Below are 132,503 nucleotides of genomic sequence, written 5' to 3'. Positions count from 1 at the left end.
TCTTGTCATTTTGTGCAGAGGAGAATAGATGAATGAGAGAACAAAATGCTAGCAGGGTAACAACGTCCCCAGAAAATATACTCTAAACAAATCAGAAAAGACCTGAAGCAGGGGGAAAGAAAGGGAAAGAGAGAAAAAAGAAAAAGAAAAAAAAAGAAACGAAAAAAGAGAAAAAGATAAAGATAAAAACAAACAAAAACAGAACAAAACAAAAAAAAACCAGAATGTGATCAAATATGATCAGGCTGGTGCATAGATCAGTGCCACACACTAGATTTTGGGTGTATTTTGGTCTGTTAGAAGAAAGTGCCTCCCAAAATTTTAAAGAAAGAAAAACTTATATATGTATAAAAATAAGGGTTAATACAATGAAGGGATGGAATATGATTGTAAAGATGGAAATTATAAAAAATTTTATAAAAGGAATTGATAAGAAGTTGTTTGAAAAAAGAAAGAAGAGGATTTAAAATAAAGAAAAAAAAAGGGAGAGAATGTGATCAGACAGGAGAGTAGAAAAAAAACATACGCTAGAGATTTAGGGTATATTTTGATCTGTTAGAAGAAACTATCTCAAAATTTTAAAGAGAGAACAACTTATATATATATGCCAAAAATACAGGTAACTACTATGAAGGGATAGAATATGACTCTAAAAATGAAAAATAAAAATGTTTTTTTAAAAAAGGGATTGATAAGATGTTGGTTGAAAAAGGGAAAAAGAAAAATTAAAAAAAAAAAAGTTAAAAAAAATTAACTTTGAAAGACTAAAGAATCAGGGGGAAAAAAGCCATGGATTCTATGTGCATTATTCCCCTAGCGCTGGAGTTCTGCCGTTCTCATTGTTCGGTAAACTTGGTCTTGGCTGGCTGTTCTTGCTGATCTTCTGGGGGAGGGGCCTGTTGCCATGGTTCCCAAAAGTCTTTGTCAGAGGCGGAATTGCCCCGCACTTGCCAGGTCCGGGCTAAGTAATCTGCTGGGGTTTGCTCTCGGGAGCTTTTGTTCCCTGCAGGCTTTCCGTGCAGCTTTGGAGGCAGAGAGTGAAAATGGCGGCCTCCCAATCTCTGCCCCGGAGGAGCCGAGAACTCGGGGCCCCGCTCCTCAGTGCACCCCCAGAGAAAAGCCGTCAGTCACTCCTGTCTCCCCGGTCTCTGGCCGCACTCCGTGTTCACTCGGCCTGTGACCGAGCATTTCTATCTCTGGCACCCGACTCGGTGTGGAGTCTCCAAACCCCACAGATCCCTGCAGTGCGCTCCCACACCTCTCCTCCCCGGGGGAAGAAGGTGAGTCTCCCCGGATCTGCCGCTTGTTGGGTCCCTGCTGGAGGAGCAGTGGCCCGACTGTGCCGCGGATCACGGTTTATGGCAACCCCGAGCTGAGAGCCCGCGCCTGGGCTCCGCCTCTGCAGCCGGCTTCCCTGCTCCGATACCTGGGAGCTCTGCCGCACTCAGGCACCCCCGGTCTTTCTGTGACCCCGAGGGTTCCACCCCCTGCTTAGCCACTGGAGTGACGTCCCTCAGCGGAGCCGACTTCTAAAAGTTCCGATTTTGTGCTCCGAGGCTCTATCACTTGCCAGAAGCGGCCCACAGAGGCCCCTCCCCCGCCGTCTATCCTCCCGAATATCGCCTCGGATTCACTTCTCCGCACGTCCTACCTTCCAGAAAGTGGTCGCTTTTCTGCTCAGAGAGTTGTTGCTATTCTTTTCTTCGATCTCCTGTTGAGTTTGTAGGTGTTCAGAATGGTTTGATCCCTATCCAGCTGAATTCCTGAGAGGAGACGAAATCCAGGTCTCCTACTCCTCCGCCATCTTGCTCCACCCCCTCCTCTTACAGTTATTCTTAATTTATCTTCTTTTTAAATTACTGGAGGACTTTTTTCTTTCATTATAAATTCTAAGTGGATGTAGTTTGCATATATGAAGGCTATTGAATAGAAAATAATATACATAGATTAACTTTATGTTTTACTGAATATTTGTTCACCCTTCTTTCTTAAAACCACAACTTCCTTCTCAGTTCATTTTTCTCATGCTGGGTACCTTATTCAGTGAGTCTTTCAGATATAGGCCATGACTCATAAAAAAAATCCCAAGGTGTTGCAAGCCTGAAGATGTATTTATTTTGCTGTCAATCTTGAATGATAGTTTGGGGAGAGAAGTCTAGGTTCAAAGTTGTTTTTCCACAGCAGTTTGAACCTACTGCCCATATTCTTGCATCCAGTCTTGCTAATAAAATAGTTACTGTCAAATCCATTCTTCTTTTTGTAAATTAGCTAAACTTTTTTCTCTTTAGGATTAAAAAAATCTTTAATGTTCTGAATCTTGATGGTAGTATGGTACATGTTGGACTTATCTATTCTGCCCATTATTCTGGAAGCTATCTTAGTCTAAGGAGGTATGGTGGTGGTGCTTTTGCCCCCCGGGGACACTTGGCAATGTCTAGAGGCATTTTTGTTTGTTGTAACTGGGAGTAGGGGGTTACTGCTAAACATCTTATAATACCCAAGAAAGCCCCCCACCCCCAACAAAGAATTATCCAGCTCAATCTGCCAATAGTGCCAACAGTAAGAAAGCCTGAGGTATGGGTATTTTAGTTTGAGGCCTAGGTGTGGCCACATGGGGGTCAAATGGAACTGGCCTCAGTCTCACATTAAGTTTCTGGCTGTCAATCCTGACTTTGCAGTAGAGTTGTTGTCCTGGGCTTGTGGTGGGGCCCACCTCTGTTTATTACTATAGTTTACCCACTCTTCCCTCCTTCTGCAAATGCCTCATAGTTTTTGGTCCACAGAGAGGTGCTTTTCTTATTTTAGAGCATGACTATATAATAATGCTTTAAGGTATCTTTTCCGTTATTTCTATGAATTCTGTTCTGAGAGAGATTTCAACATGTGACCTTTGAGGTCTTTATACAAAGGTACAAAGTCAATAAAATTAATTATAGCAATATTGAAAGAAAAAAAGAAGCAACGAATCACCCATAATCCCAGCAATCAGAAACATTCAAGGTTAACAATATACCAGAAAGCAGGTTTTTTTAATATATCACATGATGTATAAGAACAGCTAGACAAAAGTAATTATATTAAGTGGAAAGATATTATACATACTATTTTAAAATTATTTTCACATTTATTTTATTTGAACTGAATGGAAGAAAAGGCAACTAATAAAATTGAAGAGCTGAACTACAGAATATATTTCTTTAACCTAAGAACTTTTAGCTACTAAAAGATCCAATATTAAAATAATTAAATTGAAAAAAGCAATTAAAATGCTTGGAATCATTTTTAAAGTTACATTAAAATCTGTATTAGTATTGATCAATTCCTTGCCATGAAAGATGATGTTAGCACTTAGAATTCTTCACTCTCCTTCCTGACTCCCTAACTTTTGTTGATTACCATAATGGGCATCTGTTGTTTCAACCTACAGAACATCCTCTCACCCTATACTAGTAACCAATATTCTTTCCATGTTACATCAAGACTTTTGGAGATTTTCAACCAAGGGGTCTTTGCTATGGTAGCTAAGAGTTGAGTGCAGTATCCACACTAGGCAAATACAAGTCTTTCACTGTAATTTGATCTTCATAAGCCAAAGTAAAGAAAATGACTGGAGCAAATTCCTACCAGCCATCTAGATCCTTGGAGCTTCCCAGGTACTAATCTTCTCTAAGGCCTATTTGGTCAGCTTGTCTTTGATTCTGTGAGTGGTCCTCCCTCAATAAATTCTTTTTGTTTGTTTATTTGTTTAAATTGTCCAGAGCCTGTTTTTGTTCATTGAAACAAAAAAAAATCTATCTGATATAAAAATGTTTTTACTTTGTCAAGGTTTATAACAGTATTTTCTGTAATCATAATTCCTATTTATCTTAGTTATATACAGGTGAATGGACTTAAAGTCCAATTACCATTATCCTTTATTTTCACATATTGCCTGATTTAGCTAGATTTCCTCACTGAGTAATTTTTCTTCAAGAATACTTAATGACAAACAATGAATCATGGGACACTACATCAAAAACTAATGATGTACTGTATGGTGACTAACATAACATTAAAAAAAGAATGATTAATGAGCTATGTATTTATAGAATTCTTTCCTGTACAAAAATATCCATGAACTTCCTTTGAATTAGAATGGTATTTTGGCTAGATTTAATATTTTTAGGTCAAAAAAATTCCCCCCAAGAACTTTATACATATTGCTTCATTGTCTTAGCTGAGTAACAGGGATCATATTTACCCTCACTTTGGAAACAACTGCAAAATCAGATAAAACATGAAATGACAGGGTTCAGTGAAGGACTGATCCCTGAGATATGGGAAATTAATGAGGTGATCTCTATCACTGCCCCTGTTTACTGCCTGTAGAAAGTTTCTAGGCTGCAGTTCAGAAAGGGGGAAATTTAGGTACAGTTTGGCAATCTCTGTGAAGTGAATAGACAGAGTTGGGACTTTAGGGAGGCCAAGGAAACTAGAGTCTGTAGGGCAGAATACCAGCGAAGACAGAGCTTCACAGAGAGAAAATTCTAAAACCTGCAAAGCATCCCCTTTGAGTATTCAGCTGAGTACTTATCAGCTTGTGTCTGTGAGGAAATGTTTGAGGATGAAGAAAGACCCACCCAAAAGTATTGGAACAATCCTTGGAGCTCACATAGGTCAGAAACAGTGCCTATTCCCACCAACCAGAGTGAAAAACATCAAAATTCACAAGGCATTAGGTAAAAGAGTACTCAGAAGAGTTTTGCCTCAGTAGGGGTAAAAAGTTAACCCTAGATTAAATGTTGCTCTGGTCCTGTAAAACAAAACTTAAAAACAGGATCCAAAAAGATCAAACTAATTCCAAGTAACTTAACCATATCTCAGAACAAAGCTCAAGAGTACTTGTAAGAATACAAAAACATTCAGCATCCAACAAGGTAAAACTCACAATGTCTAGCATTGAATAAAAAATTACCATGTATGCAAAGAAGCTAGAAAATACCAACCATAGAGAGGAAAAAAATCCATTTGGAACTGACTCAGAATTAACACAGCCAATATAATTAATAGATTATAAGGTTGAAATAGACATTATAACTGTATTCCATATGTTCAAGAAATGGAAGAAAGATTGAACATATTAAGTAGAAACAAGAAAAATATTTAAAAAGGATCCAAATTAAGCTTCTAGAAAAGGATTAGAAGATGAAACAATGTCTAAGATGAAAAATACACTGAATGGTATTCGTGGCATATTAAACATTGTATACAGAAGAAAAAAATAGTGAACTTGAAGACAGCAACAGAAACCAGCTGATATAAAACACAGAGAAAAAATTTAAAGCACAGAGCATCAGTGAGTTGTGGAACACAGTCAAGTGGCCTGATATACATATAATTGAAGTATCTGAGGAGAAGAAGGGGTATAGAAAATATATTGCAAGAAATAATCGATGATGGATCTTTTTAAATAAAATAAGCTTACCCCAATAAAAGATAAATCATGTAAAAAAGAGAGAGAGAAAAAATTGAGAGAATAACTGAAAAATTTTCAAAGTTAGTGAAAACTGTCAACCCACAGACCCAAGGAGTTCTCAACAAGCCTCAAGCACAAGAAATTTTTTTAATTACCAAAGGTCATTATAATTAAATTACCTAAACCAATAATAAAATCTTAAAAGCAGTCAGAAAATGATACATTGTGTACAGAGCAATAAAGATGAGGATGACAGCAGATTTATTTTTGGAAATTATGCAAGATAAAAGACAATGAAGGAATATATTTAAATTAACTGAAAAACAAAACTATCAACCTAGGCCTCTACCCAACAAAGCTATCTTTCAAAAACAGAGGTGAAATGCTTTTTTCTGTACATACAAAATCTGAACGAATTCATCAGCAGATCTACACTATAAAAAATGAAGAAATTTCTTTGAGTAGGAAAATGATGCAAGATAGAAATCTAGATTCACACAAAGGAATGATAACCATCAGAAATGGTAAGTATAAAGAATTTTTTTCCTATTATTTAAAACCCTTTAAAATACAAGTGGCTGTTTAAAGCAAAAATAATATCAACATGTTGTGGTATTTATGACATATATAGAAGTACAGTGTATGGCAATAAAGCACAAAGCCTGGGAAGGAGAAATGGAAGTATAGTGTTATAAAGTTCATGAAATGATATAATATCACTTGAAGGAAGACTGTGATGAGTTAAAGATATATACTGTAAACCCTAAACGTGCCACTAAAATAACAAAACAAAGAGTTATAATTAATAAGCCAATAAAGGAGACAAGATGTAATTGTTTAAAAATACACAATTAAGCAGGAAAGAATATCCAGTGGGAAAAAGAGTCTCTTTGACACATGGTGTTGAGAAAACTGTCAGCTACATGGAAAGGAATGAAACTGGACCACTTTTTTCCACCATACACAAAAATAAACTCAAAATGGGATTAAAGACCTAAATGTCAGACCTGAAACCATAAAAATCCTAGAAAAGAGCAAAGGTAGTAATGTCTCTGATATCAGCTATACCAATATTTTTCTAAATAGGTCTCCTGAGGCAAGAGAAATAAAAGCAAAAATACACTATTGGCACTACATCAAAATAAAAAGCTTCTGCATGGCAAAGGAAACAATCAACAAGACTAAAAGCCTTCCTACTAAACAGGACAAGATATTTGCAAATGACATATCTAATAAAGGGTTAGTATCCAAAATATATAAAGAACTTATACAATTCAACACCTAAAAAACAAATAATCCAATTTAATTTTTTAAAATATTTTACGTATTTATTTGACAGAGAGAGAGAGAGAGTGAGCACACAAGCAGGGGGAGCAGCAGACGGAGAGGGAGAAACAAACTCTCCGCTGAGGGATGGGGGCTTGATCCCAGAACCCTAGGATCATGACCTGAGCCGAAGGCAGACATTTAACCAACTAAGCCACCCAGGCACCCCTAAATTAAATCCAATTTTAAAATGGGCAGAAGACATGAACACACATTCCTCTAAATAAGACATCCAATTGGCCAATAGACACATGAAAAGATGCCCAACATTAATCATGATCAGGGAAATGCAAATCAAAACCACAATGAGGTATCACCTCACACCTGTCAGAATGGCTAAAATCTAAAAGACGATAACAAGTGCTGAAAAGGATGTGGAGAAAAAGGAACACTCATGCACTGTTGGGAATGTAAACTGGTACAACCACTGTGGAAAACAGTATGGGGTACCTCAAAAAGCTATAAATAGAACCACTCTACAATCCAGTAATCATACTAATGGGTATTTACCTAAAGAATACAAAAACACTAAGTCAAAAGAATATATGTCCTTATGTTTATAGCAGCATTATTTACAATAGCTAAATGATGGAAGCAGCCCAAGTGTCCATCAACAGATGAATGGGTAAAGAAGATGTGGGGTGTGTGTGTATATATACATATATATAATGGAATACCATTCAGCCATAAAGAAGAAGAAGGAGGAGGAGGAAGAAGGGGAGAGGGAGGGGGAGGAGGAGGAGAGGGAGAATGAAATCTTGCCATTTGCAAAAACATGGACGGAGCTAGATAGCATAATACTAAGCAAAATAAGTCAGTCAGAGAAAAACAAATGATTTCACTCATATATGTGGAATTTAAGAAATAAAACAAATGAGCAAAGGAAAAAAGAGAAAGAAAGAGCCAAAGCAAGAAACAGACTTAACTATAGAGAACTGATGGTTATCAGAGAGGCGGTGGGTAGGGGGATGGGTGAAATAGGTGATGGGGATTAAGGAGTGCACCTGTTGTGATGAGCACCAGGTGATGTATGGAAGTGTTGAATCACTATATTGTACACCTGCAACTAATGAAACACTGTGTGTTAACTACACTGGAATTAAAATTAAATTTAAAAAAATAAAAATGCAAAATTAAGTCAAAAGGATGCAGAAAAATAGAGAAAAGGGAACAAAGAATAGATGATAAAATGGAAAAAAAATAGCAGTAGGGTAGATTAAAACCCAAACATAACAATAATCACATTTAAAATAGTATAGAAAGTAGGTGAAGGATACAGGGGGTTCTTCTGTACTACTCTGTACTTCCTTTGCAACTTTTTATAAATCTCTAAGTATTTGAAAATAAAACGTTTTTAAAAGTTTTTAAAAGTTTAAAAAGTTAATTTAAACACTCAATTAAAAGGTAGAGGTGGTCAGATTTGATTAAAGAGCAACTGAATGAAAACAAAAATACAGTATATTCTTTATCTTGTTGCTCCAGAGAAATCAGAAGCCAGAATGATCATTCACACAATTGGATTTTTCTGCTTCGATTGTTAAGAATTCTTTCAAACTGAGGACTTATTTCAGGAAAAATTTTCCATATTATATCTTAGAACATTTTTACTGTTTCATTTATTGATTCTCTACTCCATATCCATTCTTAGTGGATCATTATACTCCAGATATGTCTTCTTTATAACTACGTTAATATTTGTCTTATCTCTCTCCATTTACGTGACTATCTCAAGCTTTCCTTTATGTCAGGAACTGGGTCTTCAATTTCTTGTTGCTAATTTATTTTTCTTCTGTAATGTTTCACAATCTGTTTCTTTTCTTTTTTAAGATTTTATTTATTTGAGGGGTGCCTGGGTGGCTCAGTCGTTAAGCATCTGCCTTCAGCTCAGGTCATGATCCCAGAGTCCTGGGATCGAGCCCCACATTGGGCTCCCTGCTCAGCGGGAAGCCTGCTTCTCCCTCTCCCACTCCCCCTGCTTGTGTTCCCTCTCTCGCTGTCTCTCTGTCAAATAAATAAATAAAATCTTTTTTTTAAGATTTTATTTATTTGAAAGAGAGTGTGAGTGAGAGACAGAAGGAGCAGGGGGAGGGGCAGAGGGAGAAGCAGACTCCCCACTGAGCAGGGAGCCCAATGCGGGATTTGATCATGACCTGAGCTGAAGGCCGATGCCTAACTGACTGAGCCACCCAGGCGCTCCCACAATGTTTCCTTAGCAAGATCCCTCTTCATCTCTTTTGGCTGCTTTATCATTTTGTCTTTCAACTCTTGTTTTTTTAAATTTATGAACTTCCCAAATTCTTCTATAGCAATAGCCTTTGAGAAACTAGCTAAAATCCTAAAGGCTTGGCAGAACAAAGATGTTGGATTTACTTTATTTCATTGGTTATTAAATTAAATGAAAAGCAAAATGTAACTTTTGAGTCCAGTACATTCATCTTCTTAGGGACCCTTTAAAAAAAAATTAATAAATAAAACACAATGTGTCTCCCTGGGGAATTGTGGGAATCTTACCTTCATGCAGTGACCTAAGATTCTCCATAGGACTAATACTAAAGCAGACCTAAGAGCTGAGATTCTAAATAACCAAAAGACATGCATAACATATTTTAAAAGACAGTGATCAAAATTACTAACACCATTAAAAGAATAAAATGGAAAAGAATCATGTAATATGGTTTATAAGAAATTAACAGTTTGTACCTTCTGATCTTACATTTTGAAATATTGTACAACCATTTCTGGCCCATAAAAGGGCAGACACATGACCCCTCTCTGCCCTTCATACCCTCCCAGCGCATCTTACTCAAGCATTTCTGTGCATTGCTGTATTAAAAATAGTGAAAATGTAAAAAAAAATAATGAAAATATCTGAGTCCACCTGGCACACATGGCTCAAAGATCTTCTCATGATGTCTTCCCTCACTAAGCACTTCCCCAACCATGCTGAATAACCAGTTTCCCCCTCTATCTACTTACCTACGTATGTGTAAACACACACACACACACACACACTCTGCATCTCAGGCACCTCCAATTACTACTCTGATGTAACTATCTGAAATTCTTGTACTTGTATTTGTGTACTTGTCTATGATTTACCTCTGCCCCAAAGAAGGAATCTTGTCTATCTTATTTGCTACCCTATCACTAACTCATCCCCCACCCCCAGCACCGAGAAGAATATATGCCTCAGAGTGAGTGCTCATTAAATATTTGATGATTAAATGTTTAGGTCACATGGTTTCATGGTTAACTAGAGATGAGAGCTTCCTAATTGTTTCTTAGACTGGGATCTTCCTGTCAAATGGAAACCTTCAGAATATAGAGATGTTTCTTCGCCCTGGAAGCCAGACAGAGCAGAAGATTGTGGAAAACAGCTGGCTCAGCCACTGTTGGGTTGAACCCAAACACGATGTTTCTTTCCAGGCCTGAAAATCGTCGGACACTGTCCAACACAATGTGATTGGCCATGATATCTGATGCATCCTTGATCTGTACTAACAGGTCAGATTCCTCATTGAGCTGAGATATTTTTCTTTTCCTCATTGCTCTTAGGAGCTTATCTTTATATTTTTCCACTTCACTTGCTTTGCTGAAAAGCACAGCAATGTCCTTGGGAGAATAACCATTCCTAAAGAGAAACTGACATTTCTCTGCTATTTGGACAACCATCTCTTCCAAGTCCAAGTACTCCATAATCTCAAAGTTGCCTGGAATACCCTGAGCCCATTTAGCTTTATGAACCATCTCCAGGGACCCCAAGGGGATGTTAGGTGGAGGATTTTCTTTGATCTCCTGCATTACTTCTTGTAGGTAGTTGGCTATTGGATCTGCATTGCGGACCACTCTGGTGAGCTCTTCTCTTGGATACTGGGCTTCGAGAGCAGGGAGGCCATTGTGGCTCAAGTGGCTGGTCTGAAAGTAGTCCAGGAAGATCCAGAGAATTCCTGGGCAATCGTTTTCTCTCTGAGTGATATTTTTTGCCTTCTCATACCAGTCTCCATCTTCAGTGCGGAAATTCTGAGCTTCATCAATGATGATGTGCTGAATCTTTTGAAAGTCATTTTTCATGAAGGTTTTCCGGGTCACTGCTTGGCAGATGTTTTTCTTGCTGAAAATGTAAGAAACATAGTCAGGTTTCCCCACTCAAACAAAGGAAGCCAATTCTACCCCCCCCTTTTTTTAAAGAGGGGTAACGGGCAGAGAGAGAGTGATAATCTTAAGCAGGCTCCACATCCAGTGCAGAAGCTGATGTAGGGCTCGATCTCACAACCCTGAGATCATGACCTGAGCCTAAATCAAGAGTCGGAGGCTTAACCAACTGAGCCACCCAGGCACCCATCAATTCTACTCCTAAACTCTTCTGGACATAGTAAATACAATATGAATTTTAGCATGTGAACTTAAAGCCAAACCAGTCAAAGTTACTCCAAAAAATGAAAATGGATATAGTTAGGCTGCATACCTCACAAACTTCCTCAGGGGCTGATTTTCACAGATGTAAAGAATGTCACTTGGTTGACAGTGAAACACATTCCTGATCTTCTCCATTATCCTAAGAGCCAGGATGGTCTTCCCTGATCCAGGTAAGCCATGAATAAACAGTTCTCTTGTCATGCGAATGTTCTTTGACAGCAACTCATACTGTTTATCTGTGAGTATGTTCAAAACCTCAGAGCCCAGCTCTTCACTTAAGAAAGATCGGAACCCAAGCAAGACTATCACAAGGGACTGTAACAGAGCTTCTATGTGCTGGGTGGTTGTAAGGTTATAGGACTCGGGGTAAATTTGCAAATCTGAACAATGAAGAGTCTCTGCTGTTCTATCAGGATTCAGCAGGAAGACCAAGGGAGTGATGCACAATTTCCCAGTGTAGCCACCTGTGTTCACCAGCTTCTGCTTTAAGGTACGGGCGACTGTCATAGAATAGCTCTTCCAGCTTGCATCACACTCACTGAGGATGGTGTAGAGGAGTGGGATGTTGTTCTGGGAAAGCAGAAGAGCATCACAGATTACTCCCTGCTTCTCTGACAGACCCAAGTCCACAGCCCAGCTTCGAGAAAAAATCAGTATTCCTTGAAAGAAAGGGCGTATTTCCTTATTTATTAAGTCTCTGAGTCCTTTATGTTTTGAGAACAGTTCCTTGTAGAGGTTTTCTGGAGTATACACCACTCTGTCTGATAATACTAAACAGCAAAAGAATTGGAATAAATTAGAGAATCCCAAGACAAGCTAGTAATCATCATTATATGTAATAGAGTCACTCCATATTTGGGCCCAACCATGTATCAGTACTAGCATGCAGTAGTAATGAAAAGATCAAGCAATTCTCAGTCTGCTGGAGCTGATAACTGACTGGCATAACAGAGAGAAACAATAATTATACAAAGTGGTAAATGCAATGGGAAAGAAGTGCACAGAGCATTATGCAATCATCAACGAGAGGTACACCTTGAGAAAAAAGAAAATATGAAAGCCTTTATGAAAAAGGAGACACCTGAGCTGCTTCTTAAGGGATGGCTGTCAGTTAGCCTTCTGAAAGTTGGGAGAATAGAGAGACAGGTAAAAGGGGACTCATGAGTAAAGCAGAGAGACAAGAAACAGCAAGGTCCATGCAAGCACTTCCAAGAAGTTTGTGTTGTGAAAAGCACAAAGGAGGAAATGAGGATGGGGAACAAGGCCTTATAGTGCTATCTTAACACCTGGCAACACTGACTAGTGTTAACAATACTGTGGTATAGGCGGGAGGAATGAGATGGCAGAGGAGCTGGTCCCAGGAATTCAGCTGGATAGGGATTAAACCATTCTGAACATCTACAAACTCAATAGATCGAAGAAAAGAATACCAGCAACTCTATGAACAGAAAAGCGACCACTTTCTGGAAGGTAGGACGTGCGGAGAAGTGAATCCGAGGCGATATTCGGAAGGATAGACGGCGGGGGAGGGGCCTCCGTCGGCCGCTTCTGGCAAGTGATAGAGCCGCGGAGCACAAAATCGGAACTTTTAGAAGTTGGCTCCGCTGAGGGACGTCACTCCGGTGGCTAAGCAGGGGGTGGAACCCTCGCAGGACAGTGTGGTCTCAGGACCCTCGGGGTCACAGAAAGACCAGGGGTGCCTGAGGGCGGCAGAGCTCCCAGGTATCGGAGCAGGGAAGCCGGCTGCAGAGGCGGAGCCCAGGCGCGGGCTCTCAGCTCGGGGTTGCCATAAACCGTGATCCGCGGCACAGTCGGGCCACTGCTCCTCCAGCAGGGACCCAACAAGCGGCAGATCCGGGGAGACTCACCTTCCTCCCCTGGGAGGAGCGGCATGGGAATGCACCGCAGGGATCTGCTGGGTTTGGAGACTCCACACCGAGTCGGGTGTCAGAGATAGAAATGCTCGGTCACAGGCCAGGTGAGCATGGAGTGTGGCCAGAGACCGGGGAGATGGGAGTGACTGACTGCTTTTCTCTGGGGGCACACTGAGGAGCAGGGCCCTGAGTTCTTGGCTCCTTCGGGGTGGAGATTGGGAGGCCGCCATTTTCACTCTCGGCCTCCAAAGCTGTACGGAAAGCTTGCAGGGAACAAAAGCTCCGGAGAGCAAACCCAAGCAGACTACTTAGTCTGAACCGGGCAAGGGCGGGGCAATTCCGCCTCCGGCAAAGACATTTGGGAACCATGGCAACAGGCCTCTCCCCCAGAAGATCAGCAAGAACAGCCAGCCAAGACCAAGTTTACCAATCAATGAGAACGGCAGAACTCCAGCGCTAGGGGAATAATGCACATAGAATCCATGGCTTTTTCCCCATGATTCTTTAGTCTTTCTTTTTTTTTTTTTTTAAAGATTTATTTATTTATTTGACAGAGAGAGACACAGCAAGAGAGGGAACACAAGCAGGGGGAGTGGGAGAGGGAGAAGCAGGTTTCCCACTGAGCAGGGAGCCCAATGTGGTGCTCGATCCCAGGACCCTGGGATCATAACCTGAGCCAAAGGCAGCCTCCCAACCAACTGAGCCACCCAGGCGCCCCTCTTTAGTCTTTCAAAGTTCACTTTTTTATATCTCTTTATTTTTTTCTTTTTCTATTTTTTTAGTTGAATTTTTCTTCTTTCCTTTCTCAACCAACATCTTATCAATTCCTTTTTAAAAATCTTTTTTAATTCTCATTTTTAGTCATATTCTATTCCTTCAAAGTATTTAACCTTATTTTTGTAAATATATAAGTTTTTCTTTCTTTAAAATTTTGGGAGGTAATTTCTTCCAACAGACCAAAATACATCCAAAATCTAGTCTGTGGCTTTGTTCTATTCACCAGCTTGATCATATTCTTTTTTTTTTTTTTCCCTTTTTTCCCCCCCCCCCCCCCCCCCCGCATTCCTTTTTATTTTTTTTTTTTTTTTTTTTTTTTTCTTCTTTTTTTTATTTTTTTTTTTTTTTTTTTTCTTTTTTTCCCCCCCCCCCCCCCAGTTTCAGGTCTCTTCTGATTTGTTTCATGTATATTTTTCTGGGGTCGTTGTTAACCTTTTAACATTTTGATCTCTCATTCATCTATTCTCCTCTGGACAAAATGACAAGACGGAAAAAATCACGTCAACAAAAAGAACAAGAGGTGGTACGGACTGCCAGGGTCCTAATCAATACAGACATTAGTAAGATGTTGGAACTAGAGTTCAGAATGACGATTATAAAGATACTAGCTGGGTTTAAAAAGAGCATAGGAGATACTAGAGAATCCCTTTCTGTAGAAATACAAGAACTAAAATCTAACCAAGTAGAAATAAAAAAGGCTATTAATGAGGTGCAATAAAAAATGGAGGCTCTAACTGCTAGGATAAATGAGGCAGAAGAGAGAATCAGTGATATAGAAGACCAAATGATGGAGAATAAAGAAGCTGAGAAAAAGAGAGATAAACAACTGCTAGATCACGAGGGGAGAATTCGAGAGATAAGTGATATCATACAGCAAAACAACATTAGAATATTGGGATCCCAGAAGAAGAAGAAAGAGAAAGAGGGGCAGAAGGTATATTGGAACAAATTATAGCAGAGAACTTCCCTAATTTGGGGAAGGAAACAGGCATCAAAATCCAGGAGGCACAGAGAACTCCCCGCTCAAAATCAGTAAAAATAGGTCAATACCGCGACATCTAATAGTAGAATTCACGAGTCACAGAGCCAAAGAGAAAATCCTGAAAACGGCTCGGGAGAAGAGATATGTAACCTACAATGGTAGAAACATTAGACTGGCAGCAGACCTATCCACAGAGACCTGGCAGGCCAGAAAGGACTGGCATGATATATGCAGAGCACTAAACGAGAAAAATATGCAGCCAAGAATACTATATCCAGCTAGACTGTCACTGAAAATAGAAGGAGAGATAAAAAGCTTCCAGGACAAACAAAAACTTAAAGAATTTGCGAACACCAAACCAGCCTTACAAGAAATATTGAAAGGGGTCCTCTAAGCAAAGAGAAAGCCTAAAAGTAACATAGACCAGAAAGGAACACAGACAATATACAGTAACGGTCACCTTACAGGCAATACAATGGCACTAAATTCCTATCTTTCAATAGTTATCCTGAGTGTAAATGGGCTCAATGCCCCAATCAAAAGACACAGGGTATCAGATTGGATAAAAAAACAAGACCCATTGATATGCTGTCTGCAAGAGACTCATTTTAGACCCAAAGACACCCCCAGATTGAAAGTGAGGGGGTGGAAAACCATTTCCCATGCTAATGGACACCAAAAGAAAGCTGGAGTGGCAATCCTTATATCAGACAAGTTAGACTTTAAACCAAAGACTGTAATAAGAGATGAGGAAGGACACTATATACTACTTAAAGTGTCTATCCAACAAGAAGATCTAACAATTTTAAATATCTATTCCCCTAACATGGGAGCAGCCAGTTATATAAGCCAATTAATAACAAAATCAAAGAAACACATCAACAATAATACAATAATAATAGGGGACTTTAACACCCCCTCACTGAAATGGACAGATCATCTAAGCAAAAGATCAACAAAGAAATAAGAGATTTGAATGACACACTGGACCAGATGGACTTCACAGATATATTCAGAACATTCCATCCCAAAGCAACGGAATACATTCTTTTCTAGTTCCCATGGAACATTCTCCAGAATAGATCACATCCTAGGTCACAAATCAGGTCTCAACCGGTACCAAAAGATTGGGATCATTCCCTGCCTATTTTCAGACCACAATGCTTTGAAACTAGAACTCAATCACAAGAGGAAATTTGGAAAGAACTCAAATACATGGAGGCTAAAAAGCATCCTACTAAAGAATGAATGGGTCAACCAGGAAATTAAAGAAGAATTTTAAAAATTCATGGAAACAAATTAAAATGAAAATACAACTGTTCAAAATCTTTGGGATGCAATAAAGGCAGTCCTAAGAGGAAAGTATATAGCAATACAAGCCTTTCTCAAGAAAAAGAAAGTTCTCAAATACACAACCTAACTCTACACCTAAAGGAGCTGGAGAAAGAACAGCAAATAAAGCCTAAACCCAGCAGAAGAAAGGTAATAAAGATCAGAGAAGAAATCAATGAAATAGAAACTAAAAGAACAGTAAAACAGATCAACGAAACTAGGTGCTGGTTCTTTGAAAGAATTAATAAGATTGATAAATCCCTGGCCAGACTTATTGAAAAGAAAAGAGAAAGGACCCAAATAAATAAAATCATGAATGAAAGAGGAGAGCTCAAAACCAACACCAAAGAAATGCAAACAACTATAAGAACATATTATGAGCAACTCTATGCCAGCAAATTAGAAAATCTGGAAGAAATGGATGCATTCCTAGAGATGTATAAACTACCAAAACTGAACCAGGAAGAAATAGAAAACCTGAACAGACCCATAAGCAGTTAGGAAATTGAAGCAATAATAAAAAAATCTCCCAAAAAACAAGAGCCCAGGGTCAGACAGCTTCCCAGGGGAATTCTACCAAATATTTAAAGAAGAATTAATACCTATTCTTCTGAAACTGTTCCAAAAAATAGAAATGGAAGGAAAACTTCCAAACTCATTTTATGAGGGCAGCATTACCTTGATCCCAAAATCAGGCAAAGACCCCATCAAAAAGGAGAATTACAGACCAATATCCCTGATGAACATGGATGCAAAAATTCTCACCAAAATACTAGCCAATAGGATCCAACAGTACATTAAAAGGATTATTCACCACGACCAAGTGGGATTTATTCCTGGGTTGCAAGGTTGGTTCAACATCTGCAAATCAATCAATGTGATACAATACATTAATAAAAGAAAGAACAAGAACCATACGATCCTCTCAATAGATGCAGGAAAAGCACTTGACAAAGTACAGCATCCTTTCTTGGTTAAAACTTTTCACAGTGTAGGGATAGAGCGTACATACCTCAATATCATAAAAGCCATCTATGAAAAACCCACAGCGAGTATCATACTCAATGGGGGAAAACAGAGATTTTTTTCCCCTAAGATCAGGAACATGGCATGGATGTCCACTATCACCACTGCTATTCAACATAGTACTAGAAGTCCTAGCCTCATCAATCAGACAACAAAAAGAAATAAAAGGCATCCAAATCGGCAAAGAAGTCAAACTCTGGCTCTTTGCAGATGATATGATACTTTATGTGGAAAACCCAAAAGACTCCACCCTCAAACTGCTAGAACTCATACAGGAATTCAGTAAAGTGGTATGATATAAAATCAATGCACAGAAATCAGTTGCATTTCTATACACCAAAAAGAAGACAGAAGAAAGAGAAATTATGGAGTCGATCCCATTTACAACTGCACCCAAAACCATAAGATACCTAGGAATAAATCTAACCAAAGAGGCAAAGGATCTGTACTCAGATGAAAGAAATTGAGGAAGACACAAAGAAATGGAAAAACGTTCCATGCTCATGGATCGGAAGAACAAATATTGTGAAAATGTGTATGCTACCCAGAACAATCTACACATTCAATGCAATCCCCATCAAAATACTATCAACTTTTTTCAAACAAATGGAACAAATAATCCTAAAATTTGTATGGAACCAGAAAAGACCCCAAATAGCCAGAGGAATGTTGAAAAAGAAAAGCAAAGCTGGTGGCACCAGAATTCCGGACTTCAAGCTCTATTATAAAGCTGTCATCATCAAGACAGTATGGTCCTGGCACAAAAACAGACACATAGATCAATGGAACAGAATAGAGAGCCCAGAAATGGACCCTCAACTCTATGGTCAACTCATCTTTGACAAAGCAGGAAAGAATGTCCAATGGAAAAAAGACAGTCTCTTCAACAAATGGTGTTGGGAAAATTGGACAGCCACATGCAGAAGAATGAAACTGGACCATTTCCTTACACCACACAAAATAGACTCCAAATGGTTGAAAGACCTCAATGTGAGACAGGAGTCCATCAAAATCCTAAAGGAGAACACAGGCAGCAACCTCTTTGACATCAGCCGCAGCAACTTCTTCCTAGAAACATCACCAAAGGCAAGGGAAGCAAGGGCAAAAATGAACTATTGGGACTTCATCAAGATAAAAAGCTTTTGCACAGCAAAGGAAACAGTCAACAAAACCAAAAGACAACCAACAAAATGGGAGAAGATATTTGCAAATGACATATCAGATAAAGGGCTAGTATCCAAAATCTATAAAGAACTTATGAAAGTCAACCGCCAAAGAGCAAATAATCCAATCAAGAAATGGGCAGAAGACACAAACAGACATTTCTACAAAGAAGACATCCAAATGGCCAACAGACACATGAAAAAATGTTCCACATCACTCAGCATCAGGGAAATCCAAATCAAAACCTCAATGAGATACCACCTCACACCAGTCAGAATGGCTAAAACTAACAAGTCGGGAAACGACAGATGTTGGCGAGGATGCAGAGAAAGATGAACCCTCCTACACTGTTGGTGGGAATGCAAGCTGGTGCAGCCACTCTGGAAAACAGTTTGGAGGTTCCTTAAAAAGTTGAAAATAGAGCTACCCTATGACCCAGCAATTACACTACCGGGTATTTATCACAAAGATACAAAAGTAGGGATCTGAAGGAGTACGTGCACCCCAATGTTTATAGCAGCAATGTCCACAATAGCCAAACTATGGAAAGAGCCAAGATGTCCATCAACAGATGAATGGATAAAGAAGATGTGGTATATATATACAATGGAATATTATGCAGCCATCAAAAAAGTGAAAGCTTGCCATTTGCAACGACGTGGATGGAACTAGAGGGTATTATGCTAAGTGAAATAAGTCAATCAGAGAAAGATAAGTATCATATGATCTCACTGATATGAAGAATTTGAGAAATAAGACAGAGGATCATAGGGGAAGGGAGGGAAAAATGATACAAGACGAAACCAGAGAGGGAGACAGACCATAAGAGACTCTTAATCTCAGGAAACAAACTGAGGGTTGTTGGAGTGGAGGGGGGTGGGAGGGATGGGGTGACTGGGTGATGGACATTGGGGAGCGCTGTGATTTGTGTAAGACTGATGAATCACAGACCTGTACCCTGAAACAAATAATACAGTATAGGTTAATAAAAAAATTTTTTAAAAATACTGTGTTATATATCTGTATGTTGCTAAGAGAGAACGTAAATGTTCTCACCACACACACACACACATACTCGGTAATTATGTGAAGCGATGGATATGTTAATTAACCTAATTGTGGTCGTCATTTTGCAATATATACATGTATGAAAAAAATCATGCTGGGGGTGCCTGGCTGGCTCAATTGGTGGAGCACGAAACTCTTGATTTTGGGGTTATGAGTTTGAAACCCACACTGGTTGTAGAGATTACTTAAAAAAATAAAATCTTTTAAAAAAATAATAAAAAATCATGCTGTACACCTTATACATGATGTTAAATGTCAATTATATCTCCATAAATCTGGGGGAAAAGCCTAGCAAAGGTTATAAACTATATGATGTGTCCTACATGACATTCTGTGAAAGGCAAAATGATAAGGATGGAAAATAGATCAATGGCTGCTAAGGGCTAGGGATTGGAGAGTTTGACCACAGAGGGGCAGTGTGAAGGGGTCTTTTTTGGGTGATGGAATTATTCCGTATCTTAACTCTGGTGGTGGTTACATGAATCTATATATTTCAATCTATATATTTCTACCCTTAGAACTGTATAAGAAAAAAGTCCCTTTTATACATGTAAATTTTAAAATTAATTTTTAAAAGTGTTCTTTAAAAAAAGTTTTGGCTTTTTTATATGTATAAAAAAGTTTCTTACACCTTCTGGCACCACAATCCCAAATTTGGAATCTAAGCAGATCTATGAACCTTCGCCCCAGAAAAAAAAAGTCAAATAAACACAAAATTTGAGTTTTGAATCCAGTGTAGGGGGAAGAGACAAGGATGAACACAGATTTCTGTGCTTGGCTGGATGCAGGATGGACTCTCCAATTCATAAAGATAATGTGGAAGAAATGGCAGAAAAAGAATACTTAATACAGAATAATATGCAGAATATACAGAAGAAATAGAAGATTGTCAGAGTGGAAGATTGATTTTGGAAATGCTCAGTTTGGGATACCTGTGGTACATTGAGTATTCAGCAAGTAATTGGGCATACCAGTACAGTTTGTCTGGGATCAGACAAATACTAAAGTTATTTTTTATTAAAGTGGAATAAACTGGGAGTGTCTGGGTGGCTCAGTTGGTTAAGCATCTGACTCTTGATCTCAGCTCAGGTCTTGATCTCAGGGTCATGAGTTCAAGTCCCACATTGGGCTCCATGCTGGGTGTGGAGCCTACTTTAAAAAAAAAAAAGTGAACTAAACTAAGGGCTTCTCCTCTTACTATTTTGATTTAATGTCATTTTGGAATTGTTGGCCAGTGAATTAAACCAAGTAAAGAAATAACGTATAAATATAGGAAAAGTTAGTTCAAAATTATCTTTGTTTTTGCATTAACAAGATTATTAAGTAAAATGTCTGGAAATGGTATAATGTATATTTTTAAACTAAGAGCTTTCCCACATGCCAGCAATTCACAATCAGAAATTATTATCATACAAAGATCTCAGTCTAGTAATCAAATAAAAAATTTTTAATCCTAGTGTAGTTAACACACAGTGTTATATTTGTTTCAGGTGTACAATATAGTGATTCAACAATTTTCTATTAGGTGCTCATTATGATAAATGTACTTTTTTTTTTAAGATTATATTTATTTATTTGACAGACAGAGACACAGCGAGAGAGGGAACACAAGCAGGGGGAGTGGGAGAGGGAGAAGCAGCCTTCCCGCTGAGCAGGGAGCCCGATGCGGGGCTCGATCCCAGGACCCCGGGACCACAACCCGAGCTGAAGGCAGCCGCCCAACCGACTGAGCCACCCAGGTGCCCCATGATAAATGTACTCTTAATCCCCATCACCTATTTCACCCATTTCCCCCCCACCTCCCCTCTGGTAACCACCAGTTTGTTCTCTATAGTTGAGAGTCTGTTTTTTGGTTTGTCTCTTTTTTTCTTCGTTTTGTTTCTTAAGTTCCACATAGGAGTGACATAGGTATTTGTCTTTTTCTGACTGACTTATCTTTCTAGGAATAAAATTTAACGTATATAGTAACAATACAGATAAAACTTTGAAACAATTGAGAGATGTATCATATTTTGCTGATTATAAATGTACTTTAACATCTCTGAAATCAAGATACATCTTCTAATTTAATTGGTAATATTTTCTCTTTTAGTGGTAAATAAAATAATAGTGCAATATTGTTTTCTTAAGTTTGATGAAATATAGTAAAAGAAGACTTTAATAAATAGCCAAACATCCCATGTTCAACTATAAGAAAATTCACTGTTGTAAAGTGACAGTTCTTCCCCCAAATCATTTATCAATTTCATGTAGTTATCATCAAAATAATTTCAACTTCTCCTTCTCTTTTTGGTGGAACAAAATGATTCTAAGCTTCTTCTAGAAGAGAAATGCCATGGTAATACCATTTGGGGAAAGTATATTCTTGTATATGTTTTGAATTACAATTTGGCAATGCTCACCTAATTTACAAGCGATTGTTACTGCTTGGGATTTATCTTTAAGGAATACCTCAAGGCATTTTTAGAAAAATGTATATTGTAGCATTGTTTAAAATAGAAAAAATTAGATATATAAAATTCCATAAAAGAAAGGACTGGTTAAAGAAGTTGTAGCAGGGGTGTTTGCAAAGTTCTTTTTTTTTTTTTTTTTTACCTAGGTGGTGGTTACACAGGATTCACTGCATAATAACTATTTTTTAAAAGTGTTATTTATTTAAGTAATCTCTACATCCACTGTGAGGCTCAAACTCACAACCCTGAGATCAAGAGTCACACGCTCCCCCAACTGAGCCAACCAGGTGCTCCTTATTGCCTAGTTATTTATTAAGTTATATCTTTGTTCTATGTACTTTCTGTATGTATATTTCACAATAAAAGTAGCTAAAATTAATAACATCCATGTTTAGGAATACTATGAAACACTATACAATCAATAAAAGAATGTAAATCTATGAGTAAGGTACTTACATATCACTCAGATTCAGCCTTGTGCTTGCACATATTTGTAGTACATTCATTTTCACCACTGAATAATATTCCACTATGCGAATAAACTACAATATATTTATCCATTGTTGTGACAATAGATAATTTGGTTGTTTCCTGTTTGGGGCTATTACAAATAGTAATCTATGACAAGTCACAGGGATCTCTCCAGTTACATACATCTGATGCACATGTACACATTTTGCACTAGAAACTAGAAAGAATTACTACCTGGTAGAGTATGCAAATGACCAACTATACAAGGTAATGCCAAATTTGTTTTCCAAAGGGATTTAGCCCATTGAATTCATAGCAGCAATATACACCAGATTCTGATACTACAACCTCTCCAACATCTGGTATTTCAATTAAATGGTGTAAGATGGTATCTACTTGTGGTTTTGATGTGCATTTTGCTCATTGCTGATGGGTTGAACATCTCTTCATAAGTTCATTGGACATATGCATTTCCTTTTCTGAGAAATATATCTTTATCACTATTGTTCATTTGTCTACTGGGTGGTTTGTCCTTTTAAAAAATTGTGTAAGTTCATTATATATTCTTGATACCAATCTTTTGTCAGCTACGTGGATTTGCAATCTTCTTCTAGTTGAATCTTTTCACTCTCTTTAAGGTATCTTTTGAGGAACAGAAGTTCTTAACTTTAATGTAGTGAAACTTATCAATCTTTTCATTTAAGGTTAATACTTTTACGTCTAATTTAGGAAATCCTTTCCTATCTCAATGACACAAAATTATTCATGGACATCTCTTTCTCTCTTTCTAAAAGTTCAAAAGGCTTGTTCCTGACATTTAAGTCTTTAAACCTTCTGGAAATGATTTATATAAATAGCATATATATGTAATATAAATAGAAGTCTAGTTTTATTCTTTTTTGCATATGAATGAACAACCAACACATTCCAAAGCAACCAGAGATTAATTACCTGGAAAGTAACGTTTTTGCTGTTCTTTCAGACATTCCAAATTCTTATGAGTGCACACAGTCCTGCTACGTGGTGTGGTGGATGACAAACTCAGTGCAAGGACCATCTCAGAAAATCTGGAAAGATCTTAGGAAACAAGAAGCAAGAGTTCAATATGCAAAAAGGCAGACGCCAACTTATAGCTGAGCTGTGTTGCAAAGCCTTTCACTTCATCTTGGAATTCAAAGCTTTGGCCCACAGATCCTTGTGTCTACATCCTAAGTCAGCTTAGGAAAGCCTACTTATATCTTGGGGGAGTAGGAGGACATACCAGTATGGAGCAATAGTTTTCATTTTTAATTTTAATTGTATTCTATTGAAACAAACTTTATATTTTTAGAATGTTTATGTTTTTAAATGTAGGATTAGAAGTATAAAGGTCAATAGATACAGATTTCTGAGAAGACTCTGAAATGGACTTTGTTTTTCTGGACTTCTGAAGAAGTTATCACTAATTTATTTTGTCTAATTTCATCTTGAGCTTTCCTTTTCCAAGGGGGATGCACATCATCAACACTTGCTCTGGTTTATCAGTCACGGTTAGTGTTGGCTCTGAAAAGGAAAAGTCAGAAAGGAGGGGGCCAGCCACGGATAGGTTGTATTTGAGTTCAGAATGGAAGTGGGGCAATGAGAAAGAGAGAATGTTTAATCCAGGCAACAAGAATGGAAAGGCAGGGGAAAGTGGCAGTAAGTTAAAGAGGACACATATGTACATGTGGAAAGGAATTTCCTAAATAATTAAATGAATTCATATTCAGAAAGGAAAAGAAGAGACCTGAGTAAGAACACAAGAAAGGGTATGAAAATAAAAATTACTAGGTCAGACAGCCCCCTGCACCAACCTCTAGTAGGTCTCCTAGCCCAAGGCAACATCTTTTTGTTGAATGCTGGGTATTCAACATGGGCAGAGGGAATGAAGGGCAGTGACCTACCAACTGTAGCAATTGGAAATAATAAATCAAGCATCTGCAATTCAGAGAGTACCTCTCTTTCCCTAGATTCTAAAATAATATCCCCTTCCTCCCTCCCCACCTCTCCCCCTTGCCCCCAGCAAACATTGCAATCGTTGTGGATTCTTCTCCCTGACCTGGATCAGCCTCCATCATCCAAGTTATCCATTCCTTTGTAACCAGCTGTTTCACACGATTGTCCTTCACCTGCCAGGAACTTGGCACTTTGGCAAACACTGCACAGCAAAATCGTTCCACCTTGACTGCACAGACATATCCATGGAGGGCCCCCTTATTGTGCACTTCAAGGAATTTGACAGCATATTTTATCTCATGCCTCTGTGTACAGAAATGATGGACAGGTAGTTTCCTAATACAGTAATCAATAGAGCGACACAAGGTGACAAGATCTATTTTCTCCTTTTCACATCCAACGACTTGATTGGTCTCATCATGCACACCAAAAAATATATACCCTCCTTCGGTGTTTGCAAATGCAGACACACAACTGGGGAGACTCTCATTAAAGCACTGGGACACCTCTGCTGAGAACATTTTAAATTCAACGTGGAGGGACTTAGTAAAGTTGAGCTTTTCTAGGAACTGAAGGTGAGTTCTAGCAAATAAAGCAGCAGCTGAGGCCCTTATGTTACCATCATTTTGTACACCAACCCGAACTTTCTGGGGACTTAACGAATTGGAATCATTAGTATTCACAGGAGTCTGAGATCTCCCTTTGAGGAACGTCAGTGCTTCCTGAGAATTCATGACATCAGTCGATGCTCTGTATCTGTGGTACAAATTGGAGGACAAGGTTGCCAGCCGTACACCAGAGGCCTCGGCGTTCCATGACTTCACAAAAATAAAAAAGCGGTCTCCCTGCTGCATCTCATCTAAATAGCCTTTAAAAATTGAAGGCATTTTCAGTCCTACTCCATGTATTTCATAATTGTAGTCTTTGTTCTCAATCTCAGCCTTGACCACTCCGCCACCAGAATTCAGTAGAGCACATATTGCATTCATGATGATTTTATTCTGTTTCTTCTGCAATTGAGGCTTCATTTCGTTCCTTTGCTTATTCCCAAGGATGACTTTTCCTACATTTAAGACACATTCGGCAAAGTGTGTTTCCAAATCCACCTTGACACTCATCTTCTCAGCACTTGTCCTATTCCTACTGTGAAAGGTTCTCCTAAAAAAACAGGAAGATAGAACCATTAGAATAGGACAAGAATAGGGGAAATGAGAAAACCGATAGTTTGAGGCCACTTTTCTGAAGTTGGTCACTTCCTTTCTGCCCACAGAGTTTGAAGCCAGGCTCACGCATGAAATAAGTGTGGAGGACAGGTGGAGGAGCTAAGTCTGCTGGAAGCCCACTACCACCAGAGAAATGATCAAGAGGCTATTTTTATGCTGTGATTTTAGTAACTGTTTGTACCAAGATCTCTGAGGGCAGTGTCTCCCGGTTCACCTGCAGAAAACAAGAAATTGTAGATACATGAAGACTAAAGCTGGAATGTAAATGGAAGGCTTTCACTGTCAGAGGTGTCTCTGGAGTGTACTGATGTTTATTGCTTTTCTTGGTGCTCTTTCTCCTCCCATTGAGATCTGGGCAATTGTTAGTTTATTTTGTAGCCCAATTTGAAGAAGGAGCAAATCTGATTGAGTTGATAATTTGTCATTGTTGCTATGGAACAGACTCTTTAGCTTTCCCTGGTCCAAGCAGTTCTCATCTCATGAAAGAATATATGTAAATTAAATATAAGTATATATATAATTTGTTTGAAACTAACAGACAAATTATTGACTGTTTGGATCAACCAAGCTGGCGGGTAAAGGTGGGCTTTTGACATTTCCTAAACTGAGTGACAGGGTGCAGACACACCATCTTTGCAACCACACCTCAGGACAGAAGGGCAAGTGTGAGTGACGCACATCCCCACAGCTGTCAATCTTCGATTCATCTGTGGCAACCGAGGAAAGAGAAGGAGCCACTAGACCAACGCACACATCATTACACAGTCCTCTATCAAGGGTACTTTGCTGTGAACCAAGCTGTCATGCTATCTGACACTCCCCTCAACTTCCTTCCTCAAAAGCTCGATGCAGGGAACAAAAGATGCAACCCAAGACAGAAGCAAACACAATCCCCTGGACAAGTGTGAAGGGAGACCCCAGAGTGACAGCTGTGGGGCAGGCCTAGAGGATTACCAGCCAGAATGGGAGCAAGATGGCAGCAGGCTTCAGTGGGTGGCACGTGAGACTATACAACTGATGGACTGCTTAATGAGTTAGTTAGCTGAAGAGGTAGAGAGTTTGGGGGTGGATGAGTAATAGGGACTTAGGAAAATATGTAAACACAAAGATAAGATAATAACTCTAAGTTTAAAATGAAAAATAGTATAAAAGAGAAAACATAGCCATGATATGGCATAGCTGTAAACAAAATGAGTCATAATGTTATCAACTCTGAATATTGTTCTGATCAGAAATGATGATATCATCATACTGGCAGGATGTGGGGAGAGAAAGGGTAGTGAAGTGTGAAAGGGTAGTGAAGTGTGAAAGGGTAGTGAAGTGTGAGAGAGCGAGATCATCAGCTCTGGAAAAAGACAGTATCTAAAAGGGGGCAGGGGAGATGTGTGAGCATGAGCATGTTGTTTAGAAATATATTTAAAATTGCTGAAAGAAAAAGCCAAAGAGGCAAGAGGTTGCCTAGAGATCAGAAGAAGGAGGCAGAGTAAAGGGCCACTGATTTTCTCACTATGTCTTATGAAACTTTCAAAACTACATATATGAGACTTCCTCCCAGACAGAACAGAATACCAGGGACCAGATTACTTTCCTGTCTAAAACAACAAAAATATTTTTAAAGAAATAATGGCTGGAAAATTTCCAAATTTGATGTAACTTGTAAAAAATTAAGATCAAGATCCAAGATACTCAACAAGCTCCAAGTACTAGAAACATGAAAACTACACCAAAGTGCATCAAAATTTAGTTGATTAAAGCCAAAGATAAAGAGAAAATCTTCAAAGCAACCAGAGGAAAAAGATACATCACACAAAGAAGAACAGAGGATGACGTTACAATTTGTTGTCAGAAACAAAGCAAAAAGATAATGGATCAACATCTTTAAACCAATGAAAGAAAAAAAGAGAATTATGAACCTAGAGTTCTATACCCAGGGAGAATACCTTTCAAAAATTCAGTTAATAACAAAAAGACCATCAATTGTTTAAATGGACAAAGGACTTGAACAGATGTTTTTCCAAAGAAGAGGAACAAAGACCATTAAGCATATGAAAAGGTGCTCAATATTATTAGTCATTAGGGAAATGCAAACCACAACCACAATGAGATACCACCTCACACCTATTAGAATGGTGATGGTGATGATGATGATGATGGTGGTGATAAAAGGAAAATAAGTGTCAGTGAGGATTTAGAGAAATTGGGATCAGCATACACTGCTGGTGAGAATGCAAAATGACGCAACCATTGTGGAAAGTAGTTTGGAGATTCTTCAAAAGTTAAACATGGAATTACCATATGACCCAGCAATTCTACTCTAAAATACATACCAAACAGAATTGAAAACAGGTACTCAAATCTGCCAGATTCAAATAGGTCATGAATGTTCATAGGAGAACTATTCACAATAGCCAACAGGTGGAAAGAACTCAAATGTCTATCAGCAGATGAACAGATAAACAAAATATTCTACAATCCATTCAATAGAATATTTTTCTGCCCTAAAAAGGAATGAGGCTGAGTGAAATAAGTCAATCAGAGAAAGACATGTATCATATGATCTCAGTGATATGAGGAATTCTTAATCTCAGGAAACAAACTGAGGGTTGCTGGAGTGGTGGGGGTTGGGAGGGATGGGGTGGCTGGGTGATGGACATTGGGGAGGGTATGTGCTATGGTGAGCGCTGTGAATTGTGCAAGACTGCTGAATCACAGACAGACCTGTACCTCTGAAACAAATAATACATGTTAAAAAAAAAGAAGAAGAAGAAGAAGATAGCAGGAGGGGAAGAATGAAGGGGGGAAATCGGAGGGGGAGACGAACCATGAGAGACTATGGACTCTGAATAACAAACTGAGGGTTCTAGAGGGGAGGGCGGTGGGGAGATGGGTTAGCCTGGTGATGTGTATTAAAGAGGGCACGTTCTGCATGGAGCACTGGGTGTTATACGGAAACAATGAATCATGGAACACTACATTAAAAACTAATGATGTAATGTATGGTGATTAACATAACATAAAAAAAAAGGAATGAGGTACTGATACATGCTTCAACACGGATGAACCTTGAAAACATTATGCTAAGTGAAAAAAGCCAGACACAAAAGATCACTGTTATTTACCGCATATTTATGTCCCCCTAGAATTCATATGTTGAAACCCTAACCCCGGGGCGCCTGGGTGGCTCAGTCATTAAGCGTCTGCCTTCGGCTCAGGTCATGATCCCAGGGTCCTGGGATCAAGCCCCATATCGGGCTCCCTGCTCTGGGGGAAGCCTGCTTCTCCCTCCCCCACTCCCCCTGCTTCTGTTCCCTCTCTCGCTATGTCTCTCTCTGTCAAATAAATAAATAAAATCTTTAAAAAAAAGAAGGAAAAAACCCTAACCCCTATTGGGATGGATTAGCAGGTGGGTAACTAGAGGTAATTAGAGTGGCGCCCTCATGATGAGATTAGTGTCATTGTAAGAAGAGAGAGAAGAGAGCTTGCTTCCTCTCTCTCTGCTCTTTCCACCATGGCAGCTGTCTGCAAACCAGGAAGTTTCCTCACCAGATACCACATCTGCCAGCACCTTGATCTTGGACTTCCAGAACTGTGATAAATAAACGTTTGTTGTGTAAACCTCCCAGTCTATGGTATTTTTGTCATAGCAGCCTGAACTAAGACAGCTACATATCATAAAATTTCATTTATGAGAAATATCCAGAATGGATAAAATCACTGAAACAAAGAAGATGGTTGATTGCCAAAGGTTAGGAGAACAGGGGAATGGTAAGTAGCTGCTCAGTTGGGTTTTATCCGGGTGTGATGAAAATGTTTTGAAGCTTGATGGAGGTGGTGGTTGTACAATATTGTGAATGTACTAAATGCTGCTGATTTGTTCACTTTAAAATGATTAATTTTTGTTATGTGAGTTTCATCTCAATTTAAAAAATTAATCAAAAAAGGTAAAATAAAAACTTTCTCAGACATATAAAAGCTGAAAGAATTTATTAAGAATGCAATGTAAGGGGTGCCTGGGTGACTCAGTCATTAAGCGTCTGCCTTCGGCTTGGGTCATGATCCCAGGGTCCTGGGCTCCCTGCATCACGGGAAGCCTGCGTCTCCCTCTCCCACTCCCCCTGCTTGTATTCCCTCTCTCGCTGTCTCTCTCTCTGTCAAAAAAATAAATAAAATCTTAAAAAAAAAAAGAATGCAATGTAAGAAATGGTGAAGAAAGTCTTCAGTCAAGAGGAAAATGATACTAGTTGGAAAATGAATATACACAAAGCAAGGAAGACCACTGGAAATGGTAACTACAAGGGTAAATATATAAGATATTTTAAAGATTTAACCCTCTCAAAGAAGAATAAAACCGGAATACTAACATCAACTGATTTCAATTAATTAACTTATTATACAGTTACAGTAACCAAGATAGTATAGAACCAGTATAAAGACAAATAAATAGATTCATGGAATAGTCTGGAAATAGACCCACATACATACGGATAGGAAGTGTTTTTTTGTTTTGTTTTTTTTTAAAAGATTTTATTTATTTATTTGAGAGAGAGACTGAGAGAGAGAGAGCATGAGAGGGGGGAGGGTCGGGAGGGTCAGAGGGAGAAGCAGACTCCCTGCCGAGCAGGGAGACCGATGCGGGACTCGATCCAGGGACTCCAGGATCATAACCTGAGCCGAAGGCAGTCGCTTAACCAACTGAGCCACCCAGGCGCCCAGGAAGTGTTAATTTTTTTCAACAAATAGGATTGACACAATTGGATATCCACATATGAAAGAAATGAATTCATATTTGACACCATTTACAAAAATGTATTTAAAATGTGTCATACTGCCTTCGGCTCAGGTCATGATCCTGGAGTCCCGGGATCGAGTCCCGCATCGGGCTCCCTGCTCGGCAGGGAGTCTGCTTCTCCCTCTGACCCTCCCCTCTCTCCTGCTCTCTCTCTCTCTCATTCTCTGTCTCAAATAAATAAATAAAATCTTAAAAATAAATAAATAAATAAAATAAAATAAAATAAAATAAAATGTGTCATAGACCTAAATGTAAAACCTAAGACTATGTGGAACTAAGTGAATACTGCCCAAATGACAATAATGAGAGGCTATTTATGGAGAGCTCACTGTAACAAGGGAGTCAGCCACCATCACTTGTGATGGCAGAGACTCAAAAGCAGGCAGAGGAATGGGAAAGCTTTATAGTGAGAGAGAGAGACAGAGAGAGACAGAGAGAGAGGAGGCTCAGGGATGCTCTGATTTGAGATTGGTCTTCTAGGGAAACTGGAAGTGAGCTTACTACAAGTGGTACATCTTCTGTGACGGTTTGGGAGCCTGTTTAGCTTTCTCTGTTTCGTTCTGAGTTGGAAGCGGAGACAAATATCAGAAAAGCTGAAAGTTATTAACTAAGTCCTAGGGCGCCTGGGTGGTGCAGTCAGTTAAGCTACCCACTCTTGGTTTCAGCTCAGGTCATGATAGGGTCCTGAGATGGAGCCCCTCGTCAGCTCTGTGTTCAGTGTGGGGTCTGCTTGAGTTTCTCTCTCCCGCGGCCCCACCTCCAACCTTGTGCGTGCTCTCTCTCTCTCAAATAAATAAATAAATCTTAAAATTAAAAAGAAAAAAATCAAGTCCTGACCACTTTTGCTGCAAGGGTTGTGGTTTGGCTTCCAGGGGTGGTTGCTGCCACATTGTGGGTCAAGAGTTCTGTGTTTAGGGGCTCCTGGGTGGTTCAGTTAAGTGACCAACTCTTGATTTCAGCTCAGGTCACTATCTCAGGGTTGTGAGATCCAGTCCCTTGTGGGGCTCTGTGCTGGGGGCGGAGCCTGCTTAAGATTCTCTCTCTCCTTCTCCCTCCCCACCCCTTCACATGCCCTCTCTCTCCTTAAAAAAAAAAAAAAGAGTTCTGTGCTTACATATGGTCTGGCCAGTGTCCAGCCTCTCAACCTCAAAACTTCTAGAGGCAAACATAGGAGAAAATATTTTTACCTTGGGTTTGGCAAACATTTTTTTAGAGATGTTACTAAATGTACACTACATAAAAGAAAAAAAATAATATACATTGGATTTTAAGAACATCTTTTTGAAAGACACCCGTTAAAAGAATTCATTCTTTTGTATTTTCAAATACAAGTCCTTGACCAGAAGAAAATATTTGCAAATGATATATCTGATAAATAATTTGTATCTAGATTAGATATAGGACTCTTGGAAGGGGAGAATAAGAAAACAGAAAACCCAATTTAAAAATGGATAAAAGAAAAAATAAATAAATAAAAATGGATAAAAGATTTGAACAGATATTTCACCAAAGAAGATATATGGAGAGCAAGTAAGTACATGAAATATTATTCAACATCCTAAGTCATTAGGGAAATGCCAGTTAAAACGACAATGAGATAGCACTACACACTTATTTTAATGGCTAATGTGGCTAACTATACCAGCTACTGGTGAGGATACGGAGAAAAGGGAACTCTCATAGGTTCCTGGCAGAAACAGAAATACAACCATTTTAGAAAAGAGTTTGGTAGTTTCAAACACTTACCATATGACTCAGCCATTTCACACCTAAGTATTTCCCCATGAAAAATGAAAACCTAAGTCCCTACAAAGACCTGTACCTGAATGTGATTAGAAAGAACCCAAATGCCCACTAACAGAAACAAATTTGGGTTGTCCATATGATGGGAGCCTACTCAGCAAGGAAAAGGAGAGAACTATGAGTACCCACAACATGAATGAATCTCAAAATAATTATTCTGAGTGGAAAAAGCCAGACAAAAAGACAGTACATATCATAGCTACTTGTATAAGGGGAGCGCATCCATTTGTATAAATTTCTAGAAAATGCCAATTAATCTATAGTGACAGAAAACCAATCAACCGTGGCTCAGGGTGGTGGGAAGGACAGGAGAGTGGGAGGTAGCGGTTATAAAAGGGCACTTGGGGGCTGATAAGCTACGTTTACTACCTCGACTGCAGCGCGGGCTTCAGCTTGTACACTTTAAATATGTGCAGTTTAGGGTCGCCTGGCTGGCTCAGTTGGTAGAGCATGTGACTCTTGTCCTTGGGGTCTGAGCTCAAGCCCGATGTTGGGCATAGAGCTTACTTAAAGAAATACATGTGCAGTTTATTTTGTGTCATTAATAACCCAATAGAGCTATTAAAAATTACATGAATGATGGTGAAAAGATAAGTACAACGTATTTTTATAATATATATAATTAGCTCAAAACCAGTGGGAGATCGATGTGCCTTCTATTACTGAAATTTTTCCATAGATACTACATCTTTGATAGAATTATCTATCGGCGTCCCAAACTGTGCTATACTCCAGATGGACACCTTGGTATGTTCCATGCTCAGTTGCTAGTAACAACCATCCCACCCTGTCTTTTCCCTTGCAAATTGTGGATTTGTACTTACCAGGCCTGCCAAGTCCCCTCTCAGTGGCAATCAGCAGGGCCTCCTAAGTGCCAGTGAAAATGACCTCAGCAAAACGAGAGAAAATGCTCTCCCTTCCAATACAGGTGCATAAAAGCAGGAAGTATTGCATTTCATAAAGATGCCCTTGTAGATTTTTTTTTTCCTAGCAGGGGAATCCTCTAACGTACCTGGTCGTCAGAGACTGTTGCTCTGGCCCATGGTCATGTCCATTAGCCTGAAGAGATACTATAACTATGAATGGTTGTATACTTAATGTCTTGTCGCTATGATAATAATACTGAAATTGATTTCTGTTTTCTGATAGGCATAAACACCTGTGCATTCTCATCATCAGGCCAGGAACCGACCATCATATTTCACTCTTCTTTGATTTGCAAGTAGGTACTAAAACTTGTGATTGTTAATTTTCTTATTTAAACAAAAGAGTTGAAAAGTTTTGTGACATTTTAAGGAACACTTCGGACGCGGGACGCTCAGGCTTAGCTGCTCATGTGGCCACAGGAACTTTCGCTTAGCTGTGTTTCGCTTGGACGCTCAGGCTTAGCTGCTCATGTGGCCACAGGAACTTTCTGCCCTGCGCAGACTGAAGAGGAATCAGTTTCTCTTTCCTTGTAAGGCAGGCATAGCCTCGCCAACATTAATCAGAGCCCCCACTTCCTTGTAGAAGCTTCGCTCTGATATCCGCCATCAGTGAAGCGCCACCGTGTCCGGCATCCCCTCCCTCCAGCACTCGTCCTCAAGGATTCCCTTCTGGGTCCTACCACAGTCGTGTGCAAAAGGGGAAATGGAGTCACTCACAGCAGCCTAGCCTCTGTGGACAGAACCCACGGGGTTCTATTGGCCACTTAATGGGGGATACAGGACTTCCCGGACCGTTCCGCGTCTTCCCACCCTGCCCGATGCTGTTGTTTGAAGACTGACGTTGCAAGCCAGGGGCTTACAGGCATCCTCGGAACAAAGTCGCTCGTAATAAAATGGACACTGACCCTATTCATCCGCAGACCACAACCTCACTGGCTTCACCTTCAGGAGCCTCGGAAACTGATTTGGTTCTTTCCTCGAAAGTTCTTCGCCCTCTTGAACAGTGGGGAAATATTACCGAGCTCTGTTTGGAAAGATCTAGGCTGAGGCCGCGCGCCCCACCCTCCTCCCCTGCGCACCCGGCCTTAGCAGCCTCCCAGCTTGCGGATCCCCCACTGCTCGCCTGTCGTTGGAAGTTCTACCGAGAGCAGACCAAACGTCCCGAGCGGGGAGGAGCTCCGGGAGCTCAGGGGAGCTCAGGGAACCCGCGCAGACCTAAGGAGGGAAAGAAGCCGAGCTTTTGGAGGATCTGTGCAAACGAGCGCGGGGGGACTCCTTACCCGCCGAGGTTTCTACTGTGCAGAGCTCCTCACTCCGGAAGTGGGCGACGCAGCCTCCCAAGCCCACAACCGAGACCTTGACTGCGCGGTGCCCCGGGTCTTATATCCGCTGAACTGAGCGATACCTCACAGGGCGGGGCACCGCGCGCCGCGCGGGAAACAGTGGGACAACCCACCAGTATGGTTTCTGTAGACCTGGAAACCCAGTTCTGCAAGGACAACAGCCTTGGTTACTTTTGGTGGATACAGGTGGGGGTTTTTTGGAGGGAGGGGGGGATCTTTTTTTTTTTTTTTAAGATTTTATTTATTTATTTGAGAGAGAGAGACAGAGATAGCGAGAGAGAGAGCATGAACTGGAAGGAGAGGGAGAAGCAGGCTCCTCCCCCCCGAGCAGGGAGCCCAACGCGGGGCTCGATCCTAGGACCCTGGGATTATAACCGGCCGAAGGCAGCCGCTTAACCGACTCAGCCACCCCAGCGCCCCAAAGGGCGCTTCTCTGTTTTCTGATTAATTTTTTGAAGCTTACAGTTCTCACCCCCCCACACATACACACACTCAGGGAGGGAGATCCGGGCGCAACCCCACGTCCTTCAGTCCTCCCCAGCCGCACTCCAGCCCTTCCCCGGCGGCCCAGGCTCCCGAGGCGCGCTCCGCAGGCGTCTCCTCCCGACGCCTCCAGCCCCTGAACTCCCGCTCGACTTACGGCATTCGCCGCCGGGGATCTGCTTCCGGGAAGTGAGGAGGTGGGGGCGTTGGATCGAGCGGGAGGCAGAAAATTAAGCCTCCGCTTTCTCGCGTCCTCCTCCCCCACCCCAATTCGAGAAGTTTGATTCTGCCTCCTTTTGCGGGTGCTTTAATTTGTAAAGGGGTGATGACCGGACCCCGAGAACGGCCGCGGGTGTTCGCGCTTGGGGGAGCCCCAGCAGCCTCCGATGATGGTATTCTGGTGAAAGAAATAAGAAAGTGTCCTTTCGATTCGTCTGTCCCTGCGGACAAGACCCAGGTCTTGTGCAACACCGTCAGTTTTCAGCTCATTCGTCCTAATTTTATTCCCGAACATGTTCTGGGACCTCTCGAAAGGTCTGGCTTCGCGCGGGACTCTCTGGAACCCAGAGCGCGCATTGCGGTGCGGGGCACCCAAAGAAGCGCGCAGGCGGCCCAGGGGGCCGAGGAGTCGGATGCGGGGGACTGATCTGAGCCTGCGCCCCCAGGGGCCGAAGTAGCACTTGGGGGCCCCTGGAGCATTCAGTCCCGTCCTGACTGCAGCTGCCCCTCTCCAGGAGGGACCTCCTTCTGTCTTCCTCCGCCCTCTTAAAATTCTGGCAAATAGATGTTTGTTTCTCCATCTCTTCACTTCCAACTCCGGAATCCAGCCTGAAGGACCGCATGAGCTCTCCCAGCAAACACTCTCCCACCTTCTCGCCAGGAGCTAGAGGTCTCTTGGGCTGCCTATGGTGCCTGGGTCAGGCGGGGACCTGGGCTACCACAGTCTGGCCCCCGGGGCGCTTGCTGTTTCGCTCACTTCTCAAGACCCGGTTAGGGATCAGGCCCAACCAGACCCTTTGGGCATAGGGAGAGTCCGAGGCTTTGAGATAAGGGGCTGGAGGAAAGTCATTGTAGGACTACAGGTCTCTGGTGAGTCTACCTTGCTGCCCAAGAGCATTCAAATCTATGCCCAGAAGGGATTCGGGTCACTCCCAGCAGGGTACTCTGTAGAGCCAGGACAAGCCAGGGAGACAAGGAGGCTGGCCAGTTACCAGAAAATCAAAGAGGAGGGACCGGTCTGGAGGACACAATCTGTGGTCATCTCTGGGGTCCTGCTTTTTTTTTTTTTTTTAAGATTTTATTTATTTGCGAGATAGAGAGAGATTGAGAGCAGGGGGAAGGGCAGAGGAAGAAGGAGAAGCAGACTCCCCGCTGAGCAGATCTGTGACTTGATCCCAGGAACCCCGGGATAGTGAACTGAGCGGAAGGTAGACACTTAACTGACTGAGCCACCCAGGCGCCCCTAATTTCTAAATGTATTGTCAAATATCTGAGGTGTATGGAAAGTACAAAAATAATGATACATTGAACTCCCATGTATTCACCACCCAGCTAAATGATAAAACATTAACAATACTTTTGTGTACCTCCCACTGGTCTCATTCCCTCATCCCATCTGTCCCCTACTCACCTGATAACCAATACAATTTTCTAAATTCTAAGTTACAATCCTCATAGAATTCTGTATACTTTTATGACATATGTAGATGTCGCTCATACATGAGTTTCACACATTTCCATACACTTGAGCCATATGTAAACAGTATCCTATTGTATGTAGTTGGCAGAACTTGCTTCCAACTCCTTAATGTTTTGTTTTAAAGATTTACCTAGATTTTTTCTAAATTTTACCCATGTATCTAGACCTTTCATTTCACTGCTGTATGAACTGGGTCTTTCCTTCTCACCTTTCTATCCATCCCCTTTGGTCCTCAAATTATCCAGGTCTCCTCAACTTTTTCTAGAAAAGACCTCAGCTTCCACCCACTTTGGGGTCATAATTACCATAGCATTACATCTTCATTTCTGGTCCCAGCCCTACTCTCCCATTCCCCCTTCCTGATCTTGAGATTCTGGAAGGCCTGGAAAAGGGGAGTAGTGCTTTGGTGAAATGTTGTCCCTCTACTAAGTTTTCATCTTTATCTCTTTGTCTAGGGTAGGAGGTAAGTAAGGGCAGAAAGTGATTTATTCTTCGTATTTACTCAAGATTAAAAGTAAAACTCTTGGGTTTGCTCTGTCCAAAAGTAGGAAATGCCAAGAGCCACTATTGGTCACACACACATACACACACACACACACAAGGTTAATGCAATAAAGATTGCATTATCTTTTTTCCTTCAACAAGCTAAGCAGGGAGCAAGCTAAAGAGAAGGGACATATCACCTTAGAAGAGATTAAAGAGACATATCACAAGGCACCTGGGTGGCTCAGTCGGTTAAGTGTCTGCCTTCGGCTCAGGTCATGATCCCAGGGTCCTGGGATCGAGCCCCGCATCGGGCTCCCTGCTCAGCGGGAAGCCTGCTTTTCCCTCTCCTGCTGCTGCTCCCCCTTCTTGTGCTCTCTCGTGCACTCTCCCTCTCTCTCTCAAATAAATAAAATCTTTTAAAAAGTAAATAAATAAATAAATAAATAAATAAAGGGACGTAACACCTTGGAAGGTTCAGGCAGTGTCTCATGGAAAGAGAAACGCTGTATTAAAGAGAATCACTGCCGTGTGTGGGTGACAACTGCCAGCACGTGAGGCTGAAGTCACAGTCAGGTTGGAGGCTGCATGCCATGGTCTGTAGGTCTCAGTCCATAGAAAACCCAATTCATCTCCCCATGAGAGACCCGGGGAGACTGACGCTGGGCTCCATGCTCAGTGACATTGTGGCTGGTCAGACTTTTCCTAGGCGACTGAGACCCATAGTTTTAGCATAGAGCCTTATCAGTGCTGCCACAGTCTTTCTTTCAAACCTGAGTAACTTGTTTATAATATTCACTTTTCAGGCAAAAACCCATTTCCATCTTCTTTTTTTACTTTTTGCAGTAACAACAGATTTTTTAAAAAACTTTTAAGATTTATTTATTTATTTTAGGGGGAGGGGCAGAAGGAGAGAATCTTTTTTTTTAAGATTTTATTTATTTATTTGAGAGAGAGAGAGAGAGAGAGAGAGAGAGAGCATGAGTGGGGGGAGGGGCAGAGGGAGAAGCAGACTCCCAGCTGAGCAGGGAGCCCAATGCGGGGCTCCATCCCAGGACCCTGGGATCATGACCTGAGCTGAAGGCAGATGCTTAACTGACAGGCACCCAGGCGCAGAGAGAGAGAGAGAGAGAGAGTCAGTCTTAAACAGACTCTGAGCTGAGTGCCAAACCCAATGCGGGGCTCTATCTCACAACCCTGAAATCATGACCTGAGGCAAAAATCAAGAGTCAGCTGTCAGCTGCTCAACTGACTGCACCACCCAGGCGCCCCTCAATAAAAACAGATTTAAAAAATAAATCTTGGGGCGCCTGGGTGGCTCAGTCATTAAGCATCTGCCTTCGGCTCAGGTCATGATCCCAGGGTCCTGGGATCGAGCCCCACATCAGGCTCCGTGCTCAGCGGGAAGCCTGCTTCTCCCTCTCCCACTCCCCCTGCTTGTGTTCCGTCTCTCGCTGTGTCTCTCTCTGTCCTATAAATAAATAAATAAAATCTTAAAAAATAAATAAATAAATCTTACATAAACATTCTTATGATTTTTAAAGAACAATGCTTGCCATTTGACAAAGAGGGGTGAAACCTCACCACAACAAATTTATTCAGAGGAGGGATGAGGCGTCCTTTACAAGTGTTTATACAAATCACACACATGAGAGAAGATGGTGGGGAGAATCTCAGTTCTCTGGCCCTCAGCACCAACACTGAGATCCAAGAGCATCCTGAGGTTGTCACCCAGTGGGTGATTATGCTCTTCCTGAAGGAGCCCAGTTGGTTTGTGTCCAATGCTCTACTTGCTTTTTCAGGTATAGGAAAGTGGCTCAGAATATTCTCTCTGTACCCTCCCTCAGATCTTTAGATCACTGAGAATGAGTGTGGGAGGCAGAATAATGGCCTCCCAAAGATGCCCACACCCTAATCCCTAGAACCTGTGAGAGATGTTGTTACAAGGCATGGGGAATTAAGATTACAGAGATAATTAAGGTTGCTAATCAACTGACCTTAAAATAAAGAGATTATCCTGGATCATCTGAGTGGGCTCACTGTAATCACAAGGGGCCTTCGGTATGGAAGAAGGAAACAGAAGAGTCAGTGTCAGAGCGGTGTGCAAGATGAGAGAGACTTGACCAGCCACTGCTGGTTTTGAAGATGGAAGGGGGTCATGAGTCAGGGAATGTTGGCAGCCTCTGGGAGCTGGAAAAGCCAGAAAACAGATTCTGCCCTAGACCTCCAGAAAGGAAGGCAGTCCTGTTTACACCTTGATTTTGGCCCAGTGAGACCCAGCCTGCTCACCAATCTGAATGTTATAATCAGACATTATGTACAGTAGCAAATATGCAACACCACCTATGAGGTATTCTGGCAAATCACCTCTTCCTGCCAACACACACACACACACACACACACACACACACACACACGTCATTGAACCGAAATTGCCATTTTAGACAAAACACGGCATGGGGGAGAAATCAAATGGCACCACAAAGAGGCAATCAACTGAACCATGAATGTGAGAAGTTCACTGGGATAAATGAACTGGATTTTTTAACAAATAACTGGGGAGGAAAGAGACGGCTCATGCTATAGATTAAGACAGACTTAAGTTATCTATCAACTAAATGCAAGGTGTGGGGGCGCCTGGGTGGCTCAGTCGGTTAAGTGTCTGCCTTCGGCTCAGGTCATGATCCCAGGGTCCTGGGATCGAGCCCCACATCGGGCTTCCTGCTCAGCGGGGAGTCTGCTTCTCCCTCTCCCTCTGTCGCTCCCCCTGCTTGTGCTCTCTGTCTCTATCTCTCTCTGACAAATAAAATAAATAAATAAATAAAAATAAATAAATGCAAGGTGTGGACCTTGTTTGGACCCTGATTTCAACAACAACAAAATGTAAAAACCAAACATAAAAATGTAAAAAACCAAACAACCAATGAAACAAAAACTTCTGACAATCAGGGAACTTGGACTGTGACTGACTGGGTATTAGATTATAATAAGAAATGATTCGCAATTTTGTTAAATGTGATAATGGCATGGTGCTTATACATTTTTAAAGGTCTTTACCTGATAGAGATATATGCTGAAACATTTATAAGTAAAATGAAATGCTGACTAGGATTTGCTTTAAAATAATTTAGAAGGGGTGCCTAGGTTGCTCAACTGGTTAAGCGTCCCACTCTTGATTTTGGCTCAAGTCATGATCTCAGGGTCATGGGATCCAGCCCCATATGGGGCTCCGAGCTCAGCATGGAGTCTGCTTGAGAGTCTCTCTCTCTCTGCCTCTGCCCCTCCCACTGCTTGCTCTCTCTCTCTCAAAATAAATAAATAAGTAAATAAATAAAAACATTATTTTCTAGTCATTGTATGTTTCCATAAAGGTAGAGAGATGCTTCAAGTCAGGACTACATCAATTTTATTCCTTTTTTTAGTGGGGGAAAATATTGGTTACTGTTGTCTCAGAGAGTTGTGAAGTATATATTCCCTTGATTTTAAAGTATAAACTTGATGAATTTTGGTATTGTGTGAGTTCATCCTCATGCTGAAATTTTAAAAACAGTTGAGCTGGAATTAGACTCAGCTACAATGGAAACTTTGTAAATAAGTTTTAATGGTCTGTTGCAGTAGAGGTTTTAGTAGAAAATTGGTTCAGAATATTATTAATCAACATAAACAATGTATATTAGTTTCCTGCTTGAGGCCTTGAGTTGTGTATTATTTGTATTCTCTTAAATCTACTTGTAACTAACCATCAGAGTTGTTCTGCCCTAGAATGGCTAGATAGCATTTGGGGCTGATAGGTTGTCTACCACAACGTTCTCTCTGCAAAGGAAAGAAAGACATTATGGCAGTTAGTGTCTTCAGCCAATACGGTTTGCAGGTCTCTCTAGGAGCTCTTTAAAATGGGATCTGTAAGCACTAAAGAGCTTGGGGCAGTGGAAAGACCAGGATCCTTGGAGTCAGACTGTTTCAGGTACTGAAGCCCTGGGGAAGTTATTTGACTTCTTTGAGTTTCACTCTCTTCAGTGTAAACAGCACAGACTCGCCTCTCAGAGCACGTAATGAGCATTTGTAGAAAATACGTTAGGGGCGCCTGGGTGGCTCAGTTGGTTAAGCGACTGCCTTCAGCTCAGGTCATGATCTCAGGGTCCTGGGATCGAGCCCCGCATCGGGCTCCCTGCTCGGTGGGAAGCCTGCTTCTCTCTTTCCTACTCCCCCTGCTTGTGTTCCCTCTCTCGCTGTGTCTCTCTCTGTCAAATAAATAAATAAAATCTTAAAAAAAAAAAGAAAAAGAAAAAGAAAAAGAAAATACGTTATAAGGAGATTCCACTCAGCAGGGAAGTCTTCATTTTTTAAATGATTTTTATTTTTTTTATTTTTTTATTTTAATTTTAATTTTTTTTAAAGATTTTATTTATTTATTTGACAGAGAAAGACACAGCGAGAGAGGGAACACAAGCAGGGGGAGTGGGAGAGGGAGAAGCAGGCTTCCCGCCAAGCAGGGACCCCGACGCCGGGCTCGATCCCAGCACCCCGGGATCACGACCTGAGCCAAAGGCAGATGCTTAACGACTGAGCCACCCAGGCACCCCTAAAATGATTTTTAAAAAGCCAACGCAAATGAACTAGATTAGATCTAAGATCGGATTAAAGGTGTCTGGGGCTTTTAATTATGAATTGTTTCAAGGAGAAGAAACTAAGTCCAAGGTAGTATCAAATTTGAAACACCAGTGGGAGGAAGTCAATGAGCAAAGAGGACCAGGCTTATGGGGGACACAAGAAGTTGAGTCTGAAGTGGGTTCTCCCTTCCCTGGCCCTTTCTCTGCTCTGAGCTCACATACTTCCTTTTATTCTGAGGTTTGTTGGTTTTTAAATATATATAAATTATTTTGCATTTAGTGTTTATTATTGTTATTTTTAGTAAGCTCTTTTTTTTTAAATAGGCTTAGACTCATGACCCCGAGATCAAGAGTCACACACTCCCCACACTGAGCCAGCCAGGCACCCCTATTCTGAGGTTTTGAAACAAAACAAAACAAGGACAGTCCCTGCAACAGCTGGAGAAGCTTTTGAATTCTCTCTGAAATAGAAACAGACTTGCCCGAAAGAATGACTTCCTGCATGTGCTGTACCTGTTAAAGATAGAGAAATGACCCCAGAAGATTCCTAGGGCAGTGAAACTACTCTGTATGATACCACAATGGTGGACACAGGTCATTTTACATTTGTCCAGACCCATGCATGCTAGGACACCGAGAGAGAACCCTGATGTAAACTGTGGACTTTGTGTGGTAATGATGTGTATGTGTAGGTTCATTCAGTTGTGATAAAGGTGCGCTGTGGCGTGAGATGTCCACAGTGGGAGAGGCTGTGTGTGTGTGGTGATGGGAGGTATATGGGAACTCTGTATTTTCTGCTCAATCTTGCCATTAACTTAAAAGTAGTCTAAAAATAAGGTATACCCATTTGAAAATAAATTTTTAAAAGGGAGGCACATACAAAAAATAATAGTAATAAGGTAACTGACTTTACTTAGCCAATACACTTCCTGGTTGCGCTGTACCCATTAAAGACTAAATTACCTTGGTGGTCTAGTGCTCAACTGCAGAATTTCCTCTTGGTGGGAGTGCAAAATGTGTTACAGTCCCCCTGACAGGATGTCTTCATTTATTCTGGTATCTGTAAAGTCTGTATGAATCACCTAGGGATCTTGTTTATAATGTAGACTCTGATTAAGTAGTTTCGGAGATAGGCCTGAGATTCTGCATTTCTGAGAAGCCCCTTCATGCCTGGAGAATTTAGAGAACGTTTGGCAAAACATGTATCCCCTTCCTTGCCTAGACTACTGCCTTTGCTGTCTGCCAGAAATTCCCTATTAAAGAATGGTTCCACGGGCGCCTGGGTGGCTCAGTTGGTTGAGCGACTGCCTTCAGCTCAGGTCGTGATCCTGGAGTCCCGGGATCGAGTCCCGCATCAGGCTCCCTGCTCGGCGGGGAGTCTGCTTCTCCCTCTGACCCTCCTCCCTCTCCTGCTCTCTGTCTCTCATTCTCTCTCTCTCAAATAAATAAATAAAATCTTAAAAAAAAAAAAAAAGAATGGTTCCTTTGAATAGTAAACACATTTCTCTGGTCAGTAGGATTCTCTTTTCTCTCAGTCCCGTTAGTGCTTTGCTTGAGGTTCTCGTGGAACAGAGCACATTTTTTGGCTATACTAGTATCTGTGTATCTATCTTATTCCCTCACCCTGCCCCTCTCTACCTCCACTATCCCTAACCCTATGTTCTCATAGAGTCCTGTGCTTTTCATTCATAGTCCTTATAACAACTCTGATTGAATCAATATTTACATCATTGCTTTTATGGGTGTCTTCCCTACTCAATCAAAAGCTCCATGAGGCCAAGTATCATGTCTATATTGTACAACACCGTATTCCCATCAATGCCACAGCACCTGGCACGTAGTAGGTGCTCACTGAATATTTGTTGAACAGACTGTGAGGTTCTTGGGAACAGAAACTTTGTATCCCAGCACAGGGCTCTGCACATAACAATTCAGTACATAATTGCTGACCTAATGACAACAATCTCAGGAAAGTTCAACAAACATGTTCTCATTCACTCAAGTCCTTCAACAGGAATCTATTGACTAGCTACTATAAGCCAAGCCTGATTCTGTCATCAGAGATCTAACAGTATTCAGAGAACATAAATGTAAAAATAATTCATTTCTTCAAGATGGAGTTCTCTATCCTGGATTTAAGTTCACCTGTTTTTCAGACCAACAGGTCCTGAAGGTCATGGTTTATGCCTTTATAAAGGTTTTTAGGTAAGGAAGGTTTTTATGGAGGTTTTAAGGTTTTTAAGTGTTATATTATTAACTCAGGGTTGGGGAAAGATGTGGGGAAGGAAGACTGAAGGCACAGGAAGCATTTGAGAGTGTTGCAACCATGCAATTGTGAGATGGTGGTCTGGGCTAGAGGACATGCTGTGGAGAGGAAGAGACTTGCATGGATGTGGGAGATATTTAGGGAATAAAATGAACAGGACAGAAACAGAAGCAAAGATGGACACATGGGACTGCAACAAACTTGAAAACATCAGAGGACACAATCACCAGAGTGAAAAAGCAGGTTGCAGAATGGGAGGAAATGTTTGCAAATCATAGATCTGATAAGGGGTTAATATCTAGAACGTACAGGAAATGTCTACAACTCAGCCACCAGAAAATCAAATAACCCGGTTCAAAAATGGGCAAAGCATTTTATTTGCATGACATACAAATTACCAACAAGCATATGAAAAGATGTTCAGTATCACTAATTATCAGAGAAATGCAAATCACAACCACAATGAGGTCTCACTTCACATCCATTAGGGTAACTACTATAAGAAAAACAACAGGGGCATCTGGGTGGCTTAGTTGTTAGCGTCTGTCTGCCTTCGGCTCATGTCATGATCCCAGAGTCCTGGAATTGAGCCCCGCATCGGGCTCCCTGCTCCACGGGAAGCCTGCTTCTCCCTCTCCCACTCCCCCTGCTTGTGTTCCCTCTCTCGCTGTGTCTCTCTCTGTCAAATAAATGAATAAAATCTTTAAAAAAAAAAAAAGAAAAACAACAACAAAAAACAAAATAAAACAAGCATTGGTGAGGATCGGGAGAAATCAGAACCCTTCTGCAGTGTATGGGATTGTGAAATAGTACAACTATGTGGAAAACAGTGCGAAGGTTCTGCAAAAAGTTGAAAATAGAACTATCATATGACCCAGCAATCCCACTTTTGGATATATATCCATAAGAATTGAAAGCAGAATCCTGAAGAGATACTGGCACACGCATGAGCATAGCAGCACTATTCACAATAGCCAGGAGATGGAAGCAACCCACATATCCCTCAACAGATGAACAGATAAACAAAATGTGGTATATACATACATATACCATGGAACACTATTCAGGAAGAAGGAAGAAAATTGTGTCACAAGCTATATATAACATGATGAACCTTAAAGACATTACCCTAAGTGAAATAAGCTAGTCACAAAAAGACAAATATGGTACAATTCCACTTACACAAGAAAACCTAGAGTAGTCAAATTCATAGAGCCAGAGAGCAGACTGATGGTTGCCAGGGGCTGGGGGAGGGAGGAACGAGGAGTAGCTGTTTAAGGGCACAGGGTTTCAGTTTAGCAAGATGAAAAAGCTGTGATCTATTTCACAATAATGTGAATATACTTACCACTACTAAACTGTACATTTAAAAACAGTAAGCGTTACGTTGTGTGTGTTTTTACCACAATACAAAAAATGAACAGGAACTGTGATTGAGTGGTTGTGATAGAAGGGGGAACAGGAAGACTTACACACGATGGGTCTAAAGTTCGAGAGGAAGGCCTAGGATGGAGATACAGATACACAATCAGCCTGGAGAAATGGAGATAGAAGAGATCACCCAGAAAGACCGTGTGGAAAAATGAGAATATCCTCTTTAGAACAAGGGCTGAAGAATATTCCCATCACGGGGAAAGGAAATGAAGTGAGAATTTCAAGATAGCCTGCAAAGAAGATTGAGAACGAATGGAACATGGGACGGCGTGGGGGGAGAGACAGCGAGAGACAGAGAGAGAGAGAGAGTCCTATCAAGGAAACCCAGGCAAGTAGGTATGTTTCAGGGTGGGATGAGTCAACAGTATCAAAGGAGTACAACAAAGTAATGACTAAAGAATGTTCATTGGTAAATTGTATACGGTACACAGTGCATCATCAGTGACCTTGGCCAGGCTGGAGGAAGAGAACAGTGGGTGTCCGGATATCATGGTGGGTGAATTCTCAGAGTCTACATGAAAATACCCTTGTCTGATAGAGACCCCCTTCATGAAGTTACATTTGTGACCACCTTGTATACTAAGGGATGTTTGAAGATTCTTTAGAGAAAGTCTCAGTTAAGACATCTAGCCTTCAAAGCTTTAAATTTTTTGTGGTGTATTGGAACCTCTAATTTAAGCACATTTCATGTTAGTTCATTGTCAAAGAAACTATATGCAAACTGGAAACTCTCTTCCATGTGTAAAAGGTCTTGAGTGATTTGTCAGAAGAACCTCAGCAGACTCTATCACCATCTCTTACCCTTTTAGGCCTAAAGGAAAATTACTAATTTAGTGATAAGTAAATTTTTTTTCTAAAAATAAAGAGTTAGAGATTTTGTTCTATCCAAGTATAAACCAAGAAGTTTGAGAAACTAAATGGAGTGGAGAGATTTTCAAAGCATGAACAAAACCAAAATTAATGTAATAAAAAATCAAGTACTCAGATGAACTTTTCATCTGGTTAGAAGAGAACTTTTCAAACTCTTCAAAATATCATATAATTTCTAAAGTTCTTTCCGAGATGGTAATTTGGCACCGGCTTCTGGCTCCTATCATCAAGATCAACCCTGGAGGAATTATAGAGAGAAACATCATGGATGCTAGAACACACCAGGAAAAGTCTGAGAGCAACCACTGGGAGAAGGCTATTTTGAACCTGTGTGTGTGTGTGTGTGTGTGTGTGTGTGTGTGTGTGTGTGTGTGTAGGTAGGTAGCTGCAGCCTGAGGCAGAGGGGCCTGGAATAACTGTAGAAGGTAATTAGGAGGAAAAAAGATTAGATAGATAGATGATAGATAGATAGATAGAATGGATGGATGGATAGATAGAATGGATGGATAGATAGATTATAGATTAGATAGATGGGGGCGCCTGGGTGGCTCAGTCGTTAGGCGTCTGCCTTCGGCTCAGGTCATGATCCCAGGGTCCTGGGATTGAGCTCCGCATCAGGTTCCCTGCTCAGCGGGAAGCCTGCTTCTCCCTCTCCCGCTCCCCCTGCTTGTGTTACCTCTCTTGCTGTGTTTCTCTCTGTTAAATAAATAAATAAAAATCTTAAAAAAAAAAAAAGATTAGATAGATGATAGATAAATAGATATAGATAGAATGGATAGATAGATGATAGATTGGATAGATAGATAGATAGATAGAAGAGAGGGGCAGAGAGAGAGAGAGAGAGGAGATTTGGGTTCTACTCTGCCTCCTCTACCCCACCCCATACACATGATTGCCAGGAGCAATGGTGCAGGAGTCCATAGACATAAAATCAGGGCAGTAAGGATGATGAGTTAGGGAGTGTGTAGCCTCAGCCCTCCATCACCCCATCCTCCCTTCTCCAAACCCTCAGAGAGAATGATTTACTAAATAGGAAGTGCCCCCCTCCACAATCTTTCTGGGGCACTGAAGATAAAAGCCCTGCCCTGAAGAGTGGCTTTGCTTGGGAGAGTTATACTAAACCGAAGTGTTTAACCATGATTTCCTGGTGTCTGATTCTGTTCACCCTAATGCTGCTTTCCTTCACTCTCTCTGAGTTCATCCAGCTGATGTGAACTAGGATCTGGCTCTTGGCACTGCCCCAGCACAGAGTGTCTGGTATCTCCAGGGGAACCTGAGACCCCTCACCAAAATCACAGCACCCCCTTGTACCAGACTATTTACCGAGAAAGTCAACAAAATGGGTTGGGTATCATTGGAGGCAGAGTTATTAGAATAGTCGGACCAAGAATTTGAAATAAATGTGACAAATAGAGTACAAGAGATAAGACATTAGAAATATGAAATGAGAATGGAAATAATAAGAACCAAGTGGAACCATCAGGTAGGGAAAATATAATAGACAAAGAACATAAGAGATGAGATCTATCACAGAATGGAGAGAGATAAAACACTGATTCCTGAGTTAGGTCATCAGATCAAGGACCTCTTACAGAAAGAAGCTGGAAAGGATAAAGAAATAGAAAATATAAAGCAAGGTTCAAAGATATAGAGAGTAGATAAAGAAGGATCATCTGGGAGCACCTGGGTGGCGCAGTCCGTTGAGCGCCGCACTCTTGGTTTCAGCTCAGGTCATGATCTCAGGATTGTGAGAAAGCCCCATGTCAGGCTCCTCACTCAGTTGGAGTGTGCTTGGGACTCTCCCTCGCCCTCTGCCCCTCCCCTGCTGCGCGCTCTCTCTCTTTCTGAAATAAATCTTAAAAAAAGGGGGGGAGGTGCCTGGGTGGCTCTGTTGGTTAAGCGTCTGCCTTCGGCTCAGGTCATGATTGCAGTGTCCTGGGATCGAGCCCCTCATTCGGCTCCCTGCTCACCGGGGAGCCTGCTTCTCCCTCTACCTGCTGCTCCCCCTGCTTGTGCTCTCTTGCTCACGCTCTCTCTGTCAAATAAATAAAATCTTAAAAAAACAAAAAAGGATCATCCAGATAATATGAGTCCCCGGTGGAGAACAAACCACTCCCCTCCACAGTCCCACTTTTTCCTTTTTTTTTTTTTTTTTAAGTAGGCTCCAAACCCGCATGGAGGCCAACACCAGGCTTGAACTCAGGACCCCTGAGCTCAAGACCTGAGCTAAGATGAAGAGTCAGATGCTTAACCAACGAAGCCACCCAGGCACCATCTTCCCCCCACCCTTTTTCCTTTCCTTCACACACACACACACACACACATATCCACCAGGATATTAGTGGAAAAATTGGTGAAATTTCAATAATGTCTATAATTTAATTAATAATAGTGTACCGATGTTCATGTCCTATTCTTACTCATTCTACTATGATTTTATGATGTTCATATTAGGGGAAACAGAGTGAGAGACCTAAGGAGCTTGGTACTATTTTTACAACTCTTTTCGGTCTAAATTAGTTCAAAATCAAAAGGTTTTTAACATTCGGTGTCCTACATTTTCCAGTTTACTTTCTCCCACTGCTAAACCTACACTGTCAATGTTCTTTTTTTTTTTTTTTTTTAATTCTGGAAAAACAAGAGGAGGAAACAGATTTTATCACCTACAAACTGTTAGCATAGTGATGTATGCTATCTGGTCTTTTTTTTTTTTTTTTTGGCAGCGGATTTTTTAACATTTCTTTTTGCTGCTCATTGAAGAGGCAACTCTAAGATCCCGCCACAAAGAACGTCTCTGCTCTCTTCTTGAAAATTGTCCAAAAGTGAGAATGAGAAAAGAAATGCCGGTAGGTACACCAGCAGACCTCAGCGTTGGTGAGGAAGGCCTAAGGGCTGCCGAGTGCGGGAGACGTGAGGACCCCAGGAGAGAGAACGTGCAACTGTGGGTTTTGGCACAACCACCAAATGGGAAGTTCTCTGCGTTGAGCGAGCGGCTTACAGACCTTGAGGAGGAAACTCCATCACCAGCTGTTTGAACAACCAGACGGGTGGCAGAGGTGAGTTTCAGGAGTTTCCCTATCTCTAGGTTGACAGCAAGCATTGCCAAAAGAGACACCTCATCTTTACAATCACTCTTCAGGGCTGAATAACATCTGTGGAAGACAAACCGCCCTGTTGCCACCAATATTTAGCTTCAAAAAAAGGAAAGCTGGGACACCTGGGTGGCTCAGTCAGTTAAGCGTCTGCCTCCGGCTCAGGTCATGATCCCAGAGTCCTGGGATCGAGTCCCGCATCAGGCTCCTTGCTCAGCGGGGAACCTGCTTCTCCCTCTACCTGCTGCTCCCCCTACTTGTGCTCTCTCCCTCTCTCTCTCTCTCTCTGGCAAATAAATAAATAAAATCTTTATTTAAAAAAAAGAAAGAAAAGAGGAAAGCTACACCAATCCTCATAACAGTTATAAAACCCTGTGCCGTGTTTCCTGTGAATCAGGGAAACTTTGGTGCCCCCCAAGCATTGCCCTGGACCTGTTCCCACAATATACAGCTGCAAGCAGTTCAGTCCAGAATACAAGGATCGAACCCTGGGGAAAAGCAAAAAGAAAACAAACAGATAAAAAAAGCCCCTGGATACGTGTGAAGGGAGAGCCCGGGGAGTGACAGCCAAGGAGTGGCCCTAAATGGTCCCCAGTCAGGATGCAAGGGCAGAGGGCTCAAGGGGAATATGTTCTGAAGACAGGAAATTTGAATTGATGTTAATGGATGGTATACTTTAATGTATTGACACTTAATGTGATTAACAACAAAAACAAAACGTTTTCTCGTTTGAGGCAGAGGATTTGGAGATAAGTTTGTGTCACATACATAGAAAACTAGACAAAAAGTAAGATGATTGTAAATTCTGAGCAAAGCAGAAAATTGTACAGGAAGTAAAATGCAGTCGTAGTATATCACCTAGCCCAGCTGTGACTAGAGAGTCGGAACAAGGCAAATGCTGAATATTTTTCAAACCCCAAATGGTGATTTTGGCAGGATGTGGGGACAGGAAGCTAGGGAGGGAAGGTAAATGAACGAAATCTTGCATAGACAAATAGATGATATGTATACAAAACTGAAAACTGCACTGTTTGGAAACGGAGGTATATACCGAAAGAAATACCAAAGTGTTCACCTTTGGGGAGCAGGAAAGCGGGCAGGCAGGAAACTGCTGATTTTATACTAAAGCCTTGCAGAACTGTTTGACCAACTAGCCATGTGCATATGCAACTCTGATTTTTTTAATTTATAAATATTCTTATTATAATATAATTATCTGGAAAGTAGTAGGCAACATGTCTGCTATTATGGAGTGCTTTTTTCCATATAAACTGGGTCTCTCTATAATCTGTGTTTTATAGTCCCATATTCTTGAATGTAAAAGGCCACACACTTGACAGTCCAAATAATAATAATAACAGTGCCATTCTGACCCTCTTGCATATTCTAAGTTTTGAGTTTTGGGGATCTGGCATTTGTGTTCTCCAAAGCAACTAGTGAAATTGCAGTGCTTGGACCTGAAAAGTACCATGAGTGTAGTTTTCTGAGTGTAAAATAAACAGATAACATCCCTTTATAGCTGCAGACAAGCAGGTATGACTCAGCTTGGCAGAGCTGTCTTTCCAAATGCTATTTCTAGCAAAGGGGAATTGTATGAACACCCGGACTTCAGAGACTGTTGCTGCATCCCAAGAAAGCAAATCCCGAACTGCTAAAAAGTCCGCTCTCCGGATATGTTGTTTAACGAAATGATGTGCAACTCTGACAACATTTAAATCGACGCCTGTTTTCCTGGATGCGCTATCCACTTGCAAAGTTGCTTTTTCAAGCCAGGAGAAGGAAGGAGAGCTCTTCCCTATCTCCCATATGCATGAAGATAATAAAACCTCTGCTTCTGCTTAGTTTCTGAAGAGTTTGGGAGTTTTGTGTTTCATTTAAATTAACATTTCTAATCCTGGAACTGCTGTCTAGCTAGGGGGCTGACCTTCCCTACTATTTGGGCTTTGGGAACCCTCAGCCCACCCCCATGCCACCAGGCGGAATTAGTTCCCCTGGGGCCAACCAGCATATGCTCTGCCCTCCCAGCCACAGGTGACACCAGCTCAGCGGCAGTGGCTTCTCCCCCATCCCTTCCCGTGACCTCTATTACCTTTTTTCTTTTTAATGTTAAGAGTTTATTTACAACACTCCTTTGTTGTACAGAAATATGTAAGCTCAGTGTAACCGGTAGCCATGGATAGTTACGACTTATTCATCAACCGTTGCTAAAGCCTGAGCACACTTTCAATTTGTTGGTACCAAATCCCCAAACTTGGTGGAAGGCAGAATGTCACAGGAAATACACTTCTCGGCTGTGTGCATCGGTATCCTGGGATCTGTACCACAGGCATGTTTTGGGTTTTGGTCTTTTTTTTTTTAATAGCTACCAACTTCATAAGAGCAGCCCAATCAATCCTAAAGAAGGTCCTAGCACTTTCCCTTCCCAGACCCCAGGGGATATCCTCAGCCCACTTTTCAGTACCCCCAGCCTCAGGCTCTGCCCTAGACGATTCCTTTCTAGCTCCCCCACCCACCACAAATAGATGGGAGAGGAAATCTTTCTTCAGGCAGGCCTCAGTCTGTGGGACTGTACCCACAGGAGTCTGGTTGATCTTTGGGCTGGGATACACAGGCTTTATGGGCTAGCCCAGCATCTACCCACCACACCCGATGCTGGTCTTCCAAGGCGGTGAGTCAAAGGCAATCATCTGGAATACAACACTTTGTAATATAATCTCAGGAACCTGTTCGCACCCGAAACCCAAACCTACTTCACTCGGTTCCCAGAACCTTGGCTTATAGTGTGGCTGTTTCCTCTGAAATCTTTCACATTTTATGAAAGATTCTATGAACCATGAGGAAATCTCTTACCTTGGTATTTCGATGGATTAAGTTTTGGACTTCAATATTGAGAGGGAAAGAGCCCGCTGACCTAGGAACCCCAAATGTCAGTGCCAGAGTGCCTACTGGCAGAACCACATAGACAAGGGAGGTGACAGAGGTGTCTTCCTCCTTGGGGCTTGGTATTTTACTGTATTGGAGCGTTTCCCTTATCTCTATCGCCTTTAGAGGTTATGCAATCCTCCCGGAGATTACTGTGTAAGCTCTCTGTCTGTGAGTAGCACCGCAGATGCACCTGCAACTCCCCTTTGGGGCGTCTCCCTGCTCTCAGAACTGGGGGAGGAGGGATGTCCAGGAACTCTGGAGACTCGCGCCAGACCGAGCGTCCTTGGACCTGTCCGTGCAAAGGGCCCTTCACTGTCACCCCTGGCTGCCACTGCCTCTCTTCTATCATCCCGAAGCCCCCCTCCTTTCTGTGTGCTCTGGGCTTCCCCGTGCTCGCAGGTGGTGGCATCTGGCTTCGCGCCCTCTCCACCCACCCCATGGCCCCAGTCACCACGGCCTTAAGGCGTCCACGCTGGTCTTTCTGGGGAAGTCTCTGCAGAGTCTGGAGCCAGGAAGCGACCCTGCCTGGCCAGGAGAGGAGCGCGCGGGGCAGCGCCTGCCTCAACGGCCCCGTCCGTTAACAGTGATCAGGAGGGAGCCACTAGACCCCTCAGGGGTGGGGGGAAGTGAGGTTTTGAAGCCCTGAGCTAAGTTGCTGGAAGAACCTCCCTACCCACTTGCCGCCCACCCCGCAGGCCCCTCCGTGGAGGCACCAGAGCGCTCCAGCCTCCTTGTACCCTGGGGGAGGCTGCCCAGCTAGAGGGGCACAGAGGTGGGGGGCACCGAGCAACAGCAGTATCTACCCAATCTGGGCATCCATGCCTGTTAGGACAACAGTGGTGGCTAAGGTGGGTGGCCCCAGGTGGGGCACTTCCAGCAGATGGGTTCCTGTTTTAACTTGCCCAGATGTGCCCTGCCCCCCACCCAGGGAAGGAAGTGAGTGTGGGCACAGTGGGGAGGAGGTAGGAAATCAAGCCTCTGACTCTTCCCCTTTTGTCTTATTGATTAAATTCTCTTTTTTAAAACGTTTTACTTATTTGTCAGAGAGAGAGAGAGCACAAGCAGGGGGAGCTGCAGGCAGGGGGAGAAGCAGGCTCCCCACCAAGCCAGGAGCCTGATACGGGACTCGATCCCAGGACCCTAAGATCATGACCTGAGCCGAAGTTCCCTGCTTAACGGACTGGGCCCCCAGGCGCCCCTTATTGCTGAAATTCTTAAAGCAGATGTGTCAAAGGCAGAGTTTCCTAGCCCCTCCAGGAAGCTGGGATTCGGCAATAGATGGTGAAAGGCACTGGTGTTGGGGTTCAGGGAAAACAAAAATGAGCAAGTATTTCCTTGGGCACAGGCCCAAGAAGGCGAAGGCGGGAAGGGCTCGGGAGCAGGCTGCCCGCAGAGCTGATTGACCCGGTGCCTCCTGCGGACTACGCACATAGTGCGGGCTCCGGGACCACACACATGGTGGGGGCTCCGGGGAGGTTTAGTCCAACCCCGACTCCAAATGCTGCTCTCACGGGTGCCCTCCTGCCAATCTGCCTTGCAACCTTGGCATACAGAAGTTTCTTCTTTTCACCACTGCCTGCTTTCCTGCCCAGAAGCCTTAAGCCCTAAACACACTGAAGCCAGATGGCCGCCATGTCTTAGGGGAAATTGCAATTTCATTAATGCCAATGTATCCATTTTCTATGGACATTGGGGTTACTTCCATTTAGAGAACGATCACAAAAAGTGTTCTCTATGAAAACCAGCACAGCTCAACATCCAGACACAATAGCACTAACTTTTTTATTCACACACCTATTAGGTCTTACCTTACCACACAATCCATTTTCCAAAAACAAAGAATTCAGCCTATTATCCTGGCCTTTGGAATGGGTACCGAAAGAATTATCCAACTTGTATTCCGAATCACAGATGAAAATTATTCTAGGAATTTCTGGAACATGATAGATGTAAGGAGACAGCAAGAGAGCCAATGAAACATCCAAACTGTCCTAGGGCCAAGGGGAAGGTCGACAACTCAGGGAACACTCAAGTCTTTCTTTTATATGGAGACTTCATTGTCACTGCTAAGATCCCCCGCTGAAATGACACGCTTGAGTTCCCAGCTTAGGACTCTTCATACTACAGGACCAGCCCCAGCAGCCCTGTGGGTCCCTATCTAAGACACTGGTTTAATGAAGCCATAATCCATGCACTTGATGAGACATTCCCGGGCTGTCTGCACCACTGCCCCCTTCTTCTCATCTGGCTCTTGTTTGCCCACAACAGTCAGGATCTCCAGCAGCTCACTCTCCACCAGCTTCTTGGCCAGCTCAGCGTCGGCTGCCAGCAGGTTATAGGCAATGACTAGGCCCCGGTGTTGGACTGACAGCCGGTCATGCAGGCAAAGCCGCTGGAGGATCTCCAACCACTGAGTTGTCTGGAGGGCAGAGGTGGATAAAGAAGGATTAGAGAAATCAGTGGAGGGACAGCGATGGGACATTTGGGACAAGATAAATAGAAGGCAAGAACGTATCTGGTTATGTGCATGGGACTCAGCATATGCCTACCTGAGCCCATTGGGACTAGCTCACAGACACCCACCTCCTTACCAGAGCCAGGGTAGGAACCCCAAAACTAGAAGGAACTTGACATAATCCAATCCCTTTCATATTATAAGTGGAGGAACTGAGGTCTAGGAAGGGGAAGTAACTCAGCTATGATCATACACGCAAAAACAGTAGAGAATAAACACCCACCTGTCCATTTATTTTTTAAGCATCTGGAGAAGCAAAGGGACAGGCCCACTGCATGCCTGATTGGAATAGGGATGGAGGGTGTTCAGAAAGGAGGATTCTAACCCTGGGCACATGGGCAATGCCTGCTTCTGCCAACCCAAGTGCCCTTAGAGACATGAGCTCCAGGCACGCCTGGGGCTTGCGCTCCACCAGTCCTGACTGCAACTGGAATTAACACTGGAGTCTGGAGTACAGCCTCTCCTCCATCCCTCCTCCATCCCTCTTCTCCATTCCCAGCTGTGAAGCAGCCCAACTACTGTGAATGTGGAAGGCAGGACTCTAGACCATCTGATCACCCCAAGAGACAGAGTTGGAGCTAACAATAGAACCAGGAGGCTTGACTTTACAGCATTCAACAGACACACATGAGCGGCAGAGAAGAATAGTTATTGGTATGGGTTTTGGAGTCAGAGAGACCATTTCAGGTCCTAGGTTATAGTCACTTACCAAATATGACCTTAGATCAGTTTTTTAACCTCTCCAAGTCTCAGGAGCCCTTCCGTCATCTGGTATACCTACTTCTTCACATTGTGATGATTTAGTGATACGGTGCATGGACAGAGCTTAGCACGGGGGCTGGAGCATAGTAAGAGCTCAACAAAGAGAAGTGGACAGAGATGATGATTTTAGCCACTAATCCAAGGATTCCCCCTTTGCACGGGACCTGTTACCTCACCCTTCATTTGTCAACAGGGACAGCTTCCTACATGGACCCCTCTCAAATGGGGAGACAGGCACAGAGGGGAAGAAAAGACAAATTATTGGCTTTTTGGCTTCTAATCAGATTTTCTCAAGTCTGCACCAAGCCTCCTACCACAAGAAAAGGAAATGAAAATCTATCTAGCTGTGGTAGGGTTCAGGGAAAGGTTTAATGTTGATGGGTAATATAACAGGTCCCGTGCCATTGCTCCCAGGCACAGACATGTAGCCAAGATTTCAGAGCCCCTCAGGAAGAAAAGAAAGAAGTGGCCAGGAGACGGTCAGCAATCCTGAAGGATTCCAATCCCTTCTCAACTACCTGGCGGTGTGGCCTTGAGCTAGTTACTTTTCTGCACTCAGTTTTCCTCTCCAGTCAATAGGGATAATAATAACCATACCCACCACCCAGGGTTGTTGGGAGGATGGAATAACTTAATAAATGTAAACGTTTAGAGCATCACCTAAAGCCCAGGAAGTGGGTGAGTCACAAAGCGCCCGGTGGGAGTCTTGATTGAAGTTGTGTGACCAGTTACTTCAGCAGAGGCCATTGTAGGGCGGGGGTTTCAAAGTGTGGTCTCCAGGCCAGAAGCACCCCACCTAATCTACTGATTCAGAATAGCTAGGGGAAGTATTTTAACCAGCCCTGCAGGTGACTCACACACCTTACAGTTTTGAGAAACTTGTCTTAGGGGGCAATGCTAGAACCCAAGGACCAACCAGGAAGAGTTACATCTGGCAGAGAGACCCTTCTCTGGTGCCAAACAGCATAAGCACCTGTGCAACTCAGAGAAGGCGTGTGTGCAAACACACACACACACACACACACACACACACCTTAAACTGACTACCTAAAAGAGCCTGCCAGGGGAACCTGCGTGGCTCAGTGGGTTAAGCGTCCAACTCTTGATTTCATCTCAGGTCATGGTCTCAGGGTCATGAGACAGAGCCCTGCCTTGGGCTCCCTGCTCAGTGGGGATTCTGCTTGAGGTTCTCTCTCTCTCCCTCCCTCCCCCCCCCCGTGTGCGCTCACTCTCTCTAAAATAAATAAATCTTTTAAAAAAATAAATAAGAGCCTACCTTTAAGGCAGACTTGAGTACATTTGAATTGAGATGCTTACATTTTTTGTCTTCAGTGGACTTGATGCCCACAAACTAAGTTCAGTTCGGTGAAATGAAGACATTTTCATTTTGCACTGCCGTGTTCGTGATTGCGCATATACCACTTTGCTGAGATGGCCACAGTCCCACCAAAGGATCTGAGCATCATGTTCACATAAGAGGACCTGCCATCTCTTTGCCAAGCCACAAGCTCCCTATGGTACCCCCACCAAGTCCATGGTCTTCTTGGGGAGCTCGGGGGTGCCATAGCAGTAGCTAGTGTTAGTGTGGTCCTCCTTGTTATCATTCTGAAGTACTGAGCTATAAGCACCACCAAAATCACTGGGTGAAACTACAGTGGGAGGGACCCAAGTTAGCTCATGTGGGAAGTTCCCACAATGGATGTAAGAGGCCACACGGTGTAGACCCTCCTTCTAAGGTGGGAGGAACAGATACCCAGGGACCTGGGAAGTGTTAGCACGGAGGCTGGTCTCCCCGCAGAGGATCACACAAGGCAGTCCCTTTCCTGCCCCCAGGACCCGCTCTCACCACTTGGGTCATCTTGAGGCACAGTTTCTTATGTGCTGCTGTCAGCATGGCCAGCGCCCCTGCGGCTGCATTCTGCACCTTGTCATCATCCTCCCCGCAGAGCAGCACCACCAGCTTCAGCCGGTCATTCCCATCAGCCAGGAACCTCTCCTGTACCTATGGGAGCGAGGCGGGTACGTGGCTCAGAGAAAAATTCCCCCACCTGCCAGCCTGGAGAGGGAAAGAGGCACCTGAAGCCATGTTCTCTGACCCAAGATTCTTTGGAGCTTTCCTTTGAGCAGCTCGCCCATGCCACCTCCTCCAGGAAGTCTCTGATTAGCTGGATAAAGGGGCTATAAACTCCTCCAGGTACAAAGTTAAAGAGGGTTTAGGGGTTCTCCATACGGCCTGTGCCACCACTCCTGTTTGCATTCAGCTACCCACACCAGGGGAAAGGGCAGGCACACACCCACGAATGGTAGATGTTGCCCAAAGAGCCATGTTTCACTTCTCTTTGGGGAAGCCTGGTATGCTTCTCCCACAACAGATGGGCCTTCAGGGTCTGCCATAAAATGACTTTGCAGTCCCTGAAGGTGCAGGGGTTGGACAAGAGCAGGGGACAGAGGGAGAGCTGCTGTACCATTCAACAGGAGAGGGACGAGCTTCCCAAGGACCCTAAAGCCAGGAGTAGAGCCTCCTAGGGCCCAGGGCCCTGATATGTCTCAGAGTTCACTGATCCCCACCACCACCACCACCACCTGCTCCACAGTAAAATCTGGTTGGTCACATTTAAGGGCATTTTGTTGGGTCAGGTTTCCTAGAAGTGGCGCTCTAAAAGGGTCAAAGGTCAGTCACGGCTGCCCAGGTTATGACCCTCCCCCTGCATCTCCCTGAAGCTGGAGTAGTGGTCCTCAGAGGCAAGAGGATGACAGAGATGGTCAGTGCATGGGGCACAGTGGTGACTGGGAAGCAGATACCCCCAAAGGACTACATCCCCCTCCTCTCACATGTAGATGTGGCCATAAACTAGTTCTCATCATGGAATGTGAGAGGAAGTGATAGGTGTCGCTTCCAGGCCACCATGGCGGAGAACTATAGGGGCCTTTCCTGTGGTCTCTCTCCTCATTCAAGTGGAGACCACTCCCAGAGTGGCAGAGAGGGAGACAGTTCTTTTTTAGGGTGGGGGGTTGCGGATAGTTCTTGATGGTCGAAGAAGCCTGGATACAAGTCATTGCTTAGAAGAAAGCCACTGGATCCAAATGTGAGCAAGAAGTGATGTGAGTGAGAAATGAATTTCTATCCTGTTGGGACCGCTTTATTTTGATTTGGGTTGTTGTAGCAGCTGATGTTCCCAGAGGAAGCCTGTCTCCCCTTCCCATCGTCCCTCCCCTCCTCTTTCTTTGGGATATACTCTCTTCTCTCACGAGGCTGCCAGCCCCCCAGGCCAGCCTCAGGCCAGCTCCCCGGTGGATCCTGTTTAGATTGATTGATTGATTGATTGATTGATTGATTGATTTGATTTGATTTGATTTATTTTACTTCAACAGGCTTTCATGGGTTGGGTTTTCATTCTATACCAGTGGGAAGATCCAAGACCTTGAGGTAAGAATTGAGAGCAAAGAGAACGGGTCTCCCACTAAGCCCTATATGAGGGCCCAAAAGGGCCACTTAGCCTGGGCCTCATGTTCATGAAGGGCCTCAGATTTGGCCCTATTGTTACCCCTGATGAGGTTATACCTACAGGCATAGCATTACTCTGGCAGGATGGAAAGAAGAAGACATTCATTCACCATATGGTTATAATTTCTCCCCATTACTGGACCGTGAAGCTATTGGCATGTTTTGAATTCATTTTATTTATATAAATCCTATAATTACTCTGTGAAGAACACAGTTACAGTGCATTGCAGTTTCCATGGGAACAGCAATAGTTCATTAAATGTTAACATTTAAAATATCCTAAAATTGTTTGTATCTGTGTTTGCTTTTCTTCATTTTGTTATGTATGGGGAGCTTCGATAAAATGTAAGTGGTCTAGCCTCTTTTGGCCTCTAAGAGGCCCTGGTCTTATATCCTTCTCTGCTACAAGATTATTCAGACATAAGTAACTTACGGAAATGGTACCTTCCATCTCACCCAGCTCAAGCTAGGGGTTAAACCCTTAGCTAGGAACAATACTATTTTGTGTGTTTTCCTTGTCTCCTTGGTACATATATTCTTCTCAGGGTCCCTACAGGGAAGGGGGCTGCACTCCAGGAGAAATACAGGGGTTCCTGGGTTCTCTGGCAAAATGCTACCTTAATACCACTGTAACCCTCAATCTCATGCCAGGCCCTGCTGTGTGGCTTGACTCTTCATGCCAAGATCACTCCCCGCCCCCATCCTGAGCCCGCCCCCATCCCGAGCCCACCTCACCTCCTTGTTCACCACCATATTGCACATGCATTCAGTGGCCGCCTGCCGCAGCTGGTCATGATTCTCGAACATGTAGTTCTCAATGTCAGGCAAGGCCCTCTCCTTAAAGATCTTCTGCCTAGGGTGTGAGAGGTAGGGAAAGGAGGCCACTGAGTCCTCCGTAGTGAGCATTTGGAGTTTCTGGCCACCCAAGGGCCATTCCGCCCTGCTGGTGGTTCCCTCCCACATCCTCGGCCAACATGGTTTGGATGACATTGATCCTGCCCCCCAGTTCCAGGAAGGGCACCAATGGGCATAAACTAAATGATAGCATAGCATCCTGGCCATAGCCATGGGCTGTGGGATGAACATGTCACCAGGCTAGATTCTTCTGTTTTTTTGCTGCAGAAGAGAAACTCTTTCTCTCCTGCTGGACATGAAGCCAAGAAGATGTGAGGTCCGGAGTGACCCTTGTGATCGTGACAGAGGGGAAGAGCCCATTTGAGAATTAAGACAACACAGGCAGGAGAAGTGGGCAGAAGTAGGAAAGTGGGGAGTAGTAGGGAAAGTAGAGAAGAAAAGAAAGTAGGGAAGTGGAGAAGTTTTGTAACGCCTGCATCAAGCCACACCCGCATCTGGTCACCCCAGACTTTTATTTACATGAGTCATTAAATTCCTTTTATGCTTAAACCATTTGCAGTTGAGTTTTCTGCTCCTTGCAACTGAAAGAATCATAACCTAATTCTCTCCCCCATCCCCTTGCTCCCAGGAAGGAATCCCCACCCATCCATTGGGTATCTTTTTTACTACTTTAGTCAGAAAGAAGTGTCTTTATGATCTCCTTTGCCTTCATACGTTCACTATGGGCTAACTCAAATCCCTTCCACTGCAAATGTCTACCCCCTGCCTTCGATCCTGTCCTCAGAGGAAAGCACACACACTACATATGAAGTTTCTGGGGTGCCTCTCTCCACCCCCGCTCCCTCCCTCCCCACCTCACTCACCGGAGTTTGTCACTCCGCCCAGACAGATTCGTGAGGCCCAGGAGAGCCTCGTAGTTCTGGAGCCCATCCCTCTGTGTGTCCAGGAGACTCACGAGAGGCCGCACCACCTCATACACCTGTGTGGAAGGGTCAAGAAGTGGGTCGGGCAGAGACCATGTGCCCCCAGACCCTACCATTTATAGGTGCCCTGCTTTAGAATTTCCAAAATGCTTGTCCACCCACTGTCTGATGCAGCTTTCACAATGACCCTGAGAGACAGGACTGTTTCCCTTACTTTGCAGATGCGATAACCCCAGTTTCTAAGAGGACAGTCCTGTTAAGTCAGAAGCAGAGCCAAGCCTGGAGTCCAGGCACCTCCAGTTCACTGCCCTCTCTGTGATGGCACCATGCCCCCTCCCAGGCTGGGGGTAGGGCGACAAGGGGAAAGGTCCCTGGGAGCAGAGGAGACTCCTCCCATTGCCCCATCCCACCCACCCCGGCACCTGGCACCCACCCGTTCCCCCGGGAAGGCGATGTCTGGATTAGAGACGGCGGCGATCTTTGCCAGAGCGTGGGCGGCCTTCACCTTGCCCACGTCCGTGCCCTCCAAGGCCAGGGGAATCAGCACCTGCAAGAGAAGGCACGGTCACTCCTCCGTCATGGACGAAGGCCTCTCTTCCCACCCTCCCTCTCCAGCTGTCCGCCTCTGCAGTACAAGCAAGGCTTGAGCATCACAGAGAACGATTAAATACAGAATCAGGGATTCACTCCCTTGCTTCCCGGCACACTTCGATGTCTTCACCTACACTCTCCGCCACCCATCCACACTGCTGGTTTTTGGAGAAACAAATGGATCTGTGTTGATGCCCTGACTTAAGTCAAATCTAATCATCACAGCAGCCACTTCCTGAGTGGCTGCTATGAACCAAAACTTGAAGTGTATTTTCTGGAATTCTTGTGACGTTCTGCAGAGTGATTGTGCAATTTCCCCCCCATTTTACAGATGAAACTGGCTCGGGGAGCTTGAGTAATTTGCCCAAAGTTCTGCAACTAAAAAGGGGACAAGCAAGAATGCAAAGACCAATCTTCTACAGCAAAGTCCACGACGGTCTGTGCATCTGTACCGGGCTTCTTTCCAATAGCAAGGAGGATAACTGGGATTCCACACCATAACATCAGGCAGAAGACAGTTTGGGGCTATGAACACAGACAGGACAGTATTCCAGGAGGTTGGGTTGGGGCACAGGGTACATTATTCTTGGGCCAGGCAAAGAGCATGCGCGTACTTGCACGCCCACACACACACACACACACACACACTCCTCCCCATGGATCACCTTCTAGGATGGCAAACCTTATCCCACCAATTACCTTGCCACCACCTTGAGCCACAATGGTTCCTCGGTCTTTAGGGTTATCGCAGAGTGCCAGGAATACCCTGTAGGGCAAGGATGAAGGACACATAATGTGCACCCTTCCCGGCATCCGCAGGCCAGCCAGTCAGACCTGGGGAAGCCCTAGAAAGTGCTACCCCCGGCATTAGCCACCTTGGCCAGATACTGCCATGGATATAAGGAGCTGGGGAGAAAGTGAAGCCAAGTGAGGCTGCAAAGAGCCACTCTCTCCCTATTTGGGGAGACAACAAATGGCTCCTTGCTGCCCATCAACCAGGAGAAAATCTTCAACCTGGATGCATCCCAGGACCTCCATGATCTGGCCCTTGTCCCCCTCTCCAGTCTTACTAGCACCCTCCTGTGCACCCCATACCTCAGAAATACTGTAGGAGAACCCCATCTCATTCACTCCTTCTCCCTCTGTCCTCAGTGTCTGTAGATGCTGTCCCTTCTGCCCAGAACCATTCCTCCCTGGCATTTCGGTGACTCCATGTCTCCCCTCATGGTTCCACTGAGTTGTCACATCCTCCAGGAAGACTTCCTGGTTTGCCCTCCCACCTACTTCCAGTCTGGCTTGTGCTCCAACCAACCCTCTGTTTCCCCCACTGTACCGTAACTGGGAGCCTGTCTGCCTCCTCATCACACTGCACAGAAACTGTGCCTTTTGTCTGGAAGAGCAGGTGCCACACAGGGCCTGGCAAACAGGTAACCAGGATGGACAGTGACCTCTTTCCACCCAATGCAAACGTCCACCTGTGATCCCTGCCCCACCACGTCACTTTTCGATGGTGATCCCCTTCCGTCTCCTCTCCAGGCCCCCCAATGACTCATTCGCTCATTTACACCCCTGCCACCTCTATCCCTGCCCAGTCTCCCCCCCAGACCCCTCAGACCCCAGCCCTGGCCCGCTGCAGCCCCACCTGGCCAGCAGCTCTTTGGTCTGGTCGGTGAGGATGGCACTGTCCGCTTTCACCATGCAGGTCAGCGCGGAGGTGACCCCAGCCTTCAGAAGGCGCTTCACACGCATGTCTATAAAGTCCTTCTTGTCCTGGGGAGACGAAAGGGTGGCAGTGGGGAAGGAGCCAGGGCACCAGGCCAAACTATATGGGAACTAAAGGTGGTGCATTTCTGACTGCTCGTGGCAGGCTGAACAATGGCCCCCAAAGATGTCCACGTCCCAATCCCCAGAACCCGTGGCCGGTACTTTACACAGCAAAAAAGGACTTTGTAGATAGGATTAAATCAAGGATCTTGAGACAGGGAGATAATCCTGGGTTATCTGGGTAGGCCCAATATAATCACGAGGGTCTCAACAAGAGGGACGCAGGAGGGTCAGAGTTAATAGAAGGTGTGGCAACAGAAGCAAGAAGCTGGAGTGATTTAAGGTCACTAGCCAAGGAAGGTGGCTTCTAGAAGCTGAAAGAGACAAGGGAACAGATTATCTTCTCAGAGCCTCCAGAAGGAACCAGCCCTACTGACACCTTGACTTTGGCCCAATGGGACTGATTTTAGATTTCTGACCTGGAAATAGGTCAGCACTGGAAGGTTTAGAACTGGAAGATAATAAGTTTGTGTCGTTTTAGGCCATTACGTTTGTGGCAATTTGTTACTGCAGCAATTAGAAACTGATATACTCTTCCAGATTCCCTTTGCCCAAACAACAGCCAAGGGGTGTCTGGCATGTTCTCCTCTTCCTTGCCCCCTCCCCCACTCCCAGTACAGAGCCTGAGCAGCTGGTGTGGCAAGAAAATCATCCCAAAGATCTTCATTCACAGAGAAGTGAAATCAAAGAGATCATCCAAAACCCTAGATGACCCAAATATTCCCTTTTTTGCAAAAGGTTGGCTTTTTATTGGTGGGGGGAGGGGAGGAGTTGGATGGGGGAGTTGGGGGATTAGGCAGGAGGGAGAGGGGATAGGGAGCAGATAAAGTTGACCTAACAATGGATTGGATTGTGCTGGAAATCCAAAGACTGCCCCAGGGTTGAACAGTCTCTACAGATAATTCTTGAAGTGGCTGGGAAGACGCTGGCCATCATGTGCAATCTCTAGAAGCCACATTTGAACTTTACAGCAGCAGAATATGCTATATACCCTTGCCTGCATGAACCACTATGCAGCTTTAAAAACTGATTCTGATAAAAAAAAAAAAAAAAAAAAAAGAGGAGGGGACACCTGGGTGGCTCAGTTGGTTGAGCGACTGCCTTTGGCTCAGGGCATGATCCCGGAGTGCCGAGATCAAGTCCCGCATCGGGCTCCCTGCTCAGCGGGGAGTCTGCTTCTCCCTCTGACCCTCCCCCCTCTTGTGCTCTCTCTATCTCATTCTCTTTCTCAAATAAATAAATTTAAAAAAATAAAATCTTAAAAACTGATTCCTAGAACGACATAGCAGGTGGCAGAGATTAAGGAGGGCACTTGTCGTGATGAGCACCGGGTGATGTATGGAAGTGTTGAATCACTAAATTCTACACCTGAAACTAATATTACACTGTAAGCTAACTGGAATTTAAATAAAAACTTAAAAAAAAATAATGGCATAGCAATATGGAAAACACCTAAAGTATTTTCCCAAAATTGGGCACAAAATAACAACAACATTCTGATTATGACTATGAAAAGAAAAAAGATGCACAGAGAAAAACAGCCTCTGGTAGGTAATATAATATACCAAAATGCTGATAGTGGTCAAGGGGAGATGATGTCATTATGAGTAGTCATTTTCTTTTCTCTGCTGTCCACCTTTTTGTTTGTTTTGTAATGTGGTTATATTACGTTGACCATTTAAACAAATCTAAGTCTTTTACAGGCTGGAAACACAATGCATGTACATTCATATTTAAACCACATACAAAGCATACCCTTGAGTTCAGGGGATTCCTGGGGAGGGCCCCAAGGGGGTTTGTGACATCTGGGCTACTGCTGACTGGCATCTCTCCCCCTCTCATTATTCCTACTTAGTACCCATAGTCCCAAATCTAGATATCCCAGGAAACAAAAGTTCCGTAAGTGTTGGAAACATGAAATACACTGTCTGAGGTCCGTGAAACTAACAACATAAACGTTCATCAAGGCTCCATTTGATTTTCAGACTACAAATGGCTGGATCTTCACCCCCCACCCCGCGTAAAACATTAAAACTGGGGGGGAATGAGCACCACTTAGTGGGGGAAATGTATCCACGATCCTCTTCAATTTTTCTGTGTCCTATGCCAAGTCCTCCAAGCACGCGCACACACACACACACACACACACAGAGCACCCAGACATCACTACCTTTCCATTCACCTCTCTGGCAGCCTGGTGGCAGGGACCCCTCCAGCATCATCCCTAGCCTTACCTTAGGGTGCTCCTCAGGCACGTGCTGCTTGGAGAACTTGGCGAGCTGCACCAGCTCAGGGATGACCTCCTTGACATCGTAGCTGTTGGTGCAGTTCACCAGGGTGGTGGCCACTGAGTACAGGATGGTCTTATCAGTAGTCTGGAGTTACGGGGTGGAGGGGCAGGAGGAGAAAGGCAGAAAGGAAACTTTAGAAAACATCTCTGCTTCCAGGACAGCTCCCTGGCCGGGCCGGTGAGTTGGTTTGGGAGGAGTGTGGCTGATGCAGCCCAGCTTGGAGAAGAGCAGGTGGCAGGAGAGGGAGGAGGGAGGAGGAACTGGGAGCTGGCTCTGCTCATGCAGGGTGGGCAGAAGTTTCTCCTGCACCTGGAACAGCACCCCTGAGAGCATGGGTGGGGGCCCCCTGGGTGTGCAGCTTACTCTGTGCCTCTTTCAAAAGCCCAGGCCAGCACGCTTTGGTGGGGGTGGGGTAGGGACTGGACACCTCTGGTCTGGCCCCCGCGGAAACTCCCTCCCTCCTCTCCTCCCTTTGGTGGTGGAAAAGAGCCAGGGCATTAGCCTAGCAGAGGAGGAAAGGAGTCTGGGAGGCGCTGGGAAGGAGGAAGGGACCCAGAAAGGGCTAAGCACTGCCTCTCAGTCCCTCAAGACCTCACTTCCTGAGGGTCCCAGGAAAAAATACCATCCTCTCATTCATCTTCCCACTGCCTGGAAGCCATGAAGAGTCACGAGCCCATTTTATGGTCAGGTAAAATAAGGGCCAGACAGGGGGAAATAACCAATCTGGTTTACACGGGTAGGAGGGCCAGAGCCGGGATGAAGACACAGGAGTCTCATTTCCCAGGCTCAGCGGAGGACCCTGTGAGCCTGAACCCAGGAGACCTTTCCTGAGGCCAGAGGTCAGGGCCACACTTGCCTTGGCCAGCTCAAACATGGCCTGCAGGGCAGGGATGTCCTGGACCAAGTCGTCTTTCACGTCGGCATCTAGCGTGAGGTAGGCCAGGCCCTCCACTGCCCATCGCCGGGTCCGGGTATCTATGGATGCACTGCACAGCCACCTGGAAATTGGGGAGGAAGCGCACTGGGCAAGGGTGCTGGGGCTCAGGTCAAGAGATGAAGCCATTTCAGGGTAGTGGGTAGTAGATGGGGGGCCTTTCACAATGTGACGTCCTCTGGAGCTCATCCCAGAGAGGAGGTGGCGGGCTTGAGGAAGTAGGACCCCCTTACTTGCGACACTGTTTGGCCAGCTTCTCTGTGGACCCTTCAGCAAACTGCCTGAGGCCGTAGTCCGTGCCTCCCGCGGAGCCAAGCTTACAGAGTCCCTGGGGGGGCGGGGGGGAGGGAGAGGCTTGTAGAGTCAGACACACTTGGGGACAAAGGCCTTGCTCAAACAGGTCCCTGTGGCTGGAACACTTTGCCCCTTTACCTTTGCTTGGACAAACCTCTATGCCTACTACAAAACCCCGCTCAGGGGTCACCTCTTCCAAGATGCCTTCCCCGAGCTCAGCTTCTAAGACAGGGTAGATGCTCACGAAGCTGGACTTTTTTTTCCCCAAGATTTTATTTATTTATTTGTCAGAGAGAGAGAGAGCACAAGCAGGGGGAGTGGCAGGCAGAGGGAGAGGACCCTGGGACCCTGGGATCATGACCTGAGCTGAAGGCAGACACTTAAACATCTGAGCCACCCAGGCGTCCCACGAAGCTGGACTTTTGCACCCTGCCCCTTTCTATCGCCATTTGGACCCCACTGATGTTTAGTGTTTTGAAGAAAAAGCACAAGACAATACTCATCTTATCTGAAACTGCAACGGTGAATGTTATTCTCGTACAAAAACTGGCACAGAAATCAGACCTTGTGGGTAACGAATTTAGATGTGCAGAATTTTACCCAGGAGAATTGCACTCATATTAGGAAAACGTGCCTTCCATAAGAGAAAACTCATGATGGCAGAAGCTATAATTAGTCCTTTAAAAATTGATATAAACAGGAAAACACATCAGTGGCTCAAGTTGTCACTGTAATGGTATATAAGCAACATAAAAGACCCATGGAAAGACTTTCTGTAAAATGAAATCGGAAACATTGAAACAGGTGAACTGTGCCATCCAGAAACTGATTAAGGACACAAACTGACTTTTTAGAGTTTGCTTTGAAAATACTGGTTGGACAGAAGCTCCTCAGGGTTAGCGTCGTTCAAAAGCATGGAGGCAAATGTCCCCGGGATTATACAGTAAGGGCCCGCCATTCTGAATTTCCGTTCTCAGAGCCTCCTTCTTTCACCCTGCTCTGCAGGGGCCCGTGGGTGGGTCCGAGTGCCCCCTACAGCACGGACTTCTCCCAGATAGGGGCCACGCCCTGTTCATCCTGGCGTCCCTGGTGCCCTGCACTGTATCTGGTGCCAACACTCACCACCAGTGTGCGGATCTTGATCTTCTCGCTTTTGGTGGTCTTGTAGATCTCTTTGAGCAGTGACACGCCATTGGTGATGATGAAGGTGGCGCGGTTAAGCTTGGTGGACGCATGGATGAGGGCCTCCACGGCCACCAGCTGGTCTACCTCGCGCTCCGAGCCGCACAGTGCTACCATCAACTCCATCACACCTTTTAGTCCTAACAGCTGATTGCCCAGGTCAAAGGGGCCTTGCAGGATCCCTGACACCGTCTGAATGGCAATCACGTTCTTGTCCATGTCTTGGGGGTCAAACTTGCCCCTAAAACAGAGGGCAAGGTGGTCAAGAGAACTGGCTGAGGTGGGCGGGAAGAGTGTGGGATTTGGGGGCAGACAGATTTGAATTCACATCCCGGATCCACCACTCATGTGCTGTGTGACCTTGGGCAATTCACTGAACCTCTCTGAGCCTCAGCTTCTTGATCTAGAAACTGATGGTATAGTACTACTACTTATCAGAGTTACGGTGAGGGTAAGTGATATAACAGACATGCCATGGGTTGTGTCCCCAAGAAGCACACTCAGATGGATGGGGATTGACATGTAGGAAGTTTTTGAGGGAGAACTCTTGGGATCAGCTCACGTTGGAGAAGGGAAGGAAGCAAGACTGGGCAGAGGGACACGTTGGGCTGCAACTCAGTCAGCATAAAGCCTCAGCCTGTGATGAGTGCTACAGTGGGGACACATTCCAGAGTTGTTTCCAGCTGGGGGTAGGGATGCGTCATTGGATGCTGGCCGCCCTGGGGACTGTCTCCAGCTGAGGGAGGTCCCCAAGAGAGGTTACGGGCGAGGGCTGTCAGTGCACAGGCTTCCCAGCAGCTGGGATGTCTAGTGGGACAGTACTGCAGCCACACCAACACGGAAGGGTACCGTGGTGCCCGGCACACGGCATCACTCTGCAGTGTGACCAAGTCATGCAGTAGCCTGAGCTGCTTGCTCCCCCATCTGGTCCCAGCACCTCGCCCCCCCACTAGCAAATGAAAGGTCTGCCTTGCTTTTGGAATCAACTCTCTCTACTCTATGGGGGAATCTCCATGTGGGGATGTCAGAGATGACAAGTCTTCTGATCTTCCCATGATCTGCCCAGGTCGGTCTGATGTGAGGGACCAGAAGTGCATAGTGTGATGAATGGGAAGAAAGAAGGCGGCGTAGTCTGGGCAGGAGAAGGCCACACCGAGCCAGACTGGGAGACCTGGGCTGTGATCCCGCATCTGCTGCTGGCAGGCTGGGTGACCTGGGCAAGTCCCTGTGGGGGAGAGGGTCGGCTTTGGAAGCTCAGAGAGCCCCTCCAGCTCCGATGCCCACTCCGTGCCAGGGAAACCAGAGCCTTTCATAATCGGTCAGGGTCTGCCTTCTCGGCTCCTTCCACCCGCCCCTGCCGCAGTGCCTGGTGAAGCAGGGTGGCTTACACCCTTGGGGAGGGCCCACCTCAGGCACCTCTGCTGCAGGAGGTGACCCCACCCGCTCAGGCTCAGTGACTGATCCAGGCAGGGACGGAAGCTACTGGTTGGAACAGGAGCTGACAAACTTTGGCTGCTTGGCCAAATTTGGGAGGCTGAGAATGGTTTTTACAGTTTAAAGGGTTTTTTTGTTTGTTTGTTTTTTGTTTTGTTTTGTTTTTTTAATATGCAACAGAGGGCTGCACATCCCACCAAATGTAAAATATTTACTCTGGTCCTTTAGAGGAAAAGTTTGCCAACTCCTGGAAGGGAGAAAGGAAAAGCAGAGTGTCTCCACCCTCCCAAGACTCACTTGGGATACTTTTTAAACTTGTAGCTTCCTGAGCCACAGCCCAGACTACTGAGTCAAGGTGGGGGGGTCCCAGAAGTCTGAATAATTGACAAGCATGAGGATCATTGGAATAAAGGGTTAAAAGATGGTGTAGCAGTGAGAGGAGAAGGAAGGGGACACATAAAGAAAAAAGAGACTCGGAGCATCTGAGTCACAGCGATGGCACAGTGGCAGTGCAAAGACCAGAAGGCCACTGTTGAGGGTCCCAGGCTGCTGTCTAGGCTCTGCGAGGCCGCAGAGTGCTTAAAGTCTTGACAGCGCCAGGTCTCCGTCTTGGATAAGCTGAAATTTGTTCTTTCAACTGCAGGCGCTTGTGATAGGTTTAAAATAAGTCCAAAAATATTTTGACGCTCCTCCGTGCAAAAGGTAGAGCCTAACTCTCTCCTCTGAAATGTAGACCATGCTCGTGGCTCGCCTCTCACGAAGAGAATGTGTGGAAGTGATCTGTGTGACTTCCAGAGCTAGGTTATAGAAGACATTGCCACTTCTGCCTCGTTCTCTCTGATCCGCTCACTCTGGGGAAGCCAGCTACCACACGGTAATGATACTCAAGCAACCGTGGACAGGTCCACACCAGGAGGAACGGAGGCCTCCTGTCAACAACCAGCCATTAGAGCATGCCATCTTGGAAGCAGATCTTCCAGCCCCGGTCAAGCCTTCAGATGATGGCAGCCCAGGCCAACATGTGCCTGTAAGTTCCTGAGAGCCCCAAAGCCAGATCCAGGCAGCCTAGCTACTCCCAAACTGCTATCATATTGTGAAAGAATGAATGGTTACTATAGCTTCAAGCTGCTAAATTTGGGGGTGACATCGATAACTAACACAGTGATCCCATGAGACTCACGTGATGTACTCCTCACAGATCTTGCGGAAGTGGTCGCGCTCTGGGTCACAGCGAAGGTCATCGTAGAGCTTGTTGATGAGGATAGAGGCCAGCATGCGGGTGTTGTCGGTCAGAGGCAGGCAGGATGGCAAATCTGGAACCTGCCCCACCACCTTCAGGATCTTCCTCAGGCCTGCAGGACAGATGATGGCAGATCTGCTGGGGTCTGTCCTCACAAACACACCATCTTATTCGGTTGTCTTAACACCAGCTTCTCTCCAGTGTGCCTTTAGGCAGCACACGGCTTACCCAGAGTGAAGGACACTGGCATGGGGCCAGGAGACCCACATTCTACACCTGACTCTGCCCCTAGGTGAGCAATTCACCTCCCACTGTGGCTGGGCTTCTATTTTCACATTTACAAAATTAAGACGAGTTGATCTCAGGGGGCTGTACAAGTGCTGACATTCTGTGGGTTGATGTATAACCTTCCTCAAATACTGTCTGATATTCTCTCTTCCTCAGGCCTCATTTCTGTAAAATGGGAACCATACTCTACCTACAGCAGAGCGTTTGAGGACTCAATGAGATCATGTATGGAAGCCACCTGGGGCCAATCCAGACATGTCATCATCACTCAATGAACATTTATTATTTATTTAGTAAATGCTACATTTGCTATTTGTTATTACTACCGCTTCTCCTCTCTTCTATTGAAGAATCTTCACTGACTTCCTATTACCCATTAGGCTAATCCAATCATTACATACCTGTTGAATAAATGAACGAATACATGAATAAATAAATTAGCACCTTTTAGGCAGCAAATACTGAAATTAAGGATGTAATCCTCTCCTCAAAATGTTCACAATGCAATAAGGAACAGTCATATAAAGATTACAATAACCTATGATAAGGACAGAAGGTGTGATAAGGACAGAGTTATGACACCACAGATGGGGTAATTTGCTCCAACAAAGTTAAGAGCTGTAAGTGATTCTGAGCACTTACTATGTGCCAAGAGCTTTATACACGTTACCTCGTTTAATCCTAACAAAACCCCCCTGGTTAAAAATCATTATTCCCGTTCTTTTTTCAGAGCAGAAAAACCAAGACACGGAGAAGTCAAGTAAGTTGCCCAAGATCACGCAGCTGGTAAGTGACAGAGCAAGGACACCGTCCCAGCCATGCCTGACTTCAAAGCCCATGATATTAACCGTTATGTCATGCTGCCTCTGGGACAATTGAAAGCTTGACTTCAGAGCCAGGTTTTAGGAGTGGCTACGAGTTGGTCTGACCTTAGCTGGCGCAGGTAAGCGGGGAGGAAGAGCACTCAAGGTAGATGCTGGGAGGTATGAAACTCTGGATGCTAGGAGGCAATTAAAAGTGCTCAGCAGTATGTTTTCTGTCGTGCATACTTTACCACCCCACAGAAGCACTGGCAGGGCTGGGGAGTCATGGAAGGGGGTTGATGAACCAACCCAAACTCCCCAGCCTAGCTCTCAGAGAGGCACTGAATGCACCTGCTCTACCAGCCACCACCTCCCCAACCTCAGCCCCCGCGCTGCCCTTCCATTCCCACCCTTGCCTTGAGCATCTCATTCCTCTTCTGCTAGAACACTCTGGACCTTGTCCTCATCCATCACCACCCCTCCCTGAACCCAAAAGCTCACTTGACGCTGGATGTTCTGATGGCTCCCCAGTGCAAGTCTCCCAGACCAGCTCATACAATGTACTCCCAATGTACTTTTTACACTGGTAAAAAGGCAGCTTTTTACTAGTGTAACAGGATTCGTGAGTCCACATTATTTTTACCCAAGAGCTCTTTATTTTGGTGCCTCGAATAACAAATATTGCTCCCCACCTGCCCTTGCCCTTAACTGTGTGGTTGGACCTCAGTCCTAGTGAAGAGAGAAAGAGGTCTGTGGTTCCCCCTTTGAAATACATGCAGAAAAGACTGGGACTGGGGAGGGGAGGGGAGGGGAGGTGCTGAGGGAGGAGGTTTATAAGCTAGAGTAATCTGTTACTGTACACTTTGCTGAGACCTGTGAAAACCAAACAAGGAAGTGCAATATCAAAAGAAGATCCATTTCAAAGGGGTAAAGCTAATCTGAGCCTTCAGAACAAAGGATGATCTATGCGCTATTAAACCTGTGGAGTTCATCACAGTAGATTATAAAGCCATGGGTATGACTCCCGAACAACTAAAGTTGATTTGGGAGAGGTGTAACACCCTGGCGCTGACCAGATAGATAGGGACTATCTGCTATAACCTCATTCCTGTGCTTTATATATAGGAGACTTGATGCCGTTTCTCCCTTCTAGAAGGCCGTGGAGTATTTTGCCAACACCAAGACTTCAGGAACATTACCCCATGGCTGGGGGAGTCCTGTTTGTCTTTGGCATGGTCCCCCGTGGTGAGGTAGCTTTGCCCAGGTGTTTTTCAGTGTGTTTGGACATTTTCTGGGTGTGTTCAGGCCCTGAATTCAGAGCTGCGCCTTGATCTGTATCTTCACCAACCCCTGGTGGTTCCTAACAGCTAATGCCTTGTCCCAGGCAAGGGCCACACCTCTTCTGTTTTCTGCTCAGTGCCAGAGATCCTGGTGCCCCTCAAAAGGCTGGAGTGAGCCCCCGACCCTCCCTCCTCCTCACCGTTATCCACCACATAGATGGTACGTGAGTTGTCGTGAATGGCGAGGTCCTTCCTAGGAACATTCTTATTGAGCAGGTTCAGGGCCTGATCCCTGCCCTGGCCAGACACCTTCTTACTGACCAGCATGTCGAGCAGGTGGCTGGTGATCTGCTTCAGGTCCTTCTTGGTGTCTGAGGAAGGAGATGACAGGGGTAAAGAGAGAGGAGGGAGTCTCAGATCTATAGGACCAGCAATGGCAGAGGCTTCCAGAAGGACTCCGGAAATACGGAATCCACTGCTTCCTGGATGTTGGAATTTCCCAGGAGGGTATAGTATTGCCCATCTCACCCCCAAAAAGGGGAGAGAAATCCCTAGACAATACCCCCAAGTGGCCCTCCAGCCACTCTGCACTGCGCCCTGACTTCTACCGCAGCTCATGCGTACTTGAACAGCTCTGGTTCTTAGAAAGTTCCTTATTCCTAGACATGACTGGCAGGGAGCCAGGGGCACTTCATGTAGCTTTTAATAAACTGATTTAACAAAATGTTTTCCAGAAAAGAAATTCATACTCCTTACAGATATCTTACTCCCTGAAGATCCAGGCATGCCGGGGGCCTGAATTCAAGCCTCAGATGGGATGCCACATCTTCCCTGCCCACTGAGAGATTAAAAGGTAAATGCTTTTTCCTGCTTTTGCCCTGTCTGACTTCTCTACATCTTAGGTAATTTTGCTCTCATTCTAAGGTTGGAGCCAAAGGCAGGCAGGGAGGCAGGCAGGCATGGGGAGAGGCAGGGAGGCAGGCAGGGAGGCAGGCAAGGAGGGAAGCAGAGAGGCAGGGAAGCAAGCAGGTAGGCAATGAGGGAGGGAGGCAGGCAGGCAGGCGGAAAAGGAAAGATCTCCCAAAAATGTCATATAAATGAAGGATGAAGGTTGAGGCTATCTCTAACTGGACAAGGAAAGTCATCCGTGGACTTGATAGTTTGTTTCCAGATAAGGGTGGGTCACAAGGGTGAGAGAACTGACTTATTCTGTGAGGCTCCAGATGGCAGAACTGGGCTCAGAGGGGAATGGAAGCCACAAAGAGATGGATTTGAAATCAGTATTTAGAAGAATTCTTTAGCAGAGATGTCCAGCAGCTCTCTACTTCCCAAGGACGCTGTGGCCACCAACAGAACCACCCCTTTCAGGGTCCGCCCCTTCCACTCTGGCCCCAGGTTGGTCATGGGACTTACAGCACTCCCAGGAGCTTAAAAGCACTTGCACGTTGGGGCTGGTCCATTGAGAATGCAGCCACCATGCTTGACAGACACCCAAGCTGCTCTCTAGAGAGGCCACAAAGAGAAAACCCAGGGTGTCCTGGCCAACATGTCCTGTTCGCCATCAGCTGTATAAGTGAGGCCATGTCGGACCCCCCAGTGGTTCTAGCGGGGAAAGAATGACTTGCTGACCATTACGACAATAAGTCAAAACCACATCAAGAACCTAGGGGGCAGCTGGGTGGCTCAGCCGGTCAAGTGTCAGCCTTCGCTCAAGTCATGATCTCAGAGTCCTGGGATCCAGCCCCTAGTGGGGCTCTCTGCTCTGCAGGGAGCCTGCTTCTCCCTCTCCCTCTGCCTGCCGTTCTCCCTGCTTGTACTCTCTCTCTCTCTGTTAAGGAAATAAATAAAATCTTAAAAAAAAGACTGGAAAGACACATATGGCAGTGATAATAATTATCTGGAGGGGGGGTTACAGGTAAGGTTTTTTTTTTTTCATCTTTACATATTTCTAAAATGTTCCAAATTTTTCCAAGAAGTCTCTGTTACTTTTTTCTAGTTGTGCTAAAACATACATGAATAAAATTTATCATTTTAACCATTTTTTAAAAGATTCTATTTATTTATTTGACAGAGAGAGAGAACACAAGGATGTGTGGGAGTGAGGGGCAGAGGGAGAGGGAGAAGCAGACTCCCCGCTGAGCAGGGAGCCCAACTGAGCCACCCAGGCGCCCCTCATTTTAACCATTTGTAAGTGTCTAGCTGAGTGGCGTTAAGAACATTCACATTGTTTGCTGCCATCATCACCATCCATCTCCAGAACTTTGTTATCCTGTAAAAACCAAAACTAAACCACTCATTTCCTCTTCTCCTAGCCTCAGTGACCACCATCCTACTTTCTGTCTCCATGATTTGGACTACTCTAGATACCCCATATAAGTAGAATCAAGCAGCACTGATCTTTTTATCACTGGCTTACTGCATTCCACATAACGTCCTCAAGGTTCATGCACATTGTAGCCTGTCAGAATGTCCTTCCTCTTGAAGGCGGAATATTATTCCATTGTGTGTATAGACCACATTTTATCTATCCATTCACCCCTGCGTGGACACTTGAGTTGTCTCCACTTTTATTTTTATTTTTTTAAAGATTTTTATTTATTTATTTGACAGAGAGAGAGAGAGAGCACAAGCAGGGGGAGCGGCAGGCAGAGGGATAGGAAGAAGCAGGCTCCCCTCGGAGCAGGGAACCCGACATGGGGCTTGATCCCAGGACCCTGGGATCATGACCCGAGCTGAAGGCAGATGCCTAACTGACTGAGTGACCCGGGTGCCCCACCTCCATTTTTAAGTTATTGAAAATGATGCTGCTATGCCTCTATTACTTTTATTACTAGAAAATAAATATAAAAATAAAACCAGGCCACCTCCACATATAGGGACTGAGCCATCAGAGGAGGCAACTGACTCTCCCTGGCCCCCACCCCTTTGACAAACACGGAAGACTGCCTCCTACCTAGAACCAGGGCTTCGTCCTTGCCTCGATGTTCTCGTTTGTCCTCCCCTGACAGAGAGTCAATGATGGCCTGGAGCAGGTTGCAGATGGCCAGAGACATCTCCTCGTTCTCCACGGCCATGAGGCCACAGATTCTGTCTATCCGGACTGCATGGAGAATCACCGTGGCCTAAACCCCCAGCAAGACCCACCATCAGCTGCCTGCCCCTCTCTTCCAGCTGCCGTGCAGGTGAGGAAGTAGGGGACGACCATCCCCACCCTGCCCGTGCAGGAGGGAAATAAGCCCAGGCAGCCAGTGCCTCGTGGGGCCCAAGGTCTGGGAAGACCCGTGACACAAGCCATGCCTCTTTCCAGAAGCTGAAAGCTGGGCTGTCCGACACGGGAGCCACCTGCCACCTGGGAGCCATTGAGCACGTGCAATGTGGTGAGTCCGCATTGAGATGTGCTCTAAGTGTACAATACACACTGGGTTTGGGAGATTTAGTATGATAAATGCCAACCACCATAGCCTTTGCATTCAGCTCTGCCTCATAAACCACTTTCAATAACCTTATCTTTTCATAAAGGCATTTCCAGCTCGAAGGGAAATGCAGAGGATCAATCTCCGTTGAATCCAGAACCATACAATCAAGGATGGGGGGGTGACACCTTAGACTTTGTATCAGGGTCTATTTATGCTGGCCGCTCCCCACCCACATGTCACCCTCACCCTCGCTCGGTGGCCACTGCACAAGCCCGACAGGGTCCGCACGGCGGCCAGCACCAGCTCGGGTCTCTTGGTGTCCATGAGCTGCAGCAGCAGGCCCACTCCGTTGTTTTGGAAAATCATCTCAGCCCCTGCTTCTTCACGTCCTAGGACGATGAGGTTGTTGGCAGCCTGAGGGGGGAGGACACAATGAGGGTCATGGAGGAGGTGGGGGTCCCAAAGTCTTGGCCAGGGGCCGATGCAGGGGCTGGTGTAAGGACTGGATTTTCTTTTCTTTGTTTTTTTAAGATTTTATTTATTTATTTATTTGAGAGAGAGCCAGCGAGAGAGAGAAAGAGAGAGAGCGTGAGCAGGAGCAGAGGGGCAGAGAGAGAAGCAGGCTCCCCGATGAGCAGGGAGACGGATGAATGTGGGGCTCTATCCCAGGACCCCAGGATCATGACCGGAGCTGAAGGCAGATGCCCAACTGACTGAGCCACCCAGGCACCAGGACTGGATTTTCAAAACATCTTTATACTGGATTCTTTCCCTGTAATCAAACCCCTGGAGATGTAGCCTAAGAATATGATTCAAAAGAAGAAACAAAGTAACTTGCATAAAGGCAAACTGGATGAAATAGTGTATAGCCACTGAAGTCATAAATAAAAAGATGACCCAGCAAATTGGAAAAAAAGAAAAACACTGGTAAGCAGAATCCAAATAGTAGGTTCACTCTGATTGCACTTACATTAAAACAAAACTGTGTATATATGCTTATGGATAAGGACTAAAAAATTAAATTAATTAAACAAGGAGATCCTTAGAATGAGTGGCTTTAATGCCCTAGCAGCTAATGTAAGCAAACACAAACCTAAGCCTATAATGTCTCAGAGTTAAGAAATCAAAACTTAAGGGCACCTGGGTGGCTCAGTCGGTGTCTGCCTTCTGCATGGTCATGATCCCAGGATCCTGGAATTAAGCCCCAGGTCCGGCTCCCTGCTCAGCGGGGAGCCTGCTTCTCCCTCTCCCCCCCTGCTCATTCTCACTCTCTCTCTCAAATAAATAAATAAAATCTTTTTTAAAAATTTAAAAATTAAAAAAAGTCTAAACGTAAGAACAACTATTACAGCCAACTAGGCTTTCCCAAGTAACGGGACTGCTTTTTTTTTTTTTTAAGATTTTATTTATTTATTTGACAGAGAGAGACACAGCGAGAGAGGGAATACAGCAGGGGGAGTGGGAGAGGGAGAAGCAGGCTTCCCGCGGAGCAGGGAGCCCAATGCGGGGCTCGATCCCAGGACCTGGAATCATGACCTGAGCCGAAGGCAGACGCTTAACGACTGAGCCACCCAGGCACCCCCCAAGTAACATAACTGCTTAAGCTATAGCCAATCAAATAATCTGGTTGCTTCGTTTCCACCTCTTTTCTATAAGTCTTTCCCCCAGCTCCTGTGGGTGGAGAGCTCCTAACCACTTCCTGTTTGGTTGCTACCCCATTTGAATAGATTTTGTCCAAATAAACTCAAAATTATTAATATGCCTCGGTTTATCTTTTAACAGAAGTGAAGTGTTTGCACATGGAGAATTCTTTTCCTTTAAAATTTTCCCTTGAATATGGTTTTGGCATTTGGGGTTTGTTTGTTTATCTGTTCAGGACAATCTGAAGTTACAGGGTTTCTCAGGAAGGTGGAAGGTGGTGGGCAGAGAGAGCAGGAGATGGGTCTTGAAAGTTCTGTGTGAGTACTGATTCTGCGATGTGCTAGCTGTGTGAACTTGGGCAAGTCATGGCACCTCTCTGGATCCCAGACTCCAAAATTAGGCAGTTGGGCTAGAAAGTTCCCCAATGTCTTCCCACTCTAAAGCCTTGAGGATACATATACCTTAAAGGGCCCCAGATCAGGAGAGGAGGCCTCAGCAGGACCTGAGAGCTGGGATTGGGGGAAGAACTCATGAGGCAGGAGAAGGTAAGCAAACAGAGGAGTGGAATGCTGGGGAGGAGATGGGTGAGAGAATCCCAGACAAGCACCACCAGAACCATCATCACTCTACCAGTCAAGGGCTTTGTACTTGTCCAGGTACATTTATCAATAACAACTCACTAAATCCTCACAACAGTTTGTTATAAAAGGTATTTGCATATTATATAGACTTATTGACTAACAAAAACTCCTCAGGCATTGTCTGTCAAATTCTTATAAATACAAAACATTCAGATGTTCGGGGCACCTGGGTGGCTCAGTCGATAAGCAGCTGCCTTCGGCTAAGGTCATGATCCCAGGGTCCTGGGATCGAGCCCTGCATCAGGCTCCCTGCTCTGCGGGAGGCCTGCTTCTCCCTCTTCCACTGGGGGAGTGAGTGTGTTCCCTTTCTTGCTGTGTTTCTCTCTGTCAAATGAATAAATAAAATCTTTAAACAAAACAAAACAAAACATTCAGATGTTCAATTTGTTTCCTCTGAAGAAAGACCAGAAGGGAACATTAAAAAAAAAGGCAACAAATTTGGCTAAGAGGATGGTATCATGAGCAAATATTTTCATATTCAGGATGAATTTTTGCAATAATTTATAATGGAATAGAACATTATTTTAACATGCCATTTTTAACGTTCTCAGGGTAGAAACCACGGTATGGCAAGTGAGGCACTTGCCTTGGGTGCAAAATTTACAGGGACATCAAAAACCTCAGCAATCAAGATAAATAATATCTAGTGCAATATTTTAAAATATCAAAATCAATGCAATGCAACGCAAAAAAAAAATCCATGATGAACAAAATATCAAAAATTTAAATAAAGACTCCAACCCTGCCACATGACTCCTCCTCAGTCTCACTCTAGTCCTGGACTTTATAGCCAGAATTAGGGAATTTTCCAAAGTGCTTAAACTTTGGCCTATTTTTGTTCACTTCTTCCAAGAGGACGCCCTCCTCTCGCTCCCCCCGCTCAAGCAGTCCGGGAGTCACTGTCCAGAGATAGGGGCCAGGCCTGCAGCGGAAGCAGTTATGGGGGTGGGTGCCCCGCGTGCGCCCTCTGCTGGCCCGCCGGTTGCCCAGCACGCACCTTCTCTAGCTTGTCAGCTTCACTGTTTTCGTCCAGGAGGATCTCAAACATCTTCTGTACCCTGGAGTCCGTGGAGAACTGCACACGGAGCTGAGGAGAGAGGAGGGAGTGGGGAAGGAGGCAGGGGTCCACATTCCAGGTGGCTCAGTAAATATTAGGGTATCTCCTCGGGGCCCCTACCCTGTCACTCATTCATTCAACAAACATTTGCTGAACAACTCTTACGTGCCAGACACTGTTGCAGATGCTGGGGGTAGAGTGGTGAACAATATCAAGTCCTTGCCCCACAAGGCTGACAGTCTACTTAAGTTCGCTATCCCACTGGGTCATCACAAGTCTTGGAAGGCTACAGATCATCACCCCAATTTTGCAGTCTAGTTAATAATTAGCTATTATATACTTACACATGGGCTAAAACAGAACTAGGTGTCTAGGATCAGAAATCTGAAGCAGTTTTGAAGCATCTCTTCACACAAATTAAAACCGTTATGTTTGGATGTCTCATCCCTCACAGCCCCAGCCCCAACTCCTGTGCTCTGAATCTACCATAAAATGACCCAACTGAGCATCACCCCGCATTTGTCAGCTCCTTCTGTACTTCCTACTCTTTTGTTCTGCTGGTCCACAGCCCTGCCTATTTCCATCCTGGGCTCATTTCCTCCTAGGGGGGTTTCTCGTTGGCCACCTCGTCTTGGGTCACTCCTCTCTTTGTTTACACAGCCCCCGAGTCTGCACTCCGGACAGTGTGCTGGTGGACAGTGTGATGGGCTGCCCCAGGCACAGAGGAGTTACTGAGTCTTGGAGCAAGGAACTTAGTGATCTTTTACCCTCCTGCGGCTTACAGAGGAGGAGCTGACACCCCAAGGGATCCCTGAGAAAATTAGTACCTAAGCCAGGACTAGGATGCAGGAGTCCTCACCTCTGATCCAAGTTCTCCCCACCCCACTCCATTATCCTAGAAAAGATTTCCTGTTCCTCCTGGCTCCTGACTCTCTATCATTCAGCAATACCCTCTCCTCAATACTGTCTTTGTCCTCCTAGAAAGAGAGGAAGATCATGTTACATATATATTAAGTTACAATTTTTTTTTTTTAAATCTCCACCTGAGGAAGGTAAAATGTGGGGGGGGAGTTGGAGGGAGAGATGAACCATGAGAGACTATGGACCTGAGAAACAAACAGGGTTTTAGAGGGGAGGGGGGAGGGAGGATTGGTTAGCCCAGTGATGGGTATTAAGGAGTGCACGTACTGCATGGAGCACTGGGTGTTATACGAAAACAATGGATCGTGGATCACTACATCAAAAACCAATGATGTATTGTATGGTGACTAACCTAACATAATAAAACTAAAAAAAAAAAAATCTCCACCTGAAATTTAAGAGAGCCATGTTCTAGTCCCGGCTGGCTTGCTCCCTCAAACAAGCATCTCTGATCATTCAGAGATGGGTGGATGCGTGCATCTGCTTGGCTCTTCTACGATGCCTGCCTCTGCCAGGTGTTCACTCCATCCAAGAGTGGAGAGGTAGGGTTGGACCTCCCCTGGTGGCCGGCTTCCCTAACTTGTCCCTACTAGGAGTGGGGGCGGGGGGCCGGCCAAGGCTTGCGGGAAGGAGTCCAGCTCACCTTCTCTTGGATGCTGGTGTTGAGCCTCCTCAGCGTGTCCTGGAAGTTTTGGTTTCGTGGCTCGAGGGTGGCACAGCGCTGCACGTCCTTGAAGGCCTGGTCCAGCTTCCCCAGGTGCTCCAGTGCCTGGCATCGCCGATACAGAGCCTTGATGTCCGAGGAGTTGATGTCAATAGCTAACGAAGGAGACAGGGCCACCTCAGGGGCCTGGGCTGCAGACCACCGTCCTCCCTTCCCTGCCACTGTCCCCAGTTGCAGGGCTTCTGTGTCTTCAGTGGAGATTATCCACCCATGTGAACTATCTGGCCCAAGGCTCCCCTTTGTCAGGGACGCAGTAAGAATCATAGTCTCGGGCGCCTGGATGGCTCAGTCGTTAAGCGTCTGCCTTCGGCTCAGGTCATGATCCCAGGGTCCTGGGATCAAGCCCCACATCGGGCTCTCTGCTTAGCGGGGAGCCTGTTTCTCCCTCTCCCACTCCGCCTGCTTGTGTTCCCTCTCTAGCTGTCTCTCTCTGTCAAATAAATAAATAAAATCTTAAAAAAAAAAAAAAGAATCATAGTCTCAAGGTCAGAAGGGAGCTTAAGGGCCATCTCATCTAGTGCCTGATGCTTCAGTCTCTTCTACGTCATGATCCCAGCCAAGTGCTCATCCAACGGGTACTTGCATACCTCCAGCAGTGGGGAGCTCCCTCCTTCTCAAGGCAGCCATCAAGAAAGCCCTTCCCTCTTCCTACCTGAAATACATCTCCCTGTGAGTTTGCCCTTTTGTCCTAAGTTCAGCCCTGGAACCCCTGAGTTGAAATCCAATCCTTCCTCCTTGTGACAGCCTTTTAGGTATTTGAAGGCAGCTCTCCATCCCACCTGGGAATTGCCTTCCCTGAGCTAAATATTGCCACATCCCTCAACTGCTCGTCAGAGGTTGTATTTCCAGGCCCCTCTCCAGCTGCTTCCCTCCCTTCTGAACTCACTTCAGACTATCTCTCTTCCTCCTAAAAGAATAGTAATCAGATCAGAACACAACACCTGCAGCCAAGAGAAGTCTTCCCATTTTGATGATGCACTTAAGCCGGCATGACTGAAGTTTAAGCCTAAGTTGAAGCTAAAGTTAAGTTTAAAGGTTTTTGTTGTTGTTGTTGTTGATTTTAACGTTCATTTCTCCCTGGTCCCTGTGGACTGGGCTATTGCCTCCCTCCTCCCCTCAGGGAGCCCGATCCCACAGAGTGAACTGGGTGATGCCCTGGTCCTGGGGCCGCAGGAGGACCATACCCTAATTTACAACAGAGGAGGTTGTGCATTACCATGACATAAGGATTTTCGGAAACATCTTTTAACAAAAGTATCTCCCTTGACCTATGATTTAACATATAATGCGAGTTGCAAAAATGCAAAAATTTAGGGATGGCCTCTCTGGACATCTGAAGCCCGCCTACAATGCCTAGGATGACATTTACACAATCTGTAATTCCTTCAATTGATAAAGAGCCTCTTAGACAAAACAGGGATGCTGGGGGGCGGGGGCGGAGTTTGGGGGAGGGGCACTCACCTCTAGAGGCATCTGAAGCTGCCTGAACGTAGCTCTCCTGAGAAAGGGGGAAGAAGGAGCCAGGGTTAAGGTGGGCCCAACGCGGAGGCAGCCAGAGAGGGTTTGCTGGGGAGTTGCTGGCTGTCGGGGGCCCAAGGGCGGGACCCTCATTCGCTGGGCATGGAGGAGTGGATGAGCTCTGGCATTAGGCAATCTTGGGTCTGAATCTGGGCTCTGCTGCTAATTACCTGGGAGATCTTGGCAGGTTATGGAGCCCTCTGAGCCCTGAGTTTGTCATCTGCGATATGGGCACGAAACAGTAGCTAACTGGGCTGTTAGTAAGATGTCTTGAAATAACACTTAAAAACCCCTGGCGTGATGCCAGTGCCCATTAGGTTGACTCCCAACTGGAGGAATTTCTGTCTCCGGGAGGAGTGGGTCAGGCAGTGGGTCCAGGAAAGCAGTGGGAGGTGCCCTGCTCCAACCTGAGGGGTCCGGGAGAGAGGGCTGGAACAATGGACAATGCCCATCAGGCTGGGGGGCTGCCTCCACACCCCTGCCTCCCAGCCCAGGCCCTCAGCCTCCCGCCCTGCCCGCTCCAGACCGTTTTTAGGCCACAGGCTGCCCGGTTCCGATAGAGCGTGGCCAGCAGCGCCTTATCCTTGGTCAGCTTCAGGGCCTGGCTATAGCTTTTCGTTGCAGCCTTGTAGTCCTGGAGCTGGAAATGCCTGTTCCCTTCCTCCTTCAGCTGCACTGCTTCAGCCTCCGCCATCTGTCGGGACAGGAGCAGCTCCGTCTGGCCGGCCCCTCACTCCAGACCCAGAGCTGGACTCCTGGCCTGAGGTCTGGAGCTCCACGGTCTCCTCCGACCAGGATGGAAGGTGAAGGTTCTGCCTGGAAAGGACCCACCCCCATCACCCCCGAATCCATCCCCCCCAGGAGGACTTGATAGCATTTGCTTGGAGAATAGCATGGTTGAGGGAGTCTCAGAGTCCCTGTGCCTCCCTCTCCGTCCCTCCCAGCAGGACAGGTGAAGCCACCCCATGCGCCAAAGGCCTGAATTCTCACTGCAAGCCTTACAAGTTCTTCTCTGTCCCCCTTCTCCCTCCCCAGTCTGGGGCACCCCCCAGGGGGGCTCACTTGCTTAGAGGACAGTGCTCCTGGTCTGTCGTCCTGTGATGCTGCTCTGCTGAGCTCCCTCGCGAACCCCCGGACACCAAGCCTTAGTCTGTCCCCTCCCCCACCCAAGAGGCTTTATCGCCCCTGCCAAGGGCTCCAGACCATATTTGGCCACAGGGGCAGGTGCCCCTGGAGTCTGTCATTGATACTCAGGGCCCTCCCCTCCCCATGGACAGTCATTACCATGTGGGAGCACTGACTAACCTCTGCCCCAGTGTCCTGTTCAGGGGCCGTCCTGGACTCAGGCACTCATACCACAAAGAGTGAGAGAAAGATCCAGAAAGGAGGGAGACCCCCTCCCTAGGCACAGCTATAATGCCCCTTGTCCCCGTCCATCCCAGATAAACAACCTCCTCTCCCTCCCCCCAACCACTGCTATTTTGGGAGCAGAGTGACAGCTGAGGGGCTGGCAGACTTAGAGCAGCTGCCCAGGTCCAGGACCAACTGGAGACTTCCAGAAATGCCCTTCTGGAGGGAGGAGGGATGGAAGGGGGGGAGGAGAGTTCCTTCCCCTCTTCCACTTGCCCACAAGTCCCTTAACCCCTCCGGCACTCATTGCTGAAAAGGTCCTTCCTTTTCGGAAGGACAGAGAGGCTTGCAAACTCAGTTAAGTGCAAGTGGGTGCTTCGTTTCAGTGTGCACGCCTTCTCCTGCATCCACCATCTGTATGGAGTGGAGGCATTCAGTCTACCTCTCCCAGAAGACTGGGAGCTCCCGGACGATGGGCTCTGCATATCCCGCACTAGACTACAGTCTTCTCCTTGAACAGAGCTGGGTCAGTCTAGGAATTCCCTGAGCCCAAGGACTGTACCCCCACCCCCAATCCACCTCAGAACTCTCCTGGTAAGCTGAGTCTCAGAAGGGGATCTTCCTGGGACAAAAACTGTTTTCACCACCAGAGCAGGTCTCCCCTGGGGCAGGACTTGTTTCTCCCGATCTGACTGAGGGTTCCTGAGACGAATTTGAGTCTGTTCCTACTTGGACTTAGAACTCTCTCGCCTTCCAGTATCTCCAAACCTGGGTCGTGAGCTCCCTCCCAGGGGGCAAGAACAAAGGACAGCATCTCATGCAGTTTGGCTGTCACCCCCCCAACCCCCCCCAACCCCTCAGCCTGGCACAGAGCCTGTCAGAGTCAGTGCCCAATGCGGGTCTCCTCAATGAATGAATGGATGAATGAATAGTGTCTCCATGCTGATGCTTTGCTTCACTTACCGCCATTTTGGCCCCTCCCCGCATATATCCTCAAACCTACCTGACCAGGGCAGAGAAGTGCACTGAAGAAAAACATAGGTGGGTCACCCACACTGGATTCTGCTCCTCGCTCTGTAACCTTGGACACAGCTATGATCTAGGAAATTTCTACTATGCCTCTGGACCCAAGGCTCAGCCCTGATGCATATTTGTCTGATGCATGTTTGTTGACTGAATAAATACATGAATGAATGTAGGGAGGGATTCCCTGCCATCATGGTGTCCTAAACCCTGAGCCCCTTTATGGGGCAAGCTCTCTGTAGCAACGAAGTCATGTGATAAAGGATCCTGCCACTGACAGAAAACTCAAGTTCTCCGACTTTAGGTCCAAGGGATCTTAGATTCAAATCCTGATTCAGGGGCACCTGGGTGCCTCAGTTGGTTAAGCATCTGCCTTTGGCTCAGGTCATGATCCTGGGGTCCTGGGATCAAGCCCCACTTCGGGTTCCCTGCTCAGCGGGGAGTCTGCTTCTCCCTCTCCCTCTGCCTGCCACTCCCCCTGCTTGTGCACTCTCTCTCTCTTTCTCTCTGTGTCAAATAAATAAATAAAATCTTAGAAAACAAAACAATACAAAAAAAAAATCCTGATTCAGTAATTCACACCCCAACCAATTCTTAAGCATCTACTATGTACCAGGAAGTGTGAATGACAGTGGAAGCCAAGACCACTTGTGAGGACAAGAATTTGTGTCTATTTTGTTCACTTACATATTTCAAGTGGCTATCAAAGTGTGTACACAAAGGCTCAACAATATCTATTGAATGAATGGATGAAATCATTCCATGGATCTGTGATTTCTAAATACAAAGAATACCAGGATATTCTGAAAAAACACATAATGGGGAAACAGAATTGTTTCAGAGAAGGTTTCCTGAGTAAATGATTACATGAGTTAATACATGTAGAGTTCCTAGAACAATGTCTGGCAGAGACATTTGCTGAACAAATGCATGCATATTTCAGGCAAGACCTGAAGAATGAGGAATTGTTCCTGTCTTCGTCTGCTTGGGCTGCTGTAAGAAAACACCACAGGCGGAATGGCTGGAATAAGTGAAATTTTTGAAAAATAAGCGTATTTTTTTCACAGTTCTGGAGTCTAGAAGTTTAAGGTAAAGGTGCCATCAACATTAGTTTCTGGTGAGGCTTCTCTTCCTGGCTTGTAGATGGCCACATTTTCACTGTCTTCACATGGCCTCTTTTCTGTGTGAGGAGGAGGTGTGGGGCAGAGAGAGAGGGGGAAAGAGACAGAGCGGGAGAGATGTAAGAGATATCTCTTATAGGGACACCAATCCTATCGGACTAGGGCTCCACTCTTATGACCTCATTTAGTCTTTATTACTCCCATATAGGCTCTATCTCCAAATACAGCGACCCTGGGGGTTAGAGCTTCAACCTACGAATTTGGGGAGGGGGGGATACAATTCAATCCATAAGAGTTCCAGACAAAGAAATCTGCAAGTACAAAGGCACTGATGCAAGAAGGTTCATGCCTTGGAAGAACTAAGAAAAAGCCAGAAGAATTCGATCTTAAAGAGAGAGGAGTGGCTAGACAGGTAAGTAAGGTTGAGTGGAGCATCATAAGGAGTTTGACCTTTGTCCTGCTTATAATGGGAGCCACTGTAGGGTTTTAGGGTGGACAGTGACATACCTGATCTTTTGTTTGAAAACATCACCCTGGTTGCAGTGTGGAGGATGCTCAGGAAGATGCAAGAGTGGAAACAGGGAGGCGAGTGAAGAGGCTGTTGTATGCAATCACGGTGACTCAGGCCAGAGTGTGAGAGAGGAGATGGGGAGACAGATTCGGGACAGGTTAAGGAGGCCATATTGACAGAGCTTGAGACCCCCGGGATGTGGGCAGAGCTCCAAGGAAGATCCCAGGTTTCTGGTAAAAGCTCTCATGTTAGCCGGTCTCTGCCTCAGCTCCTCATCTGTAATGTGGGACCAGAAGGGTTTTTGTGAGGATTAAATGAGTTACATGGGTAAAGCACTTGGAACAACGCCTAACACGTTGCTATCATTCCCATCATAGTTGCTATTGCTTTACATTGTTGAAAACTGTAGACACTTTTTGCTTTTGCACTCAAGAATTATGAATTGATTTGATCCATTTTAAAAAATAATAATTTCCGCCTTCAAGCCAACAAGCTCTGGTTTTGTAAGCCGCCCCTGCAAGGCTGCTGCTGCCCAGAACCAAGCCAATTCAGTCTTCCGCCATTTCCTGTCTCTGGGGAAAATCAATAAACCGCTCAGAGCCTCGATTTCCCCATCTATGAAGTGGGGCAAGAATCCCTGTTCTACAGAGACAAAAGGCCGTTCGTATCCTGCACGGCACTGGGAGGGACTGAACGGGGCGACCGCCACCTGTTCAAGGAGGGGGGTATCAGAGGCGCCCACCGCCACGCCGGGCCGCGCACGGCGTGACACTTCCCCTCCGCCACACCAGAGGGCGATGTCGCGGCCTGCCGCGCCGCCCGACTCCGGGGGCGGCGCTCCGTCCCGCCGGAGTCTTTCTCCTCCACGTGGGGACGCGGGATGGCGGTGGCGGCGGCGGCGGTGGGTGTGCGTGAGTGCGGGCGGGCGGGGGCGCTCGGGTCCGGGGTCCCCGAGGCCAGAGGGAGGCGGCAGTGGGGACTTTCCGGTCGGGCGGCGTGGCTGAGCCCCCGACGCGCTTGTAGGCGCAGGACGAGGCGGCGGCGCGCGACGTGCAGCGGCTGCTGGTGCAGTTCCAGGATGAGGGCGGGCAGCTGCTGGGCTCCCCGTTCGACGTGCCCGTGGACATCACCCCGGACAAGCTGCAGCTCGTGTGCAACGCGCTGCTGGCCCAGGTGAGCGGCGGCCCGGGCGGGCGGCCCTGCCCTGGTCCGGCCCTCAGGGGATCGGGAGACCCAAGGTCTGGGGTTCGGGGGTCCCACTGCTCAGCGACAGTGGGTGAACCACCCGTGGGGCTTGTCCGTGGTAGGGCCACCTACTTCGGGGGAAGAGTCAGGAGATCTAATCAGTGTGACAGCGCTTTGCGCGCCTTCAGGGTCCATCTGGGGAGAGAGACCGCATTTTGAACGCGTTGGGTGCATCGTCAAATTCCTCGACACAGCTCCGCGTTAATATCCCCATCTTACAGGGCGGCCCAGAGGCATTCAGTGATTTGTACGGTGCTACGCGGTAGGTGCTAGATTTGGAATTGGAACTCAAATGTCAGATTAAAAACCCTTGCTCTTCTAAGCCAGGTTTATCAAAATGCTGCCCTCTGGTGGGGCTAGGGGCTTAAAAACACAGTACCTGGACCCCACCCCAGATTTACTACACCAAGACTCTGGGAGTGAAACAGAGTCTGCATTTTCTTTTCTTTCTTTTTTTTTTTTTTTTTAGATTTTATTTATATTTATTTGAGAGAAAGAGAGCGCACAAGCAGGGAGAGGGGCAGAGGGAGAAGCAGGGTCCCCGCTGAGCAGGGAGCCTGAGGTGGGGCTCCATCCCAGGACCCCGGGATCATGACCTGAGCCGAAGGCAGACGCTTCACCGACTGAGCCACCCAGGTGCCCCCAGAGTCTGCATTTTCAACCAGTTTTTTGGATGCTGCTTATACATTGTAGGGCATGGTGTGGTGGTTTAGAAAACACTGCATAATTCTGTATATGAACACTAATTCAGGACTTTAATTTTCTTTCTGAAGCACTTAGTCATTAGCAATAGGACATTGGGCTAATTACTTGTAGCTGCTCTGAGCCTCAGTTTTCTCATCTGTCAAGTGGGAGTATTGATGCCTACCTCCCAGGGTTGTTGTGAGATGCAGATAAAGGATTTTAAAGTACTATGTAAGTGTCCTGCAGTTACTCTTTGAGGATAAAAAAGGCCTTGCTCAGTGGGCATGGTGGGGGGTATCCCAAACAGTGGCTGAAAAGAATAAAGCTTCACCTGCCCACAGCTCAGTGGGGAGTGCTCCTGCCTATCCTTTGATGGAGGAGTTGCCCTTTGCCATTGCCCTCCAGGAGGATCCCTTGCCACTGGCTTTCTATGTCCACGATGCCGAGATCATCTCGTCACTGGGGAAGACGCTGGAGTCACAGGCAGTGGAGACAGAGAAGGTCCTTGACATCATCTACCAGCCACAGGCCATCTTCAGGGTCCGTGCTGTGACCCGCTGCACCAGCTCTTTGGAAGGTCACAGCGAGGCGGTCATTTCTGTGGCTTTCAGCCCCACAGGAAAGTAAGGACAGCTGCAGAATTGTGGAGTGGAGTGTGGGAGTACAGCCTCTTGCTGGGGTGGGGAGGGTACCCCAAGTTACAATCAATAGGACCTCAGGCTGCCTATCATAGACCTGACCTCTGGGCACAAATTGCAGGTTAGGGACTTCCCTGGTGGGGTTTGGTCTTGAAGGACACCCACCTTGGAAGAATCCTTCCTGGACTTGATCTCAGGAGAGCTGAGCTGCGAGCTCCCTAGCTGTGTGACCCGGACAAGTCACTTTCTGACTTAATTCATCATCTGTGAAACGGAGTTTCTTTGCGTTTTGCAATCATACTAGGATAATGAGCAGCTTCAATCCTGGTAATAGCTGTGGCCATTCCTTTTAGAAAAGGAAGAGGAGAGAAATGGCTGCCTGGGGTCTTCTCCCAGATGGGATCAGTGTTACATTTCTCCTCAGGGGAGAGAGAAAAGCCCAGCCCCAGATTCTATGCCCAGAAGACAATTGAATAGGTGGCCGAAACGCACATGTGCAGTGTTCTGGTGTAGGCCTGACCCCTTGGCCCCACTGCAGAGGTCAGGTGGCCTCTCTTCTTCCCCAGGTACCTGGCCAGTGGCTCTGGAGACACCACTGTGCGCTTCTGGGATCTCAGCACCGAGACACCACATTTCACATGCCAGGGTCAGTACGCACTTAACTCTGTAGGGGGACTTAACCCAGTGGCGGATGTGCAATCATTTACTCAGCCCTTTAGTTCCTGAGGTGGTCCAGAGATGATTCAGCCCCTTCATGGCCAGTTAGCAGCGGCCTGTTTCTAGGTAGAGACCGCACCTTTGAGCAGGCTACATACAAACTGGACCAGAGAGTTCAGTGTGGGGTCGTGGGTTGTGCTGACGGCTGGTAGCAAGGAGAATCTGGATTTTGATGGCTGGTGGCAAGGAGAACCTGACTTAAATCCAGCCTCGACCACAGTGGTTCTTAAACTTGAGCACTTGGCCATGCATCAGAATCACCTGGGAGGCTTGTTAACATACAGATTGCTGGGCCCCACCCCTAGGGTTTTGGTCTCCTTAGTTCTGAGATGCGGCCTGAGAATGTGCATGTCAAGTTCCCAGCTGGTGCTGATGCTTCTGGCGGGGTGATCTCGTGTATGTAGGGCGTGCTCCCCAAGCTTCAGTTTTATCATCTGAAAAATTGGGAATCGTTCTTGCTCCATACTTTAGAGCTATCATGAGAATTATAAGGGATGACGTGTGCAAACGCTTTATACCATGTATCGTGTAAGGAATTATTAGAAAGTAGAAGTATTATCTGTGCAGCAGGATGCATGGCTTTAGCACTTGGGGTAGAGTGTCCCTTTGCCTAGAAAGCCTCATCTCTCCTTTGGTTCGACTGCTCATTTATTCAGGGACTAGTTGAGAAGTGCCAGGCACTGCTAGGCACTGGGAATAAAGACAGATGTGCTCCCTCCTTTCTCCCTCCCCTGCTTTTCTAGGACACAGACACTGGGTACTTAGCATATCCTGGTCCCCAGACGGCAAGAAGCTGGCCTCAGGCTGCAAGAATGGCCAGGTAGGTGGTGGTCAGGGTAACTAGGCAGGGACTCTGGGCTCCCTTCCTAGGAGTTGGGTCAGATCAGGTTCTGGGGTCTTTAGGGAAGGATGGGTTGGGGCCAGTGGGCGGGGACCTGTGGTGGCCCAGGGACAGTTCGGGGAGGGTTATTGAGTAAGCTTCTGTCCTTCAGATTCTCCTGTGGGACCCAGGCACAGGGAAGCAGGTGGGCAGGGCCCTTGCTGGCCACAGCAAGTGGATCACAGGCCTGAGCTGGGAGCCCCTCCATGCGTAAGTGACACTGACGGAGCTGCGGGGGAATGAGGAGCTAGGGGCCCAAAACTGTCCTCTCCCCTGCCGAGGGGGCGAGATGGCCAGCCTGACCAACAGGCATGGTATGGCAGGCAGTGGGGCAAGTCTTCCAAGCGTGTGTTGCTGCTTGAGAGGGGGTTGCTCATCATGGGGCCTGAGAGCTGCCTTGCAATGCAGCTTGATCTTGGGGTCAGGAAGCCTTCGCGTCATTGTCCCTGGCCCTTGAGCTGAGCATGGGGACGTGCTGTGGGCATTGCCAGGTCGGAAGTGAGGTCACATCTCCCCCTTTCCAGGAACCCGGCGTGCCGCTATGTGGCCAGCAGCTCCAAGGATGGCAGCGTGCGGGTCTGGGATACGACTGCGGGCCGCTGTGAGCGCATCCTCACCGGGCACACGCAGTCAGTCACCTGTCTCCGGTGGGGAGGGGACGGGCTTCTCTACTCTGCCTCCCAGGACCGCACCATCAAAGTCTGGAGGGCTCATGATGTAAGAGCCGGGAGGGTCCAGAACCCAAGCCTGGGGGAATCTCAGGCCACGGGATGCTGGGGCTGGAAGGCAGGTTGGCCAGTGGGTCCTGGGATCCAGGTCGGGGAGGCGCTTCGGGAACGGTGGGTCCCGTGGTTGGTGCTGCATGGTAGTGGAGGTTCCAGTGTTCATTAGCACAGGCCGGACGTTCCTACTCTAGGAAGCCTGTTAGCTTTACAGAACCTGCTGTACCCCAGAGTTACTTGACTGGAGCCCGTGTATTCCCACAGACTTCACTTCCTTCCCATGAAACATGCTCATTTTAGACATGAGGAGAGACTTGAGCCCAGAGGGGTGATTCGATTAAGATCACAATGAACGAGGGTCCTGATTCCGAGTCCCACATCACTGTCTTCTGGGGCTAACCTGGGGGTACCGGATCCCTAGGGTGGAGAGTGGGGTGGGAGTGTGTCTGACCTGACTCCCTCTGCCCTAGGGTGTTCTGTGCCGGACTCTGCAAGGCCATGGCCACTGGGTGAATACCATGGCACTCAGCACGGACTACGCCCTGCGTACAGGAGCCTTTGAGCCAGCCGAGGCCTCGATTAACGCCCAAGACCTCCAAGGGGCCTGTGAGTGGGCGGGAGAGGGCTGCCTGGGAAGGAGCCACTTCTCTGGCTTAATGTTCGAGATTCGGACCTGGGCCGGGGTGTTTGCTGTTGGCGTGGGATTTTCTAATCGGCCTCCTCATCTCCTCCTCTCTCCTCCGGTACCTGGCCACAGTGCAGGAGCTGAAGGACGGGGCTCTGAGGCGATACAATCTGGTGCGGGTGAGTATGTGCCAGCCGCCAGCATGCCCAGCTCTGTACTTGTCCCCCACTGGTCCCTGAAACACTGCAGATACCCAGGCCCCTCCCCCCTTTGCTTTTCCAGAAAGTTCTTCGTGATAATCCTAGTTTACACTCCTAAAACCTTAACACATAGGGATCATTTTAATCATTTTGTTTCATTTATTTGCTTATCTATTTATTGCATTTTCTCTTTATTTTTTTTTTTAAGATTTATTTGAGAGAGAGAGTGCAAGCATGAGCAGGGGGAGGAGTGGAGAGGGAGAGAGAGAGAATCTCAGGTAGTCTTGCTGAACATGGAGCCTGACACGGGGCTTGATCTCATAACCCCGAGGTCATGACCTGAGCTGAAACCGAGAGTTGGACGCTCAACCAACTCAGCCCACTGCCCCTCTTTTTTATTTTATTTAAAGTAATACATTTAAGGGCACCTGGGTGGCTCAGTCAGTTAAGCAAACTGCCTTCGGTTCAGGTCATGATCCCGGAGTCCCGGGATCGAGTCCCTCATCGGGCTCCCTGCTCAGCGGGAAGCCTGCTTCTCCCTCTGACCTTCCCCCCTCTTGTGCTCTCTCATAAATAAATGAATAAATCTTAAAAAAAAAAAAAAGTAACACATTTATGTGGTCCAAGGATCAAAGAACACAAAAAGGTAGATAGTGAAAAAGTCTTGCATCTCTGTTGCCCTTCCATTCCTTCTGGAAGCACCATGTGCTACTAGTATCCTGTGTTTCCTTCCAGAGACTTCATACATACACATGCATACAAACCCACATATAAAATCCTTTTTTCTCTTGAGAGAGAGAGAGGGAAGGGGGTGGTTTGCAGAGGAGAGAGAGAATCTTAAGCAGGCTCCACGCCCAGCACGGATCCATCTCAGGGCTCGATTCTACGACCCTGAGATCATGACCTGAGCCGAAATCAAGAGTCGAACGCTTAACCAACTGAACCATCCAGGCGCCCCAGTCCTTCCCTTTTTTAACACACTATTCTGTACCTTGCTTTTTCTTGTAATTGTGTACAATGATTAGAAACCATTCCATGTGCATAAAGCTTCCTTTTGGGGGCAGTGACTTGCCAGGGACCCCATGTGAGTTGGTAGCTGGCCAGGCCTCATTTCTCCTAGTGCCGGCCTCTGTGCTGGTGTGGGGTAATCAGTGGTGTGTTTGCTGCCGAGGTCGGGCTCTCCTGTCTGAGGCCACGTCCAACACGGTGTGCTTTCTGCCTCTCCTAGGGCCAGGGCCCAGAGAGGCTGGTGTCTGGCTCAGACGACTTCACCTTATTCCTGTGGTCCCCAGCAGAGGACAAGAAGCCCCTTGCACGGATGACGGGACACCAGGCCCTCATCAACCAGGTGCTCTTCTCCCCTGACTCCCGCATTGTCGCCAGTGCCTCCTTTGACAAGTCCGTCAAACTGTGGGACGGCAGGACGGGCAGGTGAGTGAGGGCGTGGAGAGGAAGGGCCCTAGTCCTCTGGAAGGAGCTTGGCTCTGCCACTTCCTGGCTGTGTGGCCTTCGCAAGCACCTAGACTTTCTGAGGCTTTGTTTCCTCTTTTGTAATATGCAGACCCTACCTCTCAGCTTCATTACCAGGGTTAAGTGAGATGGTATATTTAGGACTGGCAATATATGGGCACTGAAATGCTAGCTCCTTTCATATCAAAGGAGAGAAACGATCTTAAGATGGCCACGCATGTGGCAGAAGTATAGGTTTGAGGTGTAATTATTTCCTGGCCCTCCTCAAAGTGTGGTCTACACACCAGCAGCTGCAGCAGCATCTGGGAGCTCGATAGCAATGCAGAACCTCGGGCCCCACCCTGACCTTGTGAATCTCAGAATCTGCATTTGCATAAGGTCACCAGGTGATTCTGCTCCCCTTAAAGTCTGAGAAGCACTGGTGTAATGAGGCACCGTGGCCTTGAGGTTAATGAGGTCACAGGAGAGGCAGAGGCACGGGCAAGAAGAGAACAGGGATGAGGGAGACCCTTGCTGGGGCCACATGGCAGCCCTTCTTTTTCAAGATAGGAAACAGAGTCCCAGAGAGGCCTAATCTTGTCCAAATAGACGTAGCTGATCTGTATTGCTCTGAAAGTTCCAGGTGGGCCTGCCCCCTCTTACTCCATGCCACCTGCCAGCAGGCACCTTGTGCTAGGGGGGTATCAGACAGATGGGCTAAGCAGATGGCTCCGTTGGATTCTAAGTCATGCAAAGTTGTCCAGGTACAGAGGCCTGGCAAGAGGCACCCTAGAAGCAGCTCATTTGGAAAAGTTTTATAAAATCGTTATGACCTTGGTAATGATCACACTGGGGTAGGGGCTAGGCAGTAAGATTTTGTAAACGTTCCCCGGTAATTCTCATGGGCAGCTAAGGTTGAGAACCACTGCTGTGGGCGTAGGGGCCCCCTTCAGACATGTTTGAAGATCTAATACCCATCATCACCTTTTCCTGGCTCAGGTACCTGGCTTCCCTGCGTGGCCACGTGGCTGCTGTGTACCAGATCGCGTGGTCAGCCGATAGCCGGCTCCTGGTCAGCGGCAGCAGCGACAGCACGCTGAAGGTGTGGGATGTGAAGGCCCAGAAGCTGGCCACGGACCTGCCAGGCCACGCAGATGAGGTATGGCTGGACCCTTGTGAGCAGAGGTGGGGTGGGTGGTGGGCTTGAAGCCTGGCCCTCCTGCCCCCCACCCTCCTCACTGACCTGCCTCCCCCAACCCCCACCTCGGGTTAGGTGTATGCTGTTGACTGGAGTCCAGATGGCCAGAGGGTGGCAAGTGGTGGCAAGGACAAATGCCTCCGGATGTGAGTGTGTGCTTGGCTCCCCTGCCATTAAGTCGGTCACTCTTTGCACCTTTCCCTTCGGGTGGAGAATTCCAAGCGCTCTCCAGGGGCCAAAGACAGTGTGTGGTGTCAGGTTCTCTCGGTGGTTAAAAGGGAGGGCTGCGGAATTACAGGGAATATGGGAGACCCTGACAGTGCTCTCCAGGGGGCGAGCCCAGGGGCCCTCCAGCAAGAGGCAGTATGGTTCTCCGTTCCAGTCCTAGCTCTGGCTTTCACTGCGCAGTCTTAGAGAGCGTGCTTCACCTGCCTCCTGGGGGTTACCAAGCCTCGGTAGACGGGACGTTCCAAGATAGGAGGTGAACACACTTGGGAAGCTGAAGCGTGTGTACTTGTAAAGAATAGTTGTTGTTTGCCATTAGATGCCCCCGGTGAGCATCCAAGCAGCCAGGCCCTGGGATGAGGTCTTGGCCGGGGCAGGCAGCGGGCGTCTCGCCTGAGTTTGGGTAGTTAGAGCAGAGATGGTAGCCAGGCTCCTGATGACTGAGTGAACCACAAGCTCTCCCCCGTCGTGGGCTCCTGGGATGATATGGCAGCCTCCCTTTCCCAAGATGGGATCTCCATGCTGTTCCCTCCCCTTCTGCACAGATGGAGGAGATGAGAAACCCCAAGTTCTCTGGGACCCCCACCTGGACCTGCCGCTGCCAGCTGCCTGCCCTGACACAGACCCAAGGCCAGGGTGGTGACCCTGCAAATGAGCATGGCCTGCTGCCCTTGGACAGCCCCCAGTGGGGTCCCTCCCCAGAGCAGGAGAGCAGAGGTCACAGGGGACTACCAGTGAGCTCAGCCATTGGCCATCACTCTGTACCTCGCTGGTGGTGGGGGGCCAGGCAATGACTGGAGCCCTGCTGCCGCCCCTTCTCCTTTCCTAAGTGTTCTTTTTACTCAGTGTCAGACCCGAGATTCTGTGACCAAATAAATCACTTCTGTTTTGTGTGTTCGGGTTGTCGTTCCTTGTCCTAGAATCCCAAGGCTCACTGGAGGACTATGCTGAGTCAGTTTGTCTAACCCTTCCCTCTGGGCTGCACCGAAACCCTGCTGACCCCGAAGTTGCCTTTCATCTCTTTCCCCCGTGCCTACGAGGGAGAGGCCGGTGGAGGCGGGGAAGACCGGCTGAAGCCCAGGAGAGTGGCCAGAGGAAAACCTGAGCCTGCGCTGTCCAGTATGGTGGACACCAGCCACATGCGCTGTCTCTGTTTCCCTGGATGGCTAGGAATGTGGTCCTGCGACGCTAGCCTACGGCTAAGACAGCACGGATCAGACCACCTCCGTCACGGCAGGGAGCTGTGTGGGCCAGGGCTGCTCGAGGGCTGCTCTCCTCCGTGCCTCTCCCACATGGCACATCTCCCGAGGTCCCGCAGTACGGCGAGCGCTGCGCTGGGCTCTCGGGGTACAGAGCGGAAGGCGACAGCTGTCCCGGCTGTCCCAGAGCGTGCAGGGGTGAGAGCTGCAGCAGCAGGGGGTGTGGCGTGACGGGAAAATGGTTCTTTGGCCCAGGACGGCTTTCATGGAATGAAGGGAATCCCTACCGGATGTCCTCAGACTCTCGACCAAGATCTTGCCTTCCAAGCATCCTGCCAACACTTTCTCCTGTTTCAATGCTCAGGCGATCTGCTCAGGGTGGATTCTAAACTGTCCTTGTACGGACCGCCCAGGGCCATGGCGTTTCTAACCTCTTGTCCCTCCCCCCACCCTGCACTCATGCTCGGCTTCTCAGTCTCCACCTCGCACGTCTCTGCACGGAGGCTGCACGAAGGGCAAAGGGGGGGCGCCGACTGCCGAGTGCCTACCCTGCATGGGCACTTGTCCTCCCATGAGGACACTCCCGTGAGCCTCATGGTAACTCTGCAGTCATGCTTGTAGTGTTCTCGCGTCCCTGAACCAGCCCGGGGAGCTTAAACGGTTTGTCCGTGCCCTCACATCCAGGAAAAACCAGGAGGAAATCAAACCGCGCCCCCAACCTGTGCACTTCGCACCCTGTCTTCCCAGAGCTCGAATCATGTTGACACGCTACAGGCTGCCACCACCTCTGTCCAGCATTGCTGTCTTTCCTGGTCTTTGAGTAACATTTCTTCCTCACATAAGGACAGGGATGATGTTGGCAGAGCCCAGCAGTAGGTGGGGATAGGAACCCATTGCCCGGCCACACTTGTGTTTCATGGCCCCTACCCCCCAACCTGGACTCCCCGCCCCAGCAGAAGCTAGGAAGGTGGATGGCAGCCCGCCCCGCTGTTGGCATGAAATAGAAGTCGGGGTGCTAGGTGACCTGCAGTGCTTTAATGAGGGATCTGGACCCAGCCCGAATCTGGGGAGGGGGATGCCTAGCAGCTGTGGGCAGTGGCGGACCTGACCTGGACTCTGGCATCTCCAGGTGAGTGGAGCTCCTAGCCTTGGCCCCAACCCAGGGGTGGAGTTCGGGGATCACCACCACCAGCCCCTGGGCGGGCTAGTCAGCAGTTCCTGGCATGGTGCTGGTGGTCGCATCTCACGATTCTGGTTCCTGAGAGCCCTGGGCTGAAGCTGAAGGTAGGTGAGGGGCTTCCTGGGGCCCTCCTTAGTAGGGAAATAGGTATTCCAGATCTTCGAGCTTCCGCATGTCCTCCAGCCCTAGGGACACGGTTTTCCTATGGGGTTCCTTGCGCTGCACAGTGATCTGGATGGGGTTGTTCTCAGGGAAGCTGTTCAAGTCAGCGGCCACGGTTGCAAACTGAAATAAAACACAACCCCTCAGAATTCCTTCCCAGACCTGACCCTAGCTCAGCTCTTTGTTGGTCAGATGGGGTCTTGGATAGCCTTACCACCTACTCATGGGCACCCGAAACAGGTACGAACCCATGCCTTCCCTGTTGTGTGAGGTTTCCAACCCCAGAGCTATCTGTCCTCAGGCCTCCCCCCACGCCCCTGCCCACCTCCCTTCCCTTCTTTGTCCCCCTTTTGCCTCTTCCCTGTGTTCCCTCAATGCCCTTCACTCCCTGGCCTGCTCACAATTCTTAGTACTGAGTTGAAGAATCCCAAAGCTAACGGCATTGGAAGCTGGACATTACAGAGATGCTGGTGAATAGATGAGTTTGCATTCCCCAGTGGGCTCCACAGGGGCTTAATCCTTCAACTCCCAGAAGAAAGCAGCCTGAAATTCATGCTCACGCTCCCAGGCAGAAAGACAGCCAGCAGGAAGAAGAGCCGTGGGGGCATCAGGGTGTCCCCAGCCTCCAAAACCCCTGGCTCAGACCTCTCTCCCTGCCGCTCCCCAACCACCCCCCCCCCATGGGCTCTCCTCTCCCAGGGCTCACTTTGTAGGGCTTGCACCACTTCCCCACCCCAGCTGTGTTGGCTGCACGGACGGTGAGGCAGTAAGTTGTGTTAGGCTTCAGTTCCATCAGCTTGACGGTGGTGCCCAAGATCTTGTTGAAGATCCATGGGCGATTCTTTGCCTTGGGTGGCTCATTGTCATTTGTCTTGGCCACCTCCTGCAACAGGACCTGGTAGAAACTGACCTGCTGCTTGCCCAGGGCATAGGTCCAGGAAATCTAGAGGAAGAGAGCCCCCCAGGCTTCCTCAGACCTGCTCCAGGCTGTCCTCCCCTCCCTCCCACCCCCCAGCCATGGGTCTGAGGGCCCCACTCCCATCCCCTGCTCCTCCTGGGGCTGAGGCAGGGCTGATGGAAGGTGTAAGGCTTCCAAGGTGTAAGGTTTCCTGGGCAGCCCCACCCACCTCAGAGTGTACCCCCATCCCGTATTTCTTCTAGACTAGTTGAGAGGGCCCTTAGAGATCATCTTGTCCACCTTGCTCATTGCAGAGGAGGTTACAGGTTCAGAGAGGGCGAGTGGCTGGCCTGTGGTCACACACAGTGCCAGAGCCAAAGTTCAAAACAGTAGCTCCAGAGCCCACACACTTCGGGCTACGATGGTGGTTGCCGAGCCTGGCTAAGGAGCTCAGGGAGTTTTTACAACACTGCAGATTCTTGGCCCTGCTGCCTCCTGTCTGGTCTCCATTCCCAGTTTCCCCTCCTTCTAGGCCAGTGGTTCTCAAACTTGGGTGTGTATCAGAATACCCTAGAGGACTTGATAAAATAGATTGCTGGCCCCCACAGTTTCTGATTCAGTAGGCCCGAGGTGGAGGGGACAAGAATTTAAATTGCAAACATGTTGCCATATGATGCTGATGCTGTTGGTGGTCTGAGAACCACACTTTGAGAGACACTGCTCATCTGGGACTTCCAGATTTATCTTCCTAAAATACAGCTCAAGTTGCATCCACTGTTGGATATAAAGCTTTGCAAAAGCTGTTCTCTACCGCTTACGGAAAAATCTGTATAGTAGCCTAACATTGTAGGACCTCTGAAAAAATGCCTCTGGACTAACTTTGCCCTTCTCTTCCCTGTCCTGGACTCTAGACAAGTGCTATTCAACATGGGGTCCACGGGCCATCGGCACCATCTGGCAACGTTAGCAGTGCAAATTCTCAGGCCCCACCCAGACCTACTGAATCAGAATCTCTAGGGATGAGGCCCAGGAATTTCATTTTTAACAAGATGATTGGATCCATAGGCACAGAAAAGTTCGAGAAGCCCTGGGTTGGGACCTGGCTGTTTGCTCCCACATTTTCCCACACGTTGCTCATATCAGCCCCTCCCTGGAATGCCGTTCTCCCATCCCTGGATGTTTACATCCTACCCCTGTATCCCAGCTCAAATGTTAACCAAAGCCACCAAGCTTACTCCTGCACCTGGAAGTAATGTTTCTTTCCCTCTGAGATCCCCGTGGCACTCGGTCTGAACTCTTCCTACAGCACCACACCCATTTCCAGCTAGCACTGGAGTTCCTTATAGACAGGGCCTCTCTCCTGAGCCAGGAGCTTGAGGTCAGGATGCAGGTGGTAGGTGTCTTCACACTCCCTATGGAGCTCAGCTCAGTGCCTGGCACACGGGGGCGGCCAGGGAGCCTGCGCTGAATGCACCAAGAGGGAAACGTACCACAGCCGTGGAATCGCTGACGGTGTGTTCACAGATGAAGGGTGCCTCCGGCACGTCCATGACCACAGAGGACTCTGAGGGGGTCGAGGAGGTGTCTGTGTCCAGCTCAGGGTTGTCAAGGTCCAGCAGGCCCCCAGGGGTGATTTGGGACTTCGACTGGTGGGGGCAGAGGGCCAGGTCCCTCTTTTCTGTATCCTTGCCCACCGAGGAGAAGCTGAGTTTATTCAGCTCGCTCTCCAGCATCCCTGCGAAGAAGCTGCTGTTGGGCTGGGTCACAGCCAGTTTGATGGGATTCAGCAAGGTGGATGAGATGGGGGAGATGCTGGTGTCGTCAGAACTGCATTCAGAGTCCTCCACTGGCATCGGCTTCCTGAGTGGGAGGGAGACAGGGGAGCCTGCTGAGGGAGACCACCCCGGCCTGCACAGCCGGGAAGCTCTCCGAAGGCAGGCCTTGTGCCTGACTCACCAGAATCCCCAGCTGCTTCTGAATAGCTCAGAACATCCTTAGAACCCTGTAGCAGGGCATCAAACCCACCAGGGCACTTACTGAAAAATGCAGATTCCTGGTCCCTGCCCTCCTTTGGGATGGGACTGGGAAAGCTGCTAAAGTATCTTTTTTTAAAAAAATTAATATTATGTATTCATTTGAGAGAGAGAAAGAGAGCAGAAGCAGGGGGAGAGGCAGAGGCAGAGGGAGAGGGAGAAGCAGACTCCCTACTGAGCAGGGAGCCTGACATGGGGCTGGATCCCAGGACCTGGAGATCATGACCTGAGCCAAAGGCAGACGTTTAACCATCTGAGCCACCCAGGCACCGCTGCTAAAGAATCTTTAATAAGATCTTTAGACATGTCAAAAAAAAAAAAAAAAAGATCTTTAGACAATTCAGAGGCATGTATTCGGAGAACCACAATTTGAGAAACACCGCTCACAGCTTAAATCCTCCTTCCAAAGTGGGGTGCAAATACTCTTGGGGGAAAGCCCAGCCAGTCTAGCGAGGTATGGAAAAATATCTAAAAGTATCTAAAAGAAAAATAATTAAGCTTTACTCATATTTACTTCTACTGTTTAACAGTAATTACTAATTAGATTTTCTAACATTTAACAGTATTAATATGTACCATGTAAAATTACCAATAATACACATAGATTTACACATATTGGGATAGATGCTTAAAAACTTTTCCTTCAGGGGCGCCTGGGTGGCTCAGATGGTTAGGCGTCTGCCTTCGACTTGGGTCGTGGTCCCAGGGTCCTGGGATCAAGCCCCGCATCGGGCTTCCTGCTCGGCAGGGAGCCTGCTTCTCCCTCTCCCACTCCCTCTGCTTGTGTTCCTGCTCTCACTATCTCTCTCTCTGTCAAATAAATAAATAAAATCTTTAAAAAAAAATAAAAATAAAAACTTCCATCCAAATTTTGTTAAACTATGAGATATTTTAGACATACACAAGATAATCAAGAATAATACATTAGGGCGCCTGGGTGGCTCAGTTGGTTAAGCGACTGCCTTCGGCTCAGGTTATGATCCTGGAGTCCCGGGATCGAGTCCCACGTCGGGCTACCTGCTCAGCAGGGAGTCTGCCTCTCTCTCTGACCCTCCCCCCTCTCATGCTCTCTATCTCATTCTCTCTCTCAAATAAATAAATAAAATCTTAAAAAAAAAAAAGAATAATACATTAGGGGCGACTGGGTGGCTCAGTCGTTAAGCATCTGCCTTCGGCTCAGGTCATGATCCCAGCGTCCTGGGATTGAGCCCCGCATCGGGCTCCCTGCTCAGCGGGAGGCCTGCTTCTCCCTCTCCCACTCCCCCTGCTTGTGTTCCCTCTCTCGCTGTGTCTCTGTCAAATAAATAAATAAAAATCTTAAAAAAAAAAACCTTATATAAAAAAAGAATAATACATTAGTGGGGACATACCATACAGTATGATAACTATATTGTCAGGTGCCTGGGTGGCTCAGCCAGATAAGCGTCTGCCTTCGGCTCAGGTCATGATCCCAGAGTCCTGGGATCGAGCCCCCCATCAGGCTCCCTGCTCAGTGGGGTTCTGCTTCTCCCTCTCCCTCTGCCTGTCGCTCCCCCAGCTTGTGCTCGCTCTCTCTGTCAAATAAATAAAATCTTCAAAAAAAAAATACTATATTGTCTATTTGAAACTTGCTAAGAGAGCGAATCTTAAAAGTTCTTACCGCAAGAGGCAAATCTGTAACCATGTGTGGTGACGGATGGAAACAGAACTTATTGGGGCAACCACTTCACTACACACCTACCAAATCATGTTGTACATCTTACACTGATATGATGTTATATGCCAAGTGTATCTCAATAAAACTGGAAAAAAAATGAAATGAATATATGATAAAGTGAGAAAATAAAGAATGAGATATTAAGCTTCCACTTAGCCACCATCCAATTTCAGAACTACAGCCTCACCAGTATAGCTAAAGCCCGCTGGACACTTCTGTCCCCCATCTCACTTTGCATCCTCCTACTCCACGGTAACCAGTACAGCACATTTCAGATTTTGTGTGTATCATTATACATGTGTCTTTATAGATTTGTGAGCGATGTCTGCTATCCTTAAGCAACATCGACTATTATTTTGCATATTTTAAAACTTCACATAAATAAATGGTATCATCCAATACATATTCACCAGCAGCTCGTTTTGTTTACTCCCCATTGGTTTATTTAATTTTATTTTTTAAAAAGACTTTATTTTTAAGTAATCTCTGCGCCCAACATGGGGCTCGAACCCACAACCCCGAGACCAAGAGTCACACACTCTGCCGACTGAGCAAGCCATGTGCTCCAACATTGTTTGTACTGACACATGTAGCTTTGGTTCAGTCATTTTAACTGTTGTACATTTTTCATTACATGGATATTTGTATTTTTACCAATTCTTGGCTATTACAAAGAAAAACCTTGTATGTGTTTCCTTATTTTATTTATTTATTTTATTTTATTTACTGATAAAGTACAGAATCTAAAAAGTTTGGCTTTCAAATCTTTTTTTTACCTTGACCCAAAATAAATACATATTACCTAGTATACTGAAACATACACATAAAACTAAAACACAGGACGCCTGGGTGGTTCAGTCGGTTAAGTGGCTGACTCTTGATTTCAGCTCAGATCATGATCTCAGGGTCATGGGATCGAGCCCCACATTGGACTCTGTGCTCAGAGTGGAGTCTGCTTGTCCCTCCCCCTCCACTCCTCCCCCCACTCATGTGCGATCTCTCTCTCTATCCCTATCTCTATCTCTAAAATAAATACATAAAATCTTAAAAAAAAAACCCTAAAACACATTTCACAAACCAGTACTTACTCTATGTGTGATGTGCTCTGGAATTTTTTTTTAAGTTTTATTTATTTAAATAATCTCTACACCCAATGTGGGGCTCGAACTCACAACCCCAAGATCAGAGAGTCACATACTCTTCTGACTGAGCCAGCCAGGCACCCCTGGATTTTCTATTCTTTTATTTCATTTTTATAACGCTGGTCTCCATTAACTAGAATGAGTTCCTAAGGCATTAACGGATCACAACCCATAGTTTGAAGAGCAGTGGTATAGCAAGAACAGTCACTGGGCCTTTAGGAACCAAGCACCTTGACCAAGGTCATATGGTGAATTGAAGGCAGAGTTGGAACTAGAACCCAGATCTCCTGGGTCCCATGCTACACAGCTCCCACCTGCCTCTGGAACATTCTGGCTCCTCTCCTCTGCTTCCTACCCCATTCTGCACCCCCCCCCCCCGACCCCCGGCTGCTCTGGCCAGATCCAACAACCAATACACAACCCCGGATCCCTCACTCCAGGCCTGCTTCATGGTTGATGGATGGGCTTCATGGCTGATGGATGGGCCAAATTTTTCTTGAGCTCCAGCCCCAAAGACTGCCCGCTGAGAAATCCTGATCAGCCCAAAGCTCCTAGGCTAGCCTTTGGTAAACATTGGCATAGATGACTCCCTCATCAAGGGTCTTTTGTAGGCTGAAGAGTCTGAGTATTAACATCATTTATACTTCAGGTTGTCCTAATGAATTTCTATTTTATTTATTTTTTTGAAGATTAAAAAAAAAATTTAAACCAATCTCTATACCCAATGTGAGGCTTGAACTCACAACCCCAAGATCAAGAGTCTCATGCTCTACTGACTGAGCCAGGCAGGCGTCCCATGAATCTATTTTATATTCACTTATTCAGAACAGCAGTGCTGGGGCGCCTGGGTGGCTCAGTCAGTTAAGCATCTGACTCTTTTTTCTAAAATTTAAATTCAATTAATTAACATATAGCATATTATTAGTTTCAGAGATAGAGTTCAGTGATTCGTCAGTCTTGTAGAATACCCAGTGCTCGTTACATTACGTGGCCTCCTTAATGTCCATCACCCAACTCTTGATTTCAGCTCAGGTCATGATTTCGTGGTCGTGGGATCGAGCCCTGGGTCGGTCTCCCTGCTCAGTGGGGAGTCTGCTTGAGATTCTATTTCTCCCTCTACCCCTCCCCAACTCATATGTGTCCTCTCTCTAAAATAAATAAATAAATAACAAATAAATAAATATTTTAAAAAACACACACAAAAAACCCCCCACAAAACAGGAGTGCTGAAATGGGCACAGAAAGCAGCTAAGCATTGAGCTATATGTTTGACAAAAATTTTTTATGATCTTCCTGACAGCCCTGCTGGATGGGTGTTAGCCCCATTTCGCAAATGAGGTACTGAAGGTCCCTGATCTTAATTAACTTGTCTACAGTCATATATCTAAGTGGTAGAACTTGGATTTGAACTTGGGCTCCTAGCCCAATATTTTCCTACCATGACATTTCCTACAAGCATCTGTCACTTTAGCCATCCCTGCTTATTTACCGGTCCCTTAGGAACTGGATGCCATATCCCTTTCAAGTAATCAAGACCAGCTACATAGTTTGTGGGGGCCCCTTCTTCAAAATTATTAAGAATTTCAAGACATTGACAGCCCCCTCTGGTTCCTCAAGGTGTCTTGTCGTAGTACAGACCATGTCGTATTATTCTTGCTTCTCGCCTAACATCCCCCAACACACACACACACACACACACCCCCAGGCAGAGAGTTCCGTGAAGGCAGGGGGTTTGTTTTTCAGCTCTGCATTCCCAGAACTTGACATTGGGCCAGACACCTGGCAGGTGCTCAGAGTTTTGTGGAATGAGCTAAAGAGAACCCAAAATCATAAGGAGGAACAGTAAACTTCAGGCTGAAGGCAGGCAGACTATTGGGGGGACCTAATCAGGCAGGTAAAGACAGCGAAAGGGAGGAATGAGGAAGATGCGCCATCGGGGAGTGGAATGCGGTGTCTGAATGGGGGTGTGTGGGACTGGTGAGGACCACAGCTGGACTAAGCAGGAGGAGAAGTACTGTCCACAAAGCTCTGATGAAAACCAGGCCTTCTGGAGCAGAAGGCCTCCAAGCCTCCAAGAACTGATTTGGGATCAGGATTCCGTAGTGCAACCTACACACGTGCTCTTCCCGGGGAGTCCAGGGATGGGTTGTGACAGGCCAAGGAAGCCTCATTGCTTCTTCAAGCCCCTCTCCCCGCCCCTCCACTCTGGCCTTAGAAAGGAGGAAAGGACCAGACTGTGTCTTACAGTAGATTGATGGTATCTTCCTGCAAGAAGTTAACCAAACTGCCCCTTGCGGAAAGTGGGAGTCCTTTGGTAGTGACGGTCCTGTTCATAGACTTGGGGTTTGGAAAGGGCTTCGACATTTGATCGAGTGCATTCAGAACGTTGAGGCTTTCCTTCTGCAGCATGGCCTCCTCCCCATCTCCCACTTTACATAGTGTCTCTGATGCCATCTCGTTTGTTTGGGACCACAGCCGTCACTACGCAGCTGACAGGAAGCAGAGAGAAACTGGGGGCAGTGGACCCACCCTTAGTTAGCATGGGATGGGGGTGCAATGGGCTGACTTCATAATCATCACTGAGTGTAACAATTAGGGACCAGCCTCCCCCTTAATCTGAAGCTGCTGCTACCCAGGGCCAATGGCAGGAGTGGGGTACAAGGCACAGACTACATCACCCCTTGGGCCCCTTCCAGTTCTAATGCTCTGTGGTTACAACAGCCCTGCCTCTGTCTGAAGATCTCAAAATGCTTACCACCTGTTCCTTTCGGAGCTGCTCTGGGAAGGAGGAGCAGGGTGGTGAGAGAAGGCTCCTGGGTGCGGTGGGAGGTGGCAGGGTCCCTGGGAAACAAGCGGGACTGAAATGGGTCTCTGGGAATGGGAGACTTTGTCTCTAGGATGCTGAGGCTCTATACCCAGAAATCCTAGGCAGCAAATCCCCACTATGTCGGTAGGCACAGGGAAAGTCCAGATGGCTCATGGGGCTCACAGCCCACATACAGCCAGGTTTTACGGCTAGAACTCTAAATGTGCCACATCCTCACCACAAGTGTCTTCATGTGTTGAGTGACAATGGTGGGTGCCACAGAGGAATACAAATATGGGCCAGACATTTTTCTGTTCGCAAGGAAACCACCTTACCAGAGGAAAACCTACACACAACTTGGACAGGAGGAAGAGAGGCTATTGAAACAGCACTGGCTTTGCACTCAGATGTGGATTTGTCCGGCTCTGCACCTACAGGTTGTGTAACCTCTGGCAAGTGACTTCACCTGGCCGAGCCTATTTTCGCCTCTGTGAAATGGGGACAAAACCAGCACCGGTCTCACTGGATTGTGAGGAGGTATCCCTGTAAAGTTGTGCTATGTCTTCCAGAGGACGAGGCAAAGCAAAGGGACATCTAAAAATGCCAAATCATATTTTTTATGTTCCACATCAGCAGGGCTTTTGTTGTTGCTATTCATCCAAAAAAATAATGTTTTTTTTTTCCTTCAAAAATAGAGACGCAGATGCCCTCTCTGCGCTCTGCTGCTTCTTAACACCTGCCATCCAAACTGTAATTACCCGGTATCTTTGATTCCTCTTCGCTATCCTCGTCACTAACGGGTAGGCGCCTGAGCTCACGGACGCTCCGTCTGGTCGAACTCCGCCGCCCAGCGTCTAGAACAGAAGCGCGCGCAGCACGGTCTCCGCGCGCGCCCGGGGAGGCGGGTGGAGGCGGGTGCGCGCGCCGCGTGCCGGCCGTGGTGGGCCGGGAGCCGAGCGCTGGGGGCGCCCGCCCGGAAGGGCGCGGGGGCGTGGCGTGGCTCCGGCCCGCGCGCGGCTCCGCCCCAACCTCCCTGTCGCCGCGCGGCCAGCAGATGGCGCTGCAGGCCCGTCCCTGGCGCCTGGAAGGCGGAAGCGCGGCGAGGCGCGAGCGGCTGGGCCGCGGCGCAGGGACCCGGCGGGGGCCACGCCCTCCGCGCCGCCGCCTGCGTCCCCTCCGGAAAGGGGCGCCGCCGGGCGTGAGCGGAGAGCCTGGCGGATGCCTGCGGGATGAGTAGTCCCGAGGCTGGCGCCCCCGCGGCTCCCAGGGAACATGGGCGTGCTCAGGGCCGGGCTGTGCCCGGGCCTCACCCACGACACGGTCGGGCAACTGAGGAGCCGCGGGATCAAGACAGGTGACCGCGTGCGCGCCACCCAGCTGGGCACAGCGCGGACTCGGCGCCCCCCGACCGGCGGACCCCGGAGGGGCCGTCCCCTCCGCGCTCTGTAGAGGCTCGGGAAGGCGGGAGTGGGGCCCGCCGAGCCCCGCGGGGAGGGCAGAACCCCTACCGGGTGCCGGGCGGCATGGCGCCTCGCCAGGCCTTGCGGCTCTGTGCTTTTACCTGGGCCCCCTGAGACTGCCTGCCCCGAGGTAGAACCGTCACCCCGCTTTAGGTAGAGGAGAAGCCAAGTGTGGAAAGCCCGGGCCTCCCTTCCTACTAATCAGCTACGTGGGTTTTGTTTTCAGTGGTGGACCTGGTTTCCGCAGACCTGGAGGACGTGGCCCAGAAATGTGGCTTGTCTTACAAGGTGAGCCGCCCATCTCCACGCTCCAAACCTGGATGAGTCTAAATGCTCACCTCTGAGCCAAAGGAGCAGAGGGTTCCCAGAGGTTGATAAGTAGGGTGGGGGGAACGTATGAGACCCTGGGATGCCCCCTCCTCTGGCCGTATATTGCTGAGTACTCTGGGCTGCTTTGGGTTGAAGCATCCCCGGCCCCACCCTGAGTTGCCCCTGCCCCTTCCGCAGGCCCTGGTTGCCCTGAGAAGGGTGCTGCTGGCCCAGTTCTCAGCTTTCCCCTGCAATGGCGCTGATCTGTACGAGGAACTAAAGACTTCCACTGCCATCCTGTCCACTGGCATCGGAAGGTTTGTATGTGTGCTTGGGGAGGACGGTGAGGGGCTAGAGGACAGGACTGGCTCCAGGACTGGCTCTCAGGCCTCTTACGCCTGAATCTAGAGAGAACGGGGTTTTTCAAGTAGTGATGGGGGCAACATGGACAGATGGTCAGGACTTCTGAGTTCTCTCACCCTATAACAGGGTTTCTCGACTTCACACTTTGAACATTTTGGGATTTGTAATTATTTGGGGGGGGGGGCGCTCTGTCCTGTGCGTTATAGGGTTTTTGGCAGCATCCCTGGCCTGTGTTCACTAGATACCAGTTGTACCTCCATTCTCCCCATGTTGTGATAATCAAAAATGTCTGGAGAGATGTTGCCAGATGACCCCAAGGGGGGCAAAATTGCTTCTGGTGGAAAAGCACTATCTTATAACACGAGATGTCAGTATTTCATTATTATTAGATGAGAACAACTCCGCTCTGGCCCTGCTTCCCACTCTATCTCAGGACAGGGCGAGAGAACGTGGTAGGACTGACACTCACCGAGTGCCCCCTGGGTCCCGGCCACTGACATTAAGTTACGTAATCTCTTCAGTGACCCTGCGCGTTAGTGATTACTAACCAAACTTGAGTTTAGCCCAAGAGGAGGGAGGGGTGAGGAGTGGGGGGAGCAGCCCTGGGATACTTGATCAGAACCGGGTGTGTTCCCCATACCACCAGCAAGGTCTCTGGATTGGTTTGGCCATTGCTGTTTCCCTGACACGTTCTCTTAGCAAGGTTCGCACAGCATGGGGCTTGCTCCTCCCGGGTGGGTGTCCGCGGCTGTTGGCCATCAAGCACCCACTCTATGCCTACCACGTGCCAGGTATGTGCAGATGATGGGTGTACGAGTCTGGCACGGCTCCTACGCTTTATGAGTGTGGGGCCTAGTGGGTAGATAGAAGAGCTGGTCAGTGGGAGAAAAGTGGAAGCATGTGTAGAGGCAGCAGAAGGAGGGACTGATTAACCCGAACTAGCCCTGGGGCTTCGGCTGCTTATGAAACCAACATAGGCAGAGGAAGCGCTTAGGGAGCAGTCCAGTGATAAATGGACAGGATTGTGGCCGCAGTGGGTTGTTGCAAGGGAGATCAGAGTGGTTCCAGAAAGCCCTGTGGAGGGGGCAAGCCTTCTCTGAGTGCCTGCGGAGAGCCCGGCACCAATCTTGCACATGATTTCATTTTTTCTCCACCACCACCAATGAGCGCGGTACAGTTAAACTCAACCATTGGAGAGACGAGGAAACTGGGGCTTAGTTTAAGTGGCTCGCTTAAGTTCGCTCAGCTAGTAAGTAGGAACACCAGGAGCTTGGGGTCACATCCATCATGCGCCTCACTCTGACTCCCCAGCCCTGGTGCCTCCCTCCCAGTGGGAGACCGTAATGCGAAAGGGAGCTGTCGGCACAGGGCAGAGGTGTGCGGGGTGGACAGGACTGGGGAGGCTTGCAGGAGAGAGGCCGAGAGAGACAGCAGTGGTGGGGTGCGTGAGTCCGATCCAGGGCAGGTGACAGCAGGAGACGTGTTGAAAGGAGGTACGACAGGCCTTGCTTCCTGGTGGGATGTAGGCGTGAAGAGTCAGATCAGGCGCTAGGTTTCTAGTCCTGCTCACAGTGTTCTGTGGACACTGGACGGATGTAACTTTTAAAAGGGAGGTAGAGAGTTATGTAGTCAGACAATTGGGAAATGCTTCGTTCACCCAAAGTAAATGCTTTTTTTTTTAAGATTTTATTTTATTTTTTTATTTTTATTTTTTAAAGATTTTATTTATTTATTTGACAGAGAGAGACAAAGTGAGAGAAGGAACACAAGCAGGGGGAGTGGGAGAGGGAGAAGCAGGCTTCCTGCGGAGCAGGGAGCCCGATGCGGGGCTCGATCCCAGGACCCTAGGACCATGACCTGAGCCGAAGGCAGATGCTTAACGACTGAGCCACCCAGGCGCCCAAGATTTTATTTATTTATTTGACAGAGAGAGGCACAGCAAGAGAGGGAACACAAGCAGGGGGAGCGGGAGAGGGAGAAGCAGGCTTCCCGCCAAGCAGAGAGCCCGATGAGGGGCTCGATCCCAGGACCCTGAGATCATGACCTGAGCCGAAGGCAGACGCTTAACGACTGAGCCACCCAGGTGCCCTGTCAACGCGTTTTTTAAAAGCTGTGGGCCATCTCAGAGCCTGATGTGCACTGTGAGTCTTTACAAGGACACCAGAGCATGAAGTGTACGTTGCAAGAAGTTGTATCGACTGGGGGAGATAAGTGGTTCCTTGAAGGCCAGAGCTATATCTCGTTCATCTCCGTATCTCCCTCATTTTATTTACTTTTTTGAACGTGTTTCTTTTTTTTAAAGATTTTATTTGTTTATTTGACAGAGAGCAAGAGCAGGGGGAGCGGCAGGCAGAGGGAGAAGCAGGCTCCCTGCTGAGCATGGAGCCCGACCCGGGGCCCCATCCAGGACCCTGGGATCATGACCTGAGCCGAAGGCAGACCCTTAACCGACTGAGCCAGGCACTCCTGTATCTCCCTCATTTTAGAGTAAGGCCTTCAGGAAATGTGAGGTATGTAGGCCATGTTGGAATGAATGGCTGGAAAAAAAAAAAAAAGCTAATTCCAAGGGAAAGGTGGAGGATAAGTCCCAGAAATCAGTTGTATTCAGAACAGGTGGTAAGGCCCAGGTGTGGTTTTGCTGCACAAGGCAGGCGGGGGGAGGTCTCTCTCCACTGAGTTAGAGGTGAGTGGGAGGAGGGTCCTCTGGGCGGTAGGAGAGGTGAAATAGGAACACAGGTGAGAAGTCGGTTGAGAGGCGGATTTGGGAATTCCTTCTACAATGTCCTCACAGCCAAGAATGAGGTCGATTCTGGTCTGGAGCGTCAACACCAGTGGGTTAGGCCAGGCTACACATTAGAATCACCTGGAAGGTTAAGAAATATTTATGCCTGGGTCCTACCTTTAGAAATTCTGACTTTATTGCTCTAGGCTGGTGGGTCCCAAACTTGTCCGCACAGTAGAATCACTTGGGGAGGGCTGTCTGCCTGGCTCGGTTGGTGGAGTGTGTGACTCTTGATCTTGTGGCTGTGAGTTTAAGCCCCATGCTGGGTGTAGAGATTACTTAAAAATAAAATCTTAGGGGCGCCTGGGTGACTCAGTCAGTTAAGTGTCTGCCTTCAGCTCAGGTCATGATCCTGAGGTCCTGGGATTGAGTCCTGAGTCAGGCTCCCTCCTCAGCGGGAAGTCTGCCCCTCGCCCCCAATAAATAAATGAAATCTCATGGGGCGCCTGGGTGGCTCAGTCATTAAGCATCTGCCTTCGGCTCAGGTCATGATCCCAGGGTCCTGGGATCGAGCCCCGCATCGGGCTCCCTGCCCCGCGGGAAGCCTGCTTCTCCTTCTCCCACTCCCCCTGCTTGTGTTCCCTCTCTTGCGCTCTCTCTGTCAAATAAATAAAATCTTAAAAAAAAAAAAAGAAATCTTAAAAAAAAAAAGAATCACTTGGGGAATCTTTAAACATTCCCGAAAGTCACGCCTCCTGCAGACCAATTAAATCACATTCTCTGGGGATGGGACACAGGGATCCGTAGTGTTTGAAGTTCCCAGGTGACTCCAATGTGCAGACAAGTTTGGGAACTGCTAATACAGGCCTCTTTTTCAAAACTCCTCTGGTGATTTTAATATGCAGGCAGGATTGAGAATCACTAGTCTAGCCTAGTGGTTTTCAAACGTGAGCATGCATCCAGATCACCTCGAGGCCTTGTTGAAACTCAGATCCGTTCTCCAGTTTCTGATGCAGCGGGTGCGGGCTGGGGCCTGAGAGTTGCATTTCACACCACTTCCCAGTGATGCTGCTGCTGGTCTGGGGACCACACTAGGAGAACCACTGCCGTGATGGAGCTATTGTCTGATCCCAATGGGAGAAGCCACAGGGCTGGAGTGGTGACCAGAGCGTTTTGACTGGCAGGGCCCTGTGCTTATAATCATGGGGTCCTTGGAATTGGAATCAATGGGGTTTTTTCTAAGGTGCTGCTTGGCACACACAGAAGGGTCATGGGAGAGACCATTTTGTGAACCATTTCAGAATACTGGGCCCCGTGAAGGTGTTTGCAGAGCTGGAAAAGGGATGCGTGAGGTCAGGACACAGAGTCATTGGTATGGGCTGTGGTTCAGGCCACAGGTTGGGCAGGGAGTGCAGTGTGGTTAGTGACCTGTTTCATGGTTCAAGGACAGAACATGGATCAGGAATTGGCTATATCTTGAGTTTACCTGAAGGCTTCCACAGCCAGAGTGTTGACAATATAGTAACTAAATACTACTGTTCTACCACTTGTTTCTCTGGCAACATTTATTGTGTGTCTCCTCTGTTTCCAGCACTGTGCCAGTGTCCTTGCCCCTGGGTGCTCTGGGCCAAATGGGGATGAGAGACAAAAACAAGCACATAGAAAATAATCACCAACTCCCAGAACTAAGTGAATTCAGCAAGGCCGCAGGATACAAGATTAGCACATAAAAATCAATTGCGTTTCTATATACTCAAAATGAACATGTGGAAATGGAAATTAAGACATAATACCATTTACAGTTGCTCCAAAGAAAATGAAATACTTACGTCTACATCTAACAGAGCAGGTATAGGAGTTGTATGCTGAAAATTAAAACTTGCTGATGAAAGAAATCAAGAGGACCCAAATAAATGGAGAGACACGCTGTATTCATGGATTGGGAGACTCAGCATAGTAAAGATGTCAATTCTCCCCAAATTGCCCTATAAACTTAATTCAGTTCCTACCAAAGTCCCAGCATATTTTTTTTTTGTAAAAATAAAGCTTATTCTAATAATTACATGGACAAGCCAATGACTTTGAATTGCTAAAACTTTTTTTTTTAAGATTTTATTTATTTATTTGACAGAGAGCGAGAGAGGGAACACAAGCAGGGGGAGTGGGAGAGGGAGAAGCAGGCTTCCTGCCAAGCAGGGAGCCCGATGTGGGGCTCGATCCCAGGACCTTGGGATCATGACCCTAGCCGAAGGTAGACACCCAACCAACTGAGCCACCCAGGCGCCCCTGGATTATTTTTAAAGATTTTAAGTAATCTCTACACCTAATGTGGGGCTCAAACTCACAACCTTGAGATCGACTTCCATGCTCTTCCGGCTGATCCAGGCAGGCACCCTAACACTGTCAAGCTTTTAGAACAAAACGGAGGAGAAAATATTTGAGAACTAGGGCTAGGCAAAGGGTTCTTAGACTTGACACCAAAAGTGTGATCAATAAAAGAAAGATAAAATTTTTAATCAAAAAAATAAAAAATGAATTCAGAATTAAAACTTTTGCTCTGCAGAAGAGAAAAAGACAAGCTGTAGAGTGGGGAAAATATTTGCAAGCCTCATATTCAACAAAGGACTTGCATCTAGAATATATAAAGAATTCTTAAGAGGCGCTTGGGTGGCTCAGTCAGTGAAGCTTCTGACTTCGGCTCCGGTCGTGATCTCAGGGTTCCGGGATCGAGCCCTGCGTCAGGCTCCCTGCTCAGAGGGGAGTCGGCTTGTTCTTCTCTCTCTGCTCCTCCCCCCACTCATGCTCTCTCTCTGAAATAAATAAATAAAATCTTTAAAAAAAAAATTCTTTAAATAAAAGATTTTATTTATTTGACAGAGAGACACAGCGAGAGAGGGAACACAAGCAGGGGGAGTGGGAGAGGGAGAAGCAGGCTTCCTGCTGAGCAGGGAGCCCGATGCGGGGCTCCATCCCAGGACCCTGGGATCATGACCTGACCCGAAGGCAGATGCTTAACGACTGAGCCACCTAGGCGCCCCCCCCAAAAAAAAAATTCTTAAAACTCCTAACAGTGAAACAATCCAGTTAGTAAATGGACAACAGACATGAACAGATATTTTACCAAGGAGAACACACAGATGTCAAGTAATCACACGCAAAAATGTCAAACATCATTAGTTCTTAGGGAAATGCAAATTAAAACCACAATGAGGGGCACCTGGGTGGCTCAGTCTGTTGAGCTTCTGCCTTTTGATTTCAGCTCAGGTCATGATCTCAGGGTTGTGGGATCGAGCCCCATGTCTGTTTGTCCCTCTCCCTCCCCTTTAAATAAAATCTTAAAAAAAAAAAAACCCACAATGAGATCTATTACTACATACCTACCAGAATGGCCATACCAAAAAATGGTGACAAGACCAAATGCTGGTAAGGATGTTGAGAAACTGGATTACTCATACATTGCTAGTGGGATAGTAACATGGCATAGCCACTCGGGAAAGTAGTTTATTGTTTCTTATAAAATTAACATGTGCTGCAGCCATCAAAAAAAAAATGGAATCTTGCCATTTGCAATGACGTGGATGGAACTAGACGGTATGATGCTAAGCGAAATAAATCGATCAGAGAAAGACAAGTATAATATGATCTCACTGATATGAGGAATTTAAGAAACAAGGCAGAGGAGCATAGGGGAAGGGAGGAAAAAATGAAACAAGACGAAACCAGAGAGGGAGACAAACCATAAGAGACTCTTAATCATAGGAAACAAACTGAGGGTTGCCGGAGGGGAGGGGGTGGGGGATGGGGTGGCTGGGTGATGGACATTGGGGAGAATATATGTTGTAATGAGCACTGGGTGTTATATGCAACTGATGAATCACAGACCTGTATCCCTGAGACAAATATTACATTATATGTTATTTGAATTTAAATTTTAAAAAAGAAACAAAAATTGATATGTGCTTACCATACAACAGTTGTGTTCTTTTTTTTTTTTTTAAGAGATGGGGTAGAGGGGCAGAGGGAGAGAGAATCTTAAGTAGGCTCCATACCCAGCATGGAGCCCCATGCCGGGCTCAATCTCACAACCCTGAGATCATGACCTGAGCCAAAATCAAGAGTTGGACACTTAACTGACTGAGCCACCCAGGCACCCCTTTAATATATATTTTTTTAATTTAATTTATTTTTTGAAAAGATTTTATTTATTTATTTGACAGACAGCGAGAGAGGGAACACAAGCAGGGGGAGTGGGAGAGGGAGAAGTAGGCTTCCCGCAGAGCAGGGAGCCTGATGCAGGGCTCCATGCATGCAGGGCTCCATGCATGTGGGGCTCGGTCCCAGGACCCTGGGATCATGACCTGAGCCGAAGGCAGACACTTAATGACTGAGCCACCCAGGCGTCCCTAATATTTTTAAGTAATCTCTACACCCAGCGTGGGGCTCGAACTTCCAACCCTGAGATAGAGAGTCCCATGCTCCACTGACTGAGCCAGCCAGGCGTCCCCTGGCAGTTGTATTTTTAGGCATTTATTCCAGAGAAAGAAAAACAGGTTTACACAAAAACCTGTACACAAATGATCATAGCCATTTGATTCACAATTGCCCCAACCTGGAAACAGACTTCAGTGGGTGAATGGTTAAACAAACTTGGTGCTTCCATACCATGGGCTACTTCTCAGCAATAAAAAGCAACAGCTACAACAACTTGGACAGATCTCAAGGGAATGATGCTGAGCGAAAGAAGCCAGCCACAACGGCTACGTACAGTGTGATTCCTTGTATGTAACATTTTTGAAATAACATCATAACAGAGATGGAGAACAGTTGGTGGTTGCCAGGGATTCGGGGTGGGATGGAGGGGTGTGGCTATAACAGGGTGATGCAAGGGAGACTTATAGTGATGGAAATATTCTGTATCTTGCTTTTGGTGGTTGCATAAACCTACACGGGTGATAAGTTTGCATAGAACTGTACACACACACGGAACGCCGGGGAAATCTGGATAAGCTCTGTAGACTGCACCGCGGTTGGCTTGCGATGTCATACAGTATGAGAGGCCACCATTAGGGGAAGTGAGGGGAAGGGTACACGGGACCGTCCTGTATAATCTTTTTTTTTTTGCAATTTCCTATGAATCTATAATTATTTCAAAGTTTAAAAAATGATGGGGGTGCCTGGGTGGCTCAGTAAGTTAAGTGTCTGCCTTTGGCTCGGGTCATGATCCCTGGGTCCTGGGATCGAGCCCCACATATTGCGCTCCCTGCTCATTGGGAAGCCTGCTTCTCCCTCTCCCCGCCCCCCCAATCTTGCTCTCTCTCGCTATCTCTCTCAAATAAATAAAAATCTTAAATAAATAAATAAATAATGACAAATTATGGGAAATGCTACCAAGGAAACCCATAAGGGATTAAGGTTGAGAATGGAAGGAGGACTCTTTGCTGGGGTGCAGAGACCTCTGTGGAGAGCAGAGTGATCTTCAGGCTGGGAGTGAACAGATGAGGAGGGGCCCAAGGAGGAGCTTGTAGCCGTGCCCTCTTTCCCTAGAGATGTTCAGACCATCTCTGGACAGAAGCAGTGCTGGGAAGGAATGTCTTGCTTTTCTTCTTAGTTCCTACTCCCCTCTGTTCCCACCAGTCTGCTGGGTTGATTCTCTTCCTTCCTCTTCTTTCATCAGCTTGGACAAACTGCTTGATGCTGGTCTCTACACTGGAGAAGTGACTGAGATTGTAGGAGGCCCAGGTAGTGGCAAAACCCAGGTACATGGGCGGCTGGCAGCCAGGAGGACGTGACGGGTGGTGGGTGGGAAGGAAGTGGGAATGTGGGTGCATAGCTCTGGATCCCTGGGGGAGCTTCTGCCAATGTACTTGTGATTCAGGGAGATGGGTGGTGAGAAGTGGGGCTTGAATATGGCCCATTCATGTCACTGGGATCTGGACAGGATTTGGTGGGGGCTCCCATTCTGGGCCCTCTTTGGGAGCTCAAGTTCTCCCAATGCCTTGTCTCCTCAGGTATGTCTTTGTGTGGCTGCAAATGTGGCCTATGACCTACAGCAGAATGTTGTATACATTGATTCCAGCGGAGGACTGACAGCCTCCCGCATCCTCCAGCTCCTTCAGGCCAGAACCCCAGAAGAGGAGGAGCAGGTAAGGGGCAGGAGGCTTGAGTTCCTTTGAGGTTCTGACACAGAAAGACCCCATTATCCCTTATATTGCAAGAATTTTGACCATTTGGATGAACAGTCATTTCTAGCTTTGAAACGTGCTGTTCTATTAATTCTTCCTGTGTTTTTCAGTTCTTCCTGTTATGACATTATCCCAGCTTGGATGCTACCCCCACTGATCTCCCAGGTGACCCAGCTCCTTGTACACCCTAACTCAGGGCTGGCAGGCACGCAGCATCTGTGTTTCCTTCCCATTACTTGCCATGGCAGACGTTCCTAATCAGACCTGCCATACTTTCCCGCTGAGCCGTGACTTGGCTTTGCAGCTTGGCACCCAGGCAGCCACCACTGTGAGAACTGGCCCAGGAGAAAAAGCCCATTTGCCATCTTGGACCAGAGTCCTTATGACTAGGGGGTCTCTTTCTGCTCAGCTTTAAAATCCCTCTTTATCTTGCTTGAGCCCCTGCTCCCTCTTATCCAAAGCCCCTCCTTCCCCTTCCTAACCCTTTAGGCAGGAGCTCTCCAGAGGATCCAGGTGGTACGTGCATTTGACATCTTCCAGATGTTGGACGTGCTACAGGACTTCCGGGGTGCTATGTCCCAGCAGGTGAGCCTGTTGTTCTGCCCCTCCCTGCTTCACCCAGCTTGCCGGGGCTGTCTGCATGTGGGCAGGTGTCCTAGCACAGACTGTTTGGAAATGCAGATGTGCCATCTGGTGACTCCAGCTGTGCCTGCCACAGGATGGGATGGGATTCCTGCGTGCTTAATTCCTTCCTGAGTGTCTTATTGTTTACCTGCCCATCTTCCCCACTAAACAGTAAGACCCTTGAGTGCAAGGATCATGTTGTATTCATTTCTGCATTCATCCCCCCCTGGATCATCGAGGTTTACTTGCAGCTACAAGTAATAGAGTCTGTGTGACAGGCACTTGAACCTTGAGGGCATTTAATTATCTCTCATGAGTCTGGAGGTTGGCAGGTCCATGGTATCAGGGCTCTAGTTGGTGTGTCTGATTCTCTTGCTCTTCCCCCTCGTGATTGCAAAGTGGCTGCTATAGCTCTAAGCATCACATCCTCGCACATCAAAACGCGTATTCAGGGCAGTAATAGATGGCCCCTTTTCTGCATTTCTTCCCTTTAATCAGGAAAGAAAAATCTTTCTCCAAAACCCACTAGTAGACTTCGCCTTACATCTAGTTGGCCAAAATGGAGTTTTATGTGTATCTTAGACTAGGGGTTGGGCCCACCTTCCATGATGTCAGATTTCTGCCCACTACCTGAACACATCCAGAATCCTGTTAACAAGGAAGAGGGGTTTAGAGTGGCATTTGGGTTGGTACCCCATTTTACCTGCTGGGTGCTTAGACAGGATTTGGTGCACTGATTTACAGGCTATTAGATTTAGAAAGACATCTTAGAATAGCTCAACTCTCGTTAAACTTCCTCAGACCCCAAAGTATAACATGTTCCTATGGGCATGCCCAAGATTGTATGTAAAGTAAATGATTTCTACAAACTTTAGAACACTTAATAGTTGAACAGATACTTGCCATAGGAGCTGTAGCTGGTTATGACCCATGTGTGTTGAGACATGAAGTCAAGTAGCCCCGATCTAATCCAGCCCTCTCATTTCTAGAGATGAGGAGAGTGAGGACCAGAGAAGTTCAGTAAGTTGCTCAAAGTCACTACATAATTAGGATAAGAACTAAATCTCTGAACTCCCAGGTCAAATGATGTGTTTTTTTACTGGAAGACCATTATGATAGTATATTCTATTATGGCATAACAAGTTACCACAAACGTAATGACTTAAAACAACACGTTTACTACCTCACAGTTTCCGTGGGTCAGGAGTCTGGGCACGGCTTAGCTGGGGCTTCTGTTAGGATCTCAGTAGTCTGTAATCAAGATGGCAGCTGGACTGTGTTCTTATCTAGAGGCTCAACTGGGGAAGAATCTGCATACAAGTTCACTCAAGTTGTCACCAGAACTCATTTCCTAGTGGGTTCAGTGTCTTGCTGGCAGTTGTCCATGCTCCCACTGTTCTCTGCCCTGTGGCCCTTTCCATAGGCAGTTCACAGCACGACCACTTGCTTCATCAAAACAGCACAAGGATGAGAGCAAGGGGCGCCTGGCTGGCCCAGTCGGTTAAGCCTCTGACTTCGGCTCAGATCACGATCTCAGGGTCCTGGGATTAAGCCCCTCATTGGGCTCTGTGCTCGGGGGAGAGTCTGCTTCTCCCTTTCTCTCTCTCCCTCTGCTCCTCCCCTCACTCGTGCTCTCACTCTTTCTCTCTCAGATAAGTTAAATTAAAAAAAAAAGTGAGGGCACCTGGGTGGCTCAGTTGGTTAAGCGACTGCCTTCGGCTCAGGTCATGATCCTGGAGTCCCGGGATCGAGTCCCATATCGGGCTCCTTGCTCAGCAGCAGGTCTGCTTCTCCCTCTGACCCTCCCCCCTCTCATGTGCTCTCTCTCTCTCATTCTCTCTCTCAAATAAATAAATAAAATCTTTAAAAAAAAAAAAAAGTGAGAGCAAAATGCAACATGCAGTTTCATGTAACATAATGTAATCTTGGGAGTGACGTCCCATCACCTCTGCCATATAGCATAGCTTCATCAAGAGAGTGACATTCCAGCACCTTTGACACTGTATTAGTCAGAAGCCAGCCACAGGACTCGCCCACGGTTGGGGGAAGGGATTACACAAGGCTTGAATACCTGGAGGTGGAGGTCAAGGGGCCACTTTCGGATCTGTCTGCCACGGATGACCTGATGGCTCCATAGTTACTAGCAGTGAAAGGCTGGCTGTCTGCATTTTAGCCAGAGATTTTAACCTGCTCTCCCAGAGTGAGGAAGAGCTAAGCTGGTTTCAGTTTTAGCTTCTCTTCTTTTCTGCCATCCTGTCTTAGATGAGTGGATGACATGAGAGTCAGTAACTGGACAATGAAGGAAGACATGCAAAAGACAAACCAGATTATGCTGAAAATCCAAGATTTGGCTTGCATGAAGTGAGAAAGAACGTTGTGGAAACAGAATCAGCAAATGACTTGGACATAAAGAGTAAGGGAGGTTAGGTCCAAGAAACTAGGACGATGCTAATGCATGTGTGGAGACAAAAGATGATGGTTTTAACATGGCTGTCTATATAGTCTGTATTTGGAACTGCTTTAGATGTGGAAGATGAGGCCCTAGAGGCATGATCTAGAAGGAGACTGAAGTAAAGAGAAGGCTAACCCCTTCAGCACAGGGAGTTAGGAATTTGGGAAGTAAGCAGAAGAGGGAGAAGAGCCTGGCAAGATGGTGGTAGGGAAGGCTGGCCATAAGAAACATGGCCGCTAAGAAAATTCAGGACTGGGGGTGCCTGGGTGGCTCAGTCAGTTAAGCATCCCACTCCTTTTTTTTTTTTTTTTTTTGAAGATTTATTTATTTGAGGGAGAGAGTGCGTGTGAGCGAATGAGTGGGGGGAGGGGCAGGAGGAGGGGGAGAGAGAGAATCCTGGAGCATCTCTGCTGAGTGGGGAGTCCAATGTGGGGCTAGATCCCAGGACCCCGAGATCATGACCTGAGCTGAAATCAAGAGCCGGCTGTTTAACCAGCTGAGCTACACAAGCACCCCAAGCATCCTACTCTTGATCTCAGTTCAGGTCTTGATCTCAGGGTCCTGAGTTCAAGCCTGTGTTGGGCTCCACTCTAGGTGTGGAGCCTACTTTAAAAAAAGTCTCGGGGCACCTGGGTGGCTCAGTCAGTTGAACACCTAACTCTTGATTTCGGCTCAGGTTGTGATCTCAGGGTCCTGGGATAGGGCCTGGGACAGTCTGCTTGTCCTTCTCCCTCTCTTTTTCTCCTTCCCCTACGCATGTGCACGCGCTCTCTCTCTTTCACACATACATACATAAATAAACTTTAGGGAAAAAAATCCTAAAAGAAATTCAGGACTGGGGGCCTGGCTGGCTCTGTGGGTGTAGCATGTGACTCTTGATCTCGAGGTTGTGAGTTCAAACCCCAAGTTGGGTGTAGAGATTATAAATAAGTTAAACAAAGAAAAGAAAGAAAATTCTTGACTGGGGCCACAGAACTTAGAACAGGGATTTCTCAAATTTAATTATTTTGGTGTGTCTGTGATGTCCTGTGATTTAAACCCCCTCTATCCACCCAAGTCTTCAGTAAAATTGATTATACCTATAAATGGAGATGGGGAAAAAAGACCTTACTGAAATTCCATGATGCCTGCACAGCTGTATTTGGGGTTGGAGAACTTATTTCTTTTTATTTCTTTTTTATTTTTTTTAAAGATTTTATTTATTTTTCAACAGAGAGACAGCGAGAGAGGGAACACAAGCAGGGGGTGTGGGAGAGGGAGAAGCAGGCTTCCCGCCGAGCAGGGAGCCCGATGCGGGGCTCGATCCCAGGACGCTGGGATCATGACCTGAGCCGAAGGCAGACGCTTAACGACTGAGCCACCCAGGCGCCCCTGGAGAACTTATTTCTTATCAGTTTTTTTTTTAAAGATTTTTTTTTTTAACTTATTCATTTTGACAGAGAGCACAAGTAGGCAGAGCACAGGCAGAGGGAGAGGGAGAAGCAGGCTCCCCGCTGAGCAGAGAGCCCATCGTGGCTCAATCTCCGGCCCCTGGGATCCTGACCTGAGCCGAAGGCAGATGCTTAACTGACTGAGCCACTTGGGCGCCCACTTACCGGTTTCTGATAGAGGAGCAAGCTTGCCCTATATTGGACGCCCCCTAGAGGCCAACTGGTTTATGGCCTCTGCTTCTCCCCAGGTGAGCAGTGCCTCCGCGACGGTGAAGGTGGTGGTTGTGGACTCGGTCACTGCGGTGGTCTCTCCACTTCTGGGAGGTCAGCAGAGGGAAGGTAAGAGGTGCCGCAGAGCCCAGGTCCGGGACGTGATCTTGCCTCCCAGCTCTGGAATGCATTCCCTGGTCAGCCCAGTCCCAGGTGCCCTGCTGCCCTCACCCTGTGCTTCTCCTCCTCCAGGCTTGGCCTTGATGATGCAGCTGGCCCGAGAGCTGAAGACCCTGGCCCGGGACCTTGGCATGGCGGTGGTGGTGAGGACGTGGGCTTCACCAGCCTGCTGGTCTTATCTCTGCTCCCTGGGCTTTGCCGAGGCGGGACCTGACTTTGAGTTCTAGTTCCAGCTGTTTACATTCCTTAAATGGCAACTTAACCCCCAACGTGGCCCTTTAGGAAAGGATCTTAGCCCAACTTCCCTGGGCCATCTAGAGCCCTGGACTGTGATGGGATCGGACATAAATAGCCAAGGGGTCAGGGACAGTCTTGGTTTTCTTTTTACTTCAAGACAGGTTTATTGAGGAATAATTACACACAGTAACTTTCTCCTCATTTGAAGTTTGGCTAACAGTTACTAATGTATCCGCTCTTGTTACAAGGCACAATCAAGATCTAGAATATTTCGGTTACCCCAAAAAGGTCCCCAAGCCCCAGACAACAACTGATCTGGTTTCTGTCCCTATAGTTTTGCCTTTTCCGGTGCTTCATAGAAAGGGATGTTTTTGCTTTCGAAGTAACTTTTTCTGCTTTCGGAGGACTTTTTTTAAAGTCTGCATGCTTCTCATAGGGTAAAAAATAGTTAAATATAGGAGTCAAATTTGTAGTAAATCTCCACATCCACAGAAAACATATTCATATTTTTATATATCTCCATAGAATCTCTTTTCTTTGCATATATGTGTGTATTTTTAACCAGTTTTCCAACTAAACTGTAACCGTGTTTAAAAAAAATACTCATCTCATTCCATTTCCCATGTCTTTAAATAGATGCTTTAAAAATGCCATTTTTAGCTGTTACATATTTTATTTAATACCTGTGGTACAGGGATCAGCAAACTTTTCTGTAAAGGGCTAGAGAGTAAATGGTCGAGGCTTTATGGCCAGATAGTTTCTGTCACTGCTACTCAGTTCCGCCTAGATTGTGTGAGAGCAACCACAGAGAGTCCCTAAACAGAGGGCATGGCTATGTTCCAGCCAAACTTGACTTTCAGAAATAATTTTGGGGCCACATTTGGCCTGTCGGGAGTAGTTTGTCAAACCCTGGTATCCCATAATGATCTATTTCTTGATTTGGGGCTTGTAGGTCATTACTGGTTTTCCTCTTTTATTTTCTTTTTAATTTTTTTGGTAAGTGTTCTGTAATTTTTTTTTAAAAGATTTTATTTATTTGACACAGAGAGCAAGAGAGAAAGAGCACAAGCGGGGGGAGCAGCAGAGGGAGAGGGAGAAGCAGGCTCCCCACTGAGCAGGGAGCCCAACGTGGCAGTCGATCCCAGAACCCTGGGACCATGACCTGAGCCGAAGGCAGACGCTTAACTGACTGAGCCACCCTGGCGCCCCTGGTTTTCCTCTATTTTAAGTAAAACTCTGGGGCACCTGTTGGCTCAGTCGGTTAAGCGTTGGACTCTTGATTTTGGCTCAGGTCATGATCTCGGGGTTGTGAGATCGAGCCCCACATTGGGTTCCGTGCTCAGCAGGGAGTCTGCTTGAGATTCTCCCTCTCTACCCCTCCCCCCCGCTCACGTGCTCGCGCGCTCTCTCTCTAAAATAAATATGTAAAACTCCAGTGAACACCCTGATAACCTAAATTTCTTTGCACATTTCATATTACTTCCTCAAACTCCTAAAAGTATAATTACAGAGTCAGGGATACACATTTTTTTAAATTTATTTTATTTATTTATTTTTAAAGATTTTATTTATTTATTTGAGAGAGAAAAAGAGAACCAGAGAGAGAGAGAGCACGAGCCGGGGGGTGGGGGGCAGGCAGAGGGAGAGAGAGAAGCAGACTCCCCACTGAGCAGGGAGCCCGATGCAGGACTCGATCCCAGACCCTGAGATCATGACCTGAGCCAAAGTCAAGACGCTTAACCAACTGAGCCACCCAGGAGCCCCAGGAATACATACATTTTTAAATGTATAGATATGATACCACCAAATTTCCAGGAAGGTTATACTAATTTGTACACCCACCAGCAGTGTTCTTAAATTGCGTCCCAGGGCCTCCCTCTCCTGACTTCAGGCTGTACATGATCACCTGCTTGTGGCCCTGGCTTAGGCAGTGGGGACTCAGTGATGAACAAGCTGCAGCCACCTGCTCCTGGTTGGGGGGCCGGTGGGGATACTCTCATCAAGGGATGCTGTGAGGCTCAGGTTGCCTACCTATGACTATCCTGGGCACCGGAGAACTGACTGACCAGATTACGACCTCCCTTTCGAAGCTCCCACGACCCCCTACACGCAGATGTACTCCCTGCCACAGAGGGCTGGGTGGTATGGTCTCAGAATACCTGTCTGCTGGGTTGGGGGTATAGGAGGCGCAGGCCCACCACTATCTTCCCTCCAGCAAAGTGCAGACAGAGATGCTTATTCCCAGACCTATGAGCTATGACCTTCTGCTGGAGTCAAGCCTGAGGCATGGTGATTTCGTGGAAAGAGTTGAGCACAAGTGAGGACCTGGGGTTCTAGTTCCAGACCAGCTGTCAATAACTCAGGGAGCCTTGGGGAAGTCCTTTCTCTGTGTTGGGCCTCACTTTTCCCACTTGCAGAATGAAGCAGAAGGAACAGATATCCTCTATGCCACTATTATCAATCTGGAAGTCTTTGCTTCTTTCTGCCTCAGGTAACCAACCACATGACCCGAGACAGAGACAGTGGGGAGCTCAAACCTGCCCTCGGACGCTCCTGGAGCTTTGTACCCAGCACCCGGATTCTCCTGGACGTTGACGAAGGAGCAGGAGCGTCGGGCAGTCGGCGCAGGGTATATCTGACCAAATCTCCCCGTCTGGTGAGCCGGCCACAGGGGAAAGCCAGGGATCTGGGCCCTTGAGGGTGTTTGTGTGCCCAGATGTCTCATAGGGGAATTCTTGGACGCTGAGACCCGGCAACCAAAGAGGCTCCCTGCTTGAGTTGCTTAACTCGAAAACTTACCCTTCCCTCCTGTCTTCTTCCAGCCAACAGGTTTCCAAGAGATGGTAGACATCGGGACCTGGGCGCCTCCAGAGCAGAGCCCAGCGTCCCATGGAGATCAGATATGACTGTGCTGTTGATTGGGAAGGGGGGGGGGCATCAAGCGCCCCACCTCTCTGCACACTAGCAGCTGCTGGTCACTGCTACCCGGTACTTGGGCCTGCAGTAGAAGCTCTTGGGCTGGACACAAGAGACATCTCTGTTTCCTCAGCTTCTCTTTCTGTGGAAACAGAGCTACAGGCGAGAGAGGATTCGGTGGTGGAAGGACCCAGAAACTCATGCTCGTGCCAAGTTTTCTTCCTTGTTTCTATCATATATGTTTCCCTGTGAGCAGAGTTCACCCTGGCCTCCGGCCTCTCTGAAGAGGCCTGCTAGTGACCGGACAGAACCCTGTGTGTCACCATCTTACCCACACTCCATCCTCACACAGTGACGGAGCTCGGAAGCCTCTGCTTCTCTCTCTCTTTTTTATTTTGCCTCTGTTTTTCCATCTGTAGGATGGAGCTCCCTTTCCCCTAACTTTGTCTTTGAGTTACTGGGTGGAAGCAACCTTGTAAATGCAAAGCCCTTCTTTATCCATGTCATGCTCTTAAAAATATAAACAGGAAATTCCTTGAGCCCCAGAGCCACCTGATTTCCCCCCAGAAGGATGTTTTTCAGTTTCCCCTAGTGAGGTTCCAAAGAACAGTTCTTCTTTTTTTTTTCCCTCTTGCTGATTTGGTTTCATGTACCTGCATGCATCACCATGACTAGGTGAAACTGTGAACTTGCTGCAGTCCCAGGGATATAATTTAACAGGAAGGGAGGATGTGGCCATAGTGAATCCAGCTGCTTGTTTATTATGCATGGTGCCCTGTAGGGCCCCTCCACAGTATAGAGGTGCCTCACAGCCAGAAGTGCTGAACCATGGCCTTGCCCATAAACAGGAAAGAATTTGCACAGTAAATACAGCCAGCTGGGAAAATTGATGCTGGCGTAAATAATACATGGCAAATCTAGTCTTTTATGCAGAAGTTCATTGCCGGTGGCTCCAAGATGCAATATAATTCCCCTTCTCTTCCTGACAGCTGTACCGCAACCTGGTGCCCTAGTGTATGAAATAACCCCCCGTCTGTTAGCGGCACTGTGGCCGTCCATCTGAGAGCCGTAGCCCTGGCTGGGGGGGGAGAGGAGGACACCAGGGGAGGAATAATAAAAAGGCAAAGTAGAGAAATGATCAGAATTGTTTACTGTCCACATTTTTTACAGGAAGTTCGCCTTTCTCAGTTAGCCTGTCGTGATTAATTAGTTGTGTCTTGGCTGCAGGAATAGGGGGCAGAGTTCGGGGGGGAAGATAGGACATGAAGATGATGAACATAGCAGAGACAGAAGCAGGAAGCATGGAGGATCAGGAGTGAGCGGCAGACCGGCTCCAGGGTATCTGCCTGCGTGAGGAAAGGGTTGGGGAGCCTAGGACTGGGGGGAGGCTGGCCCTGCTGCCTGCAGTAAGGACCCCAGGAGAAACGAATCTTCCATATCCTCATACCATAAGTGGTCGGCTCATTTCTGCAACCATCATAGGAAACGGGACGTTAAGTGAGGGGATGGAAAATCCCTGCCACTCCTACTATTTGGGTATTTTGAGCCCCGGGGGGTCTCACCAATCTCCCAAGCATTCTGTTTTTGTGGAACTTGGGAGTGTTTTTGCAGTTTTTCTCCGCACGGCCCTCCAGGGAGGCACAACCTACTAGTGGGGTGGGCATTCGAGGTGGAGCCTCGTTGCCCTCTCTGCCCTGGGCAGATCTGCCATGTTCCCTGTATGTTGTGAGTCAGGACCCTGGAATAATGGGGTCTGAGAGGCCTGTAAAGACCATGTGCCCCACACTGTCACTTAACAGGGAAGCTGAGGCCCAAAGAGGAGAAGTGACGGTCCCTGTGGCAAAGCAGCAACTGACACCCAGGACTCCTGATTCCTAAGCCAGACTCTTTGGGTCTCCATCTTGCCTTTAGTTTCCCATCTGCGCAGCTCTCTTCCCACCAGGTACTAACCCCAGCTCAGGGTGCCAGGGCCATCACCACATGGCCTCGCTGCTCCAGACCACCTGTGACATCCTGCAGGACCTTAACTACATGAGTGGGTGGGGTTTCGTGCATTTTAAAGGTGGCAAAGGAGGAATGCAGGAATGTTTTTCTTCTGATCTAGTCATTAAGTCCCCAAAGTATCTTTTTATGTATCTTTCTAGAGAGGACTCCTGTATGTCCCAAGTTTGAGATTAGACAAAATTAATATTGGGTCCCTACTGTGGGCTAGCACTTGATGACTTTAAGTCAGGCACCTGAACTCCCAAAGACTCTCAGGCAAGAGGTCCATGTATCATTGAGGCTGCTGTCCACTGCAATTAACAAAACCTGGCTTAAAGAGGCTTCAACAATAAGGACATTATCTCCGATTACATGAAGTCCAAGGTTGGCTCATTCAGTGGCTCAGTGTGAAGTGGTATAAGGTCCCTTTTCTCTTTCTGCTTTGCTCTCCTTTTGTGTTGGTTTTGTCTTTAAGCTCATGCTCCTTGTTAAGGCCTGGGTGTAGCCATTCTGAGTATCAATCCAGATATGACAATATCTACAGGCAGGAACATGATCCTTGTGTCCTTTTAAGTTAAAACTCAACTTCCAACCAAAGCAGACTTACCTCATATCTTATTAGTGCAGAATTGCTTCCTGAACCCACATCGAAATCATGGCAAGGGAAATTGGTCTATGATTGGCTCAGATCAACCAGAAAATAGTCCTGGAGCTGGGGCTAGGGACAGGCTTTCCTTAAGCACGTGCTATGGCCATCAGAAGGAAATGGGGGTGCTACTAGAAAGGAGGGAGTTGTGTGGAGGAACTGAAGTGTCTGCCATAATCCAGAAGGCAAGTTTATCAAGGCTTTCATGTGCTTAGGCCATGTACGCATCTCATTTAGATGTTAGGACAGCCTTGTGGCATGGGGAGTCATTCCATTTTACAGACTGTAGGAGTCCAGCAAGGCTGAGGACATAAGGCTAATAAGTGGCAGCACCAGAATCTAAACTCGAATTGTCTCATTCAAAACCCTACTTCTTTCCATCCTCATGCTGCCTTCAGCTGTGAATATGTAACTGTTTTGATAAAATTCTTTTTTATATTCTACCCAGATAGTAGCCAAGGCTACACATCTTGAGCTTTTTTTAGCTTAGCTCACCATAAAAAGCTGGATCAGAGATCTACTTTATCAGCTCTTTCCAATTTCCCCCAGGGAATTTATGAGAGAATGACACACACATGGAGCAGGGAGATATCGTTGGTATTAAAGTGAACTGGAGGGGTACCTGGCTGGCTCAGTTGGAAGAGCATGTGTCTTGATCTCGGTGTCATGGGTTGGAGCCCCACATCAGGTGTAGAGATCACTTAAATAAACAAAAAAACAAACTTAGAAAGTGAACTGGAGGTTTAGGGGAAAATAAATCTGAATAAAAAACAATGGTCACGGGGTGCCTGGGTGGCTCAGTTGTTAAGCGTCTGCCTTCAGCTCACATCATGGTCCCAGGGTCCTGGGATCGAGTCCCACATCAGGCTCCCTGCTCAGTGGAAAGCCTACTTCTCCCTCTCCCACTCCCCCTGCTTGTGTTCCCTTCTCTTGCTGTGTGTCTCTCTCTCAAATAAAATCTTAAAACAACAACACATTCTTCAGGGTGCCTGGGTGGCTCAGTTGGTTAAGTATCTGCCTTCGGCTCAGGTCATGATCTCAGAGTCATCAGGCTCCTTGAGGAGCAGGGAGCCTGCTTCTCCCTCTCCCTCTGCCCCTTCTCCCTACTCATGCTTTTTCTCTCTAATAAAATCTTTTTTTTTTAAAGATTTTATTTATTTATTTGACAGATATAGTGAGAGAGGGAACACCAGCAGGGGGAGTGGGAGAGGGAGAAGCAGGCTTCCTGCAGAGCAGGGAGCCCAATGTGGGGCTTGATCCCAGGACCCTGGGACCATGACCTGAGCTGAAGGCAGAGGCTTAACGACTGAGCCACCCAGGCGCCCCTCTTTTTTTTTTTAATCGTAAAAACAAACAAACAACAAACACCTGAGATGTGAGCCAGTAAGAGAGAAGGGATTTAGAAATGTGCATATGCCACTAGGTTTTTGCTGTGTTCCCCCATGGAATAGTACTGGGTAGAGTTAATACTGTTCAAAGTGGTATGTTGGGGAAGGGTATTGGAGAAGCTCTGTGATGCATGGAGTTTAAATTAGAGCTAGTTATATTATTCATCACAGGTTACCCTCAGGGGTGCCTGGGTGGCTCAGTCAGTGGGGTGTCTACTTTCAGCTCAGGTCATGATCCCAGTGTCCTGGAATTGAGCCCCACGTCGGGCTCCTGCTCAGCAGGGGAGTGTGATTCTCTCTCTGCCCCTCCCCTCTGCTCATTCTCTTTCTCTCTCTGCCCCTCCCCCCCCATGCTCACTCTCTTTCTCAAAAATTTTTAAAATGTTACCCTCAAAAAAAAAAGGTGTTTTTCTCTTTTTTTTTTCTAGTCTAGCACTGGCTAGACTAAGGTACTAAGTTGAATAGAAGCACCCATGGCCATTTTCCTGGTCTTGTTCCTGACTTTAGTGTGCTGTTCCCAGTATTTTATCATTAAGGTTCTGTAGGTTCCCTGTAGTGACCTTTTATCAAGGTAGAGACCTCACTGTGTCTCCTGTTTATCCTGCAGAGGGAGGCCAAGTACTGGCCATTACATTGGCCATACACAGAGCTCACTCTCCCAGTCGATGGAAGGTCCATGTGTCTTGGAGCTATACAGCTGTACTTCAGTTGCTGCACTAGATTGACTCCTTGAATAGCCTTTGAACCCTAGCCCTTCTCTGCCTCCCTGTGGTTTCTGGGTATAACAGCCTTAATTGAAGACTGGGTTTTACCAGAAGACAATGGGTCTATGCAGAAAAGAATACAAAGTCAAGGAACAAGATTTTTTAATTTTTCAAAAAAGATTTTTTTTATTTGAGAGAGAGTGAGAGAGCACAAGGAGGGGGAGCAGGAGAGGGAGAAGCAGGCTCCCCACTGAGCAGGGAGCCTGATGCCAGATGCTGGGGCTTGATCCCAGAACCCTGGGATCATGACCTGAGCCAAAGGCAGACGCTTAACTGACTGAGCCACCCAGGCGCCCCAAGGAACAAGATTTTTTTACATCTCAACTAACTCGGGCTTAGCTCTGACACTTACTTGCTGGGTGTCATTGGATGAATCACTTAGACTCTTTAAGCCTCAGTTTCATCTACTGTGAAATGGGGGAAACAATGCCTGCTGCATAGGGTGCCTGGGTGGCTCAGTGAGTCAAGTGGCTGACTCTTGATTTCAGCTCAGGGTCATGGGATCGAGCCCTGCATCAGGCTCTGTGCTCAGCGGGGAGACTGCTTGAAGATTCTCTCTCTCCCTCTCCCCCTGCCCTTCCCCTGTCTCTCTCTCTAAAATAAATAAATCTTTAAAAAATAATAATGCCTGATGGATAGAATTGCTTTGGAGTCATATAGCTTATGTAAAGCACCAAATGCTTTTCCAGGCCTATAATGGAACTAAATGTCATATCATTGTGAGGCTTCCAATGCCTGAAAGGTACTAGTGACAGCTTCGTTCTGTCCAGGGAAGGCCAGCTTCACGGTAGTGTGACCAGTGCCGTTGCACAGAGCCTTGTGCTTACTTTAATACTCTGAAGTATTTGGGAAATACCCTACCATTGATTTCTTAGGGAATAACCCCCTTAGAGAGTTACCTCTTGTAGAAAAATTGGGATTAGCATTTCGTGTCTGTTTATCTCTGTTCCATTCTGGGGTAATAGATACAGCCTCTTTTAGAAAGGAATTCTTTATATTTTCCATAATTTATTAGGTCCAGAGAAGTTAAGAGGGGGCTGGTGAATTGGAATGATGATTTGGGGTTTTGGATAAGGAAAAGATCTAGGTTCAAAATGCATTCTGGCAGGGCACCTGGGTGGCTCAGTTGTTAGGCGTCTGCCTTCGGCTCACGTCATGGTCCCAGGGTCCTGGGATCGAGCCCCGCATTGAGCTCCCTGCTCAGCAGGAAGCCTGCTTCTCCCTCTCCCACTCCGCCTGCTTGTGTTCTTGCTCTCTCTCTCTCTCTGTGTCAAATAAATAAATAAAATCTTTAAAAAAAAAAATGCTTTCTGGCCAAATTACTTGGACAAGATAATGTCTCTGTCTCATTGGTAAAATATATGTTGCAGGGGAATTATATTTTCCTTATTGGTAAAATTATATGTCTCAGGGGAACTTAACAGATAATTTATGTAAAGTGCCTTTCACAGAATGTCTGGCACATAGTAGGTGCTCAATCACCATTAATTCAGCTTGTGCCAGAAGTAGCAAAAATCAGGTCACTAGCTCTTACAAGCCATGCTGCTACTAATAAAAGAAATAATATGATTTATTTTTTCACTACTGTTTGGGGAAAGGCATATGCTTCATAAATATGTATTGGAAAGTACTTAGCAAATGAGTAGAAATAATAAAAATATGTCAAAGTAAACAGCTCCTATAAATATGTCACTTGGTAGACAAATTAGTGTTTTATTACTACTAAATACTATTGCTTGCTGAAAAGGATTTTAAATTACTTGCACAATGGGTACATTATTGAGTGCCTCTGCAGAAGGGCACGCTAAAGATTAAAAATAGTGATGGTGATAATGCTAAAGGTGGAGAAAGGAGGAGTGTGGGTAAATGCAGCTCTGAGACCTCCTTGCTTCAGTGATATGTACATTATTTAGCAACATTCCCATGATTTAACTGTAATATGGACCAGAGGACCCGGGGGAAAAAATGACCTCCAGAGGATGTCATGAATCTAAACTCCAGTCATTGGGTCCAACCAGTGGATTGAGAGC

The 132,503-nt window shown here is 46.6% G+C and overlaps 5 protein-coding genes across 9 annotated transcripts; 2 read left to right on the top strand and 3 right to left on the bottom strand.

The window, feature by feature from the left end:
• Window positions 1–9,746: 9,746 nt before the first annotated feature.
• Window positions 9,747–25,436, bottom strand: LOC110593069 (schlafen family member 5). The gene is made up of 4 exons (XM_044921685.1): window positions 24,422–25,436; window positions 23,296–23,421; window positions 11,247–11,967; window positions 9,747–10,898 (listed from the first exon to the last, which is right to left on the bottom strand). Exons 1-4 carry the CDS (start codon window positions 25,434–25,436, stop codon window positions 10,082–10,084), a joined length of 2,679 nt encoding a protein of 892 aa, XP_044777620.1. The 3' UTR covers window positions 9,747–10,081.
• Window positions 25,437–54,422: 28,986 nt separating this feature from the next.
• Window positions 54,423–83,597, bottom strand: UNC45B (unc-45 myosin chaperone B). 3 transcript variants are annotated; one of them, XM_021704274.1, is made up of 19 exons: window positions 83,430–83,597; window positions 82,847–82,883; window positions 81,305–81,480; window positions 79,681–79,770; window positions 76,648–76,815; window positions 75,939–76,107; window positions 73,186–73,356; window positions 70,555–70,726; window positions 67,881–68,181; window positions 66,698–66,792; window positions 66,381–66,528; window positions 65,474–65,614; window positions 63,058–63,185; window positions 62,115–62,181; window positions 61,258–61,371; window positions 60,765–60,880; window positions 59,782–59,899; window positions 57,388–57,543; window positions 54,423–54,683 (listed from the first exon to the last, which is right to left on the bottom strand). In XM_021704274.1, exons 1-19 carry the CDS (start codon window positions 83,595–83,597, stop codon window positions 54,423–54,425), a joined length of 2,796 nt encoding a protein of 931 aa, XP_021559949.1. The 3 variants fall into 3 exon arrangements, with proteins under 3 accessions (XP_021559949.1, XP_021559950.1, XP_021559951.1); XM_021704275.1 differs by having other exon boundaries at window positions 66,387–66,528; XM_021704276.1 differs by lacking the exons at window positions 66,381–66,528; window positions 66,698–66,792.
• Window positions 83,598–87,746: 4,149 nt separating this feature from the next.
• NLE1 (notchless homolog 1) lies at window positions 87,747–96,386 on the top strand. 2 transcript variants are annotated; one of them, XM_021704139.2, is made up of 13 exons: window positions 87,747–87,809; window positions 87,932–88,081; window positions 89,243–89,460; window positions 90,042–90,121; window positions 90,936–91,012; window positions 91,185–91,282; window positions 91,597–91,789; window positions 92,265–92,400; window positions 92,552–92,598; window positions 93,848–94,050; window positions 95,068–95,227; window positions 95,342–95,412; window positions 96,037–96,386. In XM_021704139.2, exons 1-13 carry the CDS (start codon window positions 87,789–87,791, stop codon window positions 96,047–96,049), a joined length of 1,467 nt encoding a protein of 488 aa, XP_021559814.1. In that variant the 5' UTR covers window positions 87,747–87,788; the 3' UTR covers window positions 96,050–96,386. The 2 variants fall into 2 exon arrangements, with proteins under 2 accessions (XP_021559814.1, XP_044777522.1); XM_044921587.1 differs by having other exon boundaries at window positions 87,781–87,806; window positions 96,037–96,363.
• Window positions 96,387–97,704: 1,318 nt separating this feature from the next.
• FNDC8 (fibronectin type III domain containing 8) lies at window positions 97,705–106,255 on the bottom strand. Its single transcript, XM_021704454.1, has 4 exons — window positions 106,047–106,255; window positions 100,421–100,790; window positions 98,739–98,975; window positions 97,705–98,155 (listed from the first exon to the last, which is right to left on the bottom strand). Exons 1-4 carry the CDS (start codon window positions 106,253–106,255, stop codon window positions 98,003–98,005), a joined length of 969 nt encoding a protein of 322 aa, XP_021560129.1. The 3' UTR covers window positions 97,705–98,002.
• A 1,461-nt stretch (window positions 106,256–107,716) lies between these two features.
• On the top strand, window positions 107,717–127,021 carry RAD51D (RAD51 paralog D). 2 transcript variants are annotated; one of them, XM_021704018.2, is made up of 10 exons: window positions 107,717–107,961; window positions 108,294–108,355; window positions 108,575–108,693; window positions 117,136–117,217; window positions 117,470–117,604; window positions 118,133–118,228; window positions 122,398–122,488; window positions 122,612–122,682; window positions 125,268–125,432; window positions 125,599–127,021. In XM_021704018.2, exons 1-10 carry the CDS (start codon window positions 107,880–107,882, stop codon window positions 125,680–125,682), a joined length of 987 nt encoding a protein of 328 aa, XP_021559693.1. In that variant the 5' UTR covers window positions 107,717–107,879; the 3' UTR covers window positions 125,683–127,021. The 2 variants fall into 2 exon arrangements, with proteins under 2 accessions (XP_021559693.1, XP_044777376.1); XM_044921441.1 differs by lacking the exons at window positions 108,575–108,693; window positions 117,136–117,217; window positions 117,470–117,604.
• The last annotated feature ends 5,482 nt before the right edge of the window (window positions 127,022–132,503 follow it).

This window comes from Neomonachus schauinslandi, chromosome 15 (assembly GCF_002201575.2).
Source record: "Neomonachus schauinslandi chromosome 15, ASM220157v2, whole genome shotgun sequence".
NCBI lineage: Eukaryota > Metazoa > Chordata > Mammalia > Carnivora > Phocidae > Neomonachus > Neomonachus schauinslandi.
This window is presented reverse-complemented; position numbering and strand designations above follow the sequence as displayed.

Bases quoted from the DNA above. Each gene is read 5' to 3' on its own strand.
- LOC110593069 (XM_044921685.1), bottom strand. From the start codon at position 25,436: ATGAGTGTCAAGGTGGATTTGGAAACACACTTTGCCGAATGTGTCTTA. The intron at 23,422-24,421 runs GTCAGGGAGAAG...TTGTTTCCTAAG, and splicing joins GATGATGGAGGCTGATCCAG to ATCTTTCCAGATTTTCTGAG. The intron at 10,899-11,246 runs GTATGCAGCCTA...TGTTTCTTACAT, and splicing joins CCCCTGAGGAAGTTTGTGAG to TTTCAGCAAGAAAAACATCT.
- UNC45B (XM_021704274.1), bottom strand. From the start codon at position 83,597: ATGGCGGAGGCTGAAGCAGTGCAGCTGAAGGAGGAAGGGAACAGGCAT. The intron at 82,884-83,429 runs GTCTGGAGCGGG...CCCCTTTCTCAG, and splicing joins CAGCCTGTGGCCTAAAAACG to GAGAGCTACGTTCAGGCAGC. The intron at 81,481-82,846 runs GTGAGTGCCCCT...CTCCTTCGTTAG, and splicing joins AGCTTCAGATGCCTCTAGAG to CTATTGACATCAACTCCTCG.
- NLE1 (XM_021704139.2), top strand. From the start codon at position 87,789: ATGGCGGTGGCGGCGGCGGCG. The intron at 90,122-90,935 runs GTCAGTACGCAC...CTGCTTTTCTAG, and splicing joins ACCACATTTCACATGCCAGG to GACACAGACACTGGGTACTT. The intron at 95,228-95,341 runs GTATGGCTGGAC...ACCTCGGGTTAG, and splicing joins TGCCAGGCCACGCAGATGAG to GTGTATGCTGTTGACTGGAG.
- FNDC8 (XM_021704454.1), bottom strand. From the start codon at position 106,255: ATGGCATCAGAGACACTATGTAAAGTGGGAGATGGGGAGGAGGCCATG. The intron at 100,791-106,046 runs GTAAGACACAGT...CCTCCCACTCAG, and splicing joins GAAGATACCATCAATCTACT to GAAGCCGATGCCAGTGGAGG. The intron at 98,976-100,420 runs GTACGTTTCCCT...CTCTTCCTCTAG, and splicing joins TCAGCGATTCCACGGCTGTG to ATTTCCTGGACCTATGCCCT.
- RAD51D (XM_021704018.2), top strand. From the start codon at position 107,880: ATGGGCGTGCTCAGGGCCGGGCTGTGCCCGGGCCTCACCCACGACACG. The intron at 108,356-108,574 runs GTGAGCCGCCCA...CCCCTTCCGCAG, and splicing joins AATGTGGCTTGTCTTACAAG to GCCCTGGTTGCCCTGAGAAG. The intron at 122,489-122,611 runs GTAAGAGGTGCC...CTCCTCCTCCAG, and splicing joins GGGAGGTCAGCAGAGGGAAG to GCTTGGCCTTGATGATGCAG.